The following is a 142439-nucleotide window of genomic DNA, read 5'->3' on the forward strand; positions in this document are numbered from 1 at the left end:
CTCTGGCCGAGCAGGGCACTTGATTTATTCGCTCATTCCCAACTCTTCCAAGAAGGTGGGCGCAGAAGTGTCCTGAGTGTGGAAGCAACAGCGGTGACACTCTGGGGAAGGGGAGGGCCTCCAGGACTCCAGGACCCCCATCACCAGGTGAGGCAGGTGGAGGGCAGTGGTGGAAGGTCATTCTCGCCCCTCAGTCCTGAACATCTCCAAGTTGCGGTGACAGAGTATGAGACCAAGACATGGAGGGTCAGGAGGACGAGGGCAGAGCCATCTAAGTGCCACTCCAGTCCGCTCTACCCCTCCTTCTTGCTAAGAGATGCCCATTTTGTTGGGGGACGTGCTCCCAGATCCCCATGCAGATGCAGAGGAACCATGTGACACAGTCCTGACCAGCGAGATGGTGACAGGAGTGTCTGGGTGGGTTTCTGGGAAAGCTCCTGTAAAGTAGGGCTTTTCAGCCAGCTCATTCCCCTTCTTCCGACCTGGAACCCAGATGACAAATCCGGAGGTGGAGCAAGCGTCTTGGGCCATGAGGAAAGCGTGAGGAGCCCTTGGCCCTGACATCCCTGAGCTGAGGGAACGATGCCGACCGCTGCCCAGCACTAGACGCCTCAGGATGAGGGAGGAGCAACGCCGCTGGTGCTCAAGTCAAAGTTGGTGGGAGGAGGGATTCTGACGCTTGTAGCTGAATCCAGGGATTGCCCCTCCAGACAGCAGCCCACCGTCATCTCCCCAGAATATCGAACGTGGCAAGTAGTCGGGGACGTGTCAGGGCTAATTTCCCCTTTGCCAGTGGCCAGGGGTGGGTGGCAGGGAACTCACCCACGGTCACACAGCTCTTAACAGGAGAGCTCCATCTCCACCTTGTTCAGCACTGAGCAGTGTCACTCTGTCACCCCGTGGGTGCAGAGATCTACCCCCACTTCTGGAACTAACTCCCTGAATTCACTGGGTGAGCAGGAGCTGTAGGGACCTCAGTTTCCTACCTGTAAAATGGGCATAAGATCGGAACAAGTCTATAAAGACATTGATAATTCAACATCTGCTCCATCCTGCTTCCCCTAAAAGTTCTATGTGGTAATTCAGCCCATTACCTGCTTTCTGGGGTTAGCTTGTCTCTCCCAGGTCCTAGACTAAGGGAAGTGATTTTTGATAGGGAACATCTTAATTAAAAGAAAAAAAAAAGAAAGGAGGAGGCCAGAACTGAGAGTTTTCTGAGGGGACTGGTATTAGGTACAAGGATGTCAAACAGGTTTTTCCTCACATGACAAGTGTGATTGGCTGGCTGTGGCTGCCTGGACTAGTTTTGAGAAGGACTGTGAGGTCTGCTGGGGCTGGAAAGAGGGAGGGGAAGAGCTCGGAGATCAATTACTAATGCCTGCCTTTGTGGATGCAGCCGTCGGGGTGGATGCCCAGGGACTTAATGCTGGGCCTGTGGTCACAGCTCACTGCCTCACCGCCTCTCTGTTGCTGACCCAGATGGGTGACGATCACATTGGGGTAAGAGCAGCAAGGGGCGCCCCCACCCCATTCGCTGAGTGTCCATGAGAGAGGGAACGTGGGGCATGATCCCGACTGGGCCAGGGACACAAGAGACGCGCTGGAGGTCACCGTGCTGCCACCAGCGTGTGACATTCAGATAACAGACTTTAAAGGAAGCCGCAGTCGTCTCAGGATTCACTGAGCAGGCAGGGACCTCTCCCCACCCCCACTTCCCCCAGGCATGGCCACTCTGGGGGTCAGGTGTCCCTCATCAGGGGAGCAAGAGGCAGCTAAGGTGGGTGAGCTGCAGCCTTGATCATGCTCACTCGTGTTTCCCTCTGCTCCTGCCCTCCCGCCCTCCCCCCTCCTCCCTCTCTTTCTCTCCCTGCTTCTCCCCCCTGTCTCTCTCTCTCTCTCTCTCCCCCGCTGTCTCTCTCTCTCTCACATGCAGACACACACACACACACACACACCTGGGCACAGCAGTGATGTTCCCTTCTTACCACCTCTCTCCCTCTGGGGGTCAGAGGGAAAATAAACACACAGGGGTCCCACCGGGACACCCTTTCCACAAGGCGCTTTAAAGCCCTTCGTGGTTGGTGCTCAGGAAGCTAGAAAGGAAGCCATAAAAGTTGTAATCGTCTGCACCCACTTTCAGCAAAGGAGATTACACAGTCAGTGGTGGCTATAGTGTATCATAGCTGTATTTATATGAAAGTAATGAAAAAATCAATTCTCTTTTTTTTAAAAAAAATTATGCAAACAAGCAGACTCTAGGGCATCATTGTCAAAGTTTAAAAAAATATAGTCACCCCCACCCGCCAGCCCACACGTGACAATGACAATGTCTCCCTCCCCAACACACAGGACACGTGACACAACTGCCTTCACCTCAAACAGCTCTTTGTTTCTGAGGTCACCTACAGGGGGGTGGCATTGTCCTGCGCAGGGCGCCGCCTGGGGGCAGCAGTGAGTGACCAAGATGGGCTCCAGCCATGCTGTTTCTCGCTGTGTGGCCACGGGTGTTACTTCCCCTGTCCGGGCCTCCACCTGCTCACCACGAAGTGGGAGAGCGGGAGTGGAGATGTTCGAAGGCCCTGGCCACACCGCTGACCTTCTAGGGCTGGACCAACACAACCCAGTGAGCGTCTGGGCTTGGCTGCCTGGGCCTGAGGTCGTGGTTCACGCAGCCCCTGATTTTCCAGTAAAGCGGTCAGTCACCTGCAGAGAATGGCCTGGTGGTTTGGTTTCTAAACATCTTGAGAAAAGCGTGCTTTCTGAGTCAGCACCAAGAGCCCTTCTCGGCAACACTGTTTTCCTGCCCGGTGAGCACCCAGCAAGCGTCCAGCTCTTCCCAGTCACAGGGAGGCCGGGGTCCCGCGCTGAGAGCTCTGCCCAGGCCGGGCCTGTGCCAGGAAGGAGGGGTCCGGGCGCTGCAGAGAGCAGTGGGGAGGGGCAAGGCGCTGGGGGGCTGGACCCTCTTGGGTCTTCAGTTTCCCCTCTGATTAAAGGCCTTTCTTGGTCTGAGGATCCCCTCTTTGGTCTTTGTGTAGCTGAACAGACAAAAATCAATTTGCAAAGAGTGGGCACCGAGCATTTTTAAAAAGGGAAACTTAGTGCTGATTTAGGGAAAATCTGATCCAGCTGTGAAGCACTTAGGAACGGCTTCAGAATTCCCTGGGGAGAAAGGGACATATTTCCAGCCTCAGGGCCCAGCATAGCATCGGCCCGGCCCCTTCCCAGGTGGTGGGTGGGCCGGAGTGCAGAGCCCCTGCAGAGGAGCCTGGTGTGGGGCGCATGGACCCTGGGTCCCTTGTGGGCACGTGTGTGGGACATTCTTGACCCAGAGGACCAGCTCTCTCCAAAGTCCTTTCTGGAAGGCGGAGGGAGTGTGCCTCAGACAGGCTGAGCTCCACGGCTGAACTGTCACCTCTGTCTTGGACCCTCGATCCCTGGTCCCTGGTGTGGCAGGTGCTCCCCTCCGTTCCTTAAGCCTGAGTCGTAGGTGGTGAAAAACTCAGCCCAAGGAACACTGCTTCCCTGGCACTGTCAGGGGCACGCTACACGCGGAGCGTGCTCCCCGTCCTGCACGGGAAACTTAACAGCAGGCTTTCTCTCCTTGGTTTGCTCCCTGAACAGGGCAGAGAACACACGGAGCACGAGCTGAGCATTTCCTGAAGGCCCAGTGCCCCGACCGCGACCTCCATCGCTGGCCTGGGCTGTCAGGGCTCCTGCACGCACGTCCCCGTCCTGCTCTGCTTGCTCAGCTCTGGGTCTGCTCACTGTGGTTCTTCTTTTTCTCCCTTAATTTCATTCTGTCACTTGCCACTTTTCACTGCTGCCACTGGGCCTGCCCGGGATCAGCACCATTTCTGCTTCTGATCCACAGCACCCGGTCTGCCGTCATCCCAAAGCCTAGACGAGCCTGGCTGTTCTCACTGTGCGGAAAGCAGGAGCCCCTGGGCTCCGAGCGAGGGCCTGCGCTGTTCTTCCACGCTGACAGCTCGGAGGCCTCTACGTGAACATCTGGGTCTGGGGCTTGGCTTCTGGGTAGGAGGGGGCCATAAAAGTGACATGTTATGGTTCCTGCTTTCCAGGGCTGACTGCAGACCGAGGCAAAAATGCCACACGAATCCCACTGGACACTGCAAACTGCTAGGAGTTTCTCCAACTAGAAAGAGAGGTCATATATATATGGAGCTATAAATCCTGAGCACTGACATACAGAGCAGATAAAAAAGCTGGCCATTACTCTCATAGTACACATTTAGTATAAACAGACTAAGACAACACTGTATAAAAAGTAATATTGTTTTGGGAACGTCGATACAGTATTTACACGGATGCAGCTCTGCCAGCTCTGGCCTGCCCCGGTTTCCAGTTTCCTCGGCATCCTCCTGAGGAGCCCTGGCTGATGGAAGTTTGGAGAAGAAAGTCCCCTGTGTGCCCGCAGTGGGCTAGGTGGGCGGGGGGCCGTCGTAGCGGAGCATGAGCATGAAGGAGCGGGCAAAGTTGTTGGCCAGGGTGCAGCTGCGGTCCTCTTCCCCGACGGGCAGCAGGAAGAGCAGCAGCAGGAAGCAGAGCAGGAGCAGCTGCAGCGGGAGTGCCACGCAGCACGCCTTCCGGCAGAGGGAGCGCAGCCCTCGCCTCCGCCGCACCTGCGGAACCAAGCAGGAGACGTGAGTCTCGGGAGGGGAGGGTGGAGCGATGGCAGGAGCTGCAGCAGCTCTGGTGGACTCTCCCACTGCACAGGCCTCAGTTTTCCCATCTGTGAAGTGGGACTAATGTCAGTTCAGCTGCAAAGATCTCTGGTTTCCTCAAACCACTCAAGGCATGAACGGAGAAGGGGGAAGTTACAGGCTGTGTCACTTAAGACATAAAGCCGAATGAGCATACATCCACAGAGGAGACCTATCTTCCCACAGGTGCCAGGCGGGGTCAGACCTGGCTCACCCACCAGCTCGGCTCATGTAGGGCTGCCTCAGTCTGTCGGGGCTCTAACTTGACTCCTTGAAATTTCATATTGCCTGCTTCCAAGTCTCTGACCCATCCAGGAGAGGGAGAGGGTGAGACAACAGGTAGACCCACCCTTACTTGGGTTCACACCACAACTGAAAACCTGTAATTAACCGTCTCCCAAACTGGAGCTCTGTTTCCAAGGGTCCTGTTTCTGTTGACTCCTCCATTTTCAGAGCTAACACTTTGCTTTTTTAAGTGAAAACTTGTGCCTTGGCCATCATCCCCTGGGGAAACCAACTTTGACAGTTCAAAGCTGTTTTTGCATTTATGTGTTGACGGGGGGGCAGTCTTTTTGAAGGACTCCTGCCACCCACCCGGTGTCTATTCACTTAGAGCTCACATCTTCACTTTGAGGCAGCCTGGATTCTAAAATGCTCTTTAAACTAGATGACACATTTTAACACGATTCTCAAATGCTCAGAAAACACATGTGCACGTGGGCGCGCACACACGCAGACATATCAGCACGAACTACCTCTTAAGAAGCCACAAAGAAACTGATCATCTCAGCCCTTCCCAGATCTGGGAGTGTCTCCATGCCTCAGTTTCCCCATAGAAAGCACCACCTGCGTTCTGCCCAGTTAGAACTATCCAAAGAGAAAAGGGGCTTCCTCCATCAGTGATGAGCTCCCACCCCATAGGGTGTAGAGGCCGAGGGTCGATAGCACATGGTGGTGGGGACAGAACAGGTGATGTCGTGCAGTGGTAACTGAATGCTCAAGAGTCCTTCAAGATCTCCCAGGAACCTGAGATTCTAGAGTTTTGAGGAGTTCAGGAAAGATGAGTCAATCACAGTAAATGCCGATCTTCTGCCATTGATGAAAAAGGATATTGGGGAAAGGAAAAGTTTGGAGTTCTGGATCCAGTTCTAATCCTGGTCCTGTTACTTCCTAGCTGTGTGACCTAGGAGAGGTCTCTTAGCCTCTCTGAGCTTTAGTGCCTTCATCTGTTGGGGCAAAGGGAGAATGAAACCTGCCTATCAAAGTCAGAAAGGTAAGTGAGGCAGCGCAGGCCATGCTGAACATGCAGTTGGTGCTCAGCAAATACTCATTCCTTTCTTCTTCCAGGGCAGACGGGCAGCTCCTACCAGCCCCCTTTAGCTTCCCCCTGCAACCAGGTGCCAGGAATCAGATACCATCAACCTCCTCAGATCCATCAGAGAGAACACTGCCCTCCCTAAATACCGGCTCTTGGCCCCTTAAAAAGCCCGCACATCCTCCTGCCACAGGGCCTTAGCACAGGCTATCCCTTCTGTCTGGAATCTCCCTCCTTTCTCCAATGCAGCTGGTTAGTCCCTACTGGTCATTCTAATCTCAACTTGTGAGTCATTTCCTCAGGGGAACCGTCCCTGATCTAAGCCAAAAAAAGCTCCATTACACATTTTCATGATATCAGTATCTTTCCTTTGGGTTACTAATTAAAGTCTGTGTCCTTGCAGGCAGGAGCCACATCAGTTTGGCTCATTGCGGTATTCCTAGTGACGTTCAGTAAATATTTGCCTAATGAATGAAATAATGAAGAAAAGGCTCTTTCCCTTCCTGTGCATCTGGCCATCTTCTCCTCCCTTGGTGCCCATGGTGTGACGGCATGCTCACTGACCCATCTGTGAACGGTCGGCACTGTCCTGACGGCCCCCCCAGAACACCTGGGCTCCCTGCATTAATGTACACCGAGCACCCCTTTGCCTTGTGCTCAGCAATCCACCTCACTCACGGGCTTCCTGAGTTCTTGCCCCATTCTGGGAGGTGGGCTTCCGTGTGCCCATTTCTCAGAGGAAGAAACTGAGCCCATGGGAAATAACCAGCCCAAGGTCACACGGACAGGCTCAAATTGCCAGCGAGGCTCCACAGCCAGGCTCTCTCCACCATCCCACGTGGCATTGTTTCTCATAAGAAACAACAGGCACAATGACAACAGCCCCACTGGGCCTCTGCTGAAGCTGGTCCTACCCTGACGCGGGGCCCCGAGTGTGGAAGTCACACTGCATCACCACTGGGGCTTTCAGGGTCTTTCCCAAGAGCTGGCTGGGCCTCATTCTCCAGCACAAAGTTGCTTCCAGGTCAGTGCGAGAGCTCAAGGCGACGGGAGGGGGCCAGGTTTTCTCTGCCGATCCGAGGTGGGCCAGCACAGTGCCCCTCTCTAAACTCTCACTTAGCAATTAGTTTGGTCCCTGAAGGCCCCTCTGACAGACTGCTGAGCCACCTGCTGGCTGGCTTCCTCTTTCTGGGTTTCCTCTAGGACCCCCAGAAGGGGGCTGTGTGTGGGGTCCACTGCATTGCCCCGACTACTCCAGGGAGCCTGAGAGCGTCCACAGATCCCCCCGCTGGGCCCTGCCCACGACACCTTGAGTGTCTTCACTAAGCGCAGTTACAGCCCAAGACTCACTTCCCAGGAGCGTTCAGAGGCCGTAGAGAGTCCCCACCCAGGGACGGGAAGGCAGCGCCTGCCATGGGGCTGGGTTAATGTTTATCTCCTCGCTGGGGTGGCTCTGCATGCGATGGTCAGGCCCCAGGACTCTTTCTCCAGAACCTTGGGCTGGCTTTGGAGCAGGATGGAGTTAAGAGCTGAGCTGGCCTTTTGGAGGTGGTTTGGTTCATTGGTGGGAGGTGCCTCTGGATGGAAAGATCGGAGTGTCATTACTCAAGTGAGGACGGAGCCTCATTCGGCAGCAGGTGTATGGACACAAGTCTCCCTTTCCTTCCTTCCCTCTTCTTTCCTCATCTGAGATCCATCCATGACCAGGCTCTTCTGAGCCTAGGGCAGAACCAAGGTCAGGTCAGGGATGGTCTAGGGTGACCCAGAGGCACCTAGCTTGGAAGACTGGTAGTGACGATGCTTCACTGATATGGGGACCGGGGTTTGCTTGGGTGCAGGGAACACAGTGGGGTCAGCTTTAGAATGCTGAGTCCGAGGGGTCTCCTGAGCAGACGTCTTGCAGGCTTGGGCCTCAAGACTGAAGCTAGAAGGAGAGTCCCAGACAGCAGATGGACAGAGGGCGTGAGAGCCCCAGAGTCGGGGAGCGAAGCCAGGCCAGGGGAAGGAACCGTCAGGGAGAGGGTGAGTCATGAGAGGGAAAGGGGCCCTGGAGAACCCGGAGGGTGCGACCATGGGAGAAAGAGGTGCTGTATTTCCAGGTTCTCTGAGCAGCTAATGCTTATTATTTATAAAAGAAATGAAAGCAGATTTACAGGCAAGAAATCCAGCAGCCATCACCTTAATCATGTGATCAGAATTAGCATCACCAATGTTGGAGGCATATGGACATCGTGTGTCTCCCAATAAAATGCACTAAGAACACGGCAACAGGGGGAAGTGGGTTTAGCTCAGTGGCAGAGTGTGTGCTTAGCATGCACAAGGTTTCGGGTTCAGTCCCCAGGACCTCCATTAATAAATAAATAAACCTAATTACCTACCCCCTCAAAAAAAAAAAAAAAAAGAAGAAAAGAAAATACGGCATCACTTGTGAGACATTCCTGCCAGAAATGCTCAACAGGGAAACGTGGGGAAAACCCAACTTGAGGGACACTCGACAAAACATCTGGCCTGCACTTAAGGTCAGGGTCAAGAAAAACAGAGGACTAATCCCAGCTTAGAGGAAACTAGAGCGATGTGACAACTAAATGTAATGTGAGCCCAGTCTGGATCCCAGACTGAGGGAAAATAAAAGGCAAAAAAACCCTGAAAACTTACATCCTTACAATGGAATATTATTCACTGAGAAAGGAAATGAGAAAGCAAGTCACAAAAGGACATGGAGGAAACTCAGATGCATTTTGCTGGTGAAAGGAACAAGAGAAGTGGTTGCTAGGAGCCCTGGGGGAGGGGAGAGGGATGGGGCAGAAGAGCTGGGAGAAGGTGAAGGCAGTGAATCCGTTCTGTGTGACACTGGAATGGGGGACGCATGTCAGCATACATCTGTCCAAGCCTACAGAATGTGCAACAGCAAGAGGGAACCCCAGTGTCGACCATGAACTTCATGGAGTCCCAGTAAGCAAGCTTCCACACCAATGCACGATGCTGATGTTGGGGAAACATGGGAGATGTGGGGAGGAGAGGGCACATGTGGGGACTCTCTGATCTGCTCAGGTTGTCTGTAAATTTGAAATTGCTAAAAGGAAAAAAAAAAGTATTAATTTTTTAAGACTATTGAGACAGCTTTAAAATTCTGAATATGGACCATGGATTAAGTAATAGTATTTCATCAACACTGAATCTTATCGACACTGACTCTGATAACTGAAAATAATAAAATAAGACAGAGAGAGGCCCCCGTGGTTGAATCCGGGAAGGGCAGTCAGAGCAGCTATGAGCGGAGAGCGTTGTCATCAGCCCCAGGGCTGCCCAGAGGCCAAGTGGATGAGGACAGAAAGATGTTTGCTGGGCTGAGTGGAGAGGTAGCTGCTGGTTACCTCGCTGGGATGAAGTTCAGAGGAGTTGAGGGTGGAAGGCAGGCGGGCTGAGCAACGGAAGGATGAAGAAGAAAAAAGCGCAAATGTAAAACACCACATTTCTGGATGTCAATAGTCAAAGACAAGTTTCAAGAACTTCAGATCCAAGGTGCTAGCGTGGATTCTTCCACATATCAGCAGTGGCCAGTAGCTTATGGGCTCAGTGGATGGATGGGAAGACAAGGCTCCAGAGATGATGGAGCAGGTGGTTGGAGGCCCATTTCTGGCCTCTCCTTGTGAAGGTCAGAGACAGCACAGCCCTATGCAAAGCCCACGTCTTTGGCCAAGGAAGAGCCAAAGTTGACCAGTCCCCAAAGTTGCACAGTGAGTCACAGAGGTACAAAGTCAAGCTATGTTCCCTCTGCACCCACCCAGATCTGGCTCACTGTCACATGGAGGAGGGACCAAGAGGCCACTCTCCTCCCGCTACAAAGGAGAAGGTGATTGCAAGTGTCAAAGACCAGGCAGGGGAGCGTCCCAGCCGTGCCTAGCGCATAGTAGGGACTTTTTAAAAAATCATAGCTAATGTGAGAGGGTTATTACCTAACATGGAAAACTCATTAATGCTTTCTGAGATTCAGTATCACAAACATTTCATCTGCTCTACGATGCTGACTGTAAGGTGCACCATTATTTTATATCCCCCTAAGAAAGGAAAAAACCCAACAAACAAGAATTGACTGGAGACCCCACAGAACACTGGGGCACCACGGGGCTACAGCCTTCAGGGTGGGGGAAATAAAGGCTAATCCTCCCTGCCCCACAGTAACTGGGAAGCAAGGAAATCCAAGGTCTCATCTTGGCACCGGGTGAGGGCAGGAAAAAAACTCCACCCCGAGAACTTGAACCTCAAGGCTGGAGCTCCCACAGGTTGGTTTAAACTGACACCGTCAGTGTGGTCCTCAGGAAAACAAAGCAAAACACAACCCGCAAGCGGAGATTTTAATTTAAAGAAATCTCAGGTGGGTAGTGTCCTGGGTGGTGGAGGGAAGGAGATTCCAATCCTCACCGGAAGAACGGGATTGTAATAAAACACCCCCAGTTCCAGAGATGTGAAAATGTGAAAAATTATGAGTCTTAAAACCTGCGAAATATGGGCAAGTGAAGAAAATGTTGCCCTCGGGTCTCTCGACATCCGTGCCCATCTCCCAGAGCCCACAGCCCCCGATGCACGGAGGAATTTGCTCTCCACTCCTGCACACGGGCGTGTGGCCCTGCCTCCATCACCCAGGCAAACACGAACATTAGCACGTCTGTCCTTCAGTGAAAAGGCTGTCTCAGGTAGGACGACGCCACTTCCCTGCGTCAACGCGGGAACTGAGTCGACTCACAGCCCAAGTGGCGATTCGAGAAGCAATGATGTGCCAAGATCTCCTACTCCATAGGAGGTTACAAAAGGGGGTATTCTATCCATCAGGCCTCTTGTATTTAGTAGCTGGAATGCGTCCATAAAGAAAAATTTCTCTTACCAACTCTGTGGTTACACTGCAAAACCACACATATAGAAAAGGAAAAAAATGAGAGGTATCTTTAAACTACATGGAGTAAATCTCTAGGCTGTACTCGAGATCAAAATGACAGAAAACAGTGTGGGTAGTATGCTAGCATTTACTTTTAAAAATGGGAACATGTATATAGTCTACTTCTCATATTAAAAGGAACTGCGACTCAGAAAAAAAAAAAAAAGAAAAACGCAATGACACTCCATACGTCTGAATGCTGCAGGCGGACGTATCCGGTGGCACTGAGCTGGCAAGTGTGTAGGCAGCTGCAAATTTAATAAATCTTAATTATTCTGTTTATATAAACAAGCAGGCTGAAGCCACTGACGTAGTTGGAGCTTTCAGTGCCTGGGTGTGCCGAGAGAGAAAAAAGCGTGGAGAGCCAACTGCTCATAAATAATTCGCTTGGGGGTAGGCTTTTTGTTTTTCCCTTTCCCTTTGGACTAAAAATAATATATGGAATGTTTTTAAGTTGGCAAGATTACAGCCTCGGGAGATAGCGTCTATCTTCCACCTGTCAGGTCTGGGTGTGTGTGCCGCCGTGCACGTGTGTGCGGACCCCTGCACACGCATGCGCACCCTGGCCCCGCAAAATACCACCAGGGGAGGACTGCACCCCCTGCCAGAAATGGCATTATCCCTCTGCTCTCAGAAAGGGAAGCAGGGGCAGCGTCTGCAGGTATCTCAACGACCTCCACACAGTTAGGAGCCTGCTACGTGCCTCTTAACAATGGGAACTTTGCCTACTATTGGTTTGATGGACCTGCCTTTTATTCATTGGATAACCATCGTTAAGTGAGTCACCAACAGTCACACACACTCACGGTAGATTGTGGATTCAAATCCAGGGAATAAAGCAGCGGTTCTCAAAGTCTGGTCCCTAGGCCAGCGGCGTCAGCACCACCTGGGAACTTGCTGGAAATGCAGATCCCTGGGACCCTCCTCAGACCTGATGCATCAGAAACTCTGGGGGTGGGACCCAGAAATCTGTGCTTAAACAGCACTCATATAAAAGAGCCCCAGATGGCCTCTGTATGTTGGCCTCCATGGTGGGCCGAGACCCATTAGCTTTAAAGACAGCCAGCAGCAAACTCAAACTTTTACAGATCTATTTGTTTTTAACGTAGCCCGAATAAGCAGATTCTTTTAGCCATTTAGAACCTGCCTGCCTTGCATACCCCAGGAGACTGTGCCCAACATCAGCCTGCCATAGATAAGATCACCCCTGCAGCTAGAAAGGCACAATCCAGTGCTGTCCCCCGGTGTTCCCTAACCCAGAGACTCACCATTGTGCTGAGCATCACCAGCTGGATGTGTGAGCCCTCCCTCCCTCCCCGCTCCCCTCAGCCAGCACACACAGCCTACAGGGCAGGTCTTTGCTCGTGTTTACTAATATATCCCAGGTCCCTAAAACAGTGCTTGGCACAAAGTCAGCATTCAGAAAATATCTGTGAGATGAATGAATGAAGGAGGAGAGGGACAATAAACACAGGGCTGTGAACATTCCACGTTCACCGGAATCTGAACACGCACTGGAGGGCGGATGTCAGTCAGTCAAGTGTCCCTGGACCCAAAACCAGGGGACTCAGACGTGACGCCCCCTGGACTCTGACCTGGGAGCTGCATCAAAGGTGGGCTTCCGACCAAAGTGGGGCTAAAGGTGCCGGATCTAGAGGCAGCCTGGGCACCTGGCCCCGGGCCCCCAGGTGCCACCAGGAGTCCAAGGCTGGACTGTGTGGGCCACCCTGCCCTTCCCGATGTTCTGGGCTCTCCTCTACTTCATGAAGAGACCCTCTGTTACTCTAACTTAGGCAGGGAAGCCAGGGCTTTCTGCTCTCCTCTGAAGAACAAACAAATGTTTCCATGATACTCAGAATTTGCTCATGAAATAAAGTCGGCATTGTTCATTCCATTTTACAGATGGGAAAAGTGAGCCCAAGAGTCACAGCAACTTGCCAAAGTCCACAAAGATGGTTGACACTGGGCCCAGAGCACAGCGTTGGTCTCGTGAATGCCCCTCCCAGCCCCAGGGACACCCACTCTCCCGCAGGTGGAGACAGGAGGACCAGCTGGAGACCATGGAGAAGTCCTGGGGTGCAGAGCCCCAGGAACACAGACTCCACACATGAGAGGTCTCAGGCACCCAGCAGTGTTCAGAGCAGACCTCGCCAGAGGCTCAAGTCATGAGCCAATGCTCGGCAGGAAGACAAGCATGCTCTCTTGGAAAAGGGGCCACCAGTTAACACTGGGCTTTTCCAGAAATGGGAAGAGCCACCGGGCCCCAGGGATGCCTTCTCCCCAGGCCCAGGGTGGGAGGTTAAGGGTGGCCTCACGGGTCAGAGGCAAGAGACCACACAGTGAATGGTCAACATGTCGTATCTAGAGTAACGATGCTTGAGCCTCATTATTACTGTGGTTACTGCTGTTTCTGTCATTGCTTTGGCCTGCAAACACCGCAGGAGTGGCTCCGAGCTCCTCTCAGCGGGCAGAAGGGGAAACCAGTGCTGGGAGCACAGCCAGCCCTTCCTCTTTTGTCCCCCGAGCACCGTATGGCCATCTATCACTGGGGTGGCCACAGGGTCCAGTTGGTCTGGAATGGTCCGGGTTTCTTGGTTCAGTCCTAGTTTATGCCTGTTGTCACAGCATAATTATTAACTTGCTCACTCCTCCCTTGTCCTGGTTTTGGATGAAAACTTCCAAGGACCCACCTTTATCATGTATCTGTCACGGCCGAGAAGGTTCTGTTCACCCTGGGGCTCCCCGAGACCAAGGGCCCCAGGGCCTAGCACTGTGCCGCTCACAGCCCATTCCCCATACAGCTTCCTCAGACCTCACAGAACCTTCCAGAAAGCCCGGGAGGCCTGCCCCAGGCCCACCAACCCTCCAGACGCCCTGCCCTCTAGCCGCGTGGAGCAGATGGCAGACACCGTACCTTCTGGAATCCAGTCAGCTTCCCCAGAGAACTCTGCGTCTGTTATTTCAGGGAAGGAGAGGAAAACGGAGGGGAAAAAAAGAAGTTAAGTGAGTGAAACTTAAATCCCAGCAGAGCCTGTAATGGAATATTCATTTTGTCAGGGGAGTGTTTCTCTAAAACTCCTGGTCATCTGGACAGGCTGAGCCAGCAGGTGATTCAATTTAATGAGCTTTTTAACGCACTCCGGGCCCAGGTGGGATTCCGTCTGGGAAGGCCTGGGCCTGGGCCGGCGGGCGCGCTGACCCGGCTGGGGCTGCGCTGACACCTAGTGGCCGACATGGCTGTTCCGGGGCCAGCAAAACTGGAGCAGCAGAGCCAGGCGTCAGGGGTCTGAGGGCCTCAGGGGCCCTCGGAAGCCATCCCACCTGCGCCCATCCTTAGACCAGCCTCCGTGCCTCAGTTTCCCTATCAGTTCTCTGGGAATGATAACAGTACCTCCTTTATCAGGCTGTAATGAGGAACATAGCATTTAACACAGGCTATTAGTTTAACTATTATTATTGTTTTGTGTGAGACTCGGGAGCCCAACGGGGGAAGGTGCTTCCCCAGTGTCACAAAGCAGGTGAGTGGAGGAGGGGTCTAGACCCCAGGAGTCCCAGCCCGCACCCCGGCGTTTGCTCCATCACGTCTCCAGCACCAGGCTGTGTTTGATGCTGGCTCTGCCTCTCACTAGCTATGGCAACTTGGGTGAGTTTTTTAACTCCTCGAGTCTCAGCTCCCCCTCTGCAGACTGGAGATGCAGTTACTCTGGCAGAAAGGTGCTGGAAGTACTGAAGGGGACAAGGCACATAAAAGTTTCAGCTTGGAAGGTTGCAAAGATGTTGTTACGGAAGCTCCTGCCTCATCAGGTGGCAGGATGGCCAAATGACAAATTGCAAGTCAAGTCCCTAGCACCCAGGAGTCTCTACCTCCTCTCTCTGAGTGGTCTGTGGAGGCTCGAGGTGGAGTGGATGTGGGCTGAGCGAGGTCTCCCTGGGGCCCGGGACCTGTGCATCCTTAGCACCTACCAGCAGGTGGCTGGAGTCCTTGAGTTTGGACTTGTACAGCATCCACCGGTAGCGCAAATCCTCCAGCTCATCTGAGGACCCCCTTGCTGGCTCGAGACGAAGGAGGTTTTCAAAGAGATGCTGACCTTCTGGTACGCGAGCCTCCAGCTCCTACAGGGAAAAGACAGAATTGTGGGTACCTTCCAAATGACCGAGGCGGCTCCACCTGGCTAGTAAGGAGGAGCTAATCAAATTGCACCTGAGAAGCTGCCAACACGACACATAAGTGAGAACTCCATCCACGCAAATTGAAGCCAAGGTCAGGCAATCGCTCTCTGAAATATTACGGGATGGACTCCTGCAAGAGAGGGGCAGCCGCAGTGCTGACCTCCGTGGTCACTCCAAGCTCTGGAATTCTAGAACCAAGTCCTCCAGAGGGCCTGACATAAGAGTTATCATCATTATAAAAGCTACCATTGTTGAACATATCTTTCTGTTGGCATTTTCACTGCTGGCACAGTGATGCTGGGATTGGGCAGATTTTTCTGCCAAAACAACACAATCTTCTCCCAGGATGGCATCTCCTGGGACTCCTGGGAGGTAGTGTGATGTGGGGATATGATCTGGGCTCTAAATCCAAGAGCCTGAGTTTAAATTCTGGCCTTGGATCTTGGCTCTGTCCTAACCTCCCAGCTGCATGATACAGACACACAGCTTAGTTTCTCAGAGCCCACGAGAATGGGGGCTCTACAGGAGCAAGGAAGCTTAACTGCTGAACTGTAGGTTGTCTCTCATACGGTTGGACTGGGTGATGGTGGCAGGAGATGAGAGGAGTGGCTGAACAGGAGGTAGGAGGCAGGCAGGAAGGACTTCTGGTCAACTAGGGAACTGAGGTTAAAACTCTCCCTGAGGACAAAATATTAAAAACATTTTTAAGGCATCAAAGAGTTAATAAAAGAGTGAGGCAAGTCCTGGGAAAAGATGAGACCCAGAGAAGTAAGCCCAGTGCTCAGACCTTCCTTTGCACTCAGGACACCTGCCAATCTGGAAGAAATAGCTGTGAAACAGATCTATGCTTCTGGCAGCCTCGCAGGGAGACAAAGGTCAAAGTCTGGGCCCTACAGAAGTGGAGTCTCTGATAAACCATCTTCCTTTAGCTGAGACTTCTAAAGGTGAATCAGAAGTAAACTTGGACCTTGTTTGGATTTACAGCCCAGCTCCAAGTCATCTCAGAGGTCTAGGGGGCCTCCAGACCTGAAATTGGATTCAATGGTTCCAGAATGATAAAGCCTTCACTTGTCTCGTAGTCACAAACAAAATAATCTCTGGAGAAAAGATGATTCTAAATCTCAAATTACACTTACATTCATTTGTAAATGCCCAGCACACAGTCAAAGCAGCCATACACAGATACAAGACAGCAAGAATAAGAAGAGGCAGAAATAATGCACAACAGAAACATTCCTAAAATGACTTGAGATGATGAAATTATTAGACACATTCTGTAAAGCAACTATGTTTACTGTGTTCAAAGAATTAAGAGATAAGCTTAAAAAGTTCAGCAAGAACCTAGGAGCTATGAAAAGTGGCAGAGCAGATTTTTTAAAGAACCAAATAGAAATTTGAGAACTGATAAATACAATATTAAAAGCTAAGACATTAACAGACATGTGTAACAGCAAATGAGACACAGCTAAAGAGAGAATTAGTAAAGTGGAAGATAAGTTAGAAAAAATTATACAGAAAACTATATGAAAAGAAAAAAGGATGAAAAATACACAAGAGAGGGTAAGAGACATAAAGCACACAGTGAAAACATAACATATGTTCAAATGGCATCTCAGAAGGCGAGGAGAAAAGGAACAAGGCAGAGGCGGTATTTTGAGAGATAATGTTGGAGAATTTTCCAGAAAGGTCCAAGCCACAGATTCAAGAATCCAGATGAATCTCAAGCAAGAAAAAATAAAAAGAAATCCAAACCTGTCATATCATGGTAAAGCCACAAAAATTAAGGAAAAAGAGAGGTGGGTTGGGGCCTGATCGAGAAAGACTGTGTGCGATAAACTTGGGAAGTTGAACTCAATACCACGCGGTTTTCTTGAGGGGGAGGCCAAGGTCATAGTTAGGATTATGAAAGGTTACTCTGGCTACAGAATGAGCCATTACCCACATGGGGGCCCAACAGGAAGGAGGGAGGCCAGCTGGGAGGCCATTGTCATCATCAAGTTCAAAAATGGTAAATGCCTTGTTGGTCAAAGTCGATGAGAAAAATCCAAAGCTCTGATAATCCTTCCACTAATAACAAATTCACAGGTGACCTTCCAGCACTAAATGAGGTTATCTCTTTTTCTCCATAAAGTCATATTTCTCTTTTCACCATAATGAATGCTGATTGTTTCAGCAAAATACATTTCAATTTTAGGATATGTGATGCATATGTTAATGAAAGAGTGCTGCATATTAATAAAGATTTGCTGCACATATTTTAGGGAGACTTTCAAAGTTTACCCCTTCAGTTACATAAGCTTCTCAATTTTAACCAAAATGGAAAACCATTCTAAAGTTGTTAATCGATCACCTACTGTGTACAGAATACTATGCATGGTAAGGTAGGGGTTGTAAATTAATCCTTCCAGTACCCATGGGATTATTCATTTGTGTTAAAAAATAAAAATTTATTAGTGCACTTAAAAAAAAAAAAAGGTAAATGCTTAGTTTAAGACGGTGGTAGTGAGGGGAAACAGAAATAACAAATATCCAGGAGGTAGACCCAAGAAGGGCTTGGTGACTAATTAGGTGTGGGAGTGAAGTAGAAAGATTTGTGGTAGATGGATTGGCCCCCCGATCCCCTGCTATACCCACGCTCTTTACCATATGACTTAGTACTACGTCCCATCAGGAGGTGGAGTCTCTTTTCTCTCCCCCTGAATCTGGGCTGGTCTTGTGACTTTCTTTGTCCAATAGGATCCAGGGCAAGTGACACTGCGCCAGCTCCTAGTCTAAGCCTCAAAAGGTCTTGCGTGCTCCCACCCACTCTCTCAGACCCTGCCTCTGCTCTGAGAAGCCCAGGCTGTCCTGCAGGAGGACAACAGATACATGGTCCAGCCCATGCTCATCTCCAATAGCCCACCAACCCCCAGAAAATACAGCCACTCATCTGACCTATACCTGACAGCAAATAACGGAGCCCAGCCAAGCCCAGAAGCACCGCTCGGCTGACTGCAGCCTAAACTGCCAACCTTCAGAATCATGACTTAAGCAAATAGTTGTTCTTTTAAGCCACAAACTGTGGGAATGGCTTGTTACACAGCAAAAGTTAACTGATAAAGGAGTTGTGATTAGTGGTGACATTTCCCAGGCTGGTGAATATAGCAGGAGGCTGAATGAATAGATGGATGGATGGATGGATGGTTGTTCTAAAATATTTGAAGCAAAACGTTTAAAAACGATTATTCATACACAAGCCAGAACAGCTCCCAAGCTCTGCACATGCTCCTTTTTGTTGAGAAGTCCCTGGTGGCAAACACAGCTCTGGGGGCAAATCCTCTGGAAGAGGGGCCTTTCCTCAGGAACAAACCTGCAGCTTTATTTCTCTGGTCCTCAAGTCCTTGGCGGAGGCAGTTCTCATGGCGATGATTCTAATCAGCTTGGAATTCTCCACCTGCAACCAGTGCTCAAAGTTCCCCAGGAGCCGGGAGAAATCTTCACGGCTGCCTTCCTCCTGGAGCAGATTCGCCTGCAGGAACACACAGCATGACCAAAGCATGAGCTTCTGAAAACAGCCCGCTGGCCACGTGTCCTGGGGATTCCATCTAAGCAGAGGGGTGGGGACGAGGATGCCCAACGGTGATGAGAGAGGCCTGGGGGCACGAGGAACGCCTCTCTGCTCGATGTGGCCATGTTTAGGGGCCAAGGACATTCCTCACTGTCACCTCCCTGGTCTCCTGGTGGCAGCCAGCATCATCCCTTACCAGGTGGTCACCTTCTGCCACTTTTGACCCCCTCCAGGCTAGGCGGCCAGAGTGATCGGTCCAGAACGCAAGTCCACTCAGCTGAGCCCTCACTGATACACCTGAGTGGCTCCTCATCATCCCTGATGTAGCCTGACAGTCACGGGTTCCAGCTGTGCCTGGCTCCGCATCCCAGGAGTGCCGCCTTCCCCGTTCTCTGAGCTGGAGCCCAGACACATGTGGGCCCCGGCACTAGTGCTCTCGCCCTCGGGGTTTTGCACACAGTCTCCTTTGCATGGGATGCACCCCCTCCACTCCTACGCTTGCCTCCACTCAGCCCTGAGGACCCCCCCCGATGTTTCACCTCTCCCAGGAGGGCTTTGCTCCCCCAGCAGCGGGTCACGTCACTCCGCAGCTGGCGCCCTGCCTCCACAGACCGCAAGCTCTTAAACTCACTCTGCTTGGTTCCCACTTCCGTACTCCTTAAAATGCGCTCCAAGGCCCAGCAGCCGAGGCATTGCCTGGGAGCTAGTAGAAATGCAGAGTCATGCCCTGCTCCAGACCCGCTGAATCCGAATCTGCATTTTAATATGATCCAGATGCACACAACAATCTGAAAAGCTCTGTGCTGGATCCTACATTCTCTGAAGGCTGGAAGTGTTTCCTTTTTAATGACAGCAGTGTCCCTGCTCCAAGCACATTCCTTGGAACACAGTAACACCAGGAAGTGCTTTCTGGATGGGGAAATGAAAGAATGAACGGCAGGATGAATGAATGGATGTGTTGTCTTTAAAGAACAAGGAATGAATTTCTTTTCAATGTGGTTCGGTTTACTAAAGGCAGTCAGCAGAAGGCATGCATGTGAGGTAGCCAGGCTAGTTCTTTTTACAAAATAGAACTTATGGCACAAAAAGTGCCAACCTTGTGTGCTTTCAGTTTGCCACGTGGGGCTGGTAGGAAGCTTCCAGCCCTGACACTCTCCTCCCTGCAAGGGCAGCAGCCGGGGTTTCTGAAGGTGAGGGCTTGTCTGCCTAAAGGACGCCCGGGGCCTTCCCCAGTGGGGACCCCTGGGTCTGGGGTCTCTCAGTGCCTTGGTCTAAGGCGTACCTGTGCCCTGGCCGGGCAGGCTCACATGAGACGGGACCCGGCCGGGTCTTGAGCTGAGCATGTGGCCCAGGCAGGGAGGGGGTTTTGCTGGAGACATTTTCCCACCATCGACTGACTCAAGATCCGGTCCCTCCCCGGAAACCCCACTAGACAGACGCACCTGACGGTGATGTCGGGATATAAGATCCGTGGGGGTGATAAGAAACCCGGTCTTCGGGATGTTGTTGGTGAAAATCATTTTCTTCCCTGAATCCACTTCCGTCCTCTGCAGCTGCTGGTTTCTGATGAGGCTGGAAGACAAATCAGCCCGGTCAACACAGTGATGGATGGGATGAGGACACCCCAGGTCATGGGAGCAGTAGCAGGATTGGGGCATCACGCAGTGGGAAGTGATTTCTGGTCTTCACAAGTCGGCACCTATCCTCCAGGTTTGTCAGACCATCCCCAGGGCATGTGCATTTCCAGTTTCCTGCTTGAGACGCACATACTGCCATCGAGGTGTACACACCCAGCGATGCAGGTAAGGCCCAAGCCAGAAGGGACTGGGAGCTAACTCCCAAGTGGGACATTTCCCTGCTCCTATTGCCCCTACTCAGAATTGCCTGGAGATGGCCAGAGGCCTGGGGCACCATGCCTGGCACACAGCAGAACTCCAGCCATCTGTTCCAGAAGCACCACTGAGCCCTCCCTGGATGGGAAGGAGGTGCTGTCTGAGACCAGGCTCACAGCTGAGAGGCCCTCTCACCTCAGCAGGCTTTCCTCCAGCTGCCTCAGGGCCCCCCACGACTCCGCCAGCTCCTCCAGCTCCTCCCGGACCAGAGCAGCTCCCTCCGGAGAAGACTTCTCCATCACCAGCCGGCCGTGCGCTTCGATCAGGGGCAGCTGGGCCTCCTTCTCCGGGAATTTGGCCAGCAGTCCCTGAAGGTCACACACACACAGTAAGATCCTGGGGAGAGGGTCTCTGCTTCCCAGTATGAGCACTATAGCCTCCCAAACCTGCTTTTTCAGGATGCAGGGGAGAGAATCAGCATCTCTGTGGGGAGAGCCATCTTACCTGGACCTCGATCTCTCGGGACTGGGCATCCCACGGGCTTGTGTCCCCACAGTGGGACTCTAGCTTCTGCGTGAGCACAGCAATCCACTGTCGCAGCTCCAGAAGCTCGTGGCTAAAGGTGCAATGTTCCCGTACACTCTGCCGGCGCCCGTCCACGAGGTCCTGCAGCACAGACCCAGGGAATGCAGGGCATCCTGAGCGCAGCCCAACACTGAGACCCTGGGCCAACCCCCGCTGCAGGACACTCAGCCCTGCCTGAGCCCCGGGGCAAGATGGCCCCCACCCAGCAAGGAACACGAGAGGTTGGTCCTGTCTTCTGCACGGTGCAAGGAATTTATCCCGGAAAGACCAACTCCGGCTTAAAGTGCTTCTAAGCCTGCCTTTCTTTCATGGAAAGTACCGAGTCTGGATGAGGGTGTGGGCAGTGGGAGCTCTTGTCCATCACTGGTGTGGGTATAAATTGGTACAACCGCTTGGGAAAACCCTAGGTCACTATCTACTAAAACCAAACACTGGCCTCCCGATGACCTAACCGTTTCACCCCTGGTTATAACCCAACAGATGCAAACACATCTTCACCAAAAGGCATGCATGTGGTCTTGCCCGTGGTAGCCCCGAAGTGGGAACCACCCAAACGCCCATCAACGGTAGATGGATAAATGTGCCGAGGTATATGCATACGATGGAATATTTCACCACAGCAAGGATGAACAATCTACACAACAATCCAGTGCAACATGATGGATGGATTTACAGCCGTCAGGTGGAGGGTTAGAAGCCAGACCGAAAATAAAACGTTGTCTGATTCAATTGAAGTAACGTATAAAATCAGGCAAACCCAGTCGATGCCGCACCAAGTCGAAGGTCAGGAGTAGTCAGTGACTGGGTGGGGCATGAGGATAAGTATTATTCTGTGTCATGATCTGGGTGCTGCTAACAAAGACATCTTCAGTTTTTTAAATGCATCAAGTTGCATGCTTAGATGTTCACTTTTCTGTATATGATTATACTTTGATAAAAAAGGTTTTTAATGGTCTTGCTTTGTTTCCCCTCCCCTGGGTCAATTGCGGCTCAGGTCTCTGAGGCTGGGGCTTGTTCATCTCTGCCTCCACAAAAGGTGGGTGCCACATCCAGCAGAGTAACCATTCTCTGTCCTCCTGGGACCCTTCGAGCCCCTCACTCCTAGCCCACCACAGGCCAGCCAGACCCCCGGGGCTGTGGGCCCCTCTCCTGCTGTGATCCCCAGCTTAGGTCCTTGTGATTCTCTGCGGGGCCATCACAGGCCTTGACGCCCTGCATCCCGGGCTGACACCGCTGGATCCCAGGCCCACTAGGAGCTGGGGACTTGCCTGCAGTCTCACTACCACCATCCCCTCCCATCCCTTGGGCACCAACATCAGACGCAATGTGTTCAGTGGCCCCCTTTTCTTGCCCAGTGGGGTACGGGTTCCCCAGAGGGACAGGAAGATCACCTGGGCTGTGGGGGAAGGACTTATTAGAACTGAAGAGACTTAAAAAGCACTGAGCGCCAAAATAATAAAAGAGGGACAATGCTTCTTTGAAGAAGTATTTCAACAATAAATAAAGGAGTAGGCGAGAGTTGGAATATCGCCACTTTGCAGCCCCTTACGATGCTGGTGCTCAGCTAACGTGTCTTCTAATTGCTGTAATGCTCCGTGAGCTCATCACTGGGATGGAGACATTAACACTGATGTTTCTGCTGCTGTGGGCTCTGTGGGTCCCTGAAGAGCAAGGACAGTCAGTGATTCCTGTCCCCCTACTTCCCCTGCCTCGACCCTGAGACCACTCGCTGCTAGTTTATTCAATGGAATTAAGTGAATTCATCTCACTTAGACCAACAACGTGGAACTGCCCCCCATCCCATAAGGTTTTTCACGCCCTGCTGATTATCCACAGAAGTGAAAACCCTGCTTATCATGACCCAAGCTCAGGATCTAACTCCAGTTAACACACAAACACAAAGAGGTTTTTGCGGTTTCAGGAAACATGCTGACTTTTCCAGGGATGCGTCCATTTTAGCAACTGATGGAAGACTGTGCCCTGGTTTGATTGAAACGTTACCAAGAGCCGTTCACATTTCAGGAAGTCTCATCCCTAGAGGCATGTGTGGCTGTGGAGCAGAGGGGGTGCCTACTGACCACCACCCGATATCACTGGTGCGGTCATCTTGGAGCACTTACTTTATTGAATGGCATTATTTTATTATAATTACTCTCCTTTTATTTCTCTCTTCCATGCTAGAAGAAGCATTTTCTTAAATTTTAAAATTGTGTGGGTAACTGATACTATCTGTGAATTTCCAGATTGCAAAGAGGATGTCAGAAGAATTTGGTATTAAAATAGGGACGTGCAGGGTCTGGAAGGGTGGAGAACCCTGCCTTAGACTAAGTTTTCTTGAGGTGTGGCTCCCTGAGAGCTGGCTTTGCACTCCTGGGGCACTTTTACAAATGCAGACCCAGGATTCCAACTGAGTAAGTGTCAGGGTGGGGCCTGGAGCCTGCATTCAACTTGCCTTTGGGCCAGTTTTGAAGGAGCCATCCCACACCCCACAGCCATTTCTGTCCTCACTACCAGAGGAGCATCCGTCCTGACTGGACACCAGAATGATCCAGTGGCCACTAGAGGGCACTGCAGACAAGGCTCACGGCCACCAGGACCCACCTTTCAACCTGGCATTAATGCAGCAAACGCGACAGGGGCTACGCCTGCGGGCTGTTGTTAAGTCCGAGCAGCCTCTCCGTTCTCACGCCCCTGGCACACATGGAATTGTATATTTACCTTGTGGCTGACTCACTACTGTCCATCGACCCACTTAGAATGTAAACCTCAAGAGAGCAGGGGCCTTGGCCGTCCTGCTCATGGCATACAGGAGGTGCTCAGTAACTTGCTGAATGAATAAGGAAGGGAAGAAAGAAAGGGAGAAAGAAAAGAAAGGGTTGGAAGGAACCAAGGAAGGAAAGAGGGAGAAAGTCCCCAGGAGGATTGGGGACAAAGTCCAGGGGCCGGGTCTCTGTCACAGCACAGAGCCTCTGTCAGTTCCTCTTACCTCCAGAGACCTCTGCAGGGCCTGGTAGTCGGCGGAAAGCTGGTCCAGTTTGTGCTGGTGGGTGGGGTTCCCCTGGACGAGAGGCCCCATAGCCTCCACCTGCGCCCCCAGGTCCAGCTCCTCCTCCTGCAGCCCCTGCAGTGGGGGAAGGAACGGGTGTCTTCTGTCTGTCCTCAGAGAGGCTGATCGGGGTGGGGGGCTCTGTACAGGAGAGACTGGGAGGTTCCCGGGACGGTGGGACCTCCCACTCCATCAGCTACACCCTGTGGCTGTCTGATGGGCCCACTCTCAGGACCGGTGAGAATTTTTAAAATGAGATGAAAATATTCTGAGACACCATGAAAATAAACTGCTAAAGGCCAGAAGGTGCCTCTGGGGGACAAACTCATGTCTGGACTCTTACTTGAGGACCATCTCTTTTTGTGAAGAAATCACATCCCAGCTTTAGTTTTAAAGCCCCCAAAGCACCATTTTTCATGTCTTCCAAAGAACACTCCTAGTTCATGTATGAGCTGTGCTTGGGTTTGAAGAAGATCATTGTTGTTTCACATGCATTTTAAAAACCAGCAAGCTTCTCCTTCAGCCGATGATCAGCCTGTGTACAGTTCATGTGTTTTAAAACATTTATTCTTAATCCCCAAATCGGTTTATTTAACTGAAGGCCTCTGGACACATTCGGAACACTTAGCAAAGCGACTTTTGAAACAAGTACCAGTGTTAGACATGGACCACGGAGAAGCAAGAGGACAGCTTATCATTTCGTGAGGCTTAAGAATCAGCCGCTTGGAGGTGCTGAAGGCCTTGCTGAGGCCAGGACCCAGCAGGTGCGTCAGCAGAGATTCAGGTGAGAGGAGAGGTCAGACCCCAAGGGAGGGTCTCGCTCTCGGCTCGAGCTGGCTGCTGCCTTGCTGGTTACCGCTACTGCGGGCGAGCTGACTTGAGACGCAGCTGAGCACCCGAGCAGGGGAACCCCTTACCTGCAACCTGGAGAGCTGGGCCTGTTTCCCCTGAAGGTCCCGCTGAAGCCCATTCTCAGCTTTGACCCTGATTTGGAGATCCAAGAGCTTCCTCTGCAGGGGCTCAAAAGCTGCTCCAAAGTCCTTGTGCTGAGTGAGGGAGCTCTGCAGGGACAGGACAGGCAGGACACAGATCAGCTGTCTTCAAGGCCCCCTGTGGCACAACCAGACACTCACAGACCAGCTGCTCTTTTCCCCAGCCTTCTCCTGCCCTGCTTGTACTCATTCAGATGCCGCCCCCTCCAGGAAGCCCTCCTGGAGCCCTTGAGGGAGTTAGACGCTCCTCCTCAGAGTCACCATGGTGTCCTCACCTAACAGCAGCTGTGCCCTCTAGAGCCGGGGCTGGCCAACTACATCTTGTACCACATCCCGCAAATCCCACCAGAGGCCTGTGCTTGTAAATAAAGTTTTATTGGAACATAGCCATGTCCGTTAACATACAGCTAGCTGTTCTCATGCTGTTCTCACGGCAGAGGTGAGAAGCTGCAACAGAGACCATGTACCCTGCAAACCCTAAATTAATGTTTGCTACATGATTGCTGCTTGGATGAGATGAGACCAGGGATGTGATGCTCTCAGCAGGTGCCTGGCCCATAGATCATCATCATCATCTGATGCTCAGCAAACACTTGTTACAGACAAGAATAAACTGTCCATCACATCCCGTTACATGTTTGATTTTGTGTGATCACTTAGAAGTGGGTCCCTAAGAATAATAGCTTCCAACTCTCCCATGGTTTAAAGCTGATAGGAGTTTTTCTCCTCATTTTCCACTCTGACACCTCCCAGCTCTCTGCAGAAAGCTGATCAGTTCAACTGGGGGCAGGTGCAGGGGGCAGGATCAGGGGGCAGACAGGTAGGAAGGATCATGCAATAATTCTACCCAGATTATAGATGAGGGGCCTCAGGTCGTGGGGATGTGCCCAGGGCCGCACAGTCACGTGTGGTGGAGGGGTGCCCCCTCCCTGGAAATCTGGGCTGTGTGCTGCGGGCCCATGGGCGGGCTCACCTGCAGTTTGCTCTTCCTCTGCAGAAGGCAGTTGTGCAACAGGTCTCTGTCCCTCACGGAGGTGGCCACCTGCTCCAGCAGGGCCGTGGCTTGCTCCTGGCCAAAGATGCCGCCCAGCAGCTCTTTCTTCAGCTGCAGCATCGTCAGCTGCTCCTTCAGGCGGGAGCTTTCTGCCAGGGCCGCCTGTGGGAGACAAGGCCTCCGTTAACCAACCAAGTTTGAGACACCGCCGGGTGGGCACCTGTGTTCTGGTTGCAACTGCCTGGGAGGCTGCACCTTGGTGCTAGTTTCTGAGGAAGGGGCCAACAGGAGAAACAGGCTGGCAGAAATGCGGAGGGAGGACCTGAATTTTAGATCGGAGTGATGGAGCTACAAGTCAGCGACCACCAACGACTGCTGGCAAACACCAGAAGCTAGAAGAGGCAAGAGAGGATTCTCCCCCAGAGATGCTGAAAAGAGCGAGGCCCTCCTGACACCCTGACTTTGGACTTCCAGCATCCAGAACTTTCAGAGAATGAATTTCTGTTGTTTTAAGCCACTCAGTTTTTGGTGCTTTGTTATGGCAGCCCCAGGGAACTAATACACCAGCCATGCCAGCTTTTGGCTGGAACTTTGCAGATCCCTGCTCTGAGGCTAGACGTAGGAGCTGAGTCAAGAAAAGAGGAGGCTGGCCACTTGAGTGCTGGCCTGTGAAATCCACCCCACCGGGGCAGGCCGGTGACAGTCAGACAAGACATACTCCCAGCCAGCAAGCAGCATCCAAACGTGAACAAACTAAGGTCCTTGTCCAACGTGTTCCGACCCACCGCTCCTGGGTCACACTCTAGAAAGACAGGACCTCCCTCCTGCCTCAAGGAGGTCCTGGTTTGCTTTCTGCCCCAGTGAGAAGGGCAGGATGAAATATAATCGTGACACAGTTGAGAAAGTCAGACAAGCCTGGGTCAGAGCCAGCCCTGTCACCTAATGGCTGTGTGACCTTGAGCAGGTGCTTCCCCTCTGAGAGACTTGGTTTCCCCAGCAGTCAAATGATAAAGACTTGTTCTGCCTGCCTCAAACGCCTGTTTCCAGGAGCCAAAGTGAGAACAGGGAAGAGAACATTAAATGAGAGTCCAGAACCCACCGTTCCGGCCCCAGCTCTGCCTCACTTGAGCAGCCTCACCTTGAACAAGTACCCTAACTTCTCCCTGGCTCCGATCCCTCATCCACAATGAAAATTGGAAACAACCTAATTTATCTAATTGTGAATACTTAAAAAAATAATAATGGCATGCCCCCAGATGGAATGTTCTACAGCCACTTAAAGTGATGGCTTTATTGAACCATTTTAAATGATGCTGAAATGTGTCAACTAAAAAGACCAGAATATACAGCTCTATATCATGATCCCAAATACACAAATATGGTAATGATTAATTAAAGTTTCTGTCCACCAGTGGCCTTATCTCTCAAAAATGGCTAGATGGATTTGCATCAGATACAAAGGGCATATTTGGGATTGTCTGACCTAAAACTGAGGTTTGTGGCACACATGAAATTCATTTTGGGGAGCCCTGAGGAGTATGTCAAAAAGATACACCATCATTCTTTGGAGCCTAGGGGGAAGTGAGCCCACAGGACCACCCCCGACTGCCCCAGGAAGGAAATGTCATGCCAAGAAGGTTCAGAACAATGGAGAGGGAAAACAAACTCTTGTCCCAGTGTGAATCCCAACTGGAAAATCATGAGGGTAGACTTTCCAAAATGCAGGCACAGGTCTGTGGGTGAGGAGAGTGCTTGTGAGTGAGAAGGGGCCAACCCTGGTTAATGTTTCCCCCTAGAAATATCAAGTTGGGCAGAAAAGTGTTGGAGAAAGTGCCCCAGTGTGTTAACAGTGGGTCCTGTGGCTTGTGGGGTTGTCAATGGCTTTGTTTTCTTCTTCAGAAATCTTAACACTCTCCCAGTAGGTATGATGTCTATAATCAAAGCGATTATAAATATAAACATAAAACGGGGTCACCCCTGAGCTGTTTGTGTCTCTTCCTGCTCTACGTCCTGGCATCTCTAGACCCAGAAGCCTTTTATGGCTTCGGAGCTCCGAGCTACCATCAGGCCGTGTTTACAGCCAAGTCACAGCACCCAAGTTGACAGGCGTTTGGGGCAGACACTGCCAGTTGCTCACCCAACCTAATTCCTCCTCCTCCTCACCAAACAACCAGGGTTTGGCTTGGGTGGCCAAGTGCCCACGGACAGGTGTTGAAATAAATTTCTAGGTCAAGATGGCTGCCACAGCAACAAACCAAAACTTCAGTCCCTATAAACGCTTCCCTTGAGCGGAAACGCAGGGCACCCAGCCAGCTAGCACCCAAATGCCAAGGCGTCTCTGGCCCTTCTCACCCCAAACAAGGCTGACTCTGTGGCCCCAGCCAGTCAGATATTTTATATTTTTCTCTCCCTTGTTTTTTTATTCTTTATCCTATAAAGCCTTCCTGCCTTCCTGCCCATTTTTCAGTTCTCCAAAAGGACTGTCCGCTTCATAAAGTGTGAAATAAAGTTTGTCTGTATCACCTAAATTGTCTTCTTTACTCATTTTTTAAGGCAGGGTCATGTCTATAATCGGTACAAGCCAGTCTTGGCAATCCCACCATCCTCAGCCAGTGGCTGGTTCAGCGGTGGTCATGTAACCCAGTGTGGCCAACGAGATGTCAGGGGAGTCCACCGGGGCTCCTGGGGAGGGGACTTTGCCTCCCTGTTGGAAATGGCAGATGGACAAAGCCCTTTCACCCCCAGGCCGTTCCTTCCTGCACAAGGTGTTGTTCACGTGAGGATGCGTGCCTGCAACGGTGGCAGCCACCTCGGGGAGACGTGGCTTAGAGCTGGAAAGAGCCCGGGGCCTGGACGATACTGTTGAGCTGTCAAGCCAGCTCTGGGACCACCTGAAAGTCTCTGAGTATTAAGCCATCCCTGGTCAGGATTTCTGTCACTTGCCACATGCCTCCCAACTGGTACACAGTAAAGGTAGTGCCTGGCATCCTGCTCTCTCAGCACTGCTCCTGCTTCTCCCAGGGCTGCCTGCAGTGGGGTCCTGAGGTCAAAGGGTGTGGGAGGGTCACCCAGGCACCAGGCTTTGCCTTCTACCCCATAATTGAGGATGACTTGTCACCGATAACTACAAGTGTACACTGTACGCTGAGAACTGGCCAGACAGGGTACCAGGAGCTCTACCCAGACAGCTGGAGGGCCCAGGGACACGCCTTTCCCTGCAGGAGTGGCTGAAATGCCACGCTTGGCTGGTGGCCTCCCCCAGCTGTGTCAATCAGCCCTCCTGACAGAGCCACGGTTACCTCGATCTGTGGCAGGAAGGTGTGGATGGAGGGTGGGTCCGGCAGGCCGGCGGTGACGTCCAGGAGCCTCTGGGCCAGAGCCCGCCACAGCTGCAGGGCCTGCAGGGGCCGCTGGAGGCGCTGCCACAGCGCCACGCCCGCCGCGTTGCGCTGCCTGGTGCTCTCCGCCTTCATGCTGCGAGTGCCATGGAGGGTGGGTGGAGAGGAGAGAGGGGGTCAGTGCGGGGGCGAGGCCCCTGCCTGGACCCCCAGAGAGCCTGGCCTGTGCAGCTCCCAGGGTGGGCTCTCTCCTACCCCACAGGCTGGGGTGTCTGTGGGACCCTGAAGCCTAGGATCTGGGTAGCAGTGCCCTGGAGGACACAGCCCGGCCTCATACAGACCTGCGGCCCCGCTTCGCGACCAGGGAAAGAGTCAAGCCTTGAAGAGGGATTACCGAGACCCTAGACGGTCCTGCCCACCCCCGGCACCTTGCAGAAGCAAGCAGAATCCTTTCTTAAGATTCCCTTCTTCTAGGCCCAACAAATTTCTACAAATAATTTTTCGAATACAATGTCCAGCCCCTGGTCATAGATAACCAGCACCTGATACCTCAACAGGAACAATGGGGGACAGGGCGACCTTGGCCACCCCAGCCCCCTGCCCACTCTGTGCACCAGGGATTCAGCCCCCCCCCCACCAGCTTAGCAGCCCTTGGGGGACCCAGGCCCCTGCTCGGGATGTACAGGTGTGGGGCCTGCTGGGTGAGAGACATCCAGCAAGGCGGGAGCTCCCTAGATCATTCTAGAAAACGCCCCTGTATCAGGTAGGGGAATGAGAGGTGCCACAGAGATGTGGAGAGTTGGGCTGTGTTTGGAACACCTCTGAGCCTCATGTAGTAAAAACAGGTACAGATTCCAAATTTACACTCTGCCCGGTTCCACACAGGGTGGCCATTTGATCGGCTGGCCTTTGCTGAGCGGAGAAGCTGGACACCTGGCTGTGCCCGAGCCCATGAGCCGAGGAGGAGGTAGAGGTTGGTCTGAAGATGCGCCCCGGTGCTTACTTCAGCGCCGTCAGCAGGCAGGGGTAAGATGCTTGCCTACGGAAAAGCCCTCCCCTTGGACCGTTACATGCGGACCCGTCCCCTGTGCTAAGCTGTAGAAACAGACCTGATGGCAATGAATGAAGGGCCACTTAGCATGGGAAAAAGCAGAGTTTAGGCTTCCTTCTTGGAGCAAAATGCAAAATACTGTGCGAAGGGGACAGTGCCAGAGCCCAGTGAGAGCCTCTAACAGCCAGTCATTGAGAGGAGAGAGGATTATTTTAAGAGATGGTGTTAGGGGCGCCCTGAGCGTGGGGTCCCGGCCCGCCCTCAGCCTGCCCAGTACCTCTGGTACTGCTGGATGGCAGCGACCACTCTGTCCGAGAGCGTCTGCGGGTCCTGGTGGGAAGCGATGAGCTCCTTCAGCTGGGCCTGCAGCTGGTCCACCCGCGGCTCCTCAGCGACCAGCGCCGCCCGGGTCGCCTGCAGCAACAGATGGCACCCGAGGGGCAGTGAGGTTTGTGACAGGATGGGGCTGTGTGTGCAGCAGGATGAGCATGGCCCATGGGAGGGGGCTGGCCTGGGAGAAAACTGTCCCCCAGGGCAGGGACGGGGGCCCCCGTGAACTCAGTCCCCGCTCTCCCCGCTCCTGCACCAAGACCCCAAGCACGGTGTTTACTCTCGATGAACTGGTTTCCTCTTTACCATCACCTGCCTCACAGCGCTGTCCCGACCGAAACTAGCACCTAATAATACAAATGAGTAACATCTAGGGAACAGTGACACCATGTTGCGTGCTCTGGGGTCCCATTCATTTGAGCCTTGCAATGATCCTGGAAGGTAACTCTCTGTGTCCCCGTCCGATAGTAAGCTCCAGCTAAGAGTGTTCTCATGGTCACAGAGCTGGGAAACGGTGGACCTGACACTGGAGCCGGGCCCTCTGGCTTTTAACCTGCCTCTTCAGCACCAGAGGAAGCAATGATCTAAAAGTGCTCGGTGAATCCGGTTACTGTGATGGGCAGGGCAAGAGGGTGTTTTCACCCAGCACGTCCGAACCGCTCCACTTGGCACTTCAGACACTTTGGCTGTGGCCCTTCCTGCTGCCCTGGGAAGTGCGGAGTTTGATCTCGACCTTAATTCTTCCTGGGCCCATGCTCGGTAGGAGGCAGGGTAGGTAGGGAGGTGGCCGCAGGAGTGGCTCCCACAGGACACTTCCAGCCCTTCGCAGCTGCACGGCCTGGGGCATGGGACCACCCCGTTTTGACAAGACACTGAGTACAAAGCAGGAGCACGTCTTACTACATAAATGCTAGTTTAAGAACAAAAGTCTTCCAATAAAGTCTGAGAGTCCCTTTCATTGATTCCCAGTGAGTCACAGCTTGGTCATAATTGACCCCCGAATTGGGTGGGACAGACAGCCCCTGCGGGGACACGGTCAGCCTCCCGCCTCAGGAAAGCCTTCCTGAAACATCACTGGGCCCGGGCAGGTGTCTGTCGTGGCAGGGAGTGTTGGCAGGGCTTTCCAGGCCTTACCTTCCCAAGTTTGCACCCTCTGACCTTGTCCCTCACCCAGAACTCCTCCTAAAAGCCAGTACTCTCCGATCAATCGCTGATGCTGCTCGAAGCACTTTTTGTTTTCACATGTTCATAAGGAATGTGTGAGGTCAGTCCTCCTACGACCACGTCCATTTCTCATGTAACTGAGACTAAAACGTGATTCTCCCAAAGCCGGCCAGCTGGCAGGGAGAGGAGCCAGGACGTGGACCCGGCCAGTGCGATCTGAGAGTCCCGGCCCTTAACACCTGCCGCACACCTCTACCTCGTGCCGGGACACACAGTCCCAAAGGGGAAACAACCCCTTTGTGCGAAGTTGATCGTTGCAGTGGAACCCGGCCTCCTTCGAGGCTGAGTGAGCCCACAGGGTGTGTGCTCTCTGTTTCTACCTTCACACAAATATCTCTGCACATGGCAAACAGTCAGAAGGAAGAGGAAAAAATACCAGAACAATGTGGAGTGGAGGCGGGATCTGGGTGGCTTTTCTTTCAGGTATTTCCTTTAATGGAACTGACATTGAGCTAATCCGCTGAGTTAATAACTAATGATAGGAGTGGGGGAGGGTGTTAATCCTTACTTGAAAAATCTCTCCGTCCTCAAGTCAAACCTCCAGTGAGAGTGCCCCCAGGTGGAGGACGGGGAGGGGGATCTGACTGGACAACGTGTCTGGGTTGGAACCCACCCACCCTCCCCAGGATGGACGCACCTGCTTGGTCTCTTCAGAACCTTCATTATGTTTGTTCCTCTGCATCTCTGCACTAAGAGCCTTCCCTCTGACCTAACCCTCCCTGCCCTGTGCTCAGGAAGTCCCTCCCCACGACATCTTACCATCAGGCAAGGGAATGCCAAATCTGGAACCAATCCATCTCCTACTTACTCATCGTGTGATCCTGGGGATGTTGGGGGAAAGGAAAAAAAAAAAAAAGCTTTCCAGACCTCAGTTTCCTCATCTGGAAAATGGGCACAAACACTCAATTTGTCTACTATGCTCAGGGAATTGGATACCAAAGATCCAGGAAAACCAGAGTGAGTGTACTGGAGACTTAGATGATTCTGCCACGACACAGAGGAGGTCCAAGGGGGGATGCCCTGAGGCACACACAGCACCAAGTCTGGCCTGTGGCTTCGCCAAAGTTGCTTACCGAGTGGAGTCTCCAGCGGGCCACCAGCTCGTCCTCGGTCCCTGCCTCGGCTGCAGGCTCAAGGCCCTCCTCCTCCAGCCTCTGGAGGCCCTTCCTGAACTCGGCCAGCTCGGCCTCCAGCTGCTTCCTCTGCCGCTCACAGGCTCCCTTGGACTTGAGGAGGCCCCGCAGCCGCCCCTCCTCCTCCTCCCAGAGCCCACGCAGCTTCTCCAGAACGTTCCGCATCTCCTCCAGCTCCTCGGTGATCTTCTCTGCACCCAAAGGAGAGGTGTTCTGGATGACCCCCACGGCCTGCTCCTCCAGCCTCTTCAAAGACTCCTTACCCCTGGGAAAGTCATTGGCGATGTCCTAAAGTGGGTGAGGGGGCGGGAAAAAACATGAGGGGCAGAAGAAAACACCCACTGCATTTCCCAGGGCCCCCAGGAACGTCACGCCAAGCACTAAGCCCTGGACTCCCGGGTGAGAGCCAGAGGTGCCTCTCCGAGGGGCAGGCCGTCCGCCTTCACGCCAACAAGGAGGTCGCTCCCTCCCCAAGTCTTTTACAAGCCATTTGATTAAGTCAAGGGGAGAGTCTCATTTAGCTTCTTTAGCATTCTTGGACATTCGTTAATCTTCCTTTTTAACAAAGACAGAGGCAGCCTCAGGCTTGTTTTCAGCTGGCGAAAGTATGGGGCCAAACCGAATCTAATGACTCCATTTGAATTCATGATATCTATTTGTATGGTAATCAGCAAATTATGAATGAATACTGATACTCAATTTACCACAATATAAATTTTCTTTTAAAATAAATGTTCATCGGCTTTTAATTTTTAAAAAATCTTCGTTTTATTCTTTTTATTTAATTCTAATTTTATTATTTTTATTTAATTATAATTTTAATTATAATTTTATTATTTTTTAAAATTAAAAAATCTTTAATTAAAAACATATTTAACTCTGTTTTACTTGAAAACACCTTCAAAATAGTTTTTCACTTTTTAACTTTATTTTTAATTTATTTTTTACTTTTATTTACTTAAAATTCTTTTTTATTGAAATACAGTTAATTTACAATGCTAGTTTCAGGTGTACAGCAAAACGATTCAGTTATATATAAACATACATATGTATTTTTTTCAGATTCTTTTCCATTATAGGTTATTACAAGAAATTGAATATAGTTTCCTGTGTGTACAGTAGGTCCTTGTTGTTTATCTATTTTATATATAAGAATGTGTATGTGTTCCACTTTTTTACTGAAATGCACTTTACATGGAAGAAAATATAGAAGGTACCTGACTTACAATGGTTCGATGTCTGATTTTTTTGACTTTATGGAAGTGTGGAAGCAATATGCCTTCAGCAGAAACTGTACTTGGAATTTTGAATCTTGATGTTTTTCCGGAGCTAGTGATACATGGTAGGATACGCTCTTGTAATGCTGGGCAGTTGCAGTGAGTGTAAACCTCTCTGTTTTTCACTTTCAGGATTCAATAAATTACACGAGATATTCAACACTTAATTATAAAACAGCCTTTGTCTTACATGACTGTAAGCTAATGGAAGTGTTCTGAACATGTTTAAGTTCGGCTGGGCTAAACTATGATGTTTGGTAAGTTAGCAATTATTAAATGCATTTTTGACTTACAGTATTTTCAACTTACGATGGGTTTAGCAGGAGGCAGACGCACTGTAAGTTGATGAAAATCTATATACAGATCTTAAGTGTTACTGTTCAAAGAGTTCTGAGAAATCTGCATGCCCATGTAGTCCACATTGTTATCAAAATACAGAGCATTTCTAACGTCCCAGAAGATTCTAGAACATCATGTATTTGAAATCATAAGCCAGGTTATTTTCTGAAACTGGCTTCTTTCACGCAGCATAGTGGTTTTGGGTTGTTCTGTGCTGTCGTGTATATTGGTACTTCGTTCCTTTTTATTGACTGGTATGCCTTTGTACGTACATTCTATCCTACACTATGTTTATATAATACACTGCTGATAAAAATCTGAACTGTTTCCAGCTTAGGGCTGTTATGAATAAGATTGCTGTGAACGTTCTTACATAGATAACCCCACTTTTCAAAAGTTCACTTCCAACCACTTCGCTTTTGTAAAAGACCTGCGTCGAGTACGTGTTCGCACTAACTGAAAGAAATCCAGAGAGGATTTTCGCTTTTGTAAGGAAAGGTACGTGCTTCTTTGCTTTACACCTTCTCGGCTTATGAACAGTTTCGAGTAACACTCTACCTTCAGATCGTGGGGGGAAGCTGGACAAGCCATATAAGATTTTTTTTGTGATAGTTCATCTTTTTTTTTTTTTAGAGAATCAATTTAAATACAAATATTAAATAAATTGTACTGGTTCTGTATAGCTGTGGCAAAAATTATAAAGTGGTCCTTGAATTATCGAAGGTAACCTACCTACTCACTTCACAGAGGGGGTCAGAAGCTCATTCAAGGTCACAGCAAGTCAGGAAGGTCAGAGTGGACCCAGCTTCTCCCTCGTGCAGGTCTGATGCCTGCACCAGGATTCCTCACTCTCTCATACTGACGTCTGAGGTCAGACAAGGCTTTGCTGTCAGGGGCCATCCTGTGCGTTGGAGGGTGTGGAGCAGTATCTCTGGCCTCCATCCATTACACACCAGTACCACGCCCAACCCCAGTTGTGACAACCAAAAATGTCTCCAGATACGGCCACATGTCTCCCATTCTCAAATGACCCCTGGGTCTAGACCACGCTGCTGTGGCCTTGGGTTTCCCAATGCCCTGCTGGCTCAGAGCTTTCCCATAGAGCAGCCGGGGCCCCAAACCTTCTGCACCAGATCCATGCATCTCCTCGTGTGGGGTCTATGTGCAGGGATGTTTGTGTTTCTTGTGCCCACCCTGCTGCCCCATCCTATTAAATCAACTCCAACGTGTGAGCACATTGAGCGTGAGCACGCCCTCGGTAGACCCCTCCGGCGGAGGCCTGCTGGTGCGTGGAGGTGGGGGGGTTACCTGCAGCGCCGAGAGCCGGTGCTTGGTGGTCAGCTGGCAGTTGCGCCCCATGCAGCTGTTCACCCTCTCCACCACTGCCTTCAGCCACAGCTGGAACTCGTCCACGCTCCCCTGGAAACGCTCATGCTCCTGGGTCACCCGCCCCAGCAGGTCCACTCGGTTCTGTGGGAGGGAGGAGAGTCGCAGGCCATGAGGGTCCCAACCCCAGCTGCCCCTGGCCTTTGAGGCCTGATGTGTGTGTGTATGTGTGTGTGTGTGTGCGCGCGTGAGTGGGTGTGCGTGCCCCCGCACCCCCGCACACGCCCGCGCACCCGCTCACATGCGCACACACGTAGGGGATGCTGTGCAACCAACCCTCAGCCCTTTCGCTGGAGACAAAGATCCCAGATGCTTCTCTTTACCTTATTAGCAAATTAGCCAAGAGACTCTTGGCTTCAGAGACCAAAGCATGTCAGCACTGGGCCTCTCAATCATATAGCAGGCTTTTTTTTTTTTCTGCCTTGTTGTAGGAATGGCACTCAAGAGGGGGGCGTGGTAACAACTACATAACACTATTATTTGAGCACTGACCAAGGTGCCGGCACTGCTCAAACAATTCTGTGTACATTACCATCTCGTTGGACGCTCCTGGTCACCCCATCAGATGGCACCACTGTTAACCTAACTTGACAGATGGTGAAACCAAAGCACAGGGAGCTGAAGTGACTTGCCCAAGGTCCCCTGGTGGTGAAAGCACCAAGGTTCCAATCCTGGAGGCAAGGCTGGGCTGCCGCATCCCTGCTCCGTTACCACTGTGTCTGCAGGGTACGCGGGTAACCAGCAGGCTGCCCCACCTCCTCATGAGTGCGGTGACGCTGCCTGCATGGTTTGGAATCGTCTCTATTTTCAGACAGTATCACCCACGTTCTAACCACACAGCGTAAGATGGTGCCCTGAGGACGGCTGATGTTAGGGGAAGTAACAGTCTCCAGGCTACAAGACCTACTGTGTTCCTAGAGATTCTGGTTTTCTTTTTTTTTTCCTTTTTTTAAAAAAAGTTTATCGTCTAATACAGTGGAGGAATATTGCATACTAGCCATGGTATTATCTTGGAGATTCCCGGTGTCTGTTAGTTAATTAGAGGCTCTATAAAGTTCTGCAGTAAAGAAACCTGTTTATTTGACCCAAGGGTTTCCAAAACTTATTTGACCATAGCAGCCTTTTTGTGGACATGTGTGATACCTATTAGCATTCTGAAGAATGAGTATTACGTGGAATGCACTCTGGCTAATGATGGCCTAGTCTAATTTTAGAGATTCTGATTTTCAAAACAGCCCCCAATCACAGCACCATCTCTTTAAACCCCTCCATGTCTCCCCAGTGCTCTCAGGCCAGGTCCAAGCATGGCAGCCTGGTGGTCAAGGACAGGACCCCTTGATGCGGCTCTATGGACCAGCAATCAAGACCCTGGGCTTGGGAGCCCTGTATCTGGGACTTGAACTCTGGACCCCTCGAACATGCAATGAACCTTTATCTGTACCCAACTCTCCCATCTGTGTGGTGTGGTTGATAACAAGACCTGCCTCATTGGGGTGCAGCGGGATTAAATGGATCGGAGCTTGCACAGCCCAGAACAGCACCGGGCAACTAGTGCTTGATAACGCTGTCACTGTTTACTGTCATTTGCTGTCCCCTGTGCGCTTGTCACCACAAACCAAGTGAGCAGGTGCCCACTTGGCACTGCTACCTTCCAGGCCTCATCTCCTCTGAAGTGGTGCCTACTGCCCCAGGCTGCGGCTCCCCCACCAGCATCATCTACGGCATCGTCACCCTCCAGGGGGCCAAGCGCTCCCTACCAACAAGGGGGTTGATTTCAGCTTCCTGGTCCTGCTCAGAGCAGGGTCTGAGAGTGAATGCTTCCTGAGTGGCCGGAAGTGTCTGCGTGACGACCAGTGGAGATTTCTTTCCAAGGAGAGTCAAGAAAGGGGAACAAGGGGGCTTCAACTCAATAAGCATCTACTACATGCTGGAAATTGACAAGCATTATCTCAGTATCTTCGCAACAACCACAAACCTCTCCCATTCTGCAAATGTCCAGATGGATGCTGGGAGCTCATACAGACAAGACTGAAGCGGCAAGTTTCAGATCCCAAAATCACCGCTCGGGTCCAGGGAGTGGCAGGCTGTTTCTGACAGAGAGTAGATGCTCTGGGTTTTGCCCGCCACGTGGCTTCTGCTGCAACTTCTCAACCACTGCTGTGCTGCTCCCCTTACAGCACATAAGCGGCCACAGGCAAACACGTAAAGAGCAGGCGTAGTGGTGGGAGAGAGGCAGAGTATAGCTCAGCGGGAAAGCGCGTGCTTAGCATGCGTGAGGCCCTGGGTTCAACCCCCAGTACCTGCATTTAAATAAATAAATAAGCAGACCTAATTACCAACTCCCCTCAACCTGACCCCACAAAAAGCACAGTTATATTCCAGTAAAATGAATCATGGACACTGACATTTGAATTTCACATGTCATGAAATATTCTCTTTTTAATTTTTCCCCTAATCACTTGAAAAAATGTAAAAACTACTTTTGGTTCATGGGTCATTAAAAAGTCAGGAGCTGGGCCGGATTTAGCCCATGGGCTATAGTTTGCTGACCTCAGCTCTCAGCCTTGGACCCAGGCCACGCCCAGGAGAGCCCTGACCTTCTACGAAGCAAAGCCAACAGTTCTCAGCTGGGAGGGGTAGATGGACACGTGGATCTGAAAAACCTCCCTGTCTATTTCTATGTGCCTTCCCCTCCTGTGGAGAAGCTTCCCACCAAATCTAGAAACACTCAAATAATTCATTTAAACCTTTGCAACCACCGTTGCAAGTAGGAGAAAATATCCCTATTTCAGAGACAGGAAAACCAAGGCACAGGACCAAGTCCTTCAGTGAAGAGCTGAGAATCCTCTCACGTAGGGGAGTGAGGCTCGGAGCTCCAACAGCCGCGCACGGCAGATGGGAAACGCGAGGATGCTTGAATTCAGAAAGTGGACAAGGAGACACAGTGACCATCTCGCTCATGTTTCCTTGTGGGATCCTCCTCCCCACGGGGTTATCTGCACCCACCCACATCCTCCCCGAGCTTTCTCCATCCACAGGGCAGGCTCACTGATGAAGCAAAGTGAGTCTGGAATAATAAGCAGCGAATAACTGCTGGGCCGGGGACTGACATTGACGGTGATACATGTAGCTGAAGCAAACTCTCCAACGGGAGTGCTGGCCGGCGGCTCCATGTGTGTGAAGGCTGAGGTGCCCGCACTCGGGGAAATCCAGAGTAAATAAAAGCCTCTGTTATAGTGAGCAGGCGCTCGGAGAGGCCCACAGCAGAGCAGGGCAGGCATCCAGACGCGCTCTGTGCCAGGCGGAGATCACAGAGCACCATTCAGCCGCCGCTGGGCCGGCCCTGTCGGAGGAATGTGGGTGACAAACGGGACAGGGCTCCACCTCCTCTCGTTCTGCCAAACAATTAAACCATCTGTGCGGGCAGAGTTGTCAGGAATGTCAAAACCCAACCAGTGAACAAGGGCGGCGTGGATTTCTGCCTCCACAAAGGGGCTGCAGGAAGGGCTCTGATCTCTGGCCGAGATGCCCGACAAACAAACACAGCCACGAGGGAAGCAGCGGGGAGGAGGCTGCTCCTCTTTGCCTGGCCCTTCAGAAAACAAAACCATTAGATGAAAAACAACAGAGAAATTAAGCAATCTGACCCCTCCTACTGGCCACCAGCCTGCCTGTCTGTTCTTGACTTTCAATTGCTTTCAGTTGACAGTGTGCCATTGCTCACCCAGGTCCTGGTCATTTGTCCTGGTAAAGAGTCTCCCTCCAGGGGGTGGTCTCAACGCCACCGTCCAGAGGTGGCCTCCACTGTGCTTCTGTCTTCTTGTCTCCATCAACACCAGAGGCCTTGCTAATTAACACACTGGATGTCAGAAACAGATTTTTAGACGTAAAAATGGTAGCAGGAGAAATGATGAAATGGGCTCCCCTTGGTGACGGTTGAGGTATTAATACATACAATGTCTTCTTTGGACTGAGATGCAGCCTCCCCAGATTCCTGTCCTGAAGCTCTAACCCTCAATGTGATGGTATTTGGAGGTGGGGCCTTTGGGAGGTGATTGGGGTTACATGAAATCACGAGGGTGGGGCCCTTGCCAAGAGATTAGTGCCCCTATGAGAACAGACCCCAGAGAGACTGCTGTCCCTCTCTCTCCACCGTGTGAGGACACAGCAAGACGACTGCCATCTGCAAGCCAAGAAGAGGCCCTTCACTGAGAATCAAATCTGCTGGCACCTTAAGTTCGGACTTCCCAGCCTCCAGAATTGCGAGAAATAAATTCCTGTTTTCTAAGCCACCCAGTGTGTGATATTACGTTATGTCCACACAAGCAGACTAAGGCAATATCCCAGGGGCCTGCCCCACCCTGAGAATAGGCCTGGACCTCTAGTGATCCTTGCATGGGCCTTGTGCTGTCACTGGGGTAGGAGGATTTCAGTCACCTGCCTCAAGGCGACTTTCTCATCTGCCTTGAGAGATAAGAGAGCTTTGAACACAAGGTGAGGCTTTTATCAAGTGTACAGAGCAGGAGACCAGGAGGTATCTGAGCCACAAAGAATCGTCAAGGGCTACTTACTGGACAGGCAGCGCCCCCCACCTGCATGGGAGGGAGCCAGGCTGTTTTCGTTTTGTTTGGGGCTGGAGGGCCCAGAATGGGGTGTGCCTGGGAGGCTCACGTCTGCAGGCTGGGTCCTGTTTTACTAACGAGGACCCTGGCTAAGGGCGATGCAGAAGTTTGCCCCGCTCAGAGGTTTCTGTCTTCTGAAGGTCATGGCACTGTCCCATCCGATGGAAGCAACAGCTCTTCTCCCCAACAAAATGCACATTCACACAGCAGTTTGAATGTAACTTCAGAGGGTCTGTGGGGGCCTGCCCTGGCCCCTCCCCACCCTCCAGTTTCGCACAGCCAGCTCTGGGAGAGACGAGAAACAGCTCCATGTTTCCTACCCCGCCTACCCACTTCCAAGAGCTCACAGGGCTTCCTGGGAGTCAGAACAGAAAACTCTGGTGGCCAGGAAGAGAAAACCAAGCGTCTGTGAGCTTCAGCCAACAGCTCAAAAGGCCAAAGTGAACTGACTTCTCCCATAGGGGCAAGTCACCCTGCAACCCCGTTTCCACATCGAGGTCAGAACAGACCAGCTCACCTGGCAACTCTGAGGGCAGCAGCCTCCCCCTCAGCCCATCCTCACACGGCAAAGCCCCCACTCTCCTGCCCCAATACCCTGCCACCTGGGCTCTGCCTCGGGAAATCCCTTGGAAGCAACATGCACCTTTGTCCGGGAGCTGGAACCCTCCCGTGTGCTGCTGCCTCTGCTTTCTCAGCCTCACCCACAGAACTCTGGCAGCCCCGGCTCCCCCTGAGGGGCACAGGTGCAGGGACTCACCCAGCACCCAGGGCACAACCAAAGCCAGGGCCCACGTAGGGCGTCGCCTAGAACTTCTGGTTCTTTCTGATGGCCCAGTGGTACCCGACCTTTAGATTTTATTTTTAAGTCTAAAAATTGGACCCAGTCACACCTTCTCTATCTACCACATAAGAAGGTTGGGAAGATCAAAGGAGGTCAAAGACATGAAGAGACTTAGGAAAGATAGTGGTCACCAATAACAGTTGTCATTTCTGCAAATCAAAGTAACAATGAGGTATCACCTCACACCAGTCAGAACGGCCATCATTTAAAAGTCCACAATCAATCAGTCCTGGAGAGAGTGTGGAGAAAAGGGAGCCCTCCTACATTGCTGGTAGGAATGCAGTTTGGTGCAGCCACTATGGAGAACAGTATGGAGATTCCTTAAAAAACTGAAAATAGACTTACTATAGGATCCAGCAATCCCACTCCTGGGCATATATCCGGAGGGAACTCTAATTCGAAAAGACACCTGCACCCTAGTGTTCATATCAGCACTATTTACAATAGCCAAAATGTGGAAACAACCTACATGTCCATTGACAGATGACCAGATAAAGAAGTTGTGGTATATAAACACAATGGAATGCTACTCAGCTATAAAAAAGAATAAAATAATGCCATTTGCAGCAACATGGAAGGACCTAGAAATTATCATACTAAATAGAGTAAGCAAGAAAGAGAAAGAGTTGTAATTTCTATGATTTTTTGGATCCAATGAGGGGAGGGTGCCCTGGAGTGACAATGAGGATCTCTGAGGTCATCATGTCTCCTCCAGGCCAGAAGTGGTGCTCACAGGTGCCCCAGGCACGCCCCTTCCACACACACGCATGCACATGTAAACACAGGGGTGCACATGCACACATACATACACACACACACAGACACAGACACACACACACACTTTCCATTTCCTGCATGAGGCACTCTCTGCTGATTGACACAAGCACCTGTTTCCTGTAAAGTCACAACAAGGAGGCCACGGGGCAGGCTCCTCCCCTGCCTGGGCCTGCCCAGCAGAGTCGGAGAGAGAATTACTATTAATTGCTCTAGGCGCTTGGAGTTGGTGAGGGAGGGTGGCCTGGCTACATCTGCGGAAGCCAAGCTGCACCCCGCCTTACCCGTCCATCCGGCCCCTGCGTGGCTGCCCCAGGGAGACTCCAAGCTGCAGGGGCAGAACCCTCACTCATTCCATGAATGGCTTCCAGCACCTGCTGAGTGTCAGGCCACAGGTGTGGCTATTTCTCCTGCTACCGAGAGCAGAAGTCATCCCTTATGTTGGGAAAACGCTCGCCAGTTTTCAGAGAACTCACCCGCCAACTCATCCAGTCCTCACAAGCCGGTTATAGGTAGAGGTTAAAAGTAGGGCGAGCAGCCCCGAGGCCACACAGCTGGGAAGCAAGAGCCTGGCTGGACCCCAGGTCCCTTCCTAAGCATTCAGGTGCCAGTGTCCTGTTCCTGCCTATGGATTCTCAGATCTCTGCTTATTACAGAGCCATTTCCCTTAACCTGAAGGACCCAGGAGACTTCTAGCTCCAGCAACCTTGGAGGCTAGATAGTCTGCACCCCTTCCACCGCAGCCAGCCAGAAATGCTGGAGAAACTGTAACAAGCATTGTTTAAAGACTGACCCACGCACACACCCGAGGTGCGGGGCATCCTGTGGACCAGATGCACAGACGCTGCAGAAACCAGACCGCCAAACTCACGTGGCTGATTGATGCCTTCGTGGGTTTCATGCTCAGGTCGGAGGAGGAAGTAAGACTCTCAGCCCAGGGTGCAGAGATCACTGCAAAAAGGCAGAACCCTCAAGATGCCCCACCCCAACCTCTGTCAAAGGGTGACCTAGAGAAAAACCTTTGCCCCAGCACAATCTGAGAAGGACGCCTATGTGTTTCAGCCTGGGCTTTGGCTAAAAAGCAAAAGAAAATACCGTTCAGAGTGCAGAGCCAGGAGGCTCTTGCATAATTTTGACTTGGGGTCCAAATGCAGAGAATCCACTTGATTTAGGAACCCCTCAAGCCAATTCAGTGACATGAAAATAAAAACCCTGGAGGTAAATTCCCAGGGCATCCTGGCTGAAGAAAACACAAGGACTCAAGGCCAGGCCCAGCCATAGATTCTGCAGCTAAGGCCCTGCTTAGGGTGCGCTCACAGCTCAGCATTACAAAGCCCCCAAGGAAACCATCCACCATGTCAGGAGACCCAACAGACAGCACCACCAGGCCTGGGACTTGAGCTACGGGGGCAATCTGATGACTGTGAAACATGAATGCTTAGCATGATCATGGTTAGAAGCTCTACGTGGGAGGAGCGCAAAATGTAAGGGGAAAAGGACAATGATAAAAAGAATGGTGGACATAATAAAGAACCAAATAGAATTTCTTAAAAAAAAGAAAGAAGCCTAATAACTTCAGAGGACTGTTTAAGAATCCAGACAAGAATGAGGTGAGGGATGGGGTCTAAGGTTGGGCAGAGGGGTTAGGCAAAGGGTGGAAGAGAGCAGAGAAGAAAAGCAAAAAGAAGGACCAAAGGGCAGAAGGAGGAAAGGAACAAAGGAGGGCAGGAGGGAGGAATGGAGATAGAGGAGACAAGGGGAGCCGGGTGGAAGTGAACCTCACAGTCCATCAGTCAGTCAGTCAACGCACACATATTAAATCCCCACAGGTGCATTAAGAGTGAGCGACACTGGCCATGTGGACAGTAGTAGATAGTGTGTCAGTGGGGGGATGGAGGGTGAAGGGTGGGTGGATGAGTAGATGGCAGATGGGTGGGGGGATAGTTTTGTAGTACATGGGTGGGTGAATGAGGCGATGGGTGACAAGTGGGTAGTGAGTGAGTACGTAGGCAGGTGAAGGGGGTCCACAGTGGGTGGGCAGTAGGTGGTGGAGAGATGGATGAGTACATGGGGGTGAACGAATAGATGGATGGGCGGGTGATTTAGTGGCTGTACAGACGAATAGGAGATTTGGTTAGGTGGGTGGGGAGGGAGGTGGTTGAGTGAGTAAAGAGACGGATAGGAGGGTGGATGGATGGATGGATGGTTGGGTAGATAAGTGGATGGGGTGGTGAGTGGGTGGATAGTGAGCGGGAGACTGGGTAGTTCAGTGGGGAGACAGATGGATAGGAGGGTGGGTAGGTGGGTGGGTGGTGGTGGGAGAGTGGGTGTTGGGCAGGTGGAGAGTAGAAGGTGAGCAGATGGATGGACAGATGATTAATGAGCAAATGAGTGGCTGGATGGGTGGATGGGAGAGGATAATGGACGGATGGGTGGAGACAGCCCATCGCCCTCACCCACCTGGGCTTTGGCCTTCACTGCGTTGTACTCAGCCTTCATCCTCTTCTGGGCCTCCTCGTCCACGCTGGGGTCCCCGATCCTGTTGAACAAGGAGGCCGCCTCCTCCAGCAGCCGGTCCAGGAGCACAGCCTGGCTGTCCACATTGTGCAGCAGCACCTGCGCGTGGCTCAGCTGCCACTGCTTCTCCTTCAGGCCCAGCTGCAGCTCCGCGGGGGGCTCCAGGGCCACCGTCATCTTCTGGAACCAGCGGTAGAACTCGTCCCGGGCCAGCAGGTACTCACTCCAGTGCAGCCACACCCACTCGATGCGGCTGAGGGCAGACACCACGGGCTGTGAGCATTTCCCCACCCCGGCTCGTGGGCAGGGTAGCCAGGCCGCTGTCCCCTCCCGGGAACTAGGGGCTGAGGGAGGGGGGCACAAGGACACCCTCTCTGGGCCCCACCCCAGTCCTCCTAGACAAGACCCTCCTGTCCGGTAAACAGAATCCATGGGGCTAAGGCTTGGGGGACTCAGGTTCCAGACCAGCCTGCTGATGCCCTGAGCTACCAGGACCCCAAATTCTATCCTAAAACTCCCACTATTGATGCACAATGCCCATGGTGTTGGGACTCAGCACAAAGTCACCCCGGTTCTTACCACATGGGTGCCCGCTAGCAGTCACCAGAAGACTGCCATGGGGAGCGTGTCTCACAGTCTGCAAAGTGCAGCAGGCTGGGTGGGCCTGTCCCCACTCAGGGGAGACAGGGGGCTGGCAGGCCCGCGTGTGGGCTCCAGGGGCATCATGGACTCACTGCGCTGCCCTGCCTCCACCCCCACTTCAGTTTCCCCATCTGTAACATGGAGATGGCCCTATCTGTCCAGCCAACATCAAGCCACTTTATTTGGAATTCCAAGAGAAAGAGCTTGAAAAGCAGAAAGCACTGTGCAAAGTGCCCTCAGTCCACTCAACATCCTGGTTTTATAAAGATGGAGAAGATGCCGGCAGCTCCTGTCCACTGAGGATCCACAGGATGCCGAGCACTTGATATTCGCTATCGCCTTCCATCCTCCTAACAGCCTTCAAGAAACACTTGATTATACCCATGGCCCAGATGAGGTGCCTGAGGCTCAGGGAGCTCAAGTAACTTTCCCAAGGCCACACAGCAAGTAACCAGCAGAGCAAGAGGCAATGCCAGGTCAGTCCAAGCACCACCCCACAAACCCCCTGCCACCTGGCTCCCTGGTACAAGCAGAGGATCCTGGCTAAGGTGCTAGCAAAGTAACGGTCCTTCTTACCCCAGGGCCGTGGGGCCATTCCGCTGGAGGATGCACACATGGGCAAGTCTACTAAGAATTAACTGTTGGCCAAACGCGATGGGCTCTATCATCATCATTAAGCTTGATTATAATTAGAAAGAGGCAGGCACGACTGGCCGACATCCCAAGAGGACACTGTGTTCCCAGCAATCTCAGGGCTGGAGAAATGTCCCTTGGGCAGTGGTCCCAGGCCAACGTGGTAGTGGGCACAGGAGGGTCGGCAGCAGCTGCAAAGGCCTGCCAAGGTCCCCGGCCACCCTACCTGTGACAGTGGGTCATGTAGGTGACCGTCTCCTCCCACTGGGCCTTGATGTCCCTCAGCTGGGCCAGGATCTCAGGCTTCTGGTCCTCGCGGCAGGTCGCCAGGAGGGCCTCGGCCGCCCGCAGCACCACGTCCACCTTCACGCAGCCCTCCGGCTCCAGCTGGCATATTTTCTGCCATGGACACAAAGCCAGTTCCCAGGCGTTAGACAGCATGCAAACAGGCAGAGCCTTGGGAAGACAGGGGCATGATGCAGAGAGAGGCAGGACTTTGAGACCAGAGGGGCTGGGGTTCAAATGGCAGCCCCTGCACCCTTCTCCTGTGACCGCAGGCGGCCGGCTCAGGGCTCTGGGGTGGAAGCAAGCGGTGGTGGAGATTAATTAGCACAGAAGCGCCCGGAGCTGTCAGATGACGTGAGCCCCCTCCTTTCCCCAGCCGTGTGAACCCAGGCAAGTCATCTTCATTATCTCCCTGGACTTGGTTTTCTCGTCTGTAAAGTGGGGCTGTCAGTAGTACCTAGCTCTCAGGTTTGTTTTTTTTCCCCCAGAATTAACTGAGAAAATGCACTGTGAAGTATGTGCCCCTGTGTGCGGGGCCTTGAGAATCTGCTGCTCAGGTCTACTGCGGGGAGCAGGCCTGGCCAGGGCCCCAGCTGAGGTTCCAGAAATACCTCTGAGTTTACCATTTGCACCGAGGCTTGGCTCCTTCAGCTGTTCCCACCAGTGACCAAGCAGGAACACGAAGGCAGGCCCGTTCCTAGGGGACATGGGACTCTTCTGATGGGGGACTGGCTCAGGATGCCCCATCGCCTGGCCAAACTCCGTTAGAACTGCACTGCAGTCCAAGATGCTCCCCACTTTCCTGGACTCAGGGTCAGACCTACATCGGACAAACCTAGTCCCTCCCTGCCTCTCTGGGTTCCCAACTCATTTTCTCTCATAGAGGTTTCCCTATTAAACATCTTGCCCATTTAATCTCATCTAGGCCTTGGCTTCTTGGAGGACCAAGGCTGATACACAACGTCTAGCAAATAGAACACACTGATAACTTCAGCTGTTGTCACAATTGTTATCATTCCAATTCTTTAAATCTTGGTCTCTGCAGTGAAAATACGACTGGACTCCAATTCCAGGGCTCCTCCCCACTACCTGTGGAACCTTTGTTATGGTGCTTAGATTCTCCAGGCCTATGAAATGGAGGAAGATAATGGTTACGCACCCAGGGTTATAGAAACACTGCCTGATACAGGAAAAGCCATTAGTACGTGCCTGGCCCACACTGCATTCTCCACCGGGGCACAACTGCTCACTGTTGCTACTATCTGTTACTCACCTTCTGATCTGTATTTACTGACAGCATCTGCTTAAAGCTCCAGCTGTCCCCTAGCCTGTCTCCCTGAGGCTGGCAGTCAGTTTTCTCAGACTGGTGTCCTAGCCTGCTGACCCGTCTGACCCTTCTCTGAGGGTGGGGTGGGGGAGGGGCTCCCTCCATGTCCAATGCTCCCCCATTGATAGCTGTGTGACCCCAGGCAGGTCACTCAGTCACTCTGGGCCTCCCTTTCTCACCCTGAGATAGTGCTAACAATCCTAGCTTTGTCTACCTCATAGGGTTATAATGCTAATTTAAAAAATACTATTAATTAAAACATAGATACGTTAGTGTCCTTTTTTTAACTTTATGAGAAATTCTAATTTTATCTCATTAATAGGAACGGTGTAGTATGCGTGATAATACTTTGGGACTGACTAAGACTGCCTTTGTAAATGTGGTCAATTTCAGTACATGTTTCTATGTGAGACTGAAAAGAACGTATTTTATTTGGTCAACTTTTTAAATTTTTTAAAAACGTCTGTATTTTTTTAAATTTATTTTTTGGGTGGAGAGGTAATTAGGTTTATTTATTTATTTAGTGGAGCTACTGGGGATTGAACCCAGGACCTCGTGCATGCTAAGCATATGCTCTACCCCTGAGCTCTACCTCCCCCCCCCCCCCGGTTAACTTTAGAACTGTACACACACACTCTCATACACACAGCTGATGCTTGAACAACACAGGTTTGAGCTGAATGAGTCCACTTAGACAAGCATTTTTTTCAGTAGTAAATACTGAAGTACTTACTCCACAGCCCAAGGTTGGTTGAATCTGCAGATGTGGAATCACAGATACTGAGGAACTGCATATACAGAGGGCTAGCTGTAAATCACAAGCGGATTTCCCACTGCGTGGAGCGTCCGTGCCCTGGATATGTTAGTGTACTTTAGAAAGTGTCGGGCAGTTCTGTAGACCCTCCCCCAACACGTGCAAATAGGCAACGGTCCCAACCCTTTTTGCTGCTGCGTATGGGAATGGTTATTGTGATGATGGTGACAAGGATGGTGACGGTGGTGATGAGAGACAGAGGGGCCTCCCTGCCTGCATGTGTTACCAAGGAGGGACCTTAAACAAGCTCCTGCCGTGGGTTGTCTCCGTGTGCCCTGAGTGGGGTCGGGGAGCAGGTAGGGTGAGGAGCGGGGAGATTCCCCAAGAGAGGGAAAGAGGTTTTGCTGGGGGCTTAGGGACCATGTCAAGCAGCGGGATGTAGCAAAGTCCTGGAAGCCAGCACCCAGCAGGGACCCCCAGTTCCGCTCAGCAGCGAGCAGCAAAGTGGAGACAAAGGCACCATAGTGACTAGTGGGGTCTGAAGAGCTGAGGGCCACCTTGGAATGTTGCGACTGAGTAAGATTGCTCACTGAACATGCCATGTCACTCAGGAGCAGGGGTCCCGGAGCGTGGCCATCCAGTGAGGTTTAATTTGATGAGAAATAATAAGAATGATTAAGGATCTGATGTTTCCGACACCCAGGGCTGTGGAGGAGACCATGTGCCCACTTACCAAGCGGGTGAGATGAATAGCACACCACAGTGATCCAGTTTTACCAACGGAGGCACTGGGGCCCCACAGAAACTGGAAACTTGACTTTGCAGAACAGTTCCTCTATAGCTGCTGCCCGTTTTAAGCTCAGATGGAATCCAACCCCATAAATGAAGGGAGCAGCAGCTTGGGGAAAAAGCTAAATTCAGCCTCTCTCTGCCACAACCAGGAGCCAGCCAAGCCTGGAAAGTCCACTTGAGGGCAAGGGCCCCCTCCCCAAAGCCCAGTGACCTCCTCTAGGCCTCTGGACCCTTCGCCTCCTGATTCCTGGTCAGGGAGGCACGGGCTAGACAGCGGGCCACAGGAGACCCTGGGACCCAGCACCCTCTGCAGGGGAGTGAGCCCGCGGCTTCCCTGCCAAAGAGAGAAGAGCTGGCCAGTTCCAAAGGCCAGCAGAACACAAGCCCTGCCTGGCCTGAAGCAGAAACATCTGCCCCCAAACCAAAATATCAATCAGTGGCCTGTGTGCTGTGGGCCTGGGGCCAGGGGGCTGGAGGCCGTGGCTGAGCTGGCAAAGTTAACTTTTGAGAAGCAGATTCCACCCTCCTTCTCTCCCCTGATGATTACCCTCTGGCTTTTATAGCTCATCCCCACCAAGGACGCAGCCCAGAAGTGCTTGGCAAGGGACACCAGCCAGCTAGGAAGGGGTCCTTGAACTGCAGCCACAAAGTGATTCTGATTCAAAGGAGTCAGTGAGGGCAACCGTCAGGGGAGTTGGATGGAGGGAAGACCTCAGTGGGGAGGAGAAGCAGGTCAGGAAAGCTGGAGAAATGGGGTGAGGCAGGGCCGTCCCTCAATGCAGCCAAGTCCAGGTGGGCACTGTCCTGATTGTGCCAAGTGCTGTGCTGAGTGCTGTCCTGGGTACTGGGTTGGGCACTGTGCTGAGTACAATGCTAGCTACTGTAATGAGTACTATGTTGAGTACTATCTGGATACTGAGTTGGGTATGGGGCTGAGTACTATGCTAAGTACTGTGCTGGGTATATGCTGAGTACTATGTTGGGTACTTGGTTGGGTCCTGGCTGAGTACTATCCTAGGTACTGTGCTGGGTACTATTCTGAGTACTGTGCTGGGTACTGGAATCCAAGATGAACAAACATGGCCCAATGCTTGTAGGTTGTGGTGGGGCCTGCAGACAAGAGCACAGGTGACTGTAAAACAGCCCTAAGAGGCCGCAAAATTGGGGCTCCAGGGAGAGCTGCGGGCAGTCCAAGAAGCCTTCATGAGTAGGTGGCGCTGGCACCGAGCCTCAATGTGCAGGTATTTGAGGTGGCAGCTCCAGCAAAGGTGGAAAAACATGGCGTATTTAGGATGATAAAACATCAGCGTATATAGCATGCCCTGACCCACAGAAAGGCCCAGAAGTCAGTAAGAAAGCAGCCTGGCTGAGGCCTCAAGTGCAGGACCGAGGAGGCTGGGAAGCAGAGGGCCAAGAGACAAGATGCACGGACTTGGGAGACCAGCTCCTGGAGGCCCAGGGTGTGGACTGGGACAGCTGGCAGGCAGGTGACCCTGCAGGGAAACCCCCAGAAACAATCCTCTCCGCTGAGCCGGCTCTGCCAGCACGCCCGGCACTTGGCCAAGCGTGCAGTAGGTCAGTGACTGGCCTCAGTCCTCACTCCCTCCTGCAAGGCGGTAACTAGCACTTGCCCCGGGAACAAAGCTGAAGCTCAGGGGACATTGGAAACTCACCAGATGCCACGGCTACAGCGAGGGTTCGAACCCAGGCCTGCTGGCCCCAGACCCCCAGCTCTCCGCCTCTGTGTACCCTGCTTCACTCTCTCCAGTTTCTCTCCACAGAAGGCTTCCACCTCCAGAAGAGACCGAGAGCCTCCCACAGCCCCTCGGCACACGAGGGGCCAGGCAGTTCTTCCTGAACTTCACAGCTAGGAAAATGTGGCAGGAGGGCATGGGACTCGCTTGCGGACCCACAGCTACTAAGCTTCAAAGCCGGATCAAAATTCACATCCTGGTCACTCCAGGAACCAGGCATTTGGGATGTGCATCACTGAGCAGGTGGAGGGATAGTGCGGGAGACCCCAGACCCCAGGGGGAGGGCCCGTGGTCCGGCAGGTGCTAAAGGCACTAGCTGTCCCCTTTCACCAGACGGCAGGGGTGACATGTTTTCTTTCTTATTGCGAACTTGGATTGGCAATGTCAAAGCACGCAGAAGATGAGTGTGTGAGTGTGTCTGAGTCCCGTGGGAGAGCACGGTGGTGGGGCACCCAGGGCACGGCTCCCTCTACCTGGGCTCCAACGGCTCTTCTAAAGACCACTCTTGCCTTGCCCTAAGCCAGACTCACAGCCAGGGGGTAATGATCTGCCAGCAAATAGCACAGTGTCCAAAGGGATTAGCACTCTAAGACAGGGAATGCCGTGCAGGGCTGTGAGTTCCAGGACAGAGAAGAGCAGGAGCTGGGTCTGGGGCTGCGGGGAGGGGCTACGGAAAGACACGTGGATGAGGGGGCGTGTCATTTCACATGCACACCCAGACCCAAACGAAAGGGCAAGGGTGTTCCAAGTAGAGGCAACGGTGAGCACAAAGGCTCAGTGTTAGGAAATCTAGGAGGTTTCCTGTCGGCAGCAGAGGATGTGTGTCAGGAGGTGGGATGGTGGGGAAGCCAAGGCTGGAGAACAGGGTCGCGTAGGTAGTGGGGGACTTTTGATGTCAGATGAAGCTGAGTTTTCTCTGGTGGGCAATAGGTAGTGATGGAAGGTTTTAGAGGAGGAGAGTAACATCCTGAGACCCATGTTAGGGATGTGTCTCATCCATACTCATGTGGCTGCCTGGATTATGTGCCTACCTGTCCCTGTTATGCTGTGAACCCAGGCATAGGGTGTGTTTCACGTGCTCTGCTGCCCCATGGGGATGGATGGTGACGCTCTGGACTTAGCCTTGGGTTCAAAGGCCTTTCTCTCCACTAATACCCATCAGCAACAAAGCCACCCCTAACGGAGCACTCGCTGGGAGCCCCACCCACCTCAAGTCAGCATCCTGAAATTATCAGCATCATCATTCTAAAAGGGAAGCAAATGGAGGCCCAGCAGGGTCACACGGCCAGGAGGAAGCAGAGCTGGAATTTGAACCCAGGATGTCCAGACTCCAAAGCCTCTCTCTAGTCCAGTGGGCTGTGCTACTAAACAGGATGCCTGAGAAACCAGAACACGCGGCTCCCTGACCCTGGCAGGCACACTCTTACAGACGCACACGACATCAGGGAAGCTGACACTCATCTGATGAGAAGTCAGAAGCCGGGGGTTCCAGGGTGGAATGTCCTACCCAAAGAACTTTTCAACTTGGACAAGTCACATGACTACTCCAAGACTCAGTTTCTCCATTTGTAATATGCAGACCATGGATCTGCCCTCATAATGTGTGGTGACACAAACCATTGGCCCTGAAAAGGTGACATAAATTCCTAAGTTTAGCTGTCGCTTCTAAAAAGAACATTCGCTATTTTCAATGAAATGTGCAAAATCAGTGGTGGCGAGGATACAGCTCAGTGGTAGAGCGTGTGGTTAGCATGCACGACGTCCTGGGTTCAATCCCCAGACCTCCATCCATCCATCCATCCATCAATCATTCAATCAATCAATCAAATTACCCTCCCCCAAAAAACACACATAAAAAGTGCAAAATCAATAAGACAGCTCAAAAAACAAAAAACTACACACAGGGGACTGGGTGTGTGGTCAACTCTGCTTTTAGCCTGTCAGGGGGTCAGTTTTGCAGGAGGGGGTAAGGCTCCCCTTAAATAAAGCAACCACTGTGAGGTGAGAAATAAGAATCGTGGACTATCCCAATACATATGACCCAAGAAAGACCTTAAGTCAACTGCTTTACTTACAGATGGGAAACCGAGGCCCGGAGAGGGACAGGGACTTGGATGAGGTCACACAGCACTTGAGCATCAGCATGCAAACTCTAACCCAGGTCTCTGACTCTTAGTCCAGTGCTCGTGCCCCTTGCTCCTGCCCTGGACAGATGCCCTCAGACAGGGCACCACGATGCGGCACCAGGCACTGGGCATCAGTCCATCTGGTCAGGGTGGCACTGAGCCTCTGCCTTGTGCCAGGTGCGGGCAGAGCCAGACTCCAGTCCTGGAAAAGCCAGGGCAGGGACCTCAGCCACATGGAAGCAGAAGAGGGGCAGGAAGCAGGGCCTGGGCCAGCTGGGGATGGGCACCCACTTGGCTGCAGGGTGGCTTCCAGGATGGGAGAGTCGAGGGCGGGCTCTAGACCCTCATATAAAAGTGTGGTCCTAGGATCCACAGCAGCAGCATCACTGGGAGCGAGTCAGAAATGACCATCTCGGGCCCACCCCCACCTCCTGCCTCAGAACCTGCACTTACGCCCCAGGAAAGTCAAAGGCATCGAAGTTTGAGAAACACTGGTCTAGCCCACTTCCGCACTCGAACAGCTGGGAAACCTGAGGCCTGAGAGGGACACGGCCAAGGCCATGGGCTTTCAAAGCCAGGCCTGTGCGTACCTCGGTCTCCCGCAGCCTGGCCTCCAGGGCCGCGCGGGGCCCCTGGGTGTTGTCATTGACCTGCAGCCGCTCCTGCACAGCCTTCATCCACTCCCGGGCGTCCTCCACGCTCCTGTCGAAGCCCTCCTGGGGCTGCTGAGTCATGGCACCTGCGGGGGCTGAAGACAGGGCCGCATGAGATCAGGCGGGCTGGCGAGAATGCAGGGTGGCGGCTGGGGAGAGGCCCCAGGCCGGCGGATGGGGTGGCGAGAGTGGCAGAGCCTGGCCTGGGGACTCCCGGTGCTCTGATGCTCCGACTTAGGTGACACAGCCAGAGGCGACCGTGCTTGTCAAAGAGCCAAAGGACTGGAAGTGGGCAGCGAGGAAGACAGGTCTGGCCTCTCCGGTCGCTGGGCAGGGAGAGCGGCCCAGGGTGCTGGGTTGGCAGAGTCTCTTTGTGTCACTTCCCTGCTCCCCTCTGACGCTACCTTGGGACTTGGGGGCAACTCTCATCTGTCTCTTTGGTTTGAAATCTCTCCAACAGCAGGTCCCAGAACACACAGTCTGAGATGTCTGTGACGGATACTGAATCTTGATCTAAATGGATCCTAAGAAACACAATATTTGGCATCAGCCAAGCTGACGTCAGCCCCTGCGCCTCACTTGAAATTAACATCTCAGGCTGGGGACCGCCGTTAACCTGGTGTCTTGTCACTACTCCATCAACCTGGGTCCAGGCAGTTACTGCTAAGTGTTTGGACTGAGCTAAGCACCACCTACTTCCTGGGTGCCAACAGTAGTCAACTGACTTAGCCTTTGAGATGAGACACACTGCCTTTGGCGATGCCTGCCTCCTGGCATAGTTCTCCCTGCTAAACCAACCCCTTTGCTGTCCCGTCCCTCCTCTCTTACCCTTACCTTTTAGCTGTGGATGCAAAGTCTCAGATTTTCTCCTGTAACTTTCTTAAAATCCCATTAAGCCCAGGACAAACCCTTCTGTATTCCAGCTCTAGTTGTCCGCTTACGGCAACTATAACCTACTTTGGATTAAAGTTATTTATATCTGCACCTTAGGTGGAGGGGCTGGATCCAGCTTATCCTCCAGTCTCCCACAATGCCTTGTGCAGAGTAAGTCCTCTGCAAATGTTGAAATAGCCCAGGATTGGTATAAAGTTTGATGCGCCCAAAACCAGCCACAGCATTAGTTAAAATGGCAAAACAAAATGAAACTAGAAACAACCCAAATGCCCAATAATAGGAAATAAAGTATCACACACTTGCACTTTAGAATACTGTGCAGCCAACAAAAAGGATGCCTGAGATGAATTTGTGATGAAGAATTCTCAGGCTATAATGATAATGCCAAAAAATGCAACAAAATTTACCCTTGGTAGTCACATCTCTACGACGAATAAAAAAACAAAGCAAAACAGCCACTAAAAACCTCTGATCCTCTCGCCATTATAATTCTCTTGGGACTGCGTTGGAAAGAGAGGTGTGGGCAGAAGTGGCTGAAGCCGCATTCCATGCGACCTCAGGCCTCTCGTTTCCTGGCCTGAGGTCCTTGAAGGCCACGTGGTTAAGTACGGTTGTCTGGTTAGTGGAACTACAGTTGGAAGTTTTTCTGTTTCCTGATTTTTCCTCTTAAGCAGTCTGTGAATTTTCCAGAAGAGGCAATCATTACTTTAAGAAAAAAACAATAATAATTTCTTAACTGAACTGTTTGTTGGCCATTCCTTCTCAATCACCAGTTAGTTATTCAACAAGCGTTAACTGGGCATCTGGGCATCCCCAGCCCCTTCCTCCCCAGGCCCTGCCCTGGGCAGACTCAGCCACCAGACGGACGACATGGGCTGTGGCGAAGGGAGTGGGCGACCCAGGGTGGGCTGCCCTCTGGGACCTGGGCTCAGAGCTCACTCTCCCAATGTGTTGTTTTCCTTCCAGAGCTGTTTTGATTTTTTTTTTACTAACAATTTAATTCACTCCCTGCAGCCACTCCCTGCCTTTGAATGCCTCGTTTGAAAAGCATATTAGAATGTGCAGGCGTTTAAATTGGTTCATTGTGGCTTTAATCTCTTGTCTAGTGTGTGACTTGATTGGCTTCCAAAAGCTCAGCTTTTATTTTTACAAAGCAATGAAGGGGAGGAGCAGAAACCAGCTCCCAGGGTTTCAGATGACATGATGCGGGGAAGGCTCTAAGCACCAAAAGGCAGCAAGGTTTTGGAGAAGCCTTTTTCCAGCTGGAAATGGCCAGGGCACGTCAGGCGTGGTGGTTTGGAGACCCCGAGGTACGCTGAGTGGGGCACAAGGGGTCCAGTGGCGTGGGTCGAGGCTCAGGTGGGCCTCAGACCCACAGATCGGCCTTGGTTGGGGGACTTCTCATCTCAAATGCGGGGTCACTCCCTGTGGGCTTGGTGAGGTTGCAGGCAGAGTTTAGGAGACTGGGAATATGTAGGTATGGTGTGTTATGTAGCAGAATATTTACAAGTTTCTGTTGACCTTGTTGATAGAACACGACTACTACAAATTATGTAATAAAAAGAATTTATCACTCAAAAAAAGAGAGAGAGAGAGAGACGGGGCCTCTTGGCCTGTTCTGCCAAACCGCTTGGTTCCCGTTCAGTGAAACCCACAGAAATTAAGCACCCGCTCCTAGCTAGGCCTGAGGCTACAACCCCAGCAGCAAAGGAGCGGGCACCACCCCTGCCTTAAGAAGCCCCCAGAAGAGAAGCTACACACTGAAGACGTGTGCAGGCTGCAGGTGGGTGAGCGGCAGGTGGGCTGCAGATGGGTGAGCGGTGAGCCAGGGTGGGGGATGTGAGGCAGGGAGTGGTTTCACCACAGACCCCTTTTTGGAATGAAGGCTTTAAAGGCTGAGAATAAAATGCAAGGATTACAAAGGAAACCAAGCATATTTAAACCTAGTTATCAAAATACTAAAAACTGAGTTAATAAGACACACACTTTCTTATTAGCACCTATACCAATAGGTCTAACAGCTATCAGAATTTTGAAATAGTGATGGGCATAAACTACATGTCGAGGCAACATAAAAATACACGTGACAAAGTTACAGCCACGGCCAATGGCAGAGTGGGCTTTGTCTTGGTTTTGCCGCCTGCATCATGGAAGAAATTGCCATCAGTTAGAGGTCAGTAGCAATAAGAATATAGTAGGTTTTCAATCCAAATTCATGGGCCCCTAAATTCTATCTGTAGCTCCCTGTCAGTCCATGGACCTGGCTGAGAATCCTGCTCTAACCCTGCTAATGGCCAGCGGAAAGGAGAGCCTGTTTCCTTACACAAGTTTAAAAGCAAATGATCAGCTCAAGAAAAGCTCGCTCACGACTGATTTAAGGACCAGGAAGGTATCCCTCCTTAGAATCCCTCACTGAAAGCTCATGGACTTCCTCTGTGTCCAATAAGCTTCTGGGCCTCCTCCCTTCCCTCCGCCAGGCAGCAGCCAGAGGGGGCTTTCTAAACCCAAATCCAGCTGGCCATCACCCTGTCACAGCATCATCTTCTAACAGGCCCCTAAGCCCGGAGCCTGACCCTGTTTCCAGTCTTGTTTCTTCCCACGGCTCCACAGCCAACCCCAGGACAGAGGTGCCGTTCTAAGCATGCAGCCTCCTCTCTGACGCAGCCAAGGCCATGATCTCTGTTCCCTCTGCTAGAAGCACGTCCCCTCCCCCAAGCACTGCCACCCAGTGTGGCACCCCAGAGCCTGTGACCACCAACCACCTCTTCTGTGCAGGCCTACCTCCCCTCTCGCTGCCTTAGGACCTTGACCCCCGCACCACAGCGCTGGCGATCCTGGCTATCAGCCTTTCATTAATGCCGACTGAAGGAACGAACAAGCCCAGGAGCAGACCTGCAGGACTAGGTTGAGCAAGGTGGGCAGCCTTCCAAAATGAGACAGGGACAGTGGGGGAAAGATCCCTGTGCTGGAAATCTGCACATTCACCCTGAGCAAGTCCTTCTGCCTCTCTGGGCTTCGTCTCTCCTCTGCACACTGTGAGAATTAAACAGAGGGTCTCTGAGGGTCTTTGAGGTTGCAGGTTGAGAAGGTCCATATTACTGAGATCTCCGTGAGCCATGCCAAGCCCGGCCCTGAGCTGGACCTAGGGACCAGCCTCCGCACTCAGACCATCAGCCTGGTCCGGGTCCTTCCAGCATCGTGGCCCCTCTAAGGCAGGCCGAGGTGAGTGGCCTCCCAGGGCCATGTGTAATTACCCTCCATGCTATCTCCAAAGGAGATGCTCCTGAGAATCTTTTACATTAGCAGGAGGGCACATTTTTTCGTACAGGGTAAGTTAGTAAATATCTTTAGACTTTGCAGGCCACATACAGTCTTTACTGCATATTCCTTTTTAATTTCACAGCCCTTAAAAAATGTAAGACCCATTCCACATTCACGGGCAGTACCAAGAGGGGAGGGTATAGCTCAGTGGTAGAGTGCATGCTTAGCGTGCAGGAGGTCCTGGGTTCAATCCCCAGTACCTCCACTAAAAATAAGAAAGAAAGAAAGAAAGAAACACACATTCACTGGCAGCACCAAAATAGACCACTAGCCCAATGTGGCCTGTGGACTACAGTTTGCCGACTCCAGTTTTAGAGGGTCCAAGGCTGCAACCAGCAGCTGCAGGGAGCCCCAGAAGGGAATGCTAACTGGCTCTGTGACCCACCGGCATGTGCCCATTGAACAGATGTTGAAGCCAGAAAGACCAATAATTGGCCCTGGCCCCACTATTTACTAGCTGTGTGACATCCGGCCAGTCACTTAACTTCTCTGAGCCCCCATCTCCTCACCTGGAAATGGGGTGTCTTAGTCCATTTAGCTGCTATAAGGAAATATCACAGATGGGGTAGCTTACAAACATCAGGGATTTACTTCTCACAGCTCTAGAGGCTGGAGGTCTGAGATCAGGGCACCAGGGTGCTCAGGTGAGGGCCCTCTTCCTGGTCGCAGACTTCTCACTGTATCTTCATACAAATGGAGGTGGAGGAAGGGTGTGGGGAGCCCTGTGGGGTCTCTTTTATAAGGGCACTAATCCCATTCACGAGGGCTCCACCCTCACGTTCTAATCACCCCCCAGACACCCTAACTCCTAACACCATCATATTGGGGGTTAGAATTTCAACACACAAATTTGGGGGGGGTGTAAACATTCAGACCATAGCATGGGGACAACACCGAGGGTTGATTAATGGAAAACCTCCCACCCAGTGCCTGGAACACACCCCATACCTGGAAGCTTTTTACCCCCAAATTCCTCAGGTGTCAGGAGGAAGGCTTTCCTTCCTTAGGAACCTACATCCAGATGGCAGCTCTCACACCATCCCAGGCTGGCTGTGGGGTAGAATGGGGGTTACTGGCCAGGGACTAAGGCATTTGTGCATCCCGACAGCTGCAGGGGCCTGAGGATTCAGAGATGAACCAGGGGCTCTGGCCTGTGGGGCTCTGTGTCCAGTGAGAGGGGCCAAAGTGAGTTTGGGAGAGGGGGGCACAGGCTGAGTGGGAGGCACTGGGCATGCTGGGGGATGGGAAGAGGGGGAGGCAATAAAAGAAGTTGGACGGGGAGGGGAAGGACCAGAGCAGAGCCTCAGAGCCTTGTCCAGGAGGCTCGGTCAGACCCTAGGGGCAGTAGGGAGCCAGCGAGTGTTCAGTTCCGGTGACAAGACTATTTCTAAGCTTCAGGCGGGTCACCCTGGCTGGAGTGGGGGCAGAGGGAAGCCCTCACCAGGCAGTGGGTGGAGGCGGTTGGAGATGTGGTCAGTGTCCAGTTGGGCAGCTGCCCGAGGCTGAGGACCACAAGAGAAGGCTGTGGGGGTGAGCAGGACAAGTAGGCCTCTCTGGGAGGGAGGGGGGAATTCTCATGTTTGGCAAGTTTATTTGTCCTTCCAGGATTGGTTGAATGGACCTAGGATTTAAAAAAATGGAACCGTGCATTTTTCAAACATTTTGGCCAAAAAAAAAAAAAAAAAAGTGCTGAGGCATTTTTCATAAAGCTGTTTCCATTTCTAAGTCCCTTCTTGGGAAGCAGCCCTGGGGTGTGGCTGGAGGCAGCAAGGGAATGGGGCTCTGGGTGTGTCTCTGGGCTGTCCCCAGGGAACCAGAGAGAGATGCAGGCCCTTTCTGATTCAGGCTGGCGGCGCCAGTCTGCCGGAGGAGACGGTTAGAAAGGAAACAGCCTCGGTTTTCAGCATCCCATGTGGTTATCACAAAATACAACTGAAAGAGAAATGAGTTTTTTTCCCTGACGACAGACAAGCAGGGTCAGGGCAGACGATGGAGCAGAGGATCGGACTCAAGACAGAACATGCACCCAGGTAGAACCTGGTTCAAAAGTCATCACCCCATGAGACTGATGCATCCAAGGAGGCGGGCAAGACCCGTGGGCATGGCTGGGGACACGGCTTCTCCAGGAGTGGACTGTGAGGCTGTACTTCGAGGGAGGTCGAGAAGCTTCCAGGATCTGAGCTCCAGGCCTAAGCCTTTGTGTCAAAGGGGAAGAGCTTAGTCAGAGTCACGGGAAGGCTCAGGGTGAACGAAGAGACAGAAACACTATAAAGAAGTGTGTGGTGGACAGAGGGTGCTGGAAACTGTGATAGAGACCAAAAAAAAAAAAAAAAAAAAAAAAAAAGAGCCAGCCAGAGAAGAGAGGGAAGGGCACTGAGGTTTCTGCAGTGATGACAGGACTATGTCATGCTCAGCACTTGTCTACAAGTCGTCCCTTCAGTCCTTGTGGCGTCCCCGAGCTGAGAGGTCGGTCACACAGGAGGTGGCAGAGCAGCGGGGCCTCTGCTCGGGCTGAGAGCTTTGGCCAATTAGTTAGGGGACCTCAAAAGAGCTTCCTTCCCCCACCAGCACCTTCCTCAGAGAATCTTGGGCGATCATGGGGCACCCACGCAGGAACAGGTGCTCAGCGGGCAGGGATGCTGTCACCTTCCCCCATCACAGACAAGAACCCTGAGGCTGGAGTAACCGGTCCGGGGCACAGGGCCATTGGGGCAGCACTAAGACTTGAACCTTGTTCTGTCGGATTCCAAAGCCTGTGCTTACCTCCCGAGACCACACTGCCTCCCAAACCAAGCCCGACTCCACCGCACACTGGGGAATCCGGCAGAACTACCTCGGGGAGGAGAGCGACTCTGACTGCACAGGGTCCAACCAGCCAGAGTGAGTCCATGTTGAGTCCAGCTACAAACCAGAGGGACCTGGCTATACGGGGTGAAGCTGCCAGGAGACAAAAGAGAACCCAGAGATCAGCCCCTCCCCCAACGAGGCAGAAGGTGATGTGACCAGACATGGCCTGGGAGGCTCTGAGCAGCAGGAGCTAGAGTCCCAGAGGAGGCCCAACCCCAGCCAGGGCGGAGAGGCTGTCCATGGGAAAAATCCCCTGGCCAGCACAGGGGAGGCGGAGTGACGCAGCCCACAGGGGCCAGCCCTCCAGTGACCCAGGGGATGGGAAGGAAGGAGATCCCCCAGGCCAGGGCTGCACAGGCTGCCCATCTGGAGATAGGAAAGGACACCAGGTCCCTTTGCCCTGATTCCAGGCTGCCTATGCAACTGGCCAAGCCGCAACTTGGTCAGCCTTGCAGGACAAAGGACAAGGTGCTGGTGCCAACAAAATAGCCTGACGCTGGCCATCTACTGGGAAGCAAACTAGAGCTCAGAGCCCTGTGTCCTGGGGGCCAATGAGATTAGAGCCCTCCCTCCTCTCCCTTCCCCTTCCTGGGCCTGCGAAACTGAGGCTGCAGAGAGAGGCCCCTGTTTGGCTCTGTGGTGCCACCGGTGAGGGGTGGACACCCCATGACGACCAAGTTGGGACAAGCCCCCTGCTTCCATCCCTCCAACACCATAACAGCAATTTTGAAAATTCTCTAGGGATGTGCAAATACGGTAATATCGCATGCCATTCAGTGATCCAGAGGCTCCAAGCATCTTGCTTATTAGGATGCAACCAAATCCCATTAGGGGGCGTGTCAAAAACATGACACCAAACCCCTCCCAAGCACAGAGAGGGGCAAAGTCAGGCTCAGTGGTGACTATTATATGGTTGATGTTAGTATCATTTGACAAAGATGGAAACTGAGATTCAGTGAGGCAAATATCCTGTCAGAAAGTGGTGGATTCAGGATGGACAATAATCAAAAAAAACAAAAGGATGGACAATAATCATTATAACAGCCCACATGTATCTGGCATTCTGTACAGTCCTGACTCTATAATAAAGGGCTTAGCTATTAACTCATTTATCCACAAAGACCCAGCTGAGGACCACTGATACTAAGAACACTGCCCAAAGTCAGAGGGATGTTAAATAGTGGGGCAGGACTTGAACCCAGGATGGCCTGAGTCCAGGGCTTTTGCTCTTAGACACACTGCTACCTGGCTTCCATGCCTCTGCCTGTACCCCCCGGAACCCTACTGAGAGCAGTCTATACAATGCAGGAGCCTGGGGCAGCCAGCCTTCTGTGGGTCGTCTTCTATGAGCATCTAAGCTCCAGGAAGGTGACTGCAGGGTATAAATCTGGTGGTCCTCAGCTCAAGAATCTAGAATTGGAGACACTAAACTGAGGCCCCAGCTCCCAGGCAGCCTCAGTCATACGCTGTCCAGCCATCCCAGCCCCCTGCCAACCCAGCTGGCCTCTGGCATTTTGCTCTGGAACCCAGAAGGTTTCAGGATTCAGACCTGAGAAAACCCCAGCTCCCATGGGAGGACCTATAAACAGCCTGGTGTGCCTACTCTGTCAACCTGGCCGGGGCCCCCGCTGCAAACTGACCCAGAGCCCTGGCACAGGGCATACTCCCTTTCCCGTGACACACTCGCCTTTCCTGTGACTCATTCTTGCCCCGCCACACACAGTTCCACCCTTACTCCTTCCCGCTGCTCTCATATACGCAGATGGAATTGCAGGGATGAGCGGGCAGCTGGTTTTAATCCCAAGGCCTATTCCAAATGGATTCTGGGAGCTCCTTTTTTGTTTACTTATTGCAGACAATACTGTGGATAGGCCATGACTCAGAGCATCCTTCAGAGCACAGGGATGGCCCTCGGTGTTTCTCTCTTATCTGGCATTTGCAGAAGGTGATTCTGACAGCAAAGTGTGTGAAAAGCAGGGACAGGAGTTTGGAGAGAGCAGATACAAACTACTACATGCAAAAGAGATGAACAACAAGGTCCTACTGTCTAGCACAGGGAACTATATTCAATAGCTCGTAATAACCTATAATGAAAAAGAATATATATATATATATATATATATATATATATATATATATATATGAAAAACTGAATCACTATGCTGCACCCCAGAAATTAACACATTGTAAATCAACTATACTTCAATTTAAAAAAAAAACTGAAACCACAAACTTACTGTTAAAAAAAAAAAAGAAGCAGGGACAGGAACTCTCAGCAGCATCTTAATTGGTCATTGCCCCAGAACTCTCACGCTATCTTATTTATCTTACAGCAACCTTCCAAGGTAGCTAGATATAGAGTTTGGGAACAATTACCGAGCTTCACCCCATCAGAGGCAACCACAGGCTTGGAGAGATTAAGGGACAGAACCAAAATCACACAGGCTGCAGGGCGCCACAACCCACCCTCAGTCCACAGGCTTGTAAATATTTATAATAAGGAACCCCACTTAGTAACAGTGTTGTGGGGTCCACTTTACAATTCCGGCCACAAAGGGGACAGGCCAATGACTGCTTTCATGACAAGTGCTTTGAGAGTGATTCTCAATCAGCTCTGCCATCACGGATAAATGGTATTTGTAGTGAAAACCCCTGCTCTCTGGCCCACCTCCTAACCAGATAACTGACTATAAAACAGCATTTCCAATCACTCTGAAAGTAATGAAACCCAAGCTTTTCATCAAAAGGCACATTGTAGAGGATGGGAGAATGTCCACCCGGGAAAGGCTGGCCTTGCAATGTACGGTCAAATATAATGTCTGGGAGGGGAGAGAATGCACAGGGCAACTATGAGAGAATGCCGGGGGAGGTGGGTGGAGGGGAGGGACGGGGGCAGAAGGCCCACTGCCCGGAGAGGAGAGGCATCCCTGGGGCAAGGCAGGAGGCTCTGAGGGGTGGGGCCTCAGCTCCTCGGACCCAAGCGTGATTGGTTCAGGCTGCTGGGAGGGCAGCCAATCAGAGGCCGCAAACCTGAGGCGCATCCTGTGGGTAGCCCTGGCCAGTAGTCCGAGCCGGTTGCTGGCGGTGTGGCCAGGGGCAGTCAGAGGTTGCACAGGCAGGGAATGGCCTTCATTTGCGGGTCAGAGAGCAGCGATGGGCAGGGCGACAGGGGACTAGTCCGGGCCTGGCTGGGACACTGAGTGCCACAGGCCGCAGGGGTGAGGCGGGGCAGGCCAGTCAATGCTGCCCAGCTGGCCTCGCTAGCTTTACGTCGGTTTGGGTTTTTCACACTATGGGTCGTGGCCCAACCCCATACCTCGGCAGTGGAAACACCAGGCACACTCCTAAGTGCTCTGTAGATGAAACCTCCAAGGTCCTGTCCCATCAGAGAGTGCTCCATCTGGCCTGCTGCAAGGCCCATCCCGGGTCCTGCTCCAGCCTCCAAAGCCCCTCCCTGGAGAAGATCTGGCCAATGGGGTGGAGCTTCCAGGACGGGATGTTGGCCCCTCGTCCCTGGGCTGCCCTCACCTTCCTCTTCCAGTGACCAACAACAGCATCCATGACAGCATGGCAGTGACAGATGTCCCCATGCCTCTCCCTCCAGGCCTCTGTCTGGCCCTGGGAATCAGAGGCACATGCCAGGCCCCCAGCGCCGCACACCTTCTCCCCAGGTAGGAATCTTCCCCGCAGAGGGGCGATTCCAACAGTCATCTCTGAAGTCACCTGGCCTGCCCTACCTTCCTCAGCATTTCCCACGGAACCAGCGCCCCCTCCCTGGACCGTCTACACCACAGCCCAAGGGAGCAAGCTCAACAACAGTGACCACGTCCCTCCTGTGGCCTCAAACCTGAATGATGCGTGAACAGACCTTTTCAAAAGAACATTACAGCTGCACAATAACACATGCTCACAACCACTCCTATCGAGGGCTTCGGAAATGAGCGCTTTCTACTTAGATGAAAATGTCTTTCAATTCAAAAGCATTGCATTAAATTTTTGTTTGTTTTTGTGTTAGGTACAAATTTCAAAACTTCCCTTAGAACACATCATCTCTGGAGGTAACTTCTTCATATCTCAATTTGAGGAACTCAGGCCTGGAGAATGAAGCCACCACGCCTCGGGGACCTTCAAGGATGAGGCTCCCACCCAGCAGACAGCCCTAACTTAGCAGGGTGCTTCTGATCCCAGCGTGCCAGCTGCACCACACTGCCAGAAGTTTCTAGAAGCTTAGAGTCTGTGTGCTGCCTCCCCAGCTTAGTTCTGCCTGGGAAGTACCCCCCACCCCTGCAACTACATCTCCTTCTAGAAGATTCTTCCCTGTTCTTTCAAGATTCAGTTCACAGCCACTCAGAGGGGAAACCTTTCCAGCTCCCTTCTCACCCACAGAAATGACCCGTCCCTTCCCTGGTCCCCACGGGGCCCTGTGCACGTTGCCTGTAAACTCACTGCCTGTTTACTAAACACTCTGGATTTCCCCATTTTCTCCTCCCAACCAACCTAGGAGGGAGGTACCATACCAGTTCCATTTCACAGTGAGAAAACCGGGTTTAGGGAAGTAGGGAAGGCTAGTAGCCGCCAGTCCGGGACGGGACCCAGCAGTCTGACCGCACTGTTTGTGTTTTCTGTTCATATCTGTTGGCGCAAACGCGTACTCTGAAGACAGCAGGGTCAGATTCATTGTATTGACTGATTGGGGATGGGATTGCTTCTATTTTTAACAGCTTTATTGGGGGTAAAACTGATGAACAAGAAACACATTTCAACAGCACAATTTGACAAGTTTTCACATACATACCCATAACATCATCACCCCAGTCAAGATAATGAACATGTCCCTCACCCCAAAGCTTCCTGGACCCATTTCTGGTCCCTCCCTCCTGCCCACGCCCGGTCCCAGTCAACCACTGGTGTGCTTAGTCATTAGGCATTAGTTTACATTTTCTGGAGGTTTTTACATAAATGGAATGATATAGGGTGTATATATATATATTTTTTTTCTTTTGTGGTGGGGGATGGGGGTCCTGGTTTCTTTCACTCAGTGTAATTATACTGAGATCCATCCATGTTGTTGCCTGTATCAATGACTCATATCTTTCTGTCGCTGAGTAGCATTCCATAGCATGCAGAGACCACTGGTTGGTATCACAAATAAAACTGCTTTTGAACACTTTTGTGTGGACATACGTTTTCTTTTCCCTTGCAAAAATACCTAAAAGTGGAGTGGCTGAATCATGTGACAGGTGTATGTTTACATTTTTAAGAAACTTCCAAACTGTTTTCCAAAGTGGCCACATCGCTTTTCACACACAGCAGCGTGTGAGAGTTCCAGTTCCCATACACCCCTCTGTGGTCAGTTTTTTAAAATTTTAGCCCTTCTAACTGGCAGGTAAGGATAACTCATCGTGGTTTTAATTTGCAGTCCCAAACAGTGAACCATCAGATTGACTTTTGCATTTGTACTTGAGGACAATTTACTAAGCTTCAGATTGCACTCAGCCTTTCCCAGGCACCTCCTACTTTAAGTCTACTGGTGTGCTCAGTGCTGGGCCCATTGGCTGGAAGCTGGGTGAGGATCTGAGTGACGAGGAGACACTCAGCCAACAGGAACCTGCTCCAATTCCAATGGCGCTGCCAGCTGACTCCTTGAACCAACAGCCAAGAGTGTGTAAAAACAGATAAACGAATGAAGTCCCTCACACATGCATGGGGTTCTTTGAGCTCCCAAGAGAGGTTCCATAGGGCCCTTACTCCATGTTCCTGCAGGTCCCTGGCCCAAAAAGGACCTGGAAGTCTGCTCAACAACTCATGGGGCTGCCATGGGCTCTCCTAGCATCAGGGATGGAAATCAACAAGATACTGACAACATAGTAGGTGCTCACAAATATTTGTGAGCAAACTGATAAATCTGGAAAACATAATCATAGTTACCCCCATGGGCACTGCACTTAGTAGGTACTTCATACTGGTTAGTTCTAGTCTTTTTTATTAACAGGAAGAATTGTGGAGCCAGAAGGAGCATCTCTCCAGCCTTATTTGGTCCTTAGTGTACACATGCTGCAGGTTCAGGGAAACTTGAGGAACGCAGGGATCGGGGAAGGGCAGGCATCAGCACAGACTCTATTAGGCCCCAAACCAGAGCTTTCCTTCAGGCCATGGTTTGCAGGTAGAGCGGACCCCAAAATGGGGTTAGGGAGCATGGATTCCAGTGCAGGCTCTGCCACTAACTGGCTCCCAAACTCCAGTCTCCCTGTTGTTCAAGTGAGAACAAGAATCACCGCCTGACCTGCATCCCCTCCAAGACGGGGAAGCTTTAAATTGTTCGGAAGAGAAGGGGCATATGTGATTCACCTTGGAACTTTGGCTAACAGCATAGCTGTTAATAGGGAAAACAGACATTGCCGAGAAGCTCTGCTTTATTCAAATGCACAGAACTATAATGACTGGCAACTGGAGGGCTAATTGTACCATGTTACCTTGTTACGATGTATAACAGCCAGGACCTGTAATAACCAATTGTGGAGCCGGTGCACATACTGGAGTCAACGCTACACTGTTCCAAGCTACAATTCCAACCTGTAATAACCGGAGACCTTAATAAGAGCTGCCTCTTTGTGCCAGCCCATTTTCTAAAGCACTATAAAGTGCTTTAGAAACAAATGCCTTCCCAGGGAGGTGCTATTATCAGCCCCATAGCATAAAGGCAGCAAAGCACAGAGATGTTAAATAACTTCCCCCAAAGCATGCAAAGCAGGGACTAAAACTCGGGCACCTTGGTTCCGGAGATTTCCCCTTAACCACAGCGCCCTACTTGGAGACAAGTGGTCCGCAGCCACCTGGTCAGCATGTTAGGGCTGGCTGGATGTGAGTAAGAAGTAGGTGCTGCTGGATGGCAGATAAGAGGCGTGAAGAGTTCTCTATGGTGGCTGCACTGCGCAGCTCAGTCTCCCACTCTTCAGATACCGCCCAGAGCAAGTGTTCACGTAGGGGCCCTGTCTGCGAGCCGAGTTTTGCCATCTGCCTCCCTGCCCCTGCACTGGTACTCAGCGCCAAATGACACACCCCACTCGGCTCCAGATTGTTGTTGATGTGTTTGTCTTTCCGTTACACTTTGCTCTCATCTGCTGTGCAGACACAGGCCTGGAGCACAGCTGGCGCGGAGGAGGACGGCGGTGCTGCTGGCTAAGTGAGCAAGACACCACCCTCTCAGAAAGGCAGGGCTGGCTCTCATGGAGCCCGGATAGCGGGTGCTGAAACAGCCCCCAATTTCAGACTGGCTCCAGATCTCAGGCTGCAGGGCCAGGCCTCCTGAGACACCCCAAGGGGCAATGAAAGGTGTTCCAGAAACCTCCCTAAGTCTCAGCAGGTAACAACTGGACCATTAGGAATCTTCTTATCCTGCTGCTCCGTTTTACAGATGGGGAGACTGAGGCTCAGAGAAGGAAAGAGACCCATCCAAGACCTTGCAGCAGCTCAGTGGCAGAGCTGTGACCAAGAATCATCTTTCAGTACATCCTATGCCTCTGAGGGGAAGTATGATGTTTCTTCAAAATGATCCATAAATAACAAAAAAAAATCAGCTCTCATTTATAGATAATTAATTTTCAACAAGCACGCCAAGACAATTCAATGGGAAAAGAATTGTCCTTTTAACTTTAACTTTTTAATGGTGTTGGGACAACTGGATATCCACATGTGAAAGAATGAACTTGGACCCTTACCTCAGTATAGACAAACGTTAACTCAAACTAGATGAAAGGCCAGATTGTAAGGGCCAAAACTATAAAACTCTTAGAAGAAAACATAGGCCTGAATGTTCCAGACCTTGGATTAGGCAATGACTTCTTAGAAACCAAAAGCACAAGCAATAAAAGAAAAAAACAAAACAAAACTGGAGTTTATCAAAATTAAAAACTTTTGTGTTTCAAAGGACACCATCAAAAAGGGAAAAGACAACCCACAGAATGGAAGAAAATTCTGCATGTCATCTATCTGATGAGGGACTTACATCTACAAAGACAAAAACCCAATTATAAAATGGGCAAAAGATCTGAATAGATATTTCTTCAAAGAAGAGGTACATACAGATGGCCAATAAGCACATGAGAGATACTCAACACCATTAGCTATCAGGGAAATGCAAATTAAAACCAAAAGGAGATACCACGTCACACCATTAGGATGGCTACAATCAAAAAGACAGACAATAACAAGTATCAGTAAAGATGTGGAGAAAGTGGAACCCTCATAGGCAGCTGGTGAGAATATGAAAAATAAAGCCACTTTGGAAAACAGCCTGGCAGTTCCTCAAATGAATAAACACAGAGTTACCATGGAATCCAGCAATTCCACTCCTAGGTATATACCCAACAGAGATGAAAACATATGCTCACAAAAAACTGATACACAATGTTCATGAGAGTCAAAGAAGTGGGAACAACCCGTATGTCCATCAATTTATGAATGGATAAATAAGTTATATTCATACTGTAGAATATTATCCAGCAATAAAAAGGTATAGTTTGGGATTTGCAGATGCTAACTACTTTATATAAAATGGATAAAGAATAAGGTCCTACTATATCGCACAGGGAACTATATCCAATATCTTGTAATAGCCTATAAAGAAAAAGAATATGAAAAGGAACATATGTATAACTCAATCACTATGCTGTACACCAGAAACTAACACAGCATTGTAAACGGACTATACTTCAATTAAAAAAATTTTTAAAGGAATGAAGTAATGATGAGGCTACAAGGAAACTCATATAGAAACCTTGAAAAAATGATTCTATACAAAAGAAGCCAATCACAAACGACCATATATTGTGTGATTCCACTTGTATGAAATGTGTCAAACAGGCAGGTCCATAGAGACGGAAAGTAACTTGGTGGTTGCCTAGCGTTGGGGCGGTGGAAAGATTAGGTTTTGGTGGGGTAATAAAAATATTCTAAAAATGACTGGTGATTTTGTACAACTCTGTGAATATACTAAAAGGCATTGACTTGTACTCTTTAAATGGGCAAATTATAATTGTGAATTATATCTCAATAAAGCTGTTTTTTTTTTAAAGAAACAATCAAAATCCAAAAACTAAGAGGGCCATTTAAACAGACCTAGTTTAAACGCCCATTCCTGTGAGAAACAAACCCTCCCCTATTGATCATTTGTATTTCTTCCTTGGAGAATTGCTTGTTTAGGTCTTCTGCCCATTTTTGGATTGGGTTGTTTGTTTCTTTCTTATTCAGTCGTATGAGCTGCTTATATATTCTGGAGATCAAGCCTTTGTCGGTTTCATCGTTTGCAAAAATTTTCTCCCATTCTGTAGGTTGTCATTTTGTTTTACTTATGGTTTCCTTTGCTGTACAGAAGCTTGTAATTAGGTCCCATTTGTTTATTCTTGCTTTTATTTCTATTCCTTGGGTAGACTGCCCTAGGAGAACATTTTTGAGATGTATGTGAGATAATGTTTTGCCTATATTTTCTTCTAGGAGGTTTATTGTATCTTGTCTTATGTTTAAGTCTTTGATCCATTTTGAGTTTATTTTTGTGTATGGTATAAGGGAGTGTTCTAGCTTCATTGCTTTACATGCTGCTCTCCAGTTTTCCCAACACCATTTGCTGAAGAGCCTGTCTTTATTCCATTTATATTCTTGCCTCCTTTGTCAAAGATTAGTTGACCAAAAGTTTGTGGGTTCATTTCTGGGCTCTCTATTCTGTTCCATTGGTCTATATGTCTGCTTTTGTACCAATACCATGTTGTCTTGATTACTGAAGACCTAAACAAGCAATTCTCCAAGGAAGAAATACAAATGATCAATAGGTACATGAAAAAATGCTCAATATCACTAATTATTAGAGAAATGCAAATCAAAACTATGATGAGGTATCACCTCACACCAGCCAGAATGGCCATTATTCAAAAGTCCACAAATGACAAATGCTGGAGAGGCTGTGGAGAAAGGGGAACCCTCCTACACTGCTGGTGGGAATGCAGTTTGGTGCAGCCACTGTGGAAAACAGTATGGAGATTCCTCAAAAGACTAGGAATAGATCTACCATATGACCCAGGAATCTCGCTCCTGGGCATATATCCAGAAGGAACCCTACTTCAAAAAGACACCTGCACCCCAATGTTCATAGCAGCACTATTTACAATAGCCAAGACACAGAAAGAGCCTAAATGTCCATCAGCAGGTGACTGGATAAAGAAGATGTGGTATATTTATACAATGGAATACTACTCAGCCATAAAAACCGACAACATAACGCCATTTGCAGCAACAAGGATGTTCCTGGAGAATGTCATTCTAAGTGAAGTAAGCCAGAAAGAGAAAGAAAAATACCATATGAGATCAGCTCATATGTGGAATTAAAAAAAAAAAGAACGTAAATACAAAACAGAAACAGACTCATAGACGTAGAATACAAACTTATAGTTGCCAAGGGGATGGGGGATGGGAAGGGATAGACTGGGATTTCAAAATTTGTAGATACTGACAGGCATATGTAGAATAGATAAACAAGATTATACTGTATAGCATAGGGAAACATATACGAGATCTGTGGTAGCTCACAGCGAAAAAAATGTGCCAATGAATATACGTATGTTCATGTATAACTGAAAAATTGTGCTCTACACTGGCATTTGACAAAGCATTGTAAAATGACTATAACTCAATTAAAAAAAAAAAAGAAACAAACAAAACTCTCCCCTGAAGCTACTCCACATTCAATTCGACAACATTTGCTAAATTAATAATAAAAACATTTTTGTACTTGAGAGGCAGGCTTTAATATTCATTTCTATTTGACAGATGAGGACCCTGAGGTGGAGAAGTTTCATGCTTTGCCCAAGGTCTCAGAGCTAGGAGTTAGGAGCTAAGGAGTCAAATCTGACCATTTGGCTTCAACGTCTGCATGTGCACAGCGTGGAGCCGGGAGCAGGCTGCGGGTGACAGGATGGTCTGCGTGAGCACGGACTCGACATGAGGCTGTTCTATGCTCAGAGCAGCCCAGAGAAGCTCTTGGAGCCTAGAGAGTGGAGTGATTATGCTGATTAGGGGACCCAGGGAGGGTTCAGAGACCAGGGGATGCCCTGGCTGAGACCTGGGGGACGAGCAGGGTCTGGGTAAGATGAGAAGTGGGAGAGGGCGTCACAGGTGGCTGGACCAGCCTGAGCAAAAGCTGGAGGTGGGGAAGTGCAAGGCCAAGTTCAGGCTGCACAGCGGGCTGGGGAGCTGTTCGAGGAAGCTGTGTTGGGGAGGCTGCGAGGGGGGTGAAAGTCACGGGATTCAAAGGGGTGCGCTGACTTAACGCTGTGGGCACTAGGGAGCCAGTGAGGGTCTGTGAGCAAAGGAGTGGCACCCTCTGTTCAGCGACAGACCCACCAGCAATGGGGGCAGCGTCTGACCAACTGTCAGGCAGCCTGGCGCCTTCGGTCACATGCTAGGCAATGCCTTGTCAGGTGCCCCTTCACCCCAGGGCATCCTTTTTATTGAAACTTGTCCTTCAACAAAGACACCAAGAGTTCAAGTCAAAAGATCTTTTCTCAACAGCTGACTGAACATGCAAATATCCAATGGGCTGTGGAGAGCCACCTCGATTCCCCACCACTCCGTGTCTGCACTTGAAGCTTGTCCCCAGGGCCCCTCCCAGCAAAGCACCCAGCAGTGCGCCACAGCCATTGCCGTCTGGTGCGTGATGAATGTTCTGCCTGCTCCTGCCCTGTCCCCACCCCAGGTCATCTGTGATCCTGTGAGTACCCTGGTGGGTGTCACGGTCATCATGAGTCTCTTTCTTTCTTTTTTTTCAGTGGAGGCACTGGAGAGTGAACCCAGGACCTCAGGCATGCTAAGCATGCGCTCTCCGGCTTAGCTATACCCTCTCCCACACGCCTTGACCTTTGGGATGCCACAGGAGGCCCCTGTGGGTGGGGGAAAATGTCACCAAATACCAAGAGTTCATGCGTGTGATGCCACCTGCTACATGCCAGCCACTGGCCAGGTGCCCTGCCTCCATTACCCACCAGCAGGGATGACCGTGCCACCTTACAGATGGGGAAACTGAGGCTCAGAGGGGCCGGCCCTCCTGCCCAGGTCAGACTGCTCCTGAGGTGTGGGGTCGGGGGAGAGCCCAGGCCTGTCTGGCCCTGGTGCCCGGCTCTGCTGCAAAATGGCTTGCAAATGAGGAAGTGAGTCAGGAAAGCAAAAAAAGGGGAGTTCCTCTTTGAGTCAGAACAGGATGTCCCATCCCACGTAGACTGACTGAGCCCCAAGGGCTCAGTCTGACGAGGGGCGCAGGCCAGGGAGAGTGCTCGAGACAGGGGACACGCCGAGAGGTGCGCTTGGCTTGGGGGACTGTGATGCACTGCACAGAGGCCTGGAGGTGGCCAGCTCAAAATGAATCAGGCCAGACGGGGACACAGCCCGGCTGCGGGGGCCTGGACGGGGCTTGCAGGACTTGATGGCTGAGACAGACCCAGCTCACTCGCTTCTCCCCTAATGCCTCTCGCTCCATCCACCCCCAGGCCAGGCGAAGATGAAGAACTGGCCCTCCAAGGACCCGAGCGAACAGGCCCACCTCATCTTCTAACCCAGAAGCACACCCGGCCCACTTCTCTCTGTTCCAGAGCTTGGGAGACGCTCAATTCATTTAATGACAAATCTTGTCCTAACGCCTACACTACACCAGACGCTGTGATCACAGAGATGAACAAAACCGAGCAGATCCGCGCCCTTGGGTGACCTGGCCGCTCTGGATCCTTTCCTGTGCGGGCAGGTGGGCACGGCGTTCAGCTCTCTCAACACACTTGTCTCCCTCCCACCCCACAATCTCTACGACACGGTGTTTCTCCACAAGAGACCTTCTGGAATCTTTCCGCTCACCTCTCAAATGTCCTGAGGACAGCACTCACGAAATTCACTTTTCAAAATGTCTCTGTGGACCAGGGATTTGAATCTGCCTCTCCTGACAACGTGTGGGGACCCCTGAGTTGGGCTATGAGGACTCCGCGAGCCCCCTGAGACCTTACGCAGCATTTTGTGTGAACACTGTCCTCCTGGTGAGGTCTGCCGGTCTCTCGGCTTCCCAGAGGCCCCCTGACTGGTGCTACAGGCAGCCCGTAGTGTTAATTATTAACATTTCTCCTCGTAAATGACCCAGAATATCCCCTGAAGTGGATGTCACAAACTTCCCTTAACCATTTCTGTTTTGCTGGACAGCTAACGTTGCATTTCTGTTGTTGTTTTTCTCAGCCCAACCAGAACATCTGCAAATTTATCACTGGTAATTGAGCAAAGTCTGGACCCCTCTGGCTGCAAAGCAAAGCCCCTGGTCAACTCTGGTATTCTTTCTCCCAAACGGTATTTTCCAGGAGATGCGATTTTTCTCTTCAGCATCAGCAGCTGGCCTTCTTTTCAGGGCCGTTTTCCACAAAGAAACAAAGTTTGTGGTCACGTGGCCTTAGCTGCCCAGCGTGTAACAAGGAGGGCCAGAGACTAACCAATGCTCAGTGATATGGGGCAATTGGCCTGGGCTGGGCCGAGCAGGGCGGGCCTCACTCCTGGTGAGTCACTGGACAACCCCCCCAACCTGCAACACACGCACAGCTAGTCACAAAGGCCTGCCTCTTCTGTGACACTTCCCAATAGCCGCTAAGAGCACAGACTCCAGAGCGAGCCTGCTGAGCAGATGAAACCTAACTTCGCTGCTGAAAAATGCTGTGACCTTGGACTTTACTTTCTCGTCTGTGAAATGGGAGTAATCATAGTATGAATTTCTCATCGCTGATCTGATTAAGTGAGTTACACTGGTAAACAGTCCTGGTAAGCAGTTGGCATTCTATAAGTGTTTTGGATAAACAGAAAATTGCAACCAAAAAAAAAGATGCAATTTAGCTGTCCAGCAAAAAGCAAATGGTTAAGGAAAGTGGGTGACATCTAACCCATGGAATATTCTGGGCCACCTACAATGAGAAACGTGATGATTAACACCTTGGAATAATGCGGTGTCTGGAGAGAATAAAGGACATGCTGCAGAGCTCTTTGCCCTCTAGACCAGAGGTTGTAAATTTTTTCTGGAAAGGGTCAAATAGTAAATATTTCAGGTCTTGCAAGCCAGATGGTCTCTGTCACAATTACGCAAATCTGCAGCTGCAGTACGAAAACAGCCAGAGACGGTATGTAAATGAGGAGCAGGGGCAGCGGTCCAGTAAAGCCTTGTTTACAGAACCATGTGGCATTTGGACGGTGGGCTGCAGTTTGCCGACCCCTGCTGCGCAACTATACAAAAACTGTCCAAAAAGATAAAGACTGAAAGGAACACAGGAAAAGGAAGTTCTTTTAGGGCATTGGAATCACAGGTACATTTAAAAATGTCAATTTCTTTAAGGTGGTAGCAGCAGATTTTTAAAAATTATAGGACTTTAAAGCTGCATACACTCTAACAACAAATTAAGAGATTTCACAGTTCAACTAGACTTTTAAAAATAAGGTAAAGTTAGTTAGGGAGCTCAGCTTTCACATTAAGCTATACAGAAAAGGTAGTCTGTGATGTGTGGCTAATGTGGGACTGAATCTGGCTTCTCCATCTACTAGCTGTGTGACCCCAGGCAAGTTTGTTAACCTCTCTGTTCCTCAGTTGCCTTGTTTGTCAAGCGAGGATACCAGTTGCACCAACAAGCATGCAAAGGCCTGGCACTGAATCTGGCACATAGTAGGCCCTCAACACAAAGACACCACCTCGCAGACCCACAGGACCCGTACAGGCTGCATCTTGCTGACCCCAGGTCGTCACCAGAAACAAGGTCGACTAGAAAACCCACCACGCTTTACTCCCCAGCTGAGAAAAATGCTGCACCCCACCTCCCCGCCCCCGTGGTTTTCAGGTTTGGTTTATAAAACAACACAGAACAATTTGAACCTCATTTTCATTTAATAAATGGCACTCCAGCTGTGAGACAAACAGCCTAAGGAAGGCAGGGTTTATTCCAAATGGGAGTTTTTAGAGCAAGTGGGTTCTCGCGCCTGCACTCGCTGAGACCCACGGCCCTGGCTGAGCCAAATCCACGCCCAGCTCCTCAACTCTTTCCGCCAGTCTCCAGGGAGGCAGAGGGACCAGAGCCCTCTCTTTTGGGCAGAAAGGGGCATTTAAGGTTTAGAGTTAAGGGCCTTTCTGACTTAATCCCTCCAGGGCTCCATGGCCCGCACCTGAGAGAGTCCACAACGCTTACTGGGACAGGTCAGGTCCTTCTCCATCCATCTCCGCAGCCTCCCCTCCCACTGCTTCCCACCTGCTCTTTCTGAGCAGGAACTCCCTGTATACACACCATGTGGCTTCTCCCCTCAGTGCTCTTCTTTGCCTGCCTGTATCCACTCATCAATTCTGGCTCACTGACTCCAGGAAGCCCTCCAGGATTTTTCAGGGGGTAATAGGCTGGGAATTAACACTGTTAAGCACCTACCAGTTGCCAGTTCCCATGTTAGGTGTTTACGCGCATCAGCTTATTGAGGTCTCCCACCTCCTATTAAATAGGAATGATTGTCTTCTTTTTATAGATTAAAAAATCAAGATCTGAAGTGGTTAAGTGACCTGCCCAAGGTCACACAGATAGTAATCCTGCTGCCTTGTTCTCCCCAACAGCCCCTTAGCAGAGCCCAAAAGGTTTAAAAGTGTCCCTACTCTGCTGGAGCTGTAAGGTGGTGTCCACCGAGCTACCCAGAAGAGTCCATCCTCCATACCACTAACCCCCCTGCCTTATATCTGGAAGCCTCAGAGCACCCCGAGACCTTCTGCCAGGAGCCTTCACCTCCCTAGAGTCCAAGGTCAATCGTTAGCAAGCTGCACAGATTATAATTAGCACATGCCTGTTCCTGCCAGGGCTTCAAGACGCCAGGTTTACGATGTATCTGTGTGAAGCCAAGGGCACCAGCCTGGGGACTAACCAGTTCCTCGCTCTCCAGGGGTGGCAATCTGAGGGTGTCGCCACCAGGGGTGAGCCATGTCCTGTAGACGCAGAGGTGTGGCCCTAACCCCTTGGACATCAGCACCAGGGGCCACCCGCGCCCAGGCAACAGGGAGAAGGCGCCCAGGGCTCTGGGGAGCAGCATGTTTCCCGGGCAAGGGGCCCTGGCCCTGCTGGACTTGGCTTCTCCTCCTTCCTGGAGGGGCCAGTGTCTGGGGCTGAGCTCCCCGTCAGTCCCAGTGGACAATACCCCACTGTCATGTGCAGCGCTTGGAAGCTGACCATGCACCATCACCCTCCTTATCCCCCTTGCCCTGATGGGAGGGGGTTTAACCCCTTTCCCCCTGCAGGAAGCTGGGCTCCCCAGTTCTCCCCAGCAACCCCTTATCAGGGCCCACAGTCCTCCTGCCGTTACCGGCAAGGTCACCCCCCCAGCTGGGGGGGAGGGGCGGTCAGCACGTGAGCCCTGCTCTTCTCACTCCCACCTCCCGCCCCGGGGACAGGGGCGGACACACTGGGCCTCCCACGCCAGGCAGGAACACCGTCCAGCCTTCTAAACCTCACCTTCCTCCTCCTCTCACACCATGCTGGCTTTAATGGATCTCCCTGCAGGGACTGATGGCCCACAAGCTTTGCACGAAAGGCAAATGCCACCCGCCCTGAGTTGGCCACACTCAGCAATGGGGCTGCTACCACCCAGGGGAAGGTGCATCCTTTCTGCCTCCATGGGACGTGCTGCCGCCTCCATCTCGGCCTGCCTGCAACTGGCAAGGGCTCAGTGACTCGCCTTCTCCTTTGCATCTTCTTCAGAGCACCCTCAACCTTCTGATACGGCCTGCTTATGTTTTGCTTGCTTGTTGAATCCAGATGATTCTAGATCCTTCTAGAATATAAGTGTCATCAGAGCAAAGATTCTGCCAGTCATGTCCACTGCTCCTGTTCCATTGCCTGGGAGAGTGCTAGGCACACAGTAGGTGCTTGGCACACAGTAGGTCCTTGGCAAGAAGCTGGTGAGTGAATGAATGAATCTCTGCTCTATGTATTCAGCACCATTCATTCATTCCAGAAACCTGCACGGGTGCCAAGTGCAGCACAGCAAATGCTAAACCGGGACCTTCCTATGAGGAACTCACTGCGAATTGGGGAGAAAGATGCGTGAACGGAGAAGCCCAGGTAGGGACACAGCATGGAGCGGGGCTGTCAAGGGAGGCATCACAGAGGACGTGGCCACGGAAGGGAAGGGCATGCGGGGCAGGGAACAGCAGGTGCGATGTAGCAAAGCATCTGAGTGATTTGTCCCCAGAGTGGAGGAGATGAAGGCGGAGGCCCTCAGCCCCTCATTCATTCATCCCACAGCATTTATTAAGGGCTCTGTGCCCTGGGAGAGGCAGGCATTGGCCTGAGGACGGGGTGGTTTCTGTCTTCACGCACTCCACACTTGGGGGACGGAAGAGTCAGTGATTCTTTGGGCACCGGGGCTCTGGGAGCTCCGAGGAGGGGCAGCTGAGTCTGAGGGGGCACTGAGGCTCAGGGGGCAGACCCCTCGTATGCTGTCCATTGGGACTAGACTGCTAATGCCGCTGTCAGGGCAGCATGACTCTGAATGACTAGGGTGACCGGCTCGTCCAGGTTCACCTGGGGCGTTCCCAGTTTTTGCACCGCAAGTCCTGTGTCCCTCCCAGGAGACTTCTCAGTCTTGGGGAAAACGGGGACAGTTGGTCACACTTACTTCCACCTTCATGTCCCCTCCCAGCACCCCTCCCCCCCCAAACACCTGATACGCCTCCCCACCCAACCTCTCAGCCACTCACAAGTTGGGGCTGGGCTTCCAGGAGCCTGCGTCAAGGGCAGCTTTTCCTCAGGTAACGGAGAGAAAGTCTTCAGACAAGCACAGGTGGTGCAGAAAACCGGGGCTCAGCCCGCCTTCCCAGCTGCTAATCACAGCTGCCGCAGGCTCTCTCACCCCTTCACTGTGTCCCTTGTCGGAGCTTTATCTCCCCTCCCAAGGCCTCCCTGATCCAAGGTCAGGCTTCCTCCCCAGCCTTCTTTTGTGCATTCAGAGCAAGGGAGGCAACCAACAGATACATGCTGGGCTCAAGCCACAGGCAGCTAATGATGGCCTTTCCATCTCCATTTTACAGAAGAGAAAACCAAGGTATAAAACTGGTCAGGAACTCACCTCTGGCACTTATTTCCCAAGATCCTGACGAATCCATCCTTCAAAAGCAGTGACCCTGAAGCCTGTCTTCTAGAACTTTCTAGAGCCTTCCCCGCTAGCCCTGCAGAGACTCACACACCATAGACATTCTCTCCCCAGGGGACTTAGAAAAAATTAAAAGTTTTGCCTGGATGCCTATTTCCAGTCTGGGGCTCCTAAGTCAGAGCTCCATGCAGGACACCAAGGTTTCCTCTAAGATATTCACTGAAACCCTTCAACCTGGTGCCTCCCAAGCTGCTGGAGGATTGTGAGGTCCCCCAAATAATGCTGGTCTCCCCAAGAATCTGAGGCAGAGCATGGAGGAGCTACAAGAGCCTGGCTCTAAAGGGAAAGATGCTAATGATGAAATTAACCCCCCCCCCCGCAAGTACATAGAGAAACTACATTTAATCTCCTCTCTGGTCACTGCAAGGGCATCACATAGAAAAAACTACGTCTTTTGAGCCCCAGTCTTCCAACTCTACCATTTATTATTAACTTGTGTCCTGGACACAAGAAACTGTAACTTTTCCAGGCCTCCTTCTCCACGAAGTGCCAAATAAGATCTACCGTGCAGAGTTGCTGCGTAAAAGAGATAAAGCACCCCCGGCCACCTGTGCTCTTGAAATCTTCATGGAAGGGAGGGAAACAGCTAGCCTTCTTGGAGGGTGTGCTATGTGCCGGGTGTGAGCTGAGTCTTGTACTGATTATTTCGTTGATGCGGTTGGTCCCACTCCTACTGCCTCTACAGTTGAAAGAATTGAGGCTCAGAGAAGCTAAGCCACCTGCCCGAGCTTTCCCAGCCAGCCCAGGACAAGCGTTCTCCCTCTAGTTTCCCCCCCGCTTCACCACTAGACCTAATATTTGCTGACGAATGAACCAAGTCATTAGCACTAGGTTCTATTTTAACCAGCGGACACAAGATTGAGACATGTTTCAGAACTCCATTTTTAAGAAGTGAAATGATTAGAGCAATGACCTACACACAACTGGCAGGCCCACCCTCCCCTGCAGAGAGGGCTCCTAGAAGAGGGGCCGCAAAACCACAGCCCACTCGCTGCCTGTTTCTGTACAGAGCTCCAGCCAAGAATGACGTTGATGTTTTTAAGCGGTTGGGAAAAAAAAAAAATCAAAGGAAGAGTTCACGACAGGTGAAAATTACATGAAATTCAAATTCCGGTCTCCTCAAGCAGTTTTATCAGAACACAGCCATGCCCGCTGATTTCCACAGTGTCCATGGCTCTTTTCTAGATACAATGGAATTGAATAATTGTGATGGAGACCATGTGACCCACAAAGCCAAAAATATTTACCATCTGTCCCTTTACAGAAAAAGGGTAGAGCTCAGTGGTAGAGCATGTGCTTAGCATGCACGAGGTCCTGAGTTCAATCCCTAGAAATTGTTAAATTTTTTTAAAATTATTTAATTAATAAACCCAATTACCTCCCTCCCCAAAAAAGCTTTAACCCCTCCCCCCAAAACAAAGAAAGAAAGAAAGAAAGAAAGAATTTGCTGACCTCTGTTCTATAAGCTCAAGGGAAATTCCTCCTCTCAGCCCCACCTATCAGCACATCATTCTTCCAGGTCTGGGAATCCAGAAGATTCCCTGCTATTCCTTTTCAGCAAATAGAACGCAGTCCCTGATGTCCAGAATGGGCCAATCTGCCAAAGTTTTCCAAATGCTGAGAGTTGTGTCTTCCTCAGGGATTCCGTATGGAGACCCCTTACCTGTAGACACATAGGTGGTGTTTGCCATTAAGGCAAGGTCTTCCCAACACACTCTGTCCAAGCCACCCACCCACGCCCTCCAAGAAGGTACCATCTGCTTCTTTACAGAAAAAGTTGGGATCCTGGATTGGGGTCCACCCTCCATGGGGGGGGGAATCCCTGGAAGACACTTCCAGTTCAAAGACAGCAGGAACCTCACAATCACCCCAAAAGAAGGCACACAAGCCAGTTCTTCACGAGTAACACGTAGGTGCCCCAGGGCGCAAGCAGAAAAAGCCAGCTGGGGCCAGGCAGGGTTCTCTCCCCTGAAGTTCCGTTTCTGTTTCCCTTCTAGAGAGTTTAAGCTTGCTGGGGGTGGGGGTGTGGGGAGGCAGGAGGGAATCCTTCTCGATCTGAGAAGTCGAGGCTGGGGCCAGCACTGCTGGGTGCTGTGCTGGGATGGTGGGCCCCTCACCTCCCTCCGTGACTGGGTTTGCTTGGGAGCCAGTGGGGGTGCCAGGGTCCGGGGGACAGTGAGATTGTAACAGAGCAGGGCCCTATGGGCCCTTCCCAGGACAGACCCCCTGCCTGTTGTCTGTAGAAAAACTTTAGCCAAAGAATAAATTTAATCAAAGAAATGAAAAAAATGCAGAAACAAAAAAAGCAGTTAACCAGGACAAAATAATAATAATTGAGCCATTAAACAAAGTCAAGGACCTTTAGTTCCCCCTCAAAGGCTAAAAATAATATTCTGAGCCATGTACTTTGAGCTTTTTCACAAAAACTGAAACCCCACCAGGTGGAAGGCGTTAACCACATGATGACCAGACTGAAGCCATGACATAAGTTGCTCCATCTTATACAGTTCCGAGAACTGGCCTCAAGAAAATGAGAAAAAATGGATCCTGGAACTAAAGGTTAACTGTACTTAAAACAGTCAAGATGACGCTGGTCAGACCCCTGCATGACAGACTTCAAGATGACTATCGGAGCTAACTGTGCTGGTCGGCATGTAGCCTCCACCCCTTCCCCAGCCTGTGCACCCCTGAAACTCCCCTTTAAAAGCCATTGCCCCCGATTGACAAGGGGGAGTTGGTTCTTTGGAACACGAGTCCACCTTCTCCCCCGGACGGCCGGCTTTCTCCATAAAGCCAGCTTTCCTTTTACTCAACACTTGTCTCTCAGTATTAGATTCTCAAGTGACAAGTGGCTGAACCTGAGTTTGGTAACAAGATGGTGGTAACTTCACATTCACCAAGTTTGTGCAGCCACGTCTCACAAAGGAGAACAGCCCTGAGTACTGGACGGGGAGCTCCCCGGGTTGCCGCTGGGACTGGGGGAGGTGGAGGTGGGCACAGGCGTTGCAACAGAGCACCAGCGGAAGTGTCCGTGGGGCTGCTGAGTAAAGCAAGACTGGGGACCCCTTTGGTTATACACGGTCACCCTCCAGTCCGCTAACCTGGCTCCCCGGCTCCAGGCAGCTGGTGTGAACAGTCATGGTTACTTGTCTATCTTTTTAGGTAGCTATGCTTAACCCCTCCTGGATCCATCAGGATGCCAGGCTTTGAGGGGCCCTTGGAAGGCATCAGTGCCAAGTTTTTACACACTCTGGCCATCTGTGCATCACACCCATGATTTTTGCCACATCTGGGGACACCCGCACTATTATTTTTTCTCATTCACTTGTAAGAAATTCAACCCATTTAAACCTAAATTTATCTTAAAAGGGGATCTTTTAATCTTTACACTAAATAGAAAACCAGAGGGAGGATCAATCTGCCGTGCATAGAACATCGTAAGAAATAAATGCAATGAATATCAACACCATTTATGGAACTGTGTCTGGTGGTCAGTGCATAGAGAGAGATGGGCGAGTGTCAGGGAGCTGGCAGATCAGATTAGCTCCACACGGAGACCGTCTCTGCACAAAATTCAGTGCTTCTCAACTGTCCCTGGGCATCAGAGTTATGTGGGGAGCTTACAAAATACAGAGAAGCAGCCTCAGGTCCAGAGATTCACGCATTAGCCTAAGGTGGCGCCCTGGTGATTATGGGAACATCAAATAATCAGAAGGATCAAAAGGAAAAGTCAGAAGGAAGATGAAGGGGAAGATAGGGTATGTCACCTGCGCTCTGAGCTTGTGTGACCACATCCATCCTGTCAGTTATTAGGAGACCCCTGTCCAAACTCAGTGTTCTGATCCAGTTTAAGCCCCCATGTTGTATTGAGAAGGACCCTGAGGCTGGGCTGGGAGGCAGACAAAAGGGTCTGGTGTGGTGACATGGACTTTTTCCCCCATAATTAATTCTACGAAAGAATAAAGTCACATTGGCCATTAGGAATGGCTGGGACCTTGGGAGGGAAATGGGTGATCGAGGTATGTGGTCTGCACCCTGCACACCCCAATAAAAGAGTCCCCCCAAAGGGGAGAGGCTTGGCTGGCAGACTCCAGCCCATCACCCCCGCCCCCGGGATGGGCCTCAGCCAAAGATACCTGAGCCTGGGCTGACTCACCAGCAGCTGTGCCGGATCCAACGACTGCCAGCGCTGGGGCAGAGGCAGGAGGAAGTGCCGAGCTCCCTTCCAAGTGACCCACATTGTCACCAAAGTCACCTCCCAGCTAGAGAGTGCCTCAGGGAAATGCGCAGGGGGGGGGGGGTTCTCAGAGAGGCTGGAGAGGGAAGAGACAGGAACCTGGCCCAAGCCCTTGCTTGGAGCTGGGAATTCCTCGTACATCTGTGATCACGTCTGCCCCTCACGGCAACTCTGCAGGGAAGGTGTGACCAGCCGCCCCAAACAGCGGAGTTGGCCAGCCCTGCGGAGCTTATATGAGTCGTCAGGATCACACCGCAGGTGGCAGATTCAGTGTCTCAGCCCAGGTCTGTCTGATTCCACCATCTCAGGCTGCCGGCCCCTCACCTCAGGCCCAGGAGCAGAAAGAAATCGGGCCAAGTAGAAGCTCTAACTGTCCTTTGCATAGGAAGACAGGTGACACCTTGCCCTGTGCACTGAACTACCAATTAACCACCCCTTAGCTCCAGGCGGGGCTTTGCGGTTGGTGACACGTGCTCACACTTACCAAGCCTGGTGAGGAGTGTAGCACGCGTCTCCCCACTTTACAGGGAAGGGAGTTGCGGGCCAGAAAGATAAAATTTAAGGGTCCTTTATGGGGCCTCTCCCAGCTCTCTGAGCTCCGTCGGTCTCGCCATTGTTCCTGGATAAGGGACAGTCTGTTTAGGGCACCCATCTCACCCAGAGACTCCTCCTGCCCAGAGCAAGGGTGTGTCCACCTCAGTCCAAACGTTGAAGGAATGTGAGGAGTGCGGTTCCTGGGGCAAGAAGGGCTCATCCCAGCCCCAAACACGTGCCTCTCCGGCTCCGGAAGCAAAGTCGGCCCCAGCTAGGAGAGGCTTCCCAGACGGAACAAACATAGGAACTCACGGGGACCTCCCCTCCCGGGAGCCTATAAACAAGGGAAGACGAAGGAGAGGACCACGGCCACGCTGTCCCCGCTGGGCCTCCAGGTGGCCTTATGCAGAAGGTCGTAGGGACAACAGCCATCACAAGACAGAATTTTTTAAAACCCCACTTTCTAAAATTATTCCTGAGCAAAGTTGAATCTGAAATCCACAGATACACAGGCAAGTTATGTAATGTGGGCTTGATTGCCGCCTGGTCCTGGGGAAAGGAATTTAACCCGGCCACCCCAGCTGGCGCACATCCAACCGACAACCACCAGCTCGCGGTCACTAAGTTCTCGGCAGCTGGTGAGCAAGCCGCAGGTGGAGCACCCTGGGACCAAGCAAGGAGAGGGCGTGGTCAGGACGGGGTGCTCCAGGGTGGGCCCCAGCTCTGGGGAACAAGGCATCCCTGGACCCTTGTGACACTAGCCACACAGAGAGGACCTCCTTTGAGGAATAGCCTGGCAGTGTGAGAGCCTTTGGGGGTTGCCGAGGAAGAACTAGATGCCTGGCAAAGAGGCCTAAGTTCGGGGTCTGAATCACCACGTCCTGCCCAGTGCACTTCCAGCACGGAAAGGCCAGTGTAGCCTGGTGGTTACCTGCGTGATCTCTGAGATCAGAGTTCAGTTCCTAACTCTACTGTTAGCTAGCCGAGGAGGATGAACCTCTCCAGTAAATGGGAGTATCAGAGTCCACGTCATTGAGTTGTTGTCAGGATAAAGAGAGAAAATGCAGAGAGCCTTCGGGAAGTGCTGAACAGATGCTAGCTGATATGAGGAACCCTGCGAGGAATCTTAGGTGGCACCAGTCCACCCATCAGCTTAGACATTCATTCATTCTTTCTTTCATTCCGTATTTATGTGTGGAGCAGCTACGAGGGCTAGACTGATCTGAGGACAGAGAAAAAATTCTTAGCCCTTATGGAGTTTCTAGTAGAGACAGGAGATAAACTCAATTGTAAATAAATAACTAAGATAATTTCAGGTAGTGATAAGTGCTACAGAGACAATGAAACAGAGATAGGACAGGGAGCGGCGGCTGGGCTGGGCTGGGCGTTGCTGGGTGGGCAGGGGGCCCCCTGGAGGCTGTGCCTGTGAGCTGAGCTTTCAAGGAAGAGGAGCAGCAGTCAGGCCAGGGGTGGGGGAGGCACAGAGGGAGGAGTAGGAAGGAAGGCCCAGTGGGGAAAGCTGGGTGAGCTCAGGAGAAAGAACGAATGTCAGGTCTGTGTCCCAGAGGGGCCAAGAGATGTGTCCAGAGTTCCAGGGCCTGCCCCCGAACAGCCCAGGAAGGTGGATGGTTCTCCAAGGGGACGGTCCCCTGAAGAGGGCCACAAAGGGGACACAGCATGTGACACCGTCTCTCCCCAGCCTCGGGCCATGACTCTGGAGCCTGTCTTTCTCCTCTGTGTCCCAGGAATCGTTAGGCTCTGCCCTGACCACTTCGTTCAGGGGTGCTGTGAGCATCAGTTTGTAAGATCCTATTTTAAAGTGTAAAGCCTTTTCATTAATAATAATAATGGGGGTGGGTAATAGCTCAGTGGTAGAGTGTATGCTTAGCATGCATGAGGTCCTGGGTTCAATCCCCAGCACCTCCATTAAAAAATAATAATAATAATAAATAATGATGAAACTAATAATAAATTCTCTCCGGCTGGGACATGAGAGTGTGAATATCCTGGATCCCTGCCCTGAAGGAGGTCACAGTCTAGTGGGGAATCAGACACTGAAACTGAAAATTAACAATCAGGTGCAAAGTACAATGAGAACGTAAAAACGGAGTCACCACCCCTGATGGGGCTGGTCGAGGAAGGCTTCTAGAAGGAGGTGATGTCCAGCCAGGGGCTGGTGGGGAGCAGCAGAGAGGACAGTTGGGCAGAGGTAACTGCTGGAGCTTAGGTCTGGAGGTGGGAAAGATCAGGATGAGTGTGGGACCGGGAGGTAATCCAGGAGGTGGAAGCATGGAATGCCAGCCAGGTAGGATAGAGGCTTGGGATTTAATCCTTAAAGCAAGGGGGAGCTACTGGAGGTAGATAAATAGAGAATCACCTGCTTAAGAGACCTGGCCCCTCTGGTAGTTGCCAGACTGAAGGTCCCCAAACACCCACCGCAAGGCGTGGTTCTTGGAGGAGAGAAAACATCCAGACTTCAAGGCACCTTAGAGATCTCTTCATTCTGACCTCCCGTTTTAAAGGGCAGGAAACGACACTGGCCCAGGTGAAGGTCAAGTGAGTCTGTGGAACCTCAGGCTCCTCCCATCATCACAGAAGGGCCAGTTCTTGGCAACAACAAGGAGAGGCTACCCCAGTGAGTCAGCCTGCAGCATTATTTCAGCAAATGTCACTTGGGAGGGGCTCAGCCCTTTCCAGATCGTAAATAGAATTCTTAACTCAGTCAGAGTTTAACCAGAGACAGCAGCCCGCCCTACTCCATCCATGCCATGGTGATGGCCAGGTGGACCTAACCCAGATCAGCCTCCGTATCTGGATTGTGCAACCATCCCGAATTGTGCTACACCAAGGATGCCGACTTTCAGGGAAGGTAGGTAGTTGTAGGGGAAAGAGTACTGGCCAGGGCCCAGAAGACACCATCTCAGGTTCCAGATGGGCCCTGAGGCACCTAAGAGACTCTGGTTAGGCATTTCTTCCTGTGGAGACTCAGTTTCCCCAAAGGTAAAATTGTATGTTCTGATGAGATCGTCTCTGAGGCTCCAGCTGGTTCCGGCATTCTCTTATCCTCCACTGCAGCTGTCATGTCTCCGTATTTCCTGAACATTGCACACACAGCTTCTCCAGGCACATACAGGCACATCCTAGTCTCTAAATGCTACCTGCTTGTGTCAAGTTCTCTCTCATTGGGTCCCCGTGTAAGCCCTGCCCTACGGGGAGGTATCACCAGCCCCGTCAGACAGATGGGAAATGCATTCACTGCATTCCAACTGGCCCCCAGACCCAGAGCAGGGCTGGGACCTGCCCCAGGTCCCCATCGCTCAGGTAAGCACACATACTGGGGCACAATGACTCCCTCCTTGCCCACTGAGCCTCGGGAAAGCCACCACCTAAAGCATCAGTCCTGGGACACCAACACTTTGAGTCCCGTTGGTCATGACAGGCACTTCTGTAGAGGGCAGGCCCGAAGAACACCTTTGACTGGGGCAGAGGAAAGGTGGTCAGAAATTAAAGTGAGCCCTGAAAGCACCAGGACCAAAAGTGGGACGGATTCCCCCAATTCTCAGTGCACAGCTGCCCTTGGCACAAATAGAGCAGAGCAAGCTCGGTCAAAAGGAGGGAAGTGTGCTGCTTAGAGCCTTCAGCATCCAGAACCTCCGGCGATCTGACAGCTGGGAAGACACCACCCAGTCACCCTGGACCCCACCCGGCTGGGCCACTGAGGGCTCCGCTTCCGAGGAGCGAAGGGTGTGCTCAGACAGAGCACACTGAAAACAGCTCCTCGTCTCTGGTTCTGCCTCTGGGTGACACTCCTGCCCATTGCTTACCTGCCATGGGATTTGGGGCAAGACGGTTAACCTCTCTGAACCTGTTTCCACAACTGAAAGCTGAAGATAACTATATTCATGGCACTAAACTGCTTTGATAACTTATATCAAGCATGCCCTGCAAAGAGTAGGAGTAAGAGGAACTGTCTTAAGAGGAAGGAAAGAAGATTCTAGGCACTAGTTGTGTATTTCTTTTGACGATGTTTCTGTCCAGGTGACTTCTGGAAGTTGGATGATTGCATGTTGTAGCTCTCTTCCGCTTTTTTAAAATTCAAATGATCACATCAGCTTAATCTCAGGTATACTATCCATTTCCCTGCCTGTCCCGAGGAGGAAGCAGCGGTGGCCCTTGTCACAGTAGCGCAGGCGTGGTGAGTGGTGTCCTGATGAGAGTCACGCAGGAGCGAACTGTCTTCTCTAACTATGTGCCTAACGTTTCCTCAGCAGTAAAACCGGCAGATTGGTTGGGCGGACCTGAGGTTCCTCCCAGATCCAACATTTCAGGATTTTCTGATTCAGAAGCATAAATCATGAGACCAGGACTTAAAAAAAAAGAAATTCCTGTGGATGAGCCGAGATCGTAAAGAATGAAAGTCATTTTCTTGTCGTATGACTTCAGTAGAGGGAGATTGCTTCTCCTGAATGAGAAACCATGTGTCTGTCACACAACAGGATTTGTGTTTGTTTTATTTTTTAAATCCAGCCAGATTAACATTTGAATCTGTGGGAAGAGTGTGATTTTCTAAGAGAGCTTTAGTAAAATGTTCTATATTGTCTTCTGATTTTATTTATACGTAAGATTTGATACAGATATACAATGGAATATATTATATATGTGTCATATTTATGGATGATATACAGCCTATATATATATGCATTTCTTATTTGTAAGTGATGAAGCATAAAAATATTTAAAAATAATGCCCACAAGTGCACAGAAACAGTGGCTCCCGTGAGAGTGGAGAAGGCTCCTCCCTGACTCTGTACCCTCTCCCCCACCAAAGATAACCACCCTGATCTTTTACCATTATCATTCCTTTGCCTTTTTTTTTAACCTGCTTAAATTCATGAAACAGGATCTATGTACAGCGGTGTGCATGAAACTTACATGTACTTACAAGTAATTACAAGGTGAATTCTCTAGTAACCGCCCCCTCCGCAACCTTGACCCTCTCAATCCCAATCTCCTCTCCCCTCAACCCGGGGTGATAATTGGACTTTTATTTAAGGTAATCACCTTCCTGCTATTTGCCATCATTTTAGTTCTCATGTACATAACCCTGAACAACTCAGCGTTCGCGTGCTTGTGTTTTGAGCTTCCTAATTTCTAGAGCAACTCTCTGCCTTTTCTCTGAGTCTTTCAAAGTATCTCGGGGATGCTAGGATTCCCTTTGCCAAATCTGCGGCCTCAAAATCCAGGCAAGAGGTCCAGGCCACGCTACATTGTTACAATTACATTAGGAGGATTAGGACTAATAAAAACCACGATAAGGCCTCTTTCTGGTGTGCCCCCATCGCGCTGGGCATTCTGCTGAGCGCTGTCCCCCATTGTTTCATTCATCCTCAGAGCAAACCCACAGGGAGGTGTTGGGGCCTCTCATCTCTGTTTTAGAGATGACAAAACCGCCACTGCCAGGACTGTACCCTCATCTGCTTCCAGATGCTCACTCCCAGGGACTCAGCTCTAAGTCCTGATTCTCTGGGGGGTGGGCAGAAGCAGGCACTTCGCTAACTTCCATCTGCCCCTCCCGGGTTCATCTCTCGGTGACCAAGCTGGGCTGCTTTTAGATGTTGCAGGAACAACAAAAAGTGTTTGAAGTTCATTTCTTCCAGAAAATGCCAATGCCTTAATGATGACTCCTCTTCCATACTGTTCTCCTGATAATTAACATATCACAGGGTCTCAACGGCATCTGAGACAGGCTGTGTGGGGGAATGGAGAGCATCAAGGCGAAAGCCCTGAGTTCAAATCCCAACTCTACCACTCACGGCCTCTGAATCTCTCTCCTCATCTGAACACGGGCCAACAGTGGCAGCCTTGCCTGCTGTCAGAATCCTGGGAGGTGAGAAACAGGAAATGCTTCCTACGAGCCCAGAGGCCCCCGCAGGCCCCTCTCAAACCTCTCTGCTTGGGTCAAGGACCAGCTTGCAGTGCTGAAAGGGCTCTGAGGGAGACAGTCCAAGGCCACCTACAATTTGACAGACACGAGGATGTCTAGGCAGAGAGGGAGGGGCGGCACTGAGGGGAGGAAACTCAGGTGTCCCAAACAGACCTGTCATCCCAAACTGTGACAACTGCTGCCATGTGCTGAGTCTGACACCGCACTAAACGCTGTTGATGGAAAGTCTCCTTTAACTCCCTTGGCAGGCGCTCTGGCTACCCTCTCTCACTGGGAAGGAAACTGATGCTCTGAAAGGTGAAATGACTTTTCCACAGTCACACAGCTGGGAAAAGGCGAAGGCGGGGCGGGACCAGCAAGTCTGATGCGGCCACCCCCATTTCTAACAGCTGAGCAACACAGGAGGCCCCACTGCCCCTGGGCTCCCAGGGACTCCAGGACGCTTTGGTGGTTGTTCTGGCCCCACCCATTCTTGCCTCCCCAGAGTGGAGGTCACCCTGCAGCCAAGTCGGGATCCCCCAACAGCCCCCACCCCAGGTTTCTGCATCACAAGGCAGAGCGGCCACCCTGGCATGGACAGGTCCTAGGCTGTGGGGAAACATACAAAACACCCAGGCTAGAGGTCTGTTCCCATGGAGATAGAAGGAGCTCAGACTTCTCCTGAAGGATGCCTTCAGGGGCTAGAAGCCAGCCTGCACCCTGAGGCAGAAACCTGAGCCCAATTCTCACCCCTCTCCTCTGTGCCACCAGCAAATCCTCAGGTCCTCTCTTTAGGACCCCCAGCAAGACAATAATGAGTTCCAGAAATAAGCCTTCCTGGCCCACACCCCTTTCAGCTGCCCTCTGAGGGGCCTCTCTGGCTGAAAACGACGCTCCAGGGCCAGCAGGTTTGGCACAGCTGAGGCCTAAGGAATGTGCAGACCCACACGTGTCAGAGAGCCCCGCTGGGGCACAGTTTCAGAAAACAGAGCAAAACAGCCTGTTGGCACCGGTGCAGCCCTCCTGCCTCCCAGCTCCTGACTCCTGATAGCTGTTGGCTGTTCCAGCTGTGCAACAGGCAGGGCTGGACCCTTCAAGAGTCAAGTTCTGTTCTCGGCTGTGTGGCTCTGGGCAAATAACTCCCCTTCTCTGGACCTGTTTCCTTTTAGTGGATGAAGGAGGCTGTTGAGTCAAGCTCAGAAGGGCAGTAATTTTGTGACATGCTCCCTTTTCTGGGAGGACACTCACTTTCCACACTGTCTCCTCCTACCCTTGTCATGTGAAATGGGGCATGTTCCTGGGGCAGGTAAGCCTCCCCCACTGGAAGCCCTTGGCTGTAAAAGGTCCCTCACTAGTGCCAGGAAGAAGTTAACTGGAAGGGGTTTCAGAGGGGACCAGGAGCCTGGGAGAGGGTCCCAGGGCAGCCTTGGGCCAGAGCTTCAGGGATAAAGTGATAAAAACAATAACCATTATCACCCCACCCCTGCTGGAGTACTCTGCCTTAGAGTTTTGAAGCATTTTGAAGTGGGCTGCATAGGGTGCTCAGTGCTCCTGGGTTGACCAACCGGCGATATATGCCAGGTTCACTGTTTGCAGTCAAGATCTGAAGATCTAAAGAGAGTCAGCATCCATCTGGGGCTCCCTGAGATCCCGATTCCGGGCCTCACTACCCGCTCCTTTAGAGATGTGGGATGCGGCTCAGAGAGGCTGAGAGGCTTGCCCAAAGCTGCACAGCCAGGGGGGTTCTGAATGGAACTGATCCTGCCTACGGGTGCGACTTCCTCTTCCTACTGCGGGCTCCGGACTCTCAGGCACTACAGAGCGACCTCGTGGTCGCCAAGAGCGGGGATTCCTGCGGGCGTGCCTCCCAGGCCAGGGACGCGCGGTGGCGCGAGCCCGCAGTGACAGGTCCGCTCGCCCCAAGCGGAGGTAGAGCGAAGACAGGAGGCGGCGGCCAGCCCGCCCGGGACCCGCTGCCCAGGGCTTACGGGCTTTTTCCTGGGGGCCGAACCTCCAGGTTCGGGAAGCAGAAAGGCTGGGGGATTTCGCAGGCAGCAGGGGACGGTTGGGTTTAAACTAAAAATACCCGCCCGCTCGCAGCTGTCAACGCCAGGGCCCCCGCCCCCGCGCCGGGCGCGCCTCCCCAGGTCTCCTCGACTTTCAGCGACCCTGATCGCTGGGGAACGCGCCAGGACTGGGCCAGGGGCTGAGATCCAGTCCCCGTCCCTCCCGGACCCCCGCCCGGCCGCCCGACCCCGTGCCACTTACCCGGCCGGGAGCGTGCAGGAGCGCGGCGCCACGGGCAGTCCCGGCCAAGCAGCCCTCCTCCCGGCGTCCCGGGCGGCTCCGGAGCGGGGCGGGGCCGGGGCGGGGCTCGGACACCGGCCCCTGCCCCGCCCAGTCCCCTTGGGGACCCGCCACCGGAGCCGCCCCTCTCCCCGGGCCTGCCACTTCGGCCGGGTCGGAGAGGGACGCGCCCCGCTCCGCGCGCTCAGCAGAGGCTCCCGGGGCCCGGTCCCAGCCCGGCGGGCTCCCGAACGCAGACCCCTTCTCCCCGAGGAGGAAGAGCTATCGTAGGGGCTCCCAACCCTCACCCCTGGCGCTTCCCCCAGGGCTGTCCTCTCTGGCTGGGCAGCCTCTCCGAGCCTAAGTCCCCGCCTGGGTCTCATCCTTGGGAATGACGCGGACGTGCCTCTCCCCTGGGGAAAGTTGGATCTGCGGGGTTCCTCTGTGTGTCCAGCCTTAGGGAGGGGGCTGGGGACCTGCAGGTCTTGCCCTCTCAGACCTCAGGTTGGGGCAAAGGCTAGGCACCCCTCCTGGAGGCGCGAGATCCAAGGAGGAAGTGACACCTATCAGCCAGCTTGACAGTGGGGGCGCCTCATCCGGCCACTCCCACTCCAGAGTCCCCGGAACCACCACGCAAGGGATCTTTGGGCCCCAGGCTCGGATGAGAGACCCCCAGGATGTCGAGTGGAGGCGATGTGGTGGTGGGGGGGGGGGGGAGTGAGTCACGAGGAATATGAATCCCATTCATAATCAACCTCCCACAAACCCAAGGCCAAAGAATGTGCCTCCCCTCTGCCTCCCCGTGAGCCCCGCCCCCCAGCGGACACTTCCTCCCACGCGTCCACAAACCCCTGATCCAGGGACTCTGCCAACTCTTTAACCCTACAGCTTAAAGCCGAAATCTCATCCTCCTCTGCCTTTGCCCTCTTGGCCAATTCAGGCCTATGGACTGCCCTCCTCCCCAGTGCCAATCTTTGTCCGAGTAATTACAGCCTTGCGCCGTGGGTTTCCGCCGCCTTTGGATGGGGATGACAGCTACTCATAAAGGATACAACTTGCAGAACTCTGCACCGCCAATCTTCACAATTTAGGTGTGGCTACGCCCTTTTGCAGATGAGGAGGTAAGTAACTGTCCCAATCTACTGCTTCCCAGAGGGTGTTTTCCTCTTTGGTTCCTCAGTGAGGCTGGCAGGCCCTCTATCAATGTCTGTTGAATAAAACAGTGTTCTAAAAAGATTATATTGTAAAACAGGACCAGATATAATTGTATATAAGTGTGTGTGTGTGTGTGTGTGTGTGTGCGCGCGCGTGTGCGTGTGTGTGTGTGTTCCAAATGGAGGGCAAGGTAGAAGGGTGCCACATCTCAGAGTTAACACTGGGGTACACCTGGCTTGAGTGAGAATGCCTGTCAGCCACACCTCCTAATTTAGAGCCCATTTATTAAGTTATAATTAGTCACAGGGTCAGAGGAGATACACACAAAGACCTCTCCCATCCTTGCCCTTGACTGTCCAAGGCGTCCTATTATGTTTCTCATTAGCATCCTGACTCCATGTGGGCGCTGCCGCAGGCCCTGAGGTTACCACAGTCTAGCTGAAGATGCAGATGATGGTGAACACTTATTATAATTCTGGGCATTTGGATAATGTGCTTTGCTTTTACAAATGCTTTTATGTGTATCTCCTCATTAAATCTCTGCAAAGATCCTCCAGGTAGTTAGGAAACCTTTAATGAGTTCTGTCTTATGATGGAAACTAAGACACCAACAGGTCGGAGGATTTGCACTGAAGATTAAAATGGCCCCGCCTAGGCTGCTGGAAGGGTGGAGCCACTGGGAGTCAGGTTCCTGCAGTGAGAGTTGGTGTGGTGCAGTGGGGAGTAAAGAGCTTGAGCTCCAGTACCAAACTGCCCAAATTTGCAACTTTCAGCTCATTACTCATCCTTGGTTTCCTCTTCTGTTAAGTAGGTCTAATAATAGTAACCTCTCTTGAGTGGCTTTGTGCCTGGTACCCTGAGCACCCAGCTCATGTGAGCTGTTCTAGGGATGGTGGGAACAGTACAGTTCCTGGCAGTCAGCTATTTGGTCTTTCATCAGACACTTCCTGAGCACCTACTATGTGCTAGTCCCTGGGGATATGGAGAAGAATGAGACAAGAACAATTACTCCCAAGGAGGTCACAGGACAGTGATTCTGGGCCCAAGGGCAAGTGCCCGAACACGGTGGTGCTGTTCAGAGATGACCTGCCCCTCTCCCTGCCCTGCAGCACAGAGCACTGGTCAGAGCTGAGACCCAGATCCCAGGCCCAGCCATGTTGCTTGATTGAGGGAACCTTAGCAAGAAATGTACCCTCTTAGAACCTTAGTTTTCTCATCTGTTAAATGGGGAGTGCAATAATGTTTCATATGTAAGAATGTATGTGATAAAAATATTTTATAAGCTGCAAAATACCATGCATATATTACTAGCTTTATTATTATTATTAGGTTTATGGCTTTACATGGCTTAGTGCCTTTCAGACTAATCTCCCATTGCTTTTCTTAAGCCTGACAATTCTAATTCTAATTGTTAATTCTATGGCAGTCTTTTGCCAATCCAGAGTAGTCCATGTGGAAGCAAAAAAAGTTGAGTAAACAATGCAGGATCATGGTGGGGGGCAGTCTGCAAGCAGGAAGGCTACAAAAACTTTAACTCATCCTCAGCAGTCATTACCCACTGCTACAGAAAGGAGTGGAAATGAAAGCTTATCTGGAAAGAAAATTCTGGCAAAGGAAGACAGGAGAGCCCCCTCTGTCATCTCGAATTGAGCACAGGAAACCCCGCTTGAGCTCTCCCTTTCAGAAGTGGCCCAGAGACGGAACCACAAGGAAGCCCTGAAATGATGCCATTTGGAAATTCTGACTCATTTGGCAGTGGGGGTTGTTTGTGCAAAGTACAAAACATCTCCGAAAGAGTGAGATTTTTACTATTTTTTCCCCACGTCCCTTCCCTGTGGCAAGCATCTCTATCACCACTCCCGGGAAAGCAGGGGCCAATTTAATAAGCCTGGGGGAGTTACTGAGGTCTGTTTCACATTTGCCTTGGCGAGTTAGCTTCCACAGCGATCCTGTTCAAGTCTTATTTTGTGTGATCTTTGCATTGTTTGTTTGCGTGTTTAGTTCTCTGCAGAAAGATGACAGCAAAAGCTGGATTGCCTCTTCTGGCTAATCCAACCCCTCGTGTGCGAATGGGGGAAACTGAGGCAGGAGGGCAGGAAGGAGGGACCCTGCCCAGGGTCCCAGGGTGGTAGTTGGCATTCTGGAAACTTCTGTTCCCATTTCTCCATCCCTAGCCTGGTTCCCCCTTAGTGATGACTTACAGTAAGTGTTATTGACTAAGCAGGGATGAAAAGCTGGCACTGGGGTGGCCATTTCAGGGGTGCCTCATCTGAGGATTCCTGGTCCAGTTGGGGAGAGCTGGTTCTCCTCCTGGCTCTGCTCTCAACTTCTTCTTTCTTGGTTTCCTCTTTTGCCAAGTGTTCGTCTGTCCTTTCCCCTTCCGGTGCTTCTGTGTGCATGTAGGGTGAGTGGATCCCCCAGCCTGGGGTGTTACCCTGCCTGAGCAGGCTGCCTTCCCCACAGGTAGCTGCCAGCCAGTCACTGAGCAGGGGCACCCCTCCCCCGGATGCCAGAGTCATCTCAAACACAGCGTGGGAACCAGAGTAATTCAGGCTCTGCCTCTAGATACATGAATTGGGCTGCTTTTATAAAACAAAAATATCCTGTAGGGCAGAAGCACAGGACTGGACCCTGGGTTGACTGGATTATAACCCTTGTTAATGCTGCTAATTAGCTGCATAACTTGGGGTCACTTCTGAGTTTCTGAACCTGTGAAGTGAGAGAACTGGAGAAGACCATCCGTAAGTTACTCCTCCCGATTTAAAAAATGGCGTGATGCTTGATTGCATTAGATAATAATGCCATTTAGCACGACTAGTAAACACTACTATTATCATACTCCAGGGAGTAACAGAAACAAAAATATTGTTACCATAGACAAACTCGATTCCTAAAAAAATTAAATTCTTCTAAAAGAGCCTTGTCGTATTTCTCTCATCAGTGGACAACCCAATCTATTCTTTCTGCTTCTGCTTAAGGAACACCTTAAGTGTTTTTTTTTTTTTAATTACATGAGGTAATTGTAGACTATGTTGTTGTAATAAATTATACAGAGAGATCCCCTGTACCTTTTACTCAGGTGCCTCCAGGGGTAACATCTTGCAAAAGTAGGCAGCACAGTATCACAGCCAGGAAGCTATCAGGACACAGAGCATTTCCATCACCGCAGGGATCCCACGTGCAGCTCCTCCCTCCTGCCCTCATCCCCTCCGTAACCCCTAGCCACCATTAACCTGTTCTGTGATTTTGCCATTTCAAGAATGTTATGTAAATGGAATCACAAAGTGTGTAACCTTGGGGGACTGGCTGTTTTCACTAGTATAATGCACTGGTGATTTGTCCAGGTTGTCTTTGTATTAACAGTTCATACCTCTTTATTGCCGAGTAGTAAGTAGTCCATAGTCTAGATAGATATATAGAGTTTGTCTAACCATTTACCTGTCAAAGGACATCTAGGTTGTTTCCAGTTTAGGACTAATTTGAATAAAGCAGCTATAAACATTTAGTACAGGTTTCTGGGTTGATGTAAGTCTTCAAGCTTTAAGTTTTAACTGTTAGTTACAGTACCTGTATACAATACCACACCACCAGATTTTTTTTCCAATTTATTGATTGTGATAAACACACTCCTAAGATGCTGACATGCGTATTAATTGCCCAGGACCCGGTCGTGAGTTGTGGAAATCCAACAAAAGCAAACTGCTTGGTTCCTACCATCAGGAATTTGCAATCTATTGGGAAAGCAACATTCGGACTGAAACATTGAAACAGCGTTGAAATTACAAGACAGCACTGCATGTCAGCACAGAATTGACTATGAGAATCCAAAAAAGGAGAGAGGAATGAAGGCTTGAGTGTTTGGGGGAAGGTGTTGTAGATAAGGTGAGATGTGAGCTACATCTTGAATGATGGAGAATAATAATATTTAACATTTATTAAAGAATTACTATGGGCCAAGTGCTGTCCTAAGACTTGATCTATATTAACTCATTTAGTCCTCACCAGGGTAGCTACTATTATTATCTAATTTTACAAATGAGGGAACAGAGAGGGTAATAACTTGCCCATCATCACACAGCCAACATGTGACCTAGGGTACAAACCCAGACAGTCTGACTTCAGCCTGGACTCTTATTAAATACTGTGCATTCTGTCTGCCTGGTAGCAATAGTGGAGGACCATTTTCCAGTCATAATTAAATTCCAATCCACTTCTTGGGCTATATTTTTTACAAAGAGCTACACTGAACCCCAAGTGTTATAGCTTTGGCTTCATTAACGCGATGAGTTCTAACCTGTAATGAAAAAGAATATGTATTTTTATATATATATAACTGAATCACTATGCTGTACAATAGAAACTAATACAACATTGTAAATCAACTATATTTCACTTAAAAAAATAGGAAAAAATGTGATGAGTTCCTTATAGGCCAAGGTTATTGATGAAAAATTAAAGGACTTTGCAAAAAACAGCACCAGCCTTAGTAATAGGCGAGGAAGCCTGCATGTAATGTACGTGCTGTGAGAGGGAGAGGACCAGCCTGGGGGGCTGTTTTGTGTGTGTGTTGGTGTGTGCGTGTGTGCATCAGTGTGTGTATCAGCGGGGCCGAACCCTGCAGTTACGTTGTTCACCTGCGCATGCAGTGAGGAGGACGTTAGAGTTTCAGCTTTTAGGTACCATGATACAGGCAGCGCTGGCTGAGCCCATTTCGGATAATGAATGTGGTTTTGTGTTCTCCGAACTGCTCTGTACCAGGGAAGTCACAGCTATGCTCAGCCGCTTGGCTGTTTCCTTGACTGCTAAACACGTGAGACATGCGGTTACTCCTCTGTCACAGCCTTGACTTGCTGCTTACCTTCCAACTTCATCATTTTGGCTTGAACTACAGTGCAATAGGACCCTGACTTAATTGTTGGAAATTTTTTTTAGTTGAAGTCTGGTCAGTTACAATGTGTCAATTTTTGGTGTACAGCACAATGTTTCAGTCATACATATATATACATACATTCGTTTTAATATTCTTTTTTATTATAGGTTACTACAAGATATTGAAATTTGGTTTTGAAACCAAAATGTAGCCTTGATAACATCAGTGTTGCCAACCCTGGGTTGGGGGGGAGGAGTGGCAGAGTGAAAAGCTGATTGGATGGAAATCTCCCGATGTGTTACTCCCGGGCTCTGCATCTCCCCTCATCTGTCTGAGCTGGGGTGGGCCATCTCCCCCCCGGGGAATCTCCACATCTAGAAAATGGGGCCAGTTCGTACCCTGTCTTCCCTGTGGGAGCAGTTGTGAGGGTCACAGAGAATAAGGACCATGAGGATGTGCTACAGACTTTAAGGTCTGTGCAAACTGATGCTCTCATGGGGAATGAGATCCTTCAATGAGTACGCCCGCCAACAAATTTCACAGTGGTAGAGCATGTGCTTAGCATGCACGAGGTCCTGGGTTCAATCCCCAGTACCTCCCTTAAGAAAAAAATAGTTCACAACAGAGACCCACTCAGGAAGAGGCTGTGGGTCAGGAAGGTCTCCACTAAAGAGGGAGAGAGGTCTTTTATTGTTTTACTCCCTGGAGACAGTGTCTTTGAACTGCTGCTGAAGTCTTCTCTCCTTGTTTTCAGCAGGTTTGGCTCTTTGGAACATGCGACGATACTAGAAGCGTTGCGTGATAGGCAGTGTGCTCAGGAAGCCCGGAGAGACCTCTGAGCCCTGCCTGGCAGATACCCGAGTTAGGGCAGCAGAACCGTGCAGGGCATCGGTGCCACCCCCACCACCAGGTTCTGCCCGGGGGAAGCCCACACTTGGGGCACAGCGGGCACGTCTTCTGGAGTGGCAAGGGCTCGTGTCAAATAGGTCCGCACGTCTGTGTGAAACCTGCTGCTCCTGATGACAATTCCTGATGGCCCCGAGATGTCTCCCTGGCAGAGAAGGCCACGCCACCGCAGGAGCCTCTATCCATCAAGCCTCAGCCTCTTGCTGCCCACAACCAGCCCCAGACACATGCAGAACAGATGCTTTGCAAACTGACGGCCACAGTTCCTTGCACTGCAAGAGCCCTAGTGCCTAGCCTGGCATCTTAAGGAACTTTAATCTTAAACTTCCTCTTGGGTGCTGTGAATGAAAAATATTGCAGCTGTATCAGTAAACAAAGGATGCTGCAGCCATCAAGTCATCAGCCAGGACTGCCGCCCCCAACAGTGAGCAGGAGAGAACTCAGGATGGAGACAAGCAGGCAGCCTGGCCGCTGCTGCCACCCCCAGGGTGCTCCCTGAGGGAACTCAGGATGGGAAAGAACAAGATACTGGCCCTAGATGGCCAGGTGCACATCAAAGGAATGATTTTAACCAGCCCAGACTTTTGTACCTTCCTGTACATGGGAAAGCGCTAAATTCCTTAACTTGAGATATCTGGTTTTCTTTAATTAACAGTAATCTTTTGATATTCCAACTACCTGGTTTTTGTTGCAAAAATGCCTATATGTCCCTGGCTCCTCCCTTGCCTCTTCAGAGCAGTCTCTCAGTGCGATCTGAGAGGCTGTCACTCGGGCTTAAGTCCTCAGAAATGTCCGCTGAATAAAACTTAACTCTCAACTTTTAGGTTGCACTTTTTTTTTCTTTTTTTCTTTTTTTAGTTGAAAATGCTGTCGAGTTGGTGTGTGGAGTGTGTGGAGAAAAACAGCAAATGCCACCAAATGCACCTTCTGGCTCTTAAAAAGGCGTCCTCAGCAGACAGAAGCAGCCCCACATACAGGCAAGAGGGAAGACAGCAAACACAGTCTGTGTCCCTGGGTATTTGGAAGGTCCTTACTGGCGCTGCGCCAGTGGGATGAGTTCAGCCACCTCAGCAGTCAGGGCTGTTTCATCATCCAAGCTGAAAGGTTTGTTTGTGTCACTGGCTAATTCGAGCAAACGACTGGACTCTGCTCAGCTTACAAACTCTAGGATGGGCTAAAACACAGGTGCACACAGGCCAACAGCAGCCAGAAGGCACTTTACAAGTTCACTGGCCCGGCTCCTTCATGCCCCAGAGACCTTGAAGGGTCCCCTGGATCGGGGAGTGCCCTGATCACTTCGGCCCACAGCCATGCCCACATCCATTGCCAAACCCAGGAGACACTTGGGTCCTCCCTCGGCCTCTCTTGTGGCTTTGGACAGCCCTGATCAGGCCCCTCTCCTGGCAGCACCTGCTCTGTTTCTCTTCTGGCCTCCTTTCCAGTCTCCATGGCTGGTCCTCCCCTAACTACATACACCCCTGGCTTTCCGCTCTGGGTTTTCCTTTTATTCACTCTCCCTGCCCACATCTCTTTTATTATCAGGTCCAGACCTGCAGGGGTGATCATCTGAATACTCTCCCCAGTATTTCAGATATAACCTAATGATTTAGATAAATGCCTCTCAGACTCCTCGAAACTCAGAATATCCAAAAGTAATTCAATCCTCCTTCCTCCTCCCCCTGTATTCCAGGCCTCAGCACCTAAGCCAGACACCTGGGGGTAAGTCTGGGTCCATCCCTCTTCTTCCCAGCCCCTCCCCACATCCAGCCAGTCACCAGATGCTGTCAGTCCTACCTTCAAAGCATCGAATGCGGCCTGCCCTGATCCCCTTCACTCACAGCGTTCTGGCCAGAGCCTGGGAATAGTTCCGTTTTACTGTGGCCCCCTGACTGCCCTCCCTTGGTCAGTCTCAGCCACCTCCAGCCACCCCATCACCATCTCAAGAACTCTGCAGCTTACACTCTGTGGTCCTCTTTCATCCCAAGGCCCTCGGCACACGTCTGCATTTCTAAAGGAACACCCTGGCATCCCCCGAGAGCAGGCCTGGGCCTTTGTGCATTTGCCCTGGTTGTTCCCTCTCCCTGGAACGGCCTTTCCTTTCAAATAGCATGTCTTTACCCTTCTGTCAACACTCAGTTCAAGTGCCAACCCCTCTGCGAACCTCCTGTGATCCCTGAAGCACTGACTCGCTGTCTGAGCCCCCACCCCCACCCCCTCCAGTACTTAGAGACTTTCTGGCATCTGTCCCCATCCTAAGACTGGGAGTCCTGGCGAGTGGGAGCGTCTTACTCCAGTCCATGTCCTGCTTAGCACCAGCTCGCGGGTCTGCTACGGCCGAATGTTTTTCTACCTCTTATGGCATCTGTGGTCAGTACTGAGTTTCACACAATTTGGGATTTCTGAGATACTGCCTGTATTGTTCACCATGTCACATGTCCTTCAATCAAGAATTGTGCATTGAGGACATACTGAGTGCCAGGCAGAGTGAGTTCTGTTGGACTAGAAGCTGATGGTCTAGTAGGGGGAGGGGTGTAGAAATTAAACTATGATATGTACAAAACCCCTGGGGTTTTGGACCCCAAAAAGCAATGAAATAGGGCTGGGTGGTAGGACGGCGCAGTGGTTATATTCTTTGATGCCTCCAATCCTGAACTGAACAGTAACAGCGTCAGCAGAACCGCTCTATGGACGGCTGTCTCCAGGCCTAACATTTGATTCACACGGTTTAGAAAAACTCAACTGTATGCCAATATAATTCAATCCCTCACCACCTAATTAAATTTATCAGGTATTTCTAAGGTGCCCATCATGAACTAATGTGAGATACACAACAAAAGTAGAATAAAACTGTTTATCTGGCATAATGAGGGAAGAAAGTACTCCTTTGAGTTTTTTTTTTTTTAACATAACCCTTAGGCCATGAATGTGTACAATTTTTTTAATTAATTTTTTTTTTATTTTTGGGGCGAGGGAGGTAATTAGGTTTATTTATTTATTTTTAGAGCAGGTACTGGGGATTGAACCCAGGACCTCATGCATGCTAAGCATGTGCTCCACCACTTGAGCTGTACCCTCCCCCACTGAGTGTGTATTTTTGTTGGCAATCTAGTATGTACACTAAAGTTCCTTGACTTCTTAACCAAAGTGCACGGAATAGCATTTCCTTTTCTTGGTGATTTGGATTACACAGGGCTCTAATGTGCAAGGAATTGTGACTTGCGAGGGCTGTTTACCCCTGCTTATGTATCAAATGCTCCCAGAATGCAACCTTTCAAAAACAGAGAGAAATTCCAGAATGTCTACTTCTCAGTGTTTAAACTCCCTTGTTAACCTGTTAATCATTGCTTCTTCCTGCTCTCAGTGCTAGCCTTTGAAATTTGCTGCTTCTAAATCTGTTGTGGCCGTTATAGCTGAAAACTAAGCAAGTAAACCATCCTCTCAAACAACAGGCCTCGGATGAGAACTGAGATACCCTTCCGAGAATCCAGCTAGCCGATTCATTCCCAGACGCTGTGCAATGACACGGACCGTATTTACTTACTGGCTCTTGCAGCCCCGCTTCCTAAGAGACTAGCGCCCCCTACCTGCCTTGCGGGGTAAGGCTGGCTCATTATGAAATGCTCCAAGTTTCTTAACGGAATGATTTTTAAAGACGGGTTATTTTTAAACCAGCTAAAAAACCCTTGAAGTAGGAAACTATTATTGGCCCTGTCCCCAGCCAGCCAGCGGTATGCGTGAACTGTCGCGGAGCTGCAGCTGCGCCGTAAGAAGAGATGAACCGCTGGGAACAGCTCACCCAAGGGAGTGATGTATATACTTAGAGCCACACTAAGTGCATGTTACTGGGTATCTGGCGAGGGGAGAAAGTGTCCAGATGTGTTACCTCCTCCTTAAGCCTTTTACTACAAAATCCTCTTAGTTAAGTAATTTTGCAAGGGAGGTCTATGCAAAATGCTCCCCCCTTCCTTTATTTATTTGTACAGAGTATAATTGGTTTATAATGCAGTATTAAAACTCTGAAACTCTCGTTTACAGAAATTTGCTTTTAACTAATTATATCTCAGTAGGCTACACTTTCAAAAAGTGTCAAGTTTAGAATTAACAAATGGGATTCTTCTGGCCGTAAGAGTAGAAAAAATATTATTTAAAATCCTCCAATTTTTTTCCTACAAAGGAAAATGAATAGTTAATGTCATCCCATTTCCAACCCACTCCCCCACTCCGTGAGGCTGGGGTGAATTTCTCTTCCTTCAGTAGACGAATCTTTGAAGTAGGCTGGAGCAGTGGATTCCCATGATAGCAAGATTTAATTTTGAAGCATGAAATTACTAAGACTCAAAGGTTGAAGTATGAAGTGAAATTCTGACTCAATAGAAAGAGGATTTATGGCCTTGGCAATACGTCTTAGTCATCATTCAAAGGAAAACAATACAATTTTCTCAGTGTTCGTCCGGCTGCAAGCTCAGTGATTAGCAGAGGTAGACGTGAACTCCTGCCAACAGATAAATCTCTCTAACAAATATGACATACAACAGACCGGCTGCTTGCTTGTTGTATTTGTGGTCTAGGCATCTTCTCAGAAGTCGTTGGAATGTAATAACGGTTTGAGTTATGGAATCTTATCTGCTAGTTAAAAAAAGGGAAACATAACACAAAACATTAAAATCTTTCATTAAACAGACAGCTAAGGAAAAGTCAACAATTCTTTTACACCCTTACTCAAGTCTTAATGTGTTTTATGATTAGCACTTAACTCTGCCAATTACCTGCTAGGAGATGATTTGAGCTCTTTTCCTCAGAATAAGATAAAGTTCTCAACAGAACAAAGTCCAGCAGATGCCTGAGTTTTAAACGCCTGAAGTCGAGGAATTCAGTCCTCACTGAGAAAAAGCACGGGGACAAAGGGAACGTAACTTTCAGGAGTGATAAACTATGGTTTATTTTTTTCATTGTATTTTTGGACTGAAATTGTCATTTTAGTTTCACAAAGATAAAAAATCATATCTGTATTAAATACACACACTGTATTAAATACATGCACCACAGCCAGTGAGGATAATTCAGGAATATTTAATTTTCTGTGGGACTTGCTGGTTATACTACGATCCCATGGTAAGACAAAAAAGTGCTTGTGAAGGCAATAAAACTTAGAGAGGGACCCAAAGTGCTCAAGACTGTCTATAAGATGTTATAAGCAAATATGAAAAGAGAACTTAATTTAGGGACCAAAATGCCAGAGCACTATTACCCTAAGGTTAACGCGAGTCTCAAATGAACTCATGTACACAAAACCTGCTGGGCGTGCCACCCATGCATGACAGTATTTTGGGGGCAAATGTTTAGAAGCAGAGGGACAGTGTACACAGAGAGTCCTTAAAACCCTGCAGCCCTTATAGAAGGACGTCTTGAAACAGGCGTAACCTTTCGCAGACGTCATGAATACGTTTTTCTCAAACCCAGGAAGGGGATGGTATGAGGGGTGGGAAATTCCAAGGAAAATCAAAATGATCTCGTTAAGTATTTAGCGATGCTTGGGACTGGAAGCCAGGCCCCCCGTCTCCACAGTTCAAACCCCAGAGCAGAGTCAGGTTCTGCCGTGGCCACTAGGCTTTCATAACTGCGTCTTCAGGAACTCACTGACTTCACTCGTATCTCCCATGGTTTGTTCTAGACTGAACTTAATTTACAGCCTATCATTTCTCTTCATTTTACCCAGATGAGGAGAGCAGGACCTCTGTGATAGAATGGAAGGGGGCCCACGGAGGCCTTCTTTCCTGTCTCTAGGCTGAGCCCACGTGATGTGAGAAAAGCGATTAGCAAAACCAAGGCCACTCCCAGGGCCAGAGAAGCATTTATAAAGCCAGCTGTCTTGTCAGATAGAGGCCGTAAGACTCCAAAAGGCACTTACTTCCATCTTTGCTTATTGGATTCACAAAAATTCTTTGGGCTGGGCATTGCCTGGGTTTCTCAAACATTATTTTCAGGGTAGCTGGGGAATTAACTTGATTCCAGGCTTGCAGTGATGCTGTAAAATTACTGAGGAGCTAAGGGCCCCAGAAAGAAAGGTCTCAGGTTCCCGCTCACGTTAAGGAACTCTGGGTCTCAAATGCTGTCTATCTTAGCTCAGGAACGTTTGGTGGCTCATTGGCTCAACCCCTTCGGCAAGCCGAACAACTACTTTTCTCTTAAAATGACACTCACAGGATGCTCTGGCCAGCTTGGACCTAGACATTTCTGTGTCGCGTGTCCTATGCAGAAACCACACACTCTTTGTCAGAATGCAGCGTGAGGATTAAGACCGAAGTTAGGGAACAAAAACACCAACACGCTGAGTGTTCAAATAAAGTATCATCTTAGGCGCAATGATCCTGACTCTTCGTTTAGGGCTGATATATAGGAAGAAAGCAGCTCAAATTTGTAAGATTTTAACTATGGGTTCCATGGTGAATCGGCTTTTGGAGGAGTGCGCAGAAAGGAGAAATTTTCCTAAATATAGTGAAGCCTTATCCATAAATAAGTACAGGGAAGAAAATAATCTTTAGGAAGCCTGAGTCAGCCTGTTTACATGTAGATTATTTAGTTTAGGGTCTAATTACATTTTGTGACCAAAATCCCAGGATTCTCTTAAGTTTCTATGTACTTCCCACCCCCCACCTCCCCATTAGTGCCCACATGGGAGAGATCACAAACTGATAAAGATGGTTGATGTACATGTTCAAAACACCCAAATACATTTGAGCATAAAAGCAGATTTCTGACAACAGTGTAGGAAGTACATTTTTGTTATACTTTCACTATAGAATTCCTAACGAGAAACATCAAAACTCAAATGCCAAACCTTATATAGGAGTTTGATGCTTTGGAAGAAATACATAAATACTACTTTCTTTGATTCTTTAAATCACTGATGTTTGGTGCCAATACTTGATGAGTGGTTTTAAATCAATGACAGAAAGGAGTATGTTCAACATGTGTAACATTTTGTTTCTGGTCGCTTTATTAAAAATTTAGGTGTATGCACGATATATAAAACAGATAAACAACAAGGACCTACTGCATAGTATGGGGAACTACATTTAATATCTTGTAATAACCTATAATAAAAAAGAATCTTGAAAAAGAATATGTATGTATAACTAAATCATTCTGCTGTACACCTGAAATTAACACATTGTAAATCAACTATAGTTCAATTAAAATAAGTAAATTTTTAAAAACCCAGAGTTTATGAAACATTAAAAAAAATACCCAGGTTTATGAAATGTAAAAAAAAAAAAAAAAAAGATTTAGGGGTATTGTTTCAATTTCTTTGGTTTAGATACATGATCTGTTTTTCTGTTCTTGATCATGCTGTCAAAGCCATCCCAGCAAGGGAGAGTGTAGCTCAGTGACAGAGTGCGTGCTTAGCGTGCACAAGGTCCTGGGTTCAGCCCCCAGGACCCCCATATAAATAAATAAAAACCTAATTACCCACCCCCCACTAAAAAATACAAATAAAGAAAAAAAAGAAAAAAGCCATCCCACTCAGCTCTCTGAAAGAGCCCCAATGTGCTCTCCCACATCTTTGCATTTCACAAATGTCCTTTTCACACTCTGCTGTACACGGCAAATCTACTGTAAGTTTGGAAAACAGGCCTGCTCAAGGATTACTCTTAACCTTTAATAATAGCTGTATTCTCAACCTAATAAAATGTCTGAGAACGATACTAGCACAGCTAGCGTTACGCACTAGGTAAGTGACGTGCTACTCTCCAGGACTAGCTCTACGTCTCCGGATCTTCACATCATAAGTTTGCAAATTCTCCCGATTCCAGTCAACACAAGAGCAGAATTAGGCCGTTTAGAGTAGGCAACAAACAACTTAGGTTTTTAGGAACAAATTGCCAATATTTATTAGGGGAAAAAAAAAAACCTTACTATAACATAGGAATGAGTAAAAGGTGATTTCGTCAATCATATAGTCTCTACTATTACGTGGCACTGGACCGCAACAACTGTCAAGCTTCAGCATCACATCATTTCCTGTGTACTTCTGTTCATGAAGCTTGTTCCTCTGATTTACCTGGAATCAATGAATCTGGCGGGGGAAGAAAGGATTCTTAGAGAAGCCAATCAATTTTGGGTCCCACATTAGAAAACTACCAAAACTTCAGTAACACCGATGGGGATTTTAATAAATATGTCACTCAGGAGCGCTTCTGAGTAACATCTTGAGTTTACTTTTAGTTTACTGGGTGCAAGTTTCATGGTGAACGGTTATTTGGAAGATTCTCTTGCTGACAGCACACACACTAAAACTTTCTGATTTTAAATCTGAGCACCTCCGAAGCACAATCAGGTCACCCTCGACAATACTTTTTAAAATACTTAACAATTTTAAAATTACTTTTTATTTTAAAGTAGTTTGTAGCAGTACTTAGTGTCCAACAGAAACCACTCCATCTGTTAAACAATATCTGACCGCAAAAGTTTCTCTTACTGTCGGGTGATAGATAATGACACGGCACAGCCATTATCACCGTGGCAACAGTACCCAGGAACTATCAGAGGAAAATTGCACATGGAACTGCTGGTTCTTGAGCAGTCATGCCTCAGCTTCCTCTGGAGTCTGCTTTTTCTGCAAGTCTGGTGTGCTCTGGGGTACCACCAACCCAGTGCGGCTCCAAGATTGCAGATCAGTAGCGATTTCCCAGAGCCCCGCTCTTCCAGAATCATTCCTTCCACCAATGTGAGCGCCTGCCACTTTCCAAGCACGGTTCTATGTACTGAGGATACAGCACGAATGAACGAAGTCAGGGCCTGGGAGGGAAGTCAATACACAAGCTAATAAATACATGTCAAAGTGTAATAAGCACAACGGAGGACAGAGAAAGTAGTTGGCCTAGGGAGGCTTGCTTTCTCTCCTCTACCCCGACATTGTTTTGTACCTGCTTCTCATTTCGCAAGCTCTGGGCACCAGGTCTCTAAGAAGGTCCCGCTCTGGCACAGAGCCTTGCAGCAGCAGCAGCTGCTCAGAAAACGTTTGTCGAACGAACCAATTCCCTTTCTGGTCCCCCATCCAACAGATCTTTCCTGGGCCCAGGCCCAAAGGCTTAAGTAGGCTAGGAAGTCAGCGAAGCCCCGATTACACAGCGCTTTGCAAACGTTTTAAAATAAAAGTTGTTTTAGTGAAATAATCGCGCTCCAGAGGCGGGAACTACAAGGTGGGGTCTGGGCCTCTGCTCCCACGTGGGCAGCGGGACCACAGACCGGCCGGGACCCGACGCTCTGGCTCCGACGCCGTAGCCCCGGGGAGGCCTGGCCGCCAGAGCCTGGTGCGGTCTCTGCTCCCGCTGCGAACGCCCGCGGCCTTACGTAGCCTCCGTATCGCTCACCTAAGCCAGGAACGCGGCTGGAAACAGCGACCCAAGTTTGCTCCAGCCCCGCCACCACCCCTGATGCAGGAACTAGGAGCCCGCCAACCGCGCTGCCGTAGCAACGCACCACCGCCTGCACCGGAACCGGAACCTTGATCTGGAAGTGACCCCTTCCCGGCGTTCCGCGGAACGGCGAAACCCCGCCCAGCGCCTGTCCCAGTCATCCTGCAGTATCCCAGCAGGCCCGTCTACTCTCCGGAGGGAAGTCGTCTTGCCCCAGGTTTTGACTCTCCTTGCCTCGGAACGTGACCCTGATGGACATCAACTCCCTCCAATCAACTGGCAAAGTGGTTGCCGACGGCCAATGGTAAGGCGGTAGGATGCCACTTAGGCATAAGGACCGCCTCCAACTTGTCCGAGCCGGACGAGTATAATGATTGGTAGAATCGAGTAATTGCGGGCCAGCGTTATCCAATCATGGAGAGCTGCTCGGAGCCGGCCCAATGAGGGCTTCCGGAGGGCGGGCCCGGCCGCCGCGGGCCGGGCCGGGGGAAGGCTCAGGCTGGCTAGCCCGGGTCCCGGGCCGTCAAGGGCTCCGGCAAGCGTGCGGGGATGAGCGGAACCCTGGGCCGGGCGGCGGCGGCTCTGCTCCGCTGGGGGCGCGGCGCGGGCGGCGGCGGCCTGCGGGGCCCGGGCGTGCGGGCGGCGAGCTCGGGCGGCAGCGGCTCGGCCGAGCACCTGGACGCGCTGGTGAAGAAGGACAAGGTGGTGGTCTTCCTCAAGGGGACGCCGGAGCAGCCCCAGTGCGGCTTCAGCAACGCCGTCGTGCAGATCCTGCGGCTGCACGGCGTCCGCGACTACGCGGCCTACAACGTGCTGGACGACCCCCAGCTCCGGCAAGGTCAGAGCTGGCGGGGGGCGACCGGCCGAGGCGGTTCTGCGGGGCAGACGGTCTGTCGCTCAAGGTCCGGCCGAGGGTTGGAGCGGGTTTGGAGCACGGGCTCCCACGCTGCGTTAGAGGGCCTGGGGGTGGGGGCCTGACTAACTCGAACTGACTCTTGAGAATCTGGGGCTGTGGGCCGACTTGGGCAGTGGGGTAAGTCCTAGCGGTTCACCGGTACGTACTCTGACCTGAAATAGGCATTTCGGGACGAGTTGTTTTAGGTTGAATCCAAGGAGAGTGGTCTGCAGCCTGACTCCCCTCTCTGCAGGGCTGGGGAAGTCGGGCAGAAAGCGGTATAGGAAGAGCTACTAGAAGGTGGGCACTTCGGGGACACTGTTGGGGATGGCTTGTTTCATGGACAAGGAGCTGGTGCAGTTGATCGTGGGGGGAGGGCCGAGGTTGCCCTTGTCTGAGGCTAGTGGGTCAGAGGGCTGGCCTGTAGAGCCTCAAGGCTCGGGGTGTCTGGAACCGTTCTCTATTGTTGCTACAAGGAGGGGGTTGACACAGCACTTAGATGGTCTCAGTTGGAATCTGTTGGCTTGGGGAAAAAAAAGTTATGAAATTTGTTTTTAGATACACAAGGATGGGAGAAGTTCATGGGGGCTAACTAAGGCTTGGAGAGGCTTGTGGGGAGAGGGACAAGGAATGACTCCTGGGCCCTAGTAACTCAAGCTTGGAGCTTCAGAAGCCAAGAGCCAGTCAGGGTCTGGGCAGATGCAGTGGGGTGGGGGTGGGGGAAATCTGTGACATTTCCCTAGGGAGTAGGGGGTGGGGTGGGGATGAGGGCCCTGACAGTTAATTAGCATCTTTTCTGCTGAGCACCTTGCTGAGAACCTCACCGGCATTCTTCTTTTATCTGAGTGGGGGAGGAGGAAGAGGCCAGAACACATGGGTCTGCTTCTTGGCTAGGGATGATGGGGTTGGTGGAGAAATGGGGAGGCTGTATCTGTACCCCTAAAGGCTGGTGTTCCAGTTAGAGTCCCACTATAACTGAGTCCCTGGCATCTCCCCAAGTCTCCTGCTGTTCAGTTAGTGTTCTAAAAAGAGTTTAAAGGCACCAAGTTCTACGCTATTCTATTTAGAATTCTAAATTTCGTTATTCTACATTTGAAGTTGTTAATCACAGTCATTCTGACATTGATGAGACAGGTTGGTGTCACGGAAAGGCTTTGGGTTAGAATCCTTCTGCGGCCAATCAGCTGTGCACCCTGAAGCAAGTCACAAAACTGCATTTTCCTTTCTGGTGATATGAGGATAATGAAACCACACTTGGCAAAATTTTTTGTTTTTGTTTTTGTTTTTTAATTGGTTTATTTATTTCTGTGTTTTTTTATGGAGGTACCAGGGATTGAACCCAAGACCTCGTGCTTGCTAAGTATGTGCTCTACCATTGAGCTATACTCAACCCCCTTTGGCAAAGTTTTTGTGTAGAACTTTAGAAAGCGCCTGTCATCTTATCTGGCACACAGAAGGCACCCATTCAATGGTCACTATTTTATTAGTAGTACTTCATGGTTTCAAAAGTATTCTTTTCAACATTATCTAATCCTCAGAAAAATCTTGGTTTTGGTGGGTGGAAACGAGTAGGAGTGGAGGTGTCAGCTCAGCATGATCAGATCTATATCATATTACCAATGTGTTATGCTCGCCATCCCTCGGCCTTCCTGGTCTACTGGAATGCTGCCAGTCACCGGCTCCCCAGACAGGGTGATCTGCAGTCTTCGTCCAGCCGCCACTTCTCTGCCTGAAAGATAAGATAGGGGAAACTACTGTGCAATCTTCCTGCTGGGACCTTGCCTCTGGCCCCTTGCCGATTGCCAGTATGGCCGTTAGTAAAAAAAAAAAAAAAAAAAAAGAAAGAAAAAGAAAAAAAAGTTGCATTGCTGATATATTGTTTAATGTAAAGTTTTGAGAGCCTTTGGCTTGTGAATTTCACTTCTCCTGTTTCATACAACCAGACATGGGATATGCTGGAATATGGTCAGTAAATGGAAAGTAGGAGCAGGAATAAGAATGTTTACTGAGAGCACTTAAATGTCTGGCTTCCAATCTTGCGTTCTTCAGTGTTCAAATAACAGCCATGGGAATTTACCCCTTGAATTTCTTGACCATTGAGTTTCATCAGATCGTTATTTAATAAATGTTTTGCATGTATATTGAGCATAACACATCTTTTATTGCTGAGAAAAGTAAACATTAGCGTAAGTATTAACCTCCAGACTGGGGCGGGATGGTGCAAGCCTGTCACCACCGAGGGCTTAGTTCAGCCAGGGTTCGGCTTTAAAACGTGAAGGCTCTTCATCTTTTTGCTCTCTCCACCTTTGAGTTCACCAAGAGAGACTGACAGGGTAGCTGGCGCGTGCTTTTGCCAGCTAAAGATCTGTCTGTGCACCTTCCTAGCCCCAAGGTCACAGCTTGTAACAGGAGAGGGGTTCCTGCAAACTTGGCCTTTCCTGTCTTCCTGTGCCCAGGAAGGCTGAGCTGTACAAAGGGCCCACGTCGGAGGAAGACCCCAGACACTATCTCCTTATTCTGGGTGCTGGATCCAGGGGATGTGATGCACAGAGGTCTCAACCTGAGACCCAAGACCCAAGGAACAAAGGTGACTGTGAGGAGTCTTTGCATTTTGGCTGTCCTTGAGCTTTTTTTCCTTTTTCTTTCTTTCTTTCTTTCTTTTTCTTTTTCTTTTTCAAATCCCACAAAGGGACAGAGTCCGGATGGAAGGATATCAGCATATCCTGCTCCTGGTCTTCATCAAGAATAACCTTTTATTTTCAGTTGCAAAAGTAACACGTGCTCATTGCAGCAACTTGGAAAACACTGAAAATATAAAGAAAATGAAAATCACCTGTAATTCCATACAAACCATAAACCAAATGAACATTCGGATCTAGTTTCTAACAGGTTTTTGTTTTTTGTTTTGTTTTATTTTGTTTTAAGCAGAGTTGAGATCACGCATATCTATATATAGCATTTTGCCCTCCTGAGAGCAGGGAACACGTCTTCTGTGACTTCCTGAACACTGTGTATATTGCTTAAGCAAAGCAAGCTTTCAGTGAGTGTTTTAATGAATAAATCAGTGCTTCATTTTATCAGAAACTCTATTCCATGCTCTTAAAAATATTATGAACACTCTTGAATTTCTGCCTACTTAGATCACTGTTACGTTCCTTGGATGGGAAGCAGTATCTGTTGAGTGAATAACCATTATCCTATCATTGAATGTTTATTAAGCATTTGAAAATATGCTCAGCCTTTCCAGTATCAAGGCATTTAAGGCAATAGTAAAACATCCATGACGGCGGTAAGCATCGAAAGCTGGATAACAAGTGTGCGCCTGTGTCTGCGCAGGTGGGCGTGGCCTGTGCTGCATATGGGAGTAGAACTGGTACCTGTGCTTGGGAGGAGTGACTGTCTGTCGGTAGCTGGTCTAGTTGGGGGTGAACAGAGATGAAGACCCAGCTGTTTTACTCCTGGGCATTTAGTCTACAGCAGGGATGGGCAAGCTTCCTTCTCAAAGGGCCAGAGAGTTAATACTTTAGGCTTCGTGGGCCTCATGCTCTCTTGTTAGGACTATTCATCTCTGCTGTTACAGTGTAAAGCAGTCAGGGACAATACATAATGAGTGTGGCAGAGTTCCAATAAAACTTTATTTATAAAAACAATAAAGTGAAACAGATTTGGCCCGAAGGCCATAGTTTGCCACCCCTTGGTCTAGAGAGACCATCTCCCTGCATGCAGGCTAGGAGGCGTATGTAAGGATGTTGATTGCAGGGTTCCTTGTAATAATGAAAAGTTGGCAAAAACGGATCTTAGTCCTTTAGGAGCAGGCTGGACAAACCAACTGTAGTCGCACAATGGAAAACTAAATTGTGGTTAAAATGAACTAGATCTCGATGTGTTTAATGCAACTGAATCTCAAAAGATACGCTTACTCAAAAAGTAAGTTGCAAAACAGTAATTGTAGCTTAACACCATCAGTGTACATAGGAGTTAAAGATGGGAAACAGCCCACAGATGCGTGTGTCGTGCAGGTGGGGCTCATGGGCAGGAGTGACAGATGCCAGCCGCCAGCCAAAGGCTGCTTCTGGTGGTCAAGAACCTGGCCCTTGGACTCCTGGGTGCCTGGATGCAAATCCTGGCTCTGCCATTACCTAGCACTGTGACATTGGTTAACATATTTAACTTCTTTGAGTCTTCATTTCTTCTGTTAAATAGAGGTAATTATACCTATCTTGTAGGATTTTTGATTAAGTGAGATGAGTTATGTAAAACATTTAGACTATGAAACTCAGTAACCCTTAGCTCAGTAACTGGTATTTTTGTTACTGCCTGACATATGTAATTGGTATTTTTCCTTCATTCTTTCCCTGTTTTCCGCATAGCTTATATTCCCAGACAAGCATTGCTGGGAGGGTGGGGTAGAGGCCCCTGACATGGTGAGAGTGTCTGCATTGCACCTGGTGCTGTGGGAAGCTCAGTCCGTTTCACCAGTTATATCGTATTTAACCTTCATAATAAATTGTGTGAGGCGGAGAGTTGTTCCCATTTTACAGAAAAGGAAACTGAGGCTAAGAGATGAACAGGTTTAAGTGAGGCTGCCTTTACAAGCTAGCAAGCCACAGTCGGCTGACTGCAAAACAGTGCCTTGTTCCCTCTTGCCAGCATCGTTTACTTTTCCTCTCTTGAGGATCTGCTGTTTTCCGTGCTTTCAGCTCAGATTGTCTGCAGCAGTCCTAACGTCGTTCTCTAAGTTAGGGAAGACGGAGAAACACGTGACTCCAGGAGGAGGTGATGTGACGTGGGGAAGGGGCAGAGCCTAGTAAGAGGCAGAGTTGGAATTAACGTGCATCGGGCTTTGAAGCTCCTGTAGTGAAAATCCACTTGGAAAAAAAGAAAACTACAGTCGTGATGCTCTTACTGTTATTTGTCCAAACAAGGAGCGGAGTCCAGCGTTCTGAAACGTGATGAATCTTGAAAAGTACCTTTTTGCAGTGCCAACTGGTGCCTGCCGAGGCCCTGCGACCCCCATCCCTGGACTCTCAGATGTCTGCCTGCAACCGTTCAAAAAAAAACAAAGCACACGCCTTCCTAACGCGTTTGTCTCAGCAGAGTTAACAGCCCTGCGAAACGGCTAGTCTCACCGCAGCTCAGGCTGACTTGTCTCAGCCCACGTCTCCATCTTACTGGAGTTGTAGATCCACTCTCCTCCCGTGTACCAAAGCCCCTGCCTCACTCACAGCCAATCAGAAGTCTGTTCCCCTGTCCCTTTGTGTTCGCAGCTCTGTCCCCAGTTCCCCCTGCACGTTCACGCTGGGTGGACACGCGGGCACCTCTTGCGTCTGTGGCCCGCTGTTGCCTGTAGCAGTGAACCTGTTAAACTATCCTTTGTTCTTAAACTTCCCCTTGCCTTCGCTAAATTCTTCTTACCAACGTCACCCACCCACCACCAAGTGTCCCCCAACATTTCTTTTGAAAGTTCTGGAAGGGAATTTTCCAGAGCATTTTCTCCACTCAGGCTTGATACTTTGGAACGTGACGTTTTCTCTGTGGAGCAGTAGGTGTACGTAGGGCTAATTTGGAAAGACAGCCTCCTAACTCCCCGTACCAGCGCCACCCTGTTACGTAACTTTGCAGTCAACATCTTCTGTCCCAAATTGAATTACCAGTTCCTCATCTATAAAATACGATTATCATTCAAGTCCATCCTTGGGTATGATTTTCTAATTTTCAAGAGTTGCTCTCTGATGCTGAGTTATTCCGCGGGATATTTGCAAGAACTATCACTGGATAGTGCAGTTTTTGAAAATTTAAAGTGTGAGAAAAATTAGCCATGTTTGAACAATTGTGAATTGATAGAATTTGTTGTAGTTTTAAGCCTATGAATAGTGGTGTTTTATTATTGGCAGTTTCTCACTTCACTCTGTAGGAAGCAACTGGGTATTTCCTTAAATATTTAAACCTGTAATCAGACTTTTAAAACATGGAAATAGCATAGTTTTTAGGAAAGATGCCAAAGCTTTGTTTTTTTTTTTTAATATTCAAGCTTATTTTGAGGGGGTGTTAATTCTTTATTTTTTTTAATGGAGGTACTGAGGGTTAAGCCGAGGACCTTGTGCATGCTAGGCACACTCTGTACCACCGAGCTATACCCACCTGCTTAAAGCTTTGCTTTGACATCAGCGACCCAGAATACTTGTTAGTCCAAAAATTAAAGAAGCAGGTGAGTTTAATTTCGATAATATGTCAGCCAGTAGGCACCTTGGATTCTGTCATGATGCTGTCATGCTCTGAGGTGGGTTCTTCTGAGTTCCTTTTTAAAAAAAAACCATTTATTTTTAAATTGTTTTACTTTATTTGGAGGGGGGTGATTAGTTTTGTTCTTGTTTTTTTATGGAGGTGCTGGGGATTGAACCCAGGACCTCGTGCATGCTAAGCATGTACTCTACCACTGAGCTATTTACCCCTCCGCCCTGAGTTCTTGAAATGTGAGTTATTAGGACAGTCACTGGCCAGCAGATTTTGGAGGAGTTAGTCTCCCTTGCGCATGACTGATGCGTGTTGAGGATGGTCAGAAAGCAGATCATTCTTTTACTCAGCAAAGATTTTATTTTAATAAAAACTACTTTTTAGGATTAAACGTGGTTTTGGGTGGCCCTCAGATGGCAAATTTGTTTTTATTTTTGGTGTGTCTCAAAAATTGTAGGCACTCACCAAAAGAGTGGGTCATATTCATATTACTGTTTTAAATAAGCTTGGCACAATTTATTATTTTATTTTATTTGATTTTTTATTTTTTTTAAAATAGACTTTATTCTTTTAGAGCAGTTTCAGGTTCACAACAGAATTGAACAGAAAATATGGAGTTCACACATAGCCCTCCCCACTCACACTTACATACTCCCCGCTACCGTCAACATCCCTCATCACTGTGACATATTTGGTACAATCAATGAACCACCAACATGGGCACATTATCATCAACCAAAGTCCACAGTTTACATTAGGGTTCATGCTTGATGTTGTACATTCTGTGGGTTTTGGACACGATGTATTGTTAATTGGAAAAAAAGCCCAGATGTAATATGGTACACATAAGGGGTTTGTGTACATAAATGTAAAAGATACTTAAGTAAGTTTAGAAGAATTAAAAGAAGTTCATATTGACTCTAAATATTTCTTAACATTCCCCTCCCCATCATGATGAAGTAAAAAAAATAAAAGATTTGTAACTAAAATCATCAAGTAAGTTCTGATGGACTCTTTGTGTTTGAGGATAGAATTTAAAAAAAAAAATCCCAAACACAGCTTGTATGCTATGTGATTTTTTATGTAGCACCAAACATCAGAATGATGAAAAACTTGAATGATGAAAAACAGAATGATGATCAATGATCATCAGGGTATTCAAGGATACCGAGATATTTGCGTTATAAAGACATTCTGACGGTTAGTGGAATTTGCCCTTTATTGGTAACCTTAAAACTTCTAGCTGGTTTTTTTGTTTTTTTAACAGAAACCCAGAGTGTCTTAGAAGTGTGCTTTTCAGGGCTTTATAACGTTGTAGCCATTTCTTCATACGTGAAGTATGTCTGGAGAAGAAAGATAAAGTTCTTCACTGGGGCCTTTAATGCTGTCCTTTAGGGCAAAGTTGTTTTTTTTTTTTTTTTTTTTTTTGCTTTAATCAGGCAGTGACTTTTAAAAGAGAAAAACACATTGTATCTTGGAACTGTTATTTGTGATATAACTCAAATTAGTAATCATCTTTGGTAAAGTTCATTTGATAATAAATGATAGGGTATCAAGAAAGTTTTTGTATTTTTAGTTTGTTTACATAAAAACCACCACCTGACTGATTATTAAAATTTGTATAATATTGTGTTTTGCTTGAAAAAATGTTGACTTTTATATTTTGTTTACTTGTGTGTTTAAAAAAGTACGCTTCATCTCAACCTCCGTGTTGAAAGGAAGTGGAATGGTGAGGAGGAATTTAGAAAAGAGTGATTTTTTTATGACTTAGGACTGAAACCACATTTCTTTCATAACCATCCTCCCAGTGGCCCAGACCGGAACAGAATCACTGCATGGCTGCACTGTCACCGAACCTGCTCCACGTGTCCTCAGAGCCTCTGCACACAGGACCCATCGCGTGCAGGCGGGCTGGCTTCTCGCCTGCTGTGGGCTCTTAGAGCAGGGGGTGCCCTGTGGCCCTGCGCCTGGTCGGGGACGTGGGCAGCCCCGAGCTGCGGGCTCATCCTTCATTTAGCGTAGTTCCTGTTTGTGCTAAGCCTGATTATCTGTCCCGGGCAGAGCCCATCCAAGTAGGATGAGGGCTCCAGTCTGTAACCACGGGAAAGGGATTTTTCTTCGGGTAAAAGAATTATTAAAGATAAAAACCAGTGGTTCTTTGTCTGTAACTGGTGGCCTTCACCAACCAAGACAGACACGAAAACGTTAGCTGGGGGCTGCCTCGTCTGCCAGTGAGTTACCGTGGTGGAGCGTTTGGAAATGAGGTTGTGACATTTCTTTTTTGCTTGTTTCACTGAAAACACAGCTGGCAGGTGCGGGGAGACTGTAGTTTTGTGTGTCTTGTGTGACTTACGTTCACCTGTTGAGTTCTCTGCCGTTAATCCAGGGTGGATTGTGGGTCAGGGACTTAACATGATTCTTATGCAAACCTTGCGAGATGAGGGTGGAAACAGGAGGAGGCCTCATAGTTTATGCTGGGAAGAGTCAGGGTTTAAACAGCAGTCCGTCCGCCTCTGAAGCTTCTGCTCTTTGTAGCAAACACATGGCCCCCCCAGGGATGGGTAGCAGGGGAGGGACACGGGGGGTTCTGCTAGGAGCGGATGAAGAACATTTTGCCCTAAAAAGTTGACCAATGACCATTTAAGTGACGCTTCAACGTTCTCTCCCCGTAGGCATTAAAGACTATTCCAACTGGCCCACCATCCCGCAGGTGTACCTCAACGGCGAGTTTGTGGGGGGCTGTGACATTCTTCTGCAGATGCACCAGAACGGGGACCTGGTGGAAGAACTGAAAAAGCTGGGGATCCGCTCCGCCCTTTTAGATGAGAAGAAAGACCAGGACTCGAAATGAGGACGGCCGGGGCCAGGCGGCCGCCGGCGTCAGAGACTCAGCGCCGGAAAAGCCTTACGATTTTGGTTTTCACTCTTCAGACAGCTGCCGGCCCTGATTCTTCCGGTCTGTGAGCAGTCGGGTGATTTTAGCGTGTCTCGTGTCGGGCAAGGAGTATCCTGTTGTGAACGTAATTGTAACCACTGCACTGTAATAATCAATGTTGTATTAGGAGATCGTTGTAAGCACAGTTTCTTCTTCTGTTGTCCTTTGCTCTTTGCCTGATTCAGGACTAAAAATAGGAGCTTTTGAATCATCATTGTCACTTGTGAGTCCTCTGCAAATGTATCAGTCTGCAAAGATAACTATATCCCCCCTTCAAGTTTTTTGTAACTTGTTCTGTTAAGAAAAATGATGGACAAGGAAGAAAATAGGATAACTGGGGTGTTTTTTAAAAATAAAGTGCCAACCCAGGGGTACGGTGTGTGAGTTGTTAATCTGAATAGCGGTGAGTCTGTGTCTTAGCCCATGTGGGCTGCTATAACAGAATGCTGCAGACTGAATGGCTTAGAAACAACAGATATTTTTCCATCAGGGGGAAAAAAAAAAAAAAAAGAAAACACTAGGTGTTTGTTTTTCACTGTTCTGGAGTCTGAAAGTCCAAGATCAAGTCTCTGGCAGGTTAGGTGTGTAGGGAGGGCCTGCCTCAGGTTCGCAGAGAGCCGTGTTCTCACCGTGTCCTACAGAAGCTCTTTGGGGTCCCTTTGCTAAAGGCACTAATCCTGTTCATGAGGGCTTCACCCCCCATGACCTCATCACCTCCCAAAGACCCTACCTCTTAAAACCATCACTTTGTGGGGTATGGGTTAACACAGGAATTTTCACGGGACACAGGCATTCAGTCTATAGCAATCTGTAAGGATTTTTATCACCTCTGAACTTTTGATTTTAGGAATTAAGAGTGATTCTCATAATCTTCTGTTCAGTTTGCCCCTAAAATTGCCATCAGGCTGTGTTCTAATTTCTCAAGGAGAAGTTAATTATTGTACATGCTGAGTGGTGGTGATGGTCCAGTTAGGGCTGGGGTGGACTGGTGAGAAGTGAGGTGGGGGAAGACCTGTGCGTGGCCAGCTGCACTGCAGCTGGATGGGGAGAAGCTGTTAGTCGTCCAAAGAATGGGACCTAATGTGTATTTTATTTCTTAAGAATGAGGCCTTTATACAAAAGGACATAAGTGGAGTCATAGCCAAGATCTTCCCGTATATGGTACCTTTATAACAAGGCTGTCACTCCACCCTGAGTCTGTGGCTGTGGAGCTGGAGGTAAGCTTTATGGCAGCTCACGGGCAGAAAGCCCATACTGGCATGGTGTGCCTTTGGGTCCCCAGAATCATGGCTTAAACAGAGCATCTATTTAGAAGCGCATCTTTGCAGTGGCAGAGGTAGGAAGAAGATGCATTTTTTTAAAGAAAAAGGCAAAAATGACAACAAGGAAAGAAGGATGGCTTATCCCTCCAGAGCTGTTCTGGAGCCTCGTTCTATGTGACTCTTTAGTCTGCATGAGTGCCTCCTGGACAGACTGATGGTGGACGGACTTAGTGAGGGAAGGGTGGACCCGTTGGGGCTGGTAGCTTGCAGCGCCGCCCCTCCCTGAGAGGTTTCGGGGTTCCCAGAAGAAAGGAGAGGCCAGTTGTAGTCTCACCCCGCTTCACTCGGGACTGTCCTGTCGGGTGAGAGGCCTGCCCCTTGTAAATCCCAGCCCTCCAGGCTTCAGGGAGAAGAACAGCAGATTCTCGTCACAAAGGTTTTGTGTTACTCGACTTGCACGCTGCAGTCCATCAGTACGTTTTGTGTCTGCTCTAAGAGCTTACACAGACTCGGAGGAGGTTGGAGCTCATTTGTTGGAAGCCTTTTGTTTACTAATCAAAGCGAGGCACTAGAAGGAAGCCCTGTGCTGCTGCTACGCTGTGGCCAAGCCTGAGGTTATGACCTGTCCTTTGGAAAGAATACCACGAACAAGTCACTTTTTACTGTCCCTGGATTTGTACCAGTCCGTGGGCCCTCACGCATGAGTCTGCTAGAATTGTCCCTCGCCTTCACGTCGGGTGGGTCATACGGTGCTTTTCCATTGTTTTGCTCCTTTTGGCTTTTCCTTAAATCTGCCTGTATACCCTTAGGGTTCATTCGGAAAAATGATGAGAAACTTACTTGCAGGGAAACATCAATGTAAGAAACCTCACGAGAATATTCGCACTAGGGCAGAGCTGCCCAGTGAACAATTGACGCCAGTGCTTAGGAGTCACAGTGAGATCAGTATCAGTCACCAGAGAGCCCAAAAGTTTAAGGAATCACCGGACTCTGCAAGAAATGGGAATGTTCTTTCCAGAAGTTAATTAATACTTTTTTTTTCTATTATGACAAGTCTTTGCCAAGTGGGAAATTGAAGATGCTATCTGATGTCAGTCTGAGTAATTTTACTGATCTGCATAATTAGAATTCGCCATGATAATTAGAACTGTGACACCAAAGTTCCTTGTACAAACAGCAATATCACACATCTGTTTAAAATGCAAGGTCTGCTTCACGGTTTTCCCCTGGAGTACATTGGCTTGTATCATTTGATTTGATGTATTGGATTTTTGTCACAACTTCCAAGTATTGTTATTAAATAGACCCTTCAGAAATAGATGAAGTTATTTTAGAAAATTAAACATTTTGTGTGAGTTGAGGTGGTTTTTGTCTCACAAGCTGTTAGTTACCTAAATGTCATTACACTCCATTTAAGCTATGAGCTTTGGAGATATTTTAAAACAGAAGGTTAGGTTTATGACGTCTCGGGTTTTCGTGTTATTGGCCCTATTGAATTGACTTGGGTAGAATCTGAGACCTCAAGCTTTCCTGTAATTATTAAAGCCACAACAGCTAGCTCGAGAGAGAATTCTTGTAAATTTATTAAAGAGCTTAGATAATTTAGAGAAAAATTGTGTCTTGAGAAGTTGGGCCCTTTGTTATTTGTGACAGGAGAGATTGTGCTAAGGGTTCAGAGGAGTGACCTTTGTGTTGGCAAAGTTAATGTTGGAGTGAATTTAAACCAGAGGCAAGGGAGCTTCCAGGTTTGTTCCTGAGAATCACTGACAGGCAAAAATAGATACTGGTGGATGGTCACACAAAAAAGAAGCTGATTTGATAGCTATTTTTTAAAAATGCATTTCATATTCTGCTTAAGAATTGGTTAGTAAATCTCAAAAATTGCTTTAAGTTAGACTAGGAACTCTGTGGTAGCTAATTTGAGGGAGAGGGGAGGACTGGTGAAGGGGGAGGAGCTGGTTTCAAGCCCAGGTGCCAAGACAGCCACAGAGTGTCATAGACGGACTTGCAGGAAGTTGCGTCCTGTCCTGTTCCTGAGAGTAGATCCCTGCAGGTCTGAGAGCCGCACGGAGGGTCCTGCTGAGACGGGCAACGGCAGAGCAGGCCTCATTGGGCAGAGACGAATGAAGCCTAGGGGAAGGTGCCCCAGGCTCCCCCAGGTGTGTGGACACGCGACCAGGCCAGTGATCCCACTGGGGTTCACTTGGTGAGCTTCCAAGTGGCAGGAAGTGGGTGTTTTTGCCAGGGAGCAAAGTGCTCTCCCAGGGAGCCCTCATCTTCTGCTGGGCTTCCCCTCTGACAACCTCAGACCCAGCCCTGGGCCCCTGGCATCAGTTTCTGCACATTCGCACCTGTTGTCACCTGTTAGCCTCCCTAGGGATGGGCCCTGAGTTCTCACTTCCCTCCTTCCTCCCGCTCCCTCCTCTGTCCGCCATCCCAGCCCTTTCCTTTGTCACTTTTTTCCTCTGTCCCCTCTGGTTGTTAGCAATGTGGTCCAGTAAGGCTTTTAGATCCCCAGGCATTGGAATTTTTAAACAGTTGATTTCTACTTTGATAATACAATGAAAGTCAGCAAACCCCTGCCTTTCACCTTTCAACACGCTGTCCTGTTTTCCAGAGGCCACCAGTTTCCATTCGTAAGCTATTTCTTCTATTTGCCTCCAGATTTCTTAATAATACGCTTATAATCGCTATTTCTTTGCTAATCAATTTCCGACATTATGTCATCTTTTTACCATTTTGCTAGAAAAGGATTCAAGGCTCTTGCATCATCACCAACACCCCACACCCAACTTCTCCCTTATTCATCACACAGTTATAAAATTTTTAGGCTAAATTGACAGTCAGTTTGAAAGAGAGAGAAAATCAGTGGATTAATCATTGGTTAGGTGGGTTAGGAAGGAAAAGACCTCTGTCAGAATAAGGATGTCGAGAGGGACCTTTCTGATTGGATCACGGAAGAAGACCTCTCTTCTGAGGTAATGCTGCAGCAAAGATCTTCCAACTTTTAATTCTGCTACCTGTTTAAAAATATATTTCTGGGAGCCCTTATTCACTGATTAATCTCTTTAAAAATAAAAATTTACTAGCTAACCGTTTTTAAGTACTTTTTTGTTGTATAACCATCACTACCATCCATCTCCAGAACGCTTTTCATCTTGTAAAATTGAAACTCTGTACCCATCAAACAACTCCCCGTTCCCGCCTCCCCTCCCCAGCCCCGGCCACCAGCAGTCTACTTTCTGTCTATAAATCTGACCACTCCAGGTAGCTCATAGATGTGGAATTATATGACATGTGTCCTTTTGTGAATGATTTATTTCACATAGCATAAGGTCCTCAAGGTTCATCCACATCATAGCATGTGCCAGTCTTTTTTTAAAAGCTGAATAACATTCCTTTGTGTGTCTGCACCACATTTTGTTTATCCATTTATCCATCGATGGACATTTGGTTTGCTTCCATCTTTCGGCAGTTGTGAATACTGCTGCTGTAGACGTGGGTGTACAAAATGACTCTTTGAGACCTTGCTTTCGATTCTTTGGGGTATATACCCAGAAGTGGAATTGCTGGATTTTACATTAAATCTATGTTTGAATTTTTTTGAGAAACTGTCACTGTTTTCCATAGCGGCTCCACTATTTTACATTCCCACCAACAGTGCACAGATGGTCCAGTGTCTCCACATCTTTGCCAGCACTTGTTTTCTGTTTGTTTGTTTGTTTGGGTTTGGTCTGGTTTTTAGCCCTCCTAATGGGTATGAATGAATCCTTTTTCTAGCCACTTGTTCTGCCTTTATCCTTCATGGATGCAATACCTTAACTCTGCGACTATTACTTATAGCTTTTTATTATTATTATTATTAAACCATTCTTTAAAAAAAGTTCTGCATTCTCCTTGGGCATCCAGGTTTCCTCTGTTTGTCTGTTTGGGCCTCTCTTTTGTGCTGGAGACTTTCCAGCTGGAGACTTAGCTACTGGCTCACATTTGAGAAGTAAAGGACCCATCAGGGGGTTGGGATCGAATAGGGGGCTGGGGAACACTGTGTGTGTGTGTGTGTGTGTGGGCGGTGAGGCTGGAGGCGCCAGCTGCCGGGTGGGTTTCCCTGTACCACATTGGATGCTGAGCTGACCTTCTATTGGCGAACTCTCACATCTCACAGTGTCAGTACTTGAATGTCTGTTCTCTAAGGCTTTTTAATTTTTCCAGAGAAGACTCTTCCATCCCACCCAGGGGGTGTGGGCCTGTCTACCTTCTAGAAGCTAGAGTAGAAGGCTGAGGGGCTCTTTCTTCAGAGTGCAGGTCCCCGGCCACTCTGGTTTTCAACCCCAGGCCTCCCACCTCCTCTATTGTCCCCCAGTCCCCGGGGTGGGGAAGTGGGGCCCCGGTAGGTGAGGTGGAGGGGGAGGAGGAGAGGGTCCTGCAGGTCTCTTACTTCACACCCTTACTTCCCCCCTCGTGCCCCTGCCTCTAGCCCTGGGCCACCCCTCCTGTGTGGTGCCTGCAGCTCGGCCTTGCCACACACACTTTCCCGCCCTGCAACCTCGGGGAGTTCTCTGTCTCCTCTGGCCTCCTCTCTTTCCCCTGTCCTCGTGTCTTCATAGTATTTATCATTTATATCTATTTGTATCTTTTTTTTTATTCATTTACTTTCCTTTTAGTTTAGAGAGGAAGCCAAAACAAATCCAGATGATCAATCCCCATGATTAACTTCACGTTTCTTTTTTTAAGCAGAATTTTCTCAGAATTTGTTCAGATCACAAAAACAATTTGTTTTCCTTTAGAAAAGACTGAGGCCTAGAAAGAAGGAAAAAATAGGCCAATAGCCCCACTCACGGATGAAAGATACTTTTCATAGGGCCCACTTCCTTCTGCTTGCTGTTCTTCACATCGTTTTGCACACTTCAAGGCAGGCAGTAAAGAAAACTTTCTGTTCTGCTTTTTCTGCTTTTGGTATCACAGTATGCGCGTTTCCCAGGTCATGACGCTTTGGGAAATGTTTCGAATAGCCATGATAATTGCTCCTTGTACCAAAGTTTGCTTTATTATCCTATTGTTTACCTGCTGGGCTGTTTTCAGTGCGAAGTTTAATACCGTGCTAAAGATTTTTGTGCAAAAAGCTTATTTTATTTTAAAAGTTTTAAAGGGGAGATCGGTTTGGCCACAGGTAAGGTAGAGGGTTGAATGGTGGTCCCCCAAACAGATACGTGACACCCTAACCCCTGGCACTCACGGATGTGACCTGATTGGGAAAAAGGGACTTTGCAGGCGTGATTAAGGACCTTGAGATGGGGTGATGGTCCTGGGTTATCGGGGCAAGTCCTAAATCCAGTGGCAAGTGTCCTTATACGTACAAGACAGAAAAGGAGACACGCAGAGGAGGAGGTGATTGATGTGAAGATGTGAAGAGAGATGTGGAGACTGAGGTGATGCAGCCACAAGCCGGGGAAGCCCAGCGGACACCGGAAGCTGGAAGAGGCAAAGAACCGCTCCTCCTCTCCAGCCCCCCGGAGGGAGCACTTCCAGCCTCCAGACCTGGGAGAGAGCACACGTCTGTTGTTTTAAGCCACCAAGTTTGTGCTGCTTTGTCATGGTGGCCCCGGGAAAGAAATACAAGGTGCATTCTAAGAAATGGTGCTGATGGTCAGAGATATGAATATTTCCATGTTGTCAATTTCAGCCTAAAAAAAGCAGTTTATACTATCATCCTAATAAATACAGTCGTTTTAATTTTGGTACATTTCTTTCACGTCGTGTCATCTAATCACATTTACTGAGTGCCGCCATGTCACAGCAACTGGAAGCTTCGCAAGGCCCGGCGTCTCCACTTTGTGCCCTGATGCGTTCCAGGTGCTTAGACTCACACCTGTCACGTGGTAGACGCTTACTTACTGAATGGATGGACAAGTGATGGGGGTACAATTCTGAGTAAGATGCAGCTCCTGGTGAGTCTAGTTAGTGAGGGCCACGGTTGAGCACCACGAAACCCTGGAGCGAGAGCAGAATCTGCATGGGGGCCCATAGGCGCAGAGCAGGGCATCTCGGGCTGGGGCCATTGAAGAGGTGGTGCTTGCGCTGTGTCTTGATAACAGTGATCCTGGCGGCCACCAGCCAGCACCAGACGGCGCTCCTCGCTAGGTCATCTTTGCTGCACCTGAGTGCCCATCAGGGCCAGACCCTGGTGACGGTGTGCAGGTGATGGGCGTGGGCCCATCTGAGTGGCTGGGGTCCCTGTGGGGTCTCATGCCCTGCCCAGCAGTGAGTGTACTGGCCAGATCTGTACTTTGGCCCTGAGTATGTGGCAGTCCTTGGTAAGTTGCCCTGCACTTGTGTACACACACACACACACACACACACGCACACGCACACGCACACGCATGCACTTGAGCACACACAGGGATAGCCTTTTCTGGCCAGAGGCTCTAGCCAGCCCTACACCCTGCATCCAAGGCCCCAACCCTGAGACTACTCTGACCCCTCCAGTAGCTCCCTTTCCCCTGGGACAGTGAGCCAGTGGGGCCAAGGGTGTGTGCCCACCTGGAGCGCCTGCTCTCTTCCTCCCTGAGACCATCCTGTGGGGAACTGGTACCCAGGAATTCCCTGTCCCTGTGCCCGGGATCTGCTCCCAGGGCCTGCAAGCTTCCCAGGCTGTGCCCCTGAGGGAGGGCATCACCGTCACAGCGGTGGAAGGAGCCCCTGCTCAAAGTGTGCAGGGGGCAGCTGAACACGGAGCCCAGTGTCCACACACAGGCCACAGGTGCTGGGTGGAGAAGGGGAGGGTCAGGGGCTGGTCTGTACTCTGTCCCTGCCCACACCTGTTCGAAGTGACCCACACTGCCCTGTGCACATCAACATTTAGCAGGCAGCTGGGGATCTTAGATTTGGACAGCAGCTTCCTGCCAGACAGACTTGTCTCTTTCTCTTCCAGGATCTTCTGGGTCTTCGGATTGGGCTCTGTGCAGGGCAGGGTCATCATTAACCACACAGCGTAGCAGCTGCCCGGTGTCTTGGGCCCCACCAGGGCAGGGGACGGCATGTCAGGTGTGGAAAGCAGCCTGTAGCAAGGCCGGGGAGGGAGGAGGACCCACTGGATTGGTGTGGAGAGGGCAAAAGTCCAGATGCAGGGGGGAGGGAAGGCGGGAAGCAGGGAGCAGTGGGACGTGAGCCTGGAGGGGGTCCCAGGAGGGACTCCTCACTGGGAATGGAGGGGACCCCTGGGGAGCCCCAGGCAGAGGCTTCAGCTGGAGTGGGGATGCTCACCTGGGTGTCAGCACAGCCATTCCAGGGTCAGAGAACATTCTAGGAGGGGCTGAGGAAGTCGTGTGTGATGAACGGCATGGGACAGGGTGTGTGGCTGAGGGGTCCCACCCCCCACCCTCCCTCCTGTGCCGCGGGACCCCTGGACCTCATCCACTGTCCTGCCAGGGCTCCACCGGGGCGCCTCCCGGGGTCCAGCAGCCCTCAGAGCCACCAGGGACCTGCTTTGGGCTCTCCTTTCTCAGACGACCAGGCGCCCTGTGGTTCGTGCGCAGGATGGTGTGGTTCTGTGCCGGCTCTTTGAGGAAAGGGATGTTCTCACCCTCCACCTGCCTGGGGCTGCGACCTGGGGCGTCTCTTGCCCATGTGACACCTTTGTTTTTCCTTCCTTCCTCGGGATTCCTCCCACCGTTTCTGGGGAGAGGATTTGGAGACATTTAGCTCAGTTTGAATTGAAGAGCGTTGTTCGGGTGGTTCTGTGCCAAGAAGGAGCCTCTTCACGAATAAGGACTGCCCGGGAGCTGCAGGAGGGGCCTGGACGGCACGGGACTGGGCCCCTGGGCCTGCAGGGCAGGTGGGCTCACCAGCAGCCTGTGCGTCTGCTGGCTCCACAGGTGACCTTGGGGCTGACTTGGCGTCAGTCGCACGGTCTCTTCTCCTGCCTCCTGCGTACCAGCACAGTGGGGGCCCCCTTCCTTCGCGTGGTAAAAATGGGAACTTCTGAGCTTGGCAAGTGAGGGTGTGCAGGACAGGCTTGGAAGGCTTCCAACTCACATTTCAAAGGAAGGACTGGCCTTGGACCAGCTCCGGGGAGAGAACTCTGAGCCTGGAGCATCCTGTCCTGCCTGATGGCGGTGTCTCTGCACGCCCCGGCCCCAGCCATGTGAGATCAGTTTGAGCTCTGGGGGCTGAGGACTGAGTATCGAGGTAGTAGGCACCCCTCGGTGGGCCTCCACTAAAAACCCTGGACGCCACGGCTCGGGTGATCTTCCCGGGTGGGCAACCCTTGGCACGTGCTGTCACATCATGTCACATTGGTGTGGGACAATTAAATACTGTCCGCCCGGCTCCACTGGGAAGGGGCGGCTGGGTGCTCTCCTGGACTCTGTCCTGTGTACCTTTTAGCTTTACTTTTAAAAAAAAATCTGTCCCTTTTCAAGGCAATAAACTACGGAACAGCTTTTCCGAGTCCTGTGATTCTGAGGGGGTCTTGGGGACCCTAACAGAGGGAGATGATGTCCAGGTGGCTGGGCCTGGAGCCCCTGCATTTTTCTCTATGAGAGACCATTTCTTGTTACCTTCTTACAAACGCGCCGTTACCAGGCCGACCTCGGGACCCCGGGAACCATGGCCTTCCCCGAGACGCCCTCTAGCATAGCGGACTCCAGACTGTAATGGTACGCAAAGACTTTTTTGAAGACTCGGGAATGACCGTGGGAGTAGTAGAGAGACTGGCTCCTAATTCACAGCCTGGACTTGTTCACTGCCAGAGCCTGCCTTCCTGGCTTAGACCCCATCGCCCCCCTCCCCAAAGCCCACACCTGAGTCTCTGTACTTTTCAAGGTCTGAGCCAAAAGAAAGACAGTTCTAAGCCTCCTTTTCCACCTCCCTGGAGCCCAGCTCTGAGCTGGGGTTTCCTGCTTGTGTTCCAGCCTCCTCCTGGGGCCAGTGTCCCTGGGAAAGACCTCTGATCTCTGTGCCACGAGGCAACACCAGCTGTTATGCACACACAGTAAAGGGCACTGTGGTGGTGGTGGCGGGGGCAGGGCCGTGCGTGTCATTGTTTTGAAGACTGATACTGGGCGAGCTGCTCCTCCTCCAGGCCTTCCAAAGTCACTTGCATTTTCATCTGTTCATTTAATCAACTGTTTACATTCCAAGACTTTTCTCAAGTGTTTACTGAGGTTAGCAGAGTTGATCAACAGATCCTGGTATAAAGCAGGGACTTGGGCTGAATCCAGCCGAGAACTCAGAACTGAAATGAACCACCCCAGCTGGTTAATTCCACCTCAGACGGAATCACTTTGTGTTTCTATATATATAAGCTAAGCCAGCTTTCCCCATATTTCCCAGTGAGAGGACTTTAAAAAAAAAGTTTCAGTAGTTTGATTACAAAAACTCACATGGAAGTAGATGGAACAAGCACATTAAATATAGTGTACAGCTATATTAAATACATTTTAACATTAATTTTACATTGTATCAGTGAGAACACTGAGGCACAGAGAAGTTGAGTGACTTGGCCAGAGACACACAGCTCAAATGAAAGTGAAAGAATTGGAATATTAGTCCAGGCAAGCAGCTTAATGCCCAGAATCCTAACCACTACCCTATTAATTTGATGCATAATGTGTTGCAAAATGGATCTATTTAGGAATACCACTTTCCTCTCATGGTTTATGAAGCAATTATTAAAATGTTCTACCTGCATTTTCAGTATCAGTGTCCCTGTCACCCCAGAGCACTTTTTGAGCCCCTGTAACAAGTTTTCCAGAGCAGTGCTTCTCAAACTTTATTGTGCATATGAACCACCAAGGAATCCCGTTAAAGCACAGATTCAGATTCCACATTGCTGACAAGCTCTGGGTCCAGGAGACACTGCTGGTGCAAACACCACAGAATAAGAAGCCGGTTCTAGGGGTACATTTACTTGATTTTTATTGAAGTTGTCCGAGATGGAGCAGTTTTGAATCTAACATATTAGAACCCTTGACTTCCACCCCCTTCTCCCCACACAGGTGTTTAATCATGGTCTCTATGACGTAACCACCTACTGTTTGGCTATTTAAAGTGATGTTAAAAGACTTATTTATAATGACGCTCAGCATTACAGCTGGGACTAGAGATTGCCTCTGGTTTAAATGCTTTGGCCAAATGAACTCCCTGTGAGGTCATTTCAAGCTTGTCTGGCTTCCCCAGCCAGAACGTAGCAATTTAAACTCAAGAAATTGTAGTGTGAGAATTTGGAAAAGCATCAACTAAAAAGAAAGAATGCCTTTTTTTCTCCCAAGAGATAGTTTTGGGAAAAATCAATCTCATCAAGTCAGGACTTTGGCTTATGTAACTCAGCTGGGCAAAGCGGTCACTCTGCCCCAGACACACAGCTCTCCTTCTGTCCACTTGTCAGGACTGTTCCCAGCCTCTGCCCTTGCTGTTCTTTCTGCTTAAAAAATTCTTCCTTCCTGTGTGGCTGCCTTCTTCTCATGATTCAGACCTTGATTTAGAGAGACCATCTCTACAACCCTGGCTGGAGGGCAAACCTACTTCCCCACCAGAACCCCAGTCAGTATCTTTTTTTCTTTTTTTTTTTGTGACATTTTTTATTGATTATAATAATTTTACAATGTTGTATCAAATTACAATGTAGAGCACAATTTTTCAGTTATACATGAACATATATATATTCATTGTCACATTTTTTCTCTGTGAGCTACCATAAGATCTTGTGTATATTTCCCTGTGCTACACAGTATAATCTTGTTTATCTATTCTACAATTTTGAAATCCCAGTCTATCCCTTCCCACCCTCTGCCCCCTTGGCAACCACAAGTTTGTATTCTATGTCTATGAGTATTTCTGTTTTGTATTTATGCTTTGTGTTTTTTTTTTTTTTTTTTTTAGATTCCACATATGAGCGATCTCATATGGTATTTTTCTTTCTCTTTCTGGCTTACTTCACTTAGAATGACATTCTCCAGGAGCATCCATGTTGCTGCAAATGGCGTTATGTTGTCGGTTTTTATGGCTGAGTAGTATTCCATTGTATAAATATACATCTTCTTTATCCAGTCATCCATTGATGGACATTTAGGCTCTTTCCATGTCTTGGCTATTGTAAATGGTGCTGCTCTGAACATTGGGGTGCAGGTGTCTTTTTGAAGTAGGGTTCCTTTATGCCCAGGAGCAGGATTCCTGGGTCATATGGTAAGTCTATTCCTAGTCTTTTGAGGAATCTCTATACTGTTTTCCACACTGGCTGCCCCAGTATCTTTCATTCTTTGTCTCCTTCATGATGCTTTTCAGTACCTAAAACAAGCTTGTATCTGTACATACATATGCATGTGTGTAAAACGTCTATATGTGCATAGGTCTGTGTGTGTGTGTGTGTGTGAGAGAGAGAGAGATGGTATGGCTAAGTGCAAACCTACAAAAGGGCAGAAGCTCTGTCCTATTTCATTAGGTGCTCAATAGATATTTGTTGAATAATTAACAAATAATTATTTTGAGTTTTGCTTTAACTGCTAAGTGGGTAAAACCCTTGCATAATCTCACATTTAACTCCAAACAGTAAAACATCAAGTTACCATTTTGTGTGTCTTTGTGATGCTTGTTTTCTGAATGTTCTTGTTCTGTTCAGTCGCAGAGAGTGTCACACCACAGAGATCCAGCAGATGGCGCTGTTTCTCCGGGACGGCGCCCCTTCACCGCCTGGCTCCCTTCCTGCTGCACGCCTTGGGCTTAGCCAGCTGAGACATACTCTGATCTTCCTCGAAAAATCCTCTATGTGAAAATCAAATTAGGCAGATTTATAAAAGTCCCCAGGTGGAGCCCTGCTTCCCTCTTAGTCCACATTTCCCCCTGCTGAAGGGGTCTTGCTCCCTTCCCTGGCACTTCAGGGGTTCCAAGGAGTGGATTTTGGAACAAGACAGCCCAATCACGTAAGAAACACCGAGTGTGTTTCAAGTCCACTTCTTCCCCCTGGAAATGCCTCCTTTAATAGACCAGGACTGGGTGGTTCATTCTTCTCGGGCTGAGAGCTGTCCAGGGGAGAGGGTGGGAAGGCAGGAATTTGGAGACAGAAGACCAAGATCAGAATCCTGGCTCCCACTTCCTCGGAGAAGCCTCTTCATGTCTCTGAGCCTCAGTTTCCTCATCTGTAAAATGGAGATAACCACAGTGCCTCCTGTCAAAGAATACATCAGACACAGGTAGTAATAAGCATGTTAATTTGTTTCTCTACAAGGAAAGCCATGTCCCCATCATCTCACTTGCTCTGCCTGTCCACTCTCTACACCTAGAAAACCACCTGCCTGTGACTCACCCTGGATTCAATGCTCAATGATCCCATTGCCCAGAGCACCTAGAAAGTCCTGTGCAGTGACTCCTGAGGCCTCCTGGCTCTGCCCTCTGGCCACGCCTCCTGTCACTCTCTGTGACACCCCCCCACCCCCATGCACCCACCTGCTTCCATTGTCCTGCAGGCTCCATCCAGGCTTCCCCGTCCTTTGGTGTGAGAAATGCTGTCCTTTTCGCAGAAGCTCACTTCCTCTCCTGGAACCTGGGCTCATCTGGATGAAGAACTCATTTCTCAGGCCTCCACTGAAAACCTCCCTTCTTCAGAGGAGGCGCAGCCCCTCAGTCCCAGCTTGTGTTCCCCGGGACCCTGTACTTCCTCCACGCCCACCCCCGGTTCTGCCGCCTCCACTGAGTGTATCTCCCAGCGGCAGGCACACGCCTTCCCTTCTGCCCTGCTGGCCCTCAAGTGCCGAGGATCATGCCCGGAACACAATAGGTGCTCAGTAAATGCCAGTTTCAGTGGGAGAATCCTCTGCCCTGTGCTTCCCTAGATGAGGGCCACTCTTCCTTTAGTCAGCATCATGGAAATTTGTGAACTGAAGGGCAGTCTCACTAATTTAAAAAGCTGTTGGTGGGGGGAAGCCAACTGGCAATGGTGATAAAACGAGTTTGTGGAAGTAGAAAAAAGTCTTTTATTTTTTTAATAAGAACTGGGAATAGGGGACACTGTACCATGTAGAAGAGTGGAGAGCACAGGGCTGGGACTCAGAAGGCCTGGCTTCTAGTCCTGGGCCTGCCACCCTTATGCTGTGCAACTTTAGGTGAATGGCTCTCCCCCTCTGGGCCTCAGTTGCCTTCATTATGTATATAAGGTGTTGGGCTGCATGAATGACCTGGCATTTGCTGTGTCTGATGTTCCAAAGGCTTATGACTTGGAAGTAATCATCAGTGGCTGATCAGTAATCAGAGCAGCAGGCTCAGATCTTTAAGGCCACCCACTCTCCCAGGCAAATCGATGTCAAACATGTCCTGGTCAGTTTCAGTCCCGAGCTCCCCTTTTCAATAAATCCAAAGGAATGCTCACCTGTCTCAGGGGGTGTGACTCCAAATCTTAAGTGAACATGTCTGTGTTCTATTGTTGTACCCACTTTGCTCAAATAACGTGTCCCTGAAAAATTCTGCTGAGGTTGAATCTCATTCAACACGCATCCCCAGCGCTGTCTTCTGAAAGATGGGCGTGACAGCAAACGGGCACCCACCTCTCAATTTTGCTTTTACCAATCTGGATTTTCACATGCTGGGTTGGCTCCAAGTGTGTTGACTTCTTCGTTCAGCAGCTACCAGGTGGCTGATGGCTGCATCCGAGTCCTCGCCACTGCCTGACTCACAGCTTCACCTTGCAGTCTCTGCCCTGTCTCTGTGCATCCGTATCTCCTCCTCATCATCTGAGGACACCAGTCGTGCTCACCCAGTGTGACCTCATCGTAACTAACTGTGTCTGCAGTGACACTGTTTCCAAACAAGGTCGCATTCTGTGTCCCAATCATCCCTTCCTTGAAAATACAGCACATAAATAATCACTCAATTCGTATAAACAATGGAACATCCACACAAGTGTCCATTCTCACTGGGCGCCAGGACCCCTCATGGATGCCACCTGGGGATGAAAAACTGGGTGTGTCCCTCAGACCTTCCAAGGAGCCCCAATGGCAGGCTGCATGCAGAGGGTATTGCTGGTCTCAGGGGGCCTGTTAGCCCTGGTCAGGCCCCGGGGAGCTAGGTAGGTCCCTCAAATGTGGAGATGCCTCTGTGGACATCCTCTGCCCCTCTTCCTGCTGCGTGTTCTGGGACCTACTCCTACCGGATGACACAATACTCACCTGTCCTTGCTTTCTTCTTTTTTTCTTTTTTTTAAATTGATGTATGATTGATTTATAATATTATGTAAGTTTCAGGTGTGCAACATAGTGATTCATGTTTAGAGGTTATACTCCATTTACAGTTATTTAAAAATATTGGCCATATTCCTCATTCTGTACAATACATCCTTGAAGCTTATTTATTTTAGTAGATTGTACCTTTTAATCCCTGAGCCCTATCTTGCCCCTCCTCCTTCCCCTCTCCCCGCTGGTAACCACTAGTTTGTTCTCTGTATCTGAGAGTCTGTTTTTTGTTCTATCCACTAGTTTGTCTTGCTTTTTAGATTCCACATTTAAGTGATATCATACAGCATTTGTCTTTCTCTGTCTGACTTGTTTCACTTAGCATAACAACCTCCAACTGCATCTATGTTGTTGCAAATGGCAAAATTTCATTCTTATTTATGGCTGAGTGAGATTCCCTCATGTATATAAACCACATCTTCTTTATGCATTCATCCGTTGATAGACACTTAGGTTGCTTCCATATCTTGGCTTTTTGTTTTGGCCGGCTTGCTTTCTCTTTCTCTTTCTTTCTTTCTTTCTTTCGTTCTTTTGTTCTTGCGTTCTTGCTTTCTTCTCTCCACTGGAACACAAGCCAAGCTCCTGCTTCATTCTCAAACCCCTCTGGGAGATCCAGGCCTATCCTTGACCCAGGCCCCTCCCTGCTGGTCAGTCCCCACACTATAGTCCGGAAGGGCCCTATCAGCTCTGACAGTCTAGAAGGGGGTCTGAAATTATGGCCTGTGGGCCAAATCCAGCCTTCCACCTGCTTCTGTATAGATGCAGGTTGATCTCCTTCATCAGTTTTGGAAAATTCTCAGATGTTATCTCTTCAAATGTTACTTCTGTTCCAACCTCTTTCCTCTTTGCACTCCAGCTATACAGATGGTAGATTATTTGACCATTTCCCCCCACATCTCTTTTACTCTGTTCTTTCCACTTTTTTTTTTCCTGCATGCCTCAGTTTGGATACTTTCTATTTATCTATTTTCAAGCTCACTAATTCTGTCTTCTGCTGTATCCAGTCTGCTATTAAACCCATCCAGTGTGTTCTCAATTTTAGATAGTGTGTTTTTTAGTTTGAGAATGCTATTTAATTTTTTCATTGATTCCAAATCCTTGATTAAATTTCTCCACTTTCATCTTTTGTGCCTCATTTCCTTTATCTTTAGCATATTAATTATAATTATTTTAAATTTCTTGTTGGCTAACTCCCCAGTTTATATCATCTAGGGGTCTGCTTCTATTGGCTGTTTCTTCTGGTTACAAGTGATGTTTTCTTTCTTCTTGATGGCATGTAATTTTTTTTTTAAATTGTATTTATATGCTGGCTCTTTTTAGAAGCTATAAATGATGTTATTTTCCACCAGAAAGTCTTCTTCCTTCCTTGGCATTTGAGCTGGATTGTGGCTGGTGTGCAGTTTGGTTAGACTCAGTCCACCTCTGGTTCATACCTGGTCTTTGAATCCGGGTCTCCTGAACATTTGACTGAGAACCTGTAGATTCTCTACTCCCTCAAATCAATGGACAGCTCCACCCTCTCTGGAATTTTAGCTCACCTTGTCCTTTGTTGATTACACAGTTTTCTAGTACTCTTAAAATGTAATTTTTGTGATTTTCCCATTTCCCCTACTTACTGGGGCAGGAACCCAGGTTCTGTGACTTCCTTACGTTTTATACAGACTCAGAAGCTGGCAGGACCACTGTTGTTGTTTATTACTGTTTTCTAAGCACCTAGGAGAATCCTTAGTACATTGTAGATGCTCCAAAATACTTACTGAATTAAACTGAATTTTGTTTAAGTTTTAGGGCCTATGAAGTTTCTTTATTCAACCTCAAACAACACAGAAGATGATTTCTGCTCCCCCCTCACCCCAGCTTTATTGGAGTATAATTGACAAATAAAATTGTATATAAAGTATACAATGTGATGATTTGGTATGCATGTACATTATGAGGTGATTACCACAATTAAACTAATTAACACATCCATTGCCTCACCTAGGTACCATTTTTCACATGTGATGAGAATGCTAAATATTTACTCTTTTAGCAAATGTCAAGAGTACAATATGGTATTATTAACTATAGTCACCCATGTTGTACATTAGGTTCCCCAGAGGGTATTCATCTAATACTGAAGCTATTTAACATCTCTGAGTTAAAGCTGTAATATAGGGGTAATAGTATCTGCCTATGGAGTTGTGACAAGAATTCAGAGACAGCTTGTCTGTAATGTGCTCAGCACGGTACTCTGTGTATAAGAGGCACCAGGTAAATAGAATCCTCAAGAAGTCACGTGTTCCACCTTGCCATGTCTTCCAATTATCTGACTGGCTTTCACCAGTCTGAATGGTGCAATGGTGGTGGAGAGACGTGGAGGATCTGAGAGGCGTTTAGAAGGAAGACTTGGAGGTGCTGGGATGAGGGAGAAGAAGAGCTGAGTGTGGGACCCACGTTTCCGTGCTATGCCCTGGAACTGGCTTTTCCGGGGCCAGTCATGGGACCCCAGACCTTACTTTATTGGTAAAAATGGGGGTGATGTTCCCATTTGCATGGTTACGATGGGGCGTTGGGGAGAGGAAGGGAGGGAGGTAAACCCTGGCACCTTAAATGTGACGTGAGACCCACGGAGGGTGTAGACTGCAAGAGCCACACTCTCCCAGAGGGCTGCCAGGAATTACCCATAAACTCCGGTCATGTGACAGGGGCTTGGAAGCCCACACAGCCTGATCCCCAGCTTTCTAACTGCCACTGGGGTGTGGAATAGGTGTTCATTAACGTAGACATTGTTGAGGTCCTTGATCAATCCTGCCATCTGGATCAAATAACTGATCCATCATTTCGAGGTTCTCTAAGCCTTGGTAACAAACGGCAAGGAGAGGAGGAAGCTTGGAAAGCAGCCCTCATGACTCAGCCTAGGTTTGGGATAATCAAGCTTCTTCCTGAGTTTATGTAGTTCTTCTTGGTCCTGGGCGTTAAACAGCCTGTGCACATGTGCATGGGCATCTGCGTGTGAAATAGTTTACAGATGGGAGATTATTTTTTAGATAGCAACATTTTCCAAATAATGGGTATCTTCTAACTAACCAAGTTTTGATAGATCATAGTTATGCCAGCAGTAAGTCAGGTTTTCTTAGGAATCTGAAACAGTCACTAATCACTCTCATAGCATTTCCAGGGGACTAGGGTTTCTGCAACAATTTGGAGGCATCAAGGGGAGTGTAGAGGGTCTAAAATCTGCTTTAAAAAAAACAGCCTGTGTTTAAATGTCCTCTTAAACCACTTACACAAGTACAGGCCTAGGTATAGGTACACACACAGACACAGCTAAATCGATCCTCCTTGGAGATCCTCTGTCATCTCTGAGCTCAGCTTTGTCATCTCTAACGTGGGGTTAGTAACAGTCCCTACCTCATGGAGCCACTGTGGAATGAAAAGAGATAATACCATTGAAAATTCCTGGCAAAGTCTCTCTCATCTTTCAAATTTTTCTTTGTGTTTTTTTTCTTTTTCTAACTTTTCTTGGCTAGTCTTTCTAGCTTCCTCTTCCTCATGGACCTTAGAATCTTCTGTCAGCAGATTCCCTTTTTAACTTTTGCTCACCTGCACAGATTCGAGGCATCGAGAAGTGGCCGCAATTCCAGCCCGTCCCCAGCCCTGCACCACAGAGACTCCACCTGGCAGGAGAGGTTTCCTCTTCCACCTCCTGGGGCCGGGGGTCACTGACCCCCTCTGCTGGCACCCGGCAGAGGCGGGGGCCCTTCCTGAATGGCTGCGGGCGGGTTTGCTCATCTCTCTCTCAGCCTCACCTGGGCGCTGGGATTCCTGCTTCTCCTGCGGGCAGCCCGGGGGGGATGCTGATGGTGATCTTGATCTGACGCTGATCCGGTACCAACCTGGATATTATCATCAGCTACAGGCATGGCAACACAATTGCTATTTTGTGAGTGTTCTTGGCCCAGAACGGTGCCAGCCATTTTTCATACTTTATCCTGAGGTAATCTATAAGGTGCAGGGTTTGGACACTTCTTCTGTAAAGGGTAAATATTTTCGGCTTCACCAGCCACGTGGTCTCGATAACAACTCTTCAGCCCTGCTGTGAAAGCAGCCACGGACAATCTGGAAATAAGTGGGTGTGGACTGAATGCCCATTAAACTTTGTTCACAAAAACACTTGGTGGGCTGGGTCTGACCAGCCCTGGTATGGTGGGTTGATTAAGAGAGCAGACTCTTGAGACAGTCGGCTTGGACTTGAAACCAAGCTCTGCAGCTTTTTACCTGTAGCCTTAAGTCAACTATTTAACCTCTTTGAAGTTAAGTTCCTGTGCTGGTTTGTGTTGTGTGTCAACTTGACTAAGGGGAAGTCAGACATCTGGTAAACCTGACTGCGTGGTGTATCTGCGATGGTGTTTTGGAAGAGATTAGCATTTGGATTGGTAGACTGAGGAGTAGACAAGACCACCCTCACCCATGCAGGAGGGCACGATCCAACACACCAAGGGCCTGAGCAGAATGGAAAGGTGGGGGAAGGACACCTGCTTGAGCTGAGACATCATCTCATCCTGCCCTCGGACATCAGAGTTCCTTGATCTGAGGTTTTTAGGCTCAGACTGGGACTTAAACCATTGGCCCCTGGTTCTCGGGTCTTCAGACTCAGATTGAATTACATCACCAGCTTTCCTGCATCTCTGGATTACAGATGGCAGATAAGATGTGGAAATTCTCAGTCCCTTAACAAATCTACTATCTGTCTGTCTGTCTATCCATCCATCTATCTATCTGTCTCTCTGTTTTCTGTCTCTTTATCTCTCTATTTATCTATCCTATTGATTTTGTTTCTCTGGGGGGGAATGGTCTTGACAGATACAGTACCCCCTCATCTATCCTCCCCCTTTTCACAGCAGGCGAGTTTTTAGCTAGGCACATGGCATCCCAGAATAAAACTCCATCTCCCAGCGCCCTTGCAGCTATGTGTAGCCACGTGCCTACATTCTGGCCAGTGGCCTCTAAGTCAAAATGTCACGTAGGAGTTTCTGGGAAGTCTTCTTTCAGAGATAGCCCTTCTCCCTGCTTTTTAAAAATCCCTTTTATCACGCTGCCTGCACTGTGGTCCTGCCAACGTGGACTCCAAGGGTGAGGGCCACCCCCCAGAGACAACAGCGGGGGGAGCTATGAGGACCTCCCAGAGCAGAGCCTCCACGTGTGCCCAGCTGACTGCCAGACGATCATGTGAGGGAAACACAACTGTGGACTGGAGGGGTCTGTGTCACTCACAGACAAAACTAATTACCTGATGCCCTCTCCAAGCTCAGTATCCTGTTCACACGTGGTGACAGTAGGACCTCCCGTGAGGCTTTGTTTGAAGGACTTAATGTATCAACACACGTAAAAGCTTAGAAAAGTGCCTGGTAAGTAGTTGGTGCTTAATAAGTGCTATCTGCTATTTAACCCACATAATGACTCCACTGATGTAGCTCTTAGGTGTCTACTCTGGATTAGAAGACTTAGAGTTCAGGGGGATTAAAGATGGCAGGATTATATGCACCTGCTTTTTGGACAAAAAAAAAAAAAAAGAGAGAGAGAACAGAGGAAGGGAATACAATTTGACTCCACAATTACTATATTATTTTTCTTCAAATATTATCCTAAGTAGCTCTGGACCCAACTGCCTCAGAGCAGAAGTCACCCACAAATTCAGGAGAAGTCACCCACAAATTCAGGAGGTCCAGCTTAAGGCCACTGTGGAACCCAAACACTTTCCAGTCAGTGAGAAGACCTGCCCCCGTGCTCACTGAAGGTTCCGAGAGGTTCCAGGAGAGCAGAGACAGCATCCAGTCCCCTCCACTGAGCAGTGGTAAAAGTTTTAAAAAGGCTACCATAGAATCTTGAAAGGGAAACCTAACACCTGCCCAGGGAACCAGGTGTGCTCACCAACCCCAGGACACACAGGAAGGTCTTCCTTGAGAAGCTCATCTTTCATGACCCCGAATGCTGTGATGAGCCCTACACCTGTTCTTTTTTCATTAACTGCAATTCTCACAATGACATCAAAACATTTAAGAGCTGCCCACTCACCTTCTGGCTGCTCAGCAGACCAGCAGTGCTAGGAATTATTCCCCCAACACATCAATGCTGTTATTTTACCTAACGACTTACAGAAGTTAATTTATTCCTGCTCCCCCACCACCATATGCCATCTTTATTCAAAGAAGGACTTAAAGTAAGCATTTACATTTTATTAAGTTTAAAAGATTTTTTTTTTGAAATACCACATTTGTCAGTATGCTAAAACTTAAGATTTGACTGAATCAAGTTGAATTTATTGTAAACCAAGGGACACTAGGTAAAAAGCATTAATTTGGGAATGTAATATATTGATCAATGTAACTCCAAAACGTAAATAAATAAAAGAAAGACATATACTTAGTGGCTTAAACAAGAGCTTGGGTTGACAGTCGAATATAAGTTTCGCCGCTTACCAGCTGTGTGATCAAGGGCAAGTCAGTTGAGTTCTTGGTGCCTCATCAAAAGGCAGAGGTCACACATACTTCCCTCTGGGCTAATGTAGGACTACATGACGGGGTCAAAATCAGGGGCCCAGACTCGGAGGACTACCCTTTTCCTGCTTTTTTTCAAGTACCCACTGTATGCCTGGTCTCCACTGAATCCCCAGAGATAGGCAAATAATGAATAGCAAATGTGAAATATTAAGCAACAAGCAAATGGGACTGATGACTTGGACATTACTGCATTTGATTTTTCTCTCCTCTACTACCAACGGGCAGCTAGCCCACTTGTCTTCCCTAGAGAGCTGACTTCATGCAGACTCCTCTCCGTGGACCGGGGCCAAGGCTGGGAGCAGATGCAGGAGGACAGGGGTGAGGCTGAGCAAGGAGTCTCTTGGCCATCCCAGCTGGCTACCCCCAGGCACACTGGGGTGGGAGGTGGAATGTATTTCTCCGTCTGATTGAACGTGGTCTAGCCTGTGAGTGCTTTGATCTGGAGATCAAAGAATACAGCGGAAGTGATGTTCAAGGCTAGATCACGCTTGCTCTTGGGACACTCCCTCTTGGAATTCAGCCATTATACTGTGAGAGGCCCAAGGCTCATGGAGTGACCACGTGGTTGACAGCCCAGCTGCCGTTTGACTATAACTCTATGAGAGGCCCCAGGTGAGCCCAGCCAATCCACAGAATGCAAGAGATAATACGTTGTTACGGAAGCCATTTAGTTCTGGGCTGGTTTCTTACACAGTAATAGATAAGCAGAGAAAAAAAATTAATACTGGAAAATGAGATGCTGATCTATTTGGAACTGCATAGCAGGTGAGAGCTGGAAGGATTTCAAGCAAAGAGACTGTGAGTGAAGGTTTGAAGGATAGCAAAGACATTATTATTGGAGACTGGAGGATAAGAGATGTGATTTATATACCTGGAGGTCAATTAGTGAGGTGGTTGCCTGGGTCAACTGGGAACATTACAAACTGCACCTAATGAACTTAAGGGCCTGGCGAAGGAGGCTTCCGGGTGGAATGCTTGAAGTGCCAACTGGCTCCTTTTAGCTGCGCATGAGACAGGGGTATAGGCAGATAAGCTAAAAGAAAAAGGAACTGTTTGATTTTCAAACAGAATCTAGAGGAGATCTAGAGAACCCAAAGGAAGCTTTCCAATGACAAGATGTTTTCAAAGTAAAGAAATGGATTCATGGCAAAGATCGAATCCAGGGAAACACTGGGAACATGTGGCATGTCAAGGTAAAATGAAGTCCCAAGTCCTTTCTTTCGATACCAGGAAGATTTGAGGATGTGTCTCACAGACCTCTGTTAGAGCAGAGGACGTCCAACAGCCATAGGGGGTGCCTGTCATACCATCCCCACTGGACAGCTAAGCTTGTAGGAAAAGATGTCTCACAGCAGCCTCACAGGTAGCCCAAAATATGGAAGGGGACATCCTGGAAAGAAATGCATATTTTACTATTTAATAATAGGAAACCCACACGAATTTCAGAGGGAATATAGCAGCGTAGACAGAAGGGAGAGAGACAGTTCAGAGTGACAAGACACCTTTTTTGGCCTGAACACAGTGTAGGCAGGAGGCAGGCTGAGAAAGCTACTTGACTGTGCACACAGGCCATTTCTTAAGGAAAAGAAAGGAGAGAAGAGAGCAGAACCAAGAGCCCGGAGTCATGGAGAGGCACTGCCAGGGAGCAGGACTGGGCTTCAGTCAAGGAACTGGTGGCGCTCACCCAGCTGCATCTCAGAATTGCTGCGGCCTGGGGGCTCCTGGGTGCCTCACATCCTCCTGACTTCCTAGTCCCCCATCCCTTCTTGACTGGGCCTGCTACTGCGTTTACCCTTGGCCTG

At 49.8% G+C, this 142439-nt stretch overlaps 2 protein-coding genes, 2 long non-coding RNA genes and 1 other non-coding gene across 5 annotated transcripts; 2 read left to right on the forward strand and 3 right to left on the reverse strand.

Annotated features, from left to right (window-relative positions):
• Positions 1-2161: 2161 nt before the first annotated feature.
• SYNE3 (spectrin repeat containing nuclear envelope family member 3) lies at positions 2162-92308 on the reverse strand. The gene is made up of 18 exons (XM_032482575.1): positions 92186-92308; positions 53871-54028; positions 46469-46641; positions 44911-45220; positions 36136-36297; positions 33152-33499; positions 30802-30938; positions 29435-29609; positions 26115-26297; positions 25067-25210; positions 24090-24224; positions 21023-21184; positions 20714-20886; positions 20129-20258; positions 18489-18647; positions 14933-15082; positions 13884-13922; positions 2162-4640 (listed from the first exon to the last, which is right to left on the reverse strand). The coding sequence occupies exons 2-18, from the start codon at positions 54012-54014 to the stop codon at positions 4440-4442; spliced, it is 2925 nt and encodes a 974-aa protein (XP_032338466.1). The 5' UTR covers positions 54015-54028; positions 92186-92308; the 3' UTR covers positions 2162-4439.
• Positions 32101-52407, forward strand: LOC116664398. Its single transcript, XR_004320918.1, has 3 exons — positions 32101-32111; positions 44460-44463; positions 50717-52407. It is a non-coding gene; the product is annotated as an uncharacterized LOC116664398 (long non-coding RNA).
• A 15208-nt stretch (positions 92309-107516) lies between the features above and the next one.
• LOC106729548 lies at positions 107517-108819 on the reverse strand. Its single transcript, XR_004320917.1, has 2 exons — positions 108509-108819; positions 107517-107933 (listed from the first exon to the last, which is right to left on the reverse strand). It is a non-coding gene; the product is annotated as an uncharacterized LOC106729548 (long non-coding RNA).
• On the reverse strand, positions 107537-107811 carry LOC116664582. The gene has a single exon (XR_004321103.1).
• Positions 108820-109015: 196 nt separating the features above from the next.
• Positions 109016-125609, forward strand: GLRX5 (glutaredoxin 5). Its single transcript, XM_032482576.1, has 2 exons — positions 109016-109391; positions 118355-125609. Exons 1-2 carry the CDS (start codon positions 109103-109105, stop codon positions 118531-118533), a joined length of 468 nt encoding a protein of 155 aa, XP_032338467.1. The 5' UTR covers positions 109016-109102; the 3' UTR covers positions 118534-125609.
• The last annotated feature ends 16830 nt before the right edge of the window (positions 125610-142439 follow it).

Source organism: Camelus ferus, chromosome 6, assembly GCF_009834535.1.
Source record: "Camelus ferus isolate YT-003-E chromosome 6, BCGSAC_Cfer_1.0, whole genome shotgun sequence".
Classification (NCBI taxonomy): domain Eukaryota; kingdom Metazoa; phylum Chordata; class Mammalia; order Artiodactyla; family Camelidae; genus Camelus; species Camelus ferus.

What these genes read in the sequence shown, in the direction of transcription:
- SYNE3 (XM_032482575.1), bottom strand. Translation starts at nt 54,014, where the DNA reads ATGACTCAGCAGCCCCAGGAGGGCTTCGACAGGAGCGTGGAGGACGCC. An exon ending in CCTTCCTGCCACAGATCGAG is followed by an intron (nt 26,298 to 29,434) that starts GTAACCGTGGCT and finishes TGTCTCCCACAG; the next exon opens with GCGGCCCTGGCAGAAAGCTC. An exon ending in CCCTGCAGAGGTCTCTGGAG is followed by an intron (nt 21,185 to 24,089) that starts GTAAGAGGAACT and finishes TCTGTGCTGCAG; the next exon opens with GACCTCGTGGACGGGCGCCG.
- GLRX5 (XM_032482576.1), top strand. Translation starts at nt 109,103, where the DNA reads ATGAGCGGAACCCTGGGCCGGGCGGCGGCGGCTCTGCTCCGCTGGGGG. An exon ending in CGACCCCCAGCTCCGGCAAG is followed by an intron (nt 109,392 to 118,354) that starts GTCAGAGCTGGC and finishes CTCTCCCCGTAG; the next exon opens with GCATTAAAGACTATTCCAAC.